We start from the raw sequence: 121896 nt of genomic DNA on the forward strand, positions 1-121896 counted from the left end.
TGATTGAATTTGTCGGGATAACCGCGATATTTTACAAAGTATTCTGTCTGTTTCTTACGCATACGTTTCTTTAAAATTTTTTCAATGCGATATTCCTCTTTCAGTCTCACTTTCTGCAACTCTTGTGCATAAAACGTTCCTTTTACTGAGTCTCCAAGTAAATCTTTAATTCTATACACAGCTGGATGTCTTTTAACACACTCTGTCACCACAAATAGTTCTTCCGTCCAATTGGTTTCATAGCCTTTTTCGAAAGTAAGCTTTAGTTTGGAAACACGTACCACATCTCCTACAGCGAATATACATTTAGAAACGTTAGAAGGATGATCTTTATACAAGGTAAACCATACATCACTCTCATTTTCTGAATTGACTTCTATGGGAGCTCGCTTTATACTTGAATGAAAAGTAGCATTATAACTTTCTATTAATTTGTCTAAGACATCTACATATTTATATGTATTTCGAGTCGTAAAGTATTTCCACATTTTTGTTTTCAAAGTGCGATTAAACCTTTCCACCACGGATGCTTTAGTAGTATTGAATGTACTGAAAAGTTTAACTTGATTTCTTTTTAAAAATTTTATAAACACTTTATTTTTAAATTCGGTGCCCTGATCCGTTTGAAGGAATTTTGGTTTACGTTGACTCATTATTTTTTGAAACGCTTTCACAATATCTTCTCCTCTCTTTTGTTTCAGAGGAATAGCCCATGCATATTTGGATAATATGTCAATACAGGTTAATATATATCGATAACCATCATTATGATCACGTAAATGTGAAACATCCACTAAATCAGCTTGCCATTGTTGATCTATAGAATACACGATTACTCTATTCGTTGGAAATTTTCGGCGAATTGGCTTGTGAAGCGTGTACGCATCTATTTCCTCTAACCATGTTTGAATCTCTTTCCTGGAAACTTTACCTCCTACAGCACGATGTAAAGCTTCAACACCACCAAAACTTGCAACATGAGCCGGATCCTGATACGATAAATTCATATTCATAGCCTATTGAATTATTCTTCATATGGATAACGATAAGTTCCCACTGTCGTTAAGACGTAGCGTAAAATCAATAGGAATTTTATGAAATTCTGTAAAAATATAGATGGATGATAAAATAACGCATAAAACAGTGTATAAACACACCGCAACGGTGGCTTCTCCTGGAGCAGGCATAATTGCAATTGATGAGCTGATTCAAATTCCATTTTCTTATATAGGCTTTTTTACCTAAATCTGAATGTATCCCGTCAGCTTAGTGGATAAAATCTTCAAACTACTCAGCTGGTGAGATATTTTGTTTCAGGTATCAATCCTATATTTTGAATCATAGAACATTTAAAAAAAAAGAAACTTCTAAAATAAATTATTTTCTTTTTTCGTCCCTAGAGGACGCCATGACCCCGTTGCCAATTTAAAAAAAAACTAACTTTAAATGAAAAGCAGGAGGTCTACAACTCAATCAGCAATCTAAAAACAACTCAACTCCACTCGAAACCACGCCTCCTAGTGTGATGACGTTCCCTTTGGCCCCGCCTTCTGTGTGACGTCGTTGGCCACGCCCACACCGCACACCGCGTGTCGGTGAACCCGCATTTTCTATCTACTAATAATGTACTACCTGTTGAAAAATAATAACGAATTCGATTACAATAATTCCTTGCCAGGTGTAATGGTTGCCAGGTTCGTTTTTGGACTTCAAAGATTAAGAATGAGAATAATAATAACATAGTCAAATCAGAAAGCTGCACTATAAAAATTAGTTTAAAATAGTAATTTAAAATCAATATTTTAAATTAATTTGATATTATAAATCGAACAATATGTACAACTGAACGAAACATAAAGGACGATATGATTCAAATTACGATATATGAATTAAATAACGATGTGGATGAATAATATTTTAAATCAATGCCATATTGTTTTAAAATATCATAATTTAGAAATGCTACTATACAGCAACTATACAACCCTTCTGTTCATTATAATTCCCCAACAAAGCTCCTAATTCTCAGATCTTGCGGATTTAAAACTTTGCATTTCAAATTCCCATTGTAGCGTAATACGGTAGAAATTTGGCCCACCAGCGGCCGAGTGGTAAAGACGCTGAACACCGGTAGTTCGGTCCGGGTTTCGAATCCCGGTGAATGGGCTGGCTGCACAGGCGTTTTCGTGATTTTTCCCCATGTGTATACAAGTCAGATTCCTCCACAAAGTTTTCCAGGAAGGCATCGTTTACCTTAGGCAGAGAGCCCTCGATGCATAATGAACTAAACCAAACGAACGGTTTCGAATTTTTTCCACCGGCCACAGAAGTAACAGTTTTACATAAGACTGCAAAGGTTGTTCAGAAACAGCCTTTTCTGTTTCGAATTTATACTTTGCCAAAATTCGATCCTGGTTAGACAACGTAATATTAGACAGTTTTTGCGTGTTTTCAAATGTACTCTTAATAACTCACAAAACGACTTAAAACTTCCATAAGTAATTTTTTTCCCCTGGTGTCTATTACACAAATGCTATTAAAGTAACGAACTACTAAATTATATAAATTGTCTAACAACTATTTCTTTATCTAGCATTAAAGGTCAAATAATTTCAAATCGTAAATTAATGAAATACATTTTCAGTAGTTTTCGAAGAACCTTTTGTATTAAATACCGAGCATTATCAGCAGGTTTTGCAATTTAAATTTTATTTAAATAAAAATGGTATTACGAAAATATTTACCGTAAATTTTATTTTTATTTCCCATAACAACCTTTATTTATAGCCATTAAACATCAGTAATTAGAGATATTTAATATGTTAAAAATCAGAAATTTTCCGTTCCCTTATTGAAAATTAAACACTCTCGGTACTTAATTATATCTAAAACTACCTAATGGACTGCTATCAGAGAGACGTAATATAAGAAAGACTAATAAACTATCATTTCATCTTCTTTCAGTCACGTTGTACTGTTATACCTAAATTATCTATTTATTATTTTGACAGATTTCATTCATTGTTTCATTAAAATACATTTTAAATCACAAAGCGCTCAGAATATATCCTAAAGCAAAGTTTGTCAATCTAAAATTATTTTTAAAACAGACAAGAAACTTTTATACTTCGAAAGATTAAAATGTTTTGATTAAAACCGCGCTACCAACATATCGTTCCGAAAACTACTGGGTCATCCCGAAATTACTGCGGTTTTTCAAATAGAAGAGCTTTTTCTTCTAATCATTTGGTTACTGCTGATAAGGAATGACCTTGATCGGAGTCAATGTTTATATGACTGTCTTTCTGCTCTCGCGTTGCGTAATTCTGGCCATGTGTTGCGGAATACGTTTTTTTCCACAGCGCAATATGCTGTATAGGAACAAACAGTTTGTGCTGTATAAGAACCAACTTCTCTTTCTTATCGCACAGCTGGAAAGTGGACAGGAAGCGCTGATATTTCAGTCTTGGAAAGTTATGGAATCCATCCTTTGTAAATTAGAACCTATTAAAAGAAGCTCTAAGGATATTATTTAAATTAACCAGTTATTTTTAATTTCAGCTCTTACTATAACTTCCTTTTCACCAGAATGCGATTGAAATAGTACTTAAACCGAGGTTTGGGGAGTTTTAAGAGAGAGCGTGTTTCTGACTACGCTTTAGTTCCTGCTAGCTCTGATAACTATAATTATTCGGCTTGTGATTTTGATGCTCCTGTAGCATTACTGAACAGCTTCAATTAAAATCTAAATTGTGTAGTCTTTGATTACTGTTCCATACTTAATTTGATTGTTCTGTTTAGTTGCATCACCATGAGCTGTGACTGATATTGCTAGCACAAGAAAGTGCGTTTATGTTCTAAATTCTGTTTTAATAAAAAGGTTACTTAAAACCTTCTCACGACTTATAGTTACTGCTTTACATCTGATGGAGTTATTAATTCCAGATCAAGTAAAATCCCACAAAACAATAGCTAAAAGTTCACGCTATACAGTTATAAGGTATCCCCCCCGCCTTCTTAGCGTGCCTTCATGGTGTAGTGGTCTGCCCGCTGGACGCATATTCCAGAGGTCCGTAGCTCGATTTCCGGCGAAAGCGTTGCCCATTTTTCACTTCTTCCTGTTTCAAAAATAACCTATTGACTCTACACTGTTAAAGAACTATTAGACAGACTTAACATATAAACAGGGCCCTACATGATCATTTAAAGGAACGTGGGTATGTAAGCTGCGACGATGTATGGGCCTCCAACAGTTAAACAGAGCGGAATATGGTTGCTGGAGTTTCCGCATGTGATTCTTTGTTGAAAGGAAATAACGAAGTTTCTTGTTTTGAAACGGCTCAATACGAGACACGAGAAGTGGATACTATACAATAATGTTACAAGAAAATTATTATGGGGTAAGCCAAAAGAAACTGCTTTAGTAACATCGAGAGAGATATAAAAAGAAAGTAATGCTATGTACGTGATGGGACAAAATATAACGCTTAGCGTTAAATGTTAAAATAGTCAAAAGCAGTCTTAAAAAACAGAATTCAAATCATAATTAGTTTTCAAAACGAATTTCTTTCATAATATATGTCTCAAAAGATTTTTTAATACATTTTTCAAAGTTTATATAACAGAAGAAGAGATATCTTAGAATGATTCTGCTAACCAAGGTATTCTAAAATGTATATTTACAAAATAATAATAATAATAATAATAATAATAATAATAACAGTTCATAAATTAATTATTATATTTTGGTACATCGAACAGATTAACGTACAAGGTATTTCTCTCGCCATCTTATCATGCCTTCATTGTGTAGTGGTCAGCACACTTGGCGCGTATTCGAGAGGGCCATGGTTCGAGTCGCGGAGAGGGCATTGCTCATTTTTCATGACTCCTGCTTCGAAATAACCTAATGTCTCTACAATTTTACAGTAATTGCAGATTACATAGCAATTTTAAGCGTTTCATGCGGTAACTACCATGCGTGTAGAGCACCGTAGAGACGGGAGGGAAAGCCGTTACAAATTGCCAGACTCTGTTTTCTTGAAGAGCCGCTTTCGGGCGCTCCATTTTTAAAATAAAATTTTCTAAAGTTTGACTCTGGTGCCAGATCTTTTTTACACGTAAGTTTCATGGATAAAAATAGTTTACTAATAAAAAACTAAAACGCCAAGATGTGAGTTACACAAGTAGTGTAATATTATTATACAACCCGAAGGAAAAGCAATTAAAATATTGTTCGTTTTTCTTTTCTGATACCAGTTGTTACGTTATTTTCTTATTTCACGTTCGTACGGCGTTTGTAGATTTGGAGTGAATAACGACGCCACTTGATGAAGTATCGAAACACACTTTATTTAGTCAATATTAATCGGGACAGCTCCAATAACACTTTTTACAGTCGTCAAAAATCTACTATAAACACGCTGGAGCAATCAGCGACACAGCCTTCACACTGTCAGGCAATAACGGTGGAGATAGCTTATGTCAGGCAATAACTGCAAAGCATGTCAGGCAATAACTGCAAAGCACCAGAGTACAGCTTCCGACTCTATTTGGTCGTTCTCGGAGCTTCACGTACTCTCGAGACTCTCCACGCGATGCACTCGACGATACACAAGAGCATAGCTCTCGACTCAGCACAGTCTAAGACAAAACTCGACGATGCACTAATTCGCGATGCACTAAAAGACTCTTTCGATGCACTCCACTACCAACTCGGCGCTAGACTTCGAGACACTCGCTCAATGACTGACTATCAGCTCGCTAGACGAGGCACACACATTGAGACACTAACTGACCGCGGACGAGCAGGGTTTATACAGCTTTCGGCTTGTGTTCGAGAACGTTCTGGGCTAAACCGGTAAGAATTCGTTCCAGAAGGTTCTCCATCCCTCCATGGCATATCGCCAATTTTGTCACCAAATGACGATTTGTCGGCAAATGTGGCAACCCTGCCTTCCTTTGCCATTTTATAGCAACCCTAAAACTGCTTTGCGGGGAAGCCATTTTACCGCGCCTGTACATTTCGTAACACGTTGTTTTCACAATGGGTGAAACATACATACATTAATGTAGATTCTTCATTAATTAGTTTCTTAAAATATAATACAGGGAGATAATATTTGGTGGCAACAATTTGAAAAGGGATTAGGACATTTAAAATGATTCGACGCAAAATGACGTTTGGAGACTAATAGCCCTTCTGGACTAAAAACTTAATGACTCTACATTGCCGGCTGAACTGAGAGGTGGTGGACGATACTTCGTCACCAACAAGATCTAGAGACTGGAAGCACACTTGCCTTGTGTTCGGGAGTACCGGAGTTCGAGTCCTGTAAAGGTCTCTGCTCCTTTTTCATGTCTCCCGCATAAAAGACCCTAATGAGTCTACAGAAAAAGGGTTCCGAACCCTATGCCCGCGGCACCGACGATGGTTTAACGTGTGCCCACCGCTGTGCGATCACAATAAAAATGTTTTAGTTTTCAGCAAACATACACTGCTCGACATTAAAAATGCAACACCAAGAAGGAGTTGTCAGAAATTTATGCAAATTTTAGAGTAGAGGCACGTCACTGAGTTATGTGAATGATGTGAAATGCGCAGCTCTCTGACGCACGAGATGTAAGATATAAGGGAAGGAACGCGCAGAATGGCCAATATTCGTGTCGTTATTTCTGCCGGACGAATTATCGAAGAAAGTTGGAGGATACGTGTAATAGGAGAGAATGCCAGGCCGCCGTCAACGAAGGCACTTCCAGCAGATAGACGATTTTACGAGGGGTATGGTGACCAGACTCAGAAGGGCGGGTTGGTCCTTACGTCAAATCGCAGCTGATACCCACATGGATGCGAGCACGGTGCATCGGCTATGGCGAACATGGTTGGAACAAGGAAATGTGGGAAGAAGGAGGGGTGCTGGTGCAGCCAGAGTGACGTCAGCACACGTGCAACGGCGCATCCGCCGCAAGTCACTTGTCCCGCGATTCTGCAGCATGTGCAAGATACCTGGATGTTCTCGTGTCGACCAGAACCATTTCCCATCGATTGGTTGAACGTGGCCTGCACTCACGGTGTCCGTTATGAAGACTGCCATTGACCCCACAGCATACACGCCAACGTTTAGAATGGTGCCGGACTGGTACGATGTGGATGACAGATGTGGATGACAGACGCAGGAGGGGTCGTATGATTTCACCATTGGTAACTCGTAGTTTTGCAAATCGTTCAATATTGTCTTTGCCAGGAAACAGTTCAGTTACCTGGGCTAAAGGCCAATTTATCCTGTTTGGATTCTTTGACTCAACTAGAACAATTTCTCTCGGAGAAATCGTTTTTCTCCGTGAAGATGATTTAGGACTTCTTATTAATTCTCCAAGATATTCTTTATAGAAACGTTTTCGTAGATTTAGTCGTAAAATAAGAAAATAACTTACACGTTTCAGTGAGTGCTGAGAGTCAATTAAATCCAAATCAATGGTTTCTCGTTCCTATAAATCTTGATTAAAGTGAGCAGACATGAGTGGTTTCAATTCGCTAGGGTCGTCTGAAAAATATGTCAATGGTCATCCATTTGTAGTGGCCTCACAATCAGCGAGCAAAGTCAACATTTCTTCATATGTCACACAGGATTTTCCCAAACAGTTTCGAAGAAGTTCCTTGATACAACGAACCATTCTTTCCCAAAACGCGCCATACCATGTGGCAGATGGAGAGCTGAATATCCACCTGATTTTCATTATAGCACATTCTCTTTGAATGATATCCCAGTCCAAAGATTTCAAAGCTTTTGCAACTCCTGTGAAGTTGGTACCATTATCAGTATAAAGATTAGTAGTAGAGTAGAGTATCTTCCTCTCCTTGCCCAAAATTTACGCAATGTTTGCATAAATGCTTCAGTGGTCAGAGAGGAAACTAGTTCCAGAAGAAATGCTCGATAGACAGCGCACGTGAAAAAGACTATCCACGCTTTGCTCCGTCCACGCAAGAAAAGAGGTCGAGTCAGACCTGCACCAGTTACTTGAAATGCTGCAAATTCTGTCAGGAGGCAAAGGCGCTGAATCTGGGTTAACAGTTCTTGAAGTTAGTTTCTTGCACTGTGTACATTGTCATAAAACTCTTCGAACAACTCTCTGTCCTTTCCGTATCCAAAATCTTTCTCTCAATTACGTTAGTGTCGTTATGCTCCAGCGGGCATCAAAGAGAGGTGGGTATGCGATATCAATCTCTCTAGAATAGGATGGTCTGGAAAAAATATAAGACGTGTAAAATCCTCTGGATCTTGACTAAGAATGAGTCTTGTCTGAACCTTCAGAATATCATTTTCCGTGTAAAATTGTATCATAGTATTATACTTCTCACGTATTTCAGAATGCCATTCAGACTGGATGATTTTTATCAGAGTATTTTCTGCCCTTTCAATCTCTTCACATAAAATCACATTTCTCTGCTTCATAGAGTTTGCCTTGATGTTGTTACAAAATCTCAAAACATAAGCAGTCACGCGGAGAATTCTTTTGTAGCTTGAAAAGTACAGAAATCTTTCACTAAATCTCCTTTCCTTCTCAGTAACTAAATTTGTGACAACTGTTTTGCGTCTCTCCAGAAGTGCTTCCTCTGAAACCGATAGTTCCGATATTAGCCAAGACTCTTCCCTTCCATACAACCAAGTTGGTCCCTGCCACCACTGACTTTGCAGAAGGTACGACCAGTCAAATTTCGGGTAGTTAAGTCTGCTGGGTTGACATCTCCAGCAACATGTCTCCAAACATCTATATTGGTCAGTTTTCTGAATTCTTTTCGATTTCCAATGAAGGTGTTCCATGGTTCTGTGTTTGTAATCTATGCCAAGGAGATCATCGAGTCCGTCCAAAAATATATCTTCAAAGGAAAAGTCAAAACGTCTAATATTGTTGAACCAATTCTAGCTCCCATGACAGCTCCTAAAAGTTCCAGTGGCGGAATTGTCGGTCTCTTAATCGGAGCTATTCTAGCCTTTGCCAAAAATCCTTGAAACATTCACTTCTTCCCTTTCTTTACAGCGTAGAAATGCACAGCAAGTATATCCTTGAGATGAAGCATCAGTAAATATGTGTAAGCTGGCCTTTTCGAAAGTTCCATACAATATTTTTCGAGGAATTCGAATATTCTGAACAAGATTTAAATGTTTAGCTCATCTTCAACAACGTAATTGCAAATCGGATGGCAACTATTCGCCCCAGTCTAACTTACTTCGCCAGGCTTCTTGGAGTAGTAACTTAGGCAATAGTGTCGCAGGTGAGGTAAAGCCTTTGGGATCATATATGCTGTTAACTACAGAAAGTAACATTCTCTTCGTTAGAACCTCACTAAATTTCATTAATGTCAACTTGAAAACCAACGCAGTAAAGTTCAGCGGTTTCTGTATCCCGCTTAAGACTAAGTACACTTTGATTTTCCTGACACTGAAGTCCAGAGTGATCCCAACATTTCAGAGCTCGATATTTCAGTTTCTCCGTTTCTTTTACGTCAATGACACTTGTGACTAGGTTGTCAACATACCCTTCTCTCAAATAATCAATCGTATTTTGAAGGTTTTCTGTTTGGAATTTCTGCAATCCTAAATGATATTTTATTGTGACATTCAGAAGAAAAGGACTGGAAGTGATGCCAAAAACCACTCGGCAGTGTCTATAAATCTTAAGCTTGGTGCGTTTAGCATCTTCCCACTACAAGAACCTCAGTAAATCTCTGTCTTCGGCCTTTAAACCTATTTTCAGAAAAGCCTCCTTTACATTAGCAACTATTCCCAACCGCCCTAAACGGAATCTCAGCAGTAGTGGCGTATCTAATGTATCAGACTCTGTCCAACACTCAAACACCCGTTTAAAGAAGCATATCCAGGCCGCTAGAAAGAAGCGTCGAACACTGAGCTAACTTTGCTGGATGGCTAACAGGCCTATTAGGGAGATAATGACTGAGCTTAAACAGCTGCTCCATTGGAACAGTTTCTATGATGCCTTCTAATATCCAATGCTGGAATACAGCATCGTAGGCTTCGAAGTTATTTTCGTTTAACAAACATTTTGTTACCGTGCGAAGTCGCAATTCAGCATTATCGTACTTATCATAAAGAGCAAGATGCCCAGCTAGCCACGGCAAAGCTACTTCATAACGTCCATTTTCACATACCCTTAAGGTTTTCTTGAAATGGATCAAAGTTCCTTCTTCAAGAAGGATCTTATTTTTTCTTTCTACAGGATCTGTAATCCCTAAAACTTCTAAATCCCATATCTTTGGCAACTCAAAATTTTGAAGATTTAATGTGACCAAATTAACTACTTGCCTGTTCTTGCCTAGTCCTAAAATTGTCCAACCTAGTAAAATCTCTACAGCTGAAGCTCCAGATGTAAGTACCTTAATTCTTCCAGTTAAAATGCTTCCAAGTACATCGGCTCCTAGAAGAAACCGTATATTTGAGGTATCTCTTCCAACATCTGTCAGTTTTATCCCTCGTGAAGCAAGCTCAACAAGCAATGTTTCATCACGTATTCTGGATAGCGTTGAACAAATTTTCTGTTGATCAAGCAGAGACATTGAAGTAGAATTCTTTCTATCTAAACTTTCAATACTAACTGTATATCTACTGTGCTCAGCAGCCAGAGAAATTCCTCCGCCAAACAGTCCTTGAGATAAGACTTCCTTTCCGAAAGGAGGAAGATTTAACTCAACAGCTAAGCTCTTCTCAATATAGGAACGATGTGATCCATCATCCATTAATGCTCGAACACAGATTTCATTCCGTGTTCTGAAGAAAGATTTGTCAATAGTATCTGTAGAATTTTGTTTTTGATCTGCTACTTTGTCCTTTGATGAGGAATTAATATCTTTGCGTAAGTCTGGGCAAAGTAACGCGTAATACCTAAACAAATCAAATATTTCACACTACTCAACACCTTTTTGGTATATGACCAGGCTTAAGGCGAACAAGGCAGTATCTTTTCCGTATAACTTGAGATATCCTCTCATCTAGAGTCATCTTAGGAGCTTTCTTACCAGTCTCCACTAAAGTGTGGATGATCCCAAAAAATATATTTAGCCTTTTCCTGCGTGGATGAAATAAGAGCTTAAGAAGAAAGGATATCATTTCTTGCAGTATCAATTTCCCTTTTAACCTTAACTTGAGTTCCAAAACCTCATCAAGCCAAATTTATCATCTCTTCTGATTCGACTTTATGGCGTAAAAAAGCACATCAGTTTTTCCAGGAATCTCTGACTTGTAGCTTCAGCTTCGTCAATATTTTCTGAAATTTCTACCCTTTTTCCTACGCTCGCAGAACATTTTCTGGCAAACATGATTCCACCAATGGCTCTAAAAAGTCAGCAAATTTTTCTTTTGTGCGCCCTAAACTTTCCAATGCTCTTAATTTTGTCTCTAGCATACCGTACAGGGTGGCTAAATCAGGGGCGTTCTTCCCGGCCGTAGCATTTTTCAGAACCAGTGAAAGGAGATCGTGGACATATATTTGCACTAGGACAACCTTCCGGCCAAATCTTAATTTTAGCTGCTGAACGGCCTTCGGATAATTTTCAGCTGTTATTCGAAAACTGGACATTAATCTAGTAGCTTTCGAATCAGGCACCATAGACTGGTATAAATACTGGAATTTGTCTATAGCAATCAGTTCCTCTGAGTCATGTATTTTTGAAAAAATACTCCAAAATGTTAACAATTCTTTGAGATCACTCGAAAACATTTTTAATTCAAATTCAGGTAATTTTAATTTTACCACATCATGCTCTGCGGGACTTTCCAAAAAAGATACAAAATCTTTACTTAATAGCGTTTCTATCTTTGATTTAAGCTCAAGATAATTATCTCTATAATCCTCTGCCGCCTCAAAATCGGCTTCGTATTCAGCAACAGCCTCAGTATTTTCTAAAAGAAATGACAAAATGTTATTCTGAATCTCATCTAAACGTAAAAATATATCTTGTAACTGAGCGTTCAACGCGCTTAGCTTATCGCCATCCTTGGCGTCTACTTTCGTCGCCAAATATTGCTTCAACTTATTCACCTTATTCAGAAGTAAATAAAGCTATTAACGATTTTCGTTTTATTTTTAGAGCATCCATATTTGTATGTACACTTAAAATAGTTACTTAAAATGATTCGTAATAAATTCTTAATTTCTATTTATACTGAAGAAATTCAAGGGTTTATACTTTATTAAAATTAAATCAATTTAGCATCGTAAACAGCATATCGCATACTTATAAGCAGTAATTTAAATCATTCGTACCTGTAAACTTTTACAATTTCAAATTCTGATTTCTTCAAATGCAGAATACAAACTCTGTCTTGTCTTCGGAACCCTAATTTTGTTTTGATTCGAAATCAGACTTTTTTATATCCAATTTATTTCACTTTTCGAACGCATACAGATAAATGCGATTATTTACATGTAGAGTTTAATATAAAGATCAAGTGATCCGTATATCTTAATGATGAAAAAACATTCAGTATTTCAGTAACGTAACTAACTTAACTGCTTCTTACTTAGAACTGGAATTTCCCCGATCACAACATTCGAAACTGGTTGCCAGATTCATACATCAAACAAAACTGCAAAACAAACTCTTAAAAAATAATAATAACCGGAATGCTAAACTTAGTCGAAGTCGCAACACAAGCATTGCTAGCAAGTCTTTCTTCGTTCTTTCGTTCAGCGTTGGTATTTTTTCGTTAGAAGGAAAGGTTGTCATTTGTTTTAATCAATTAAATTTTTGCTTCTTGAATATTGTCTCCTGTTTCCACTCTTCTAATTCATTGAAAGTCTATTTGGTATGAGAGGAAATGTTGAATTCCATACGCGTATCCAAGAAAGTTCAGAAATTTTTAGAGCAGTAGTGTTCAGGAACAAATCGCAAATATGTCCAACATCGAAAAAAAACACCTTTTTCCATTGGAATCACATGGAAGAGTTTCGAGTCTTGCAGGTCTCATCATTTCTTGAACCTCTTCTGGAACCATGCACTTGCTCACTCTCTTCCGTTTTTCTATAACAACGAAGTCTCTATCAGATGGCATGTAGAAATGGCCAGAAACAAGAAATTTAAGGTAAATTATTTCGTAATAGCCTTTCAGGACAAGAAATACAATCATTATTAGCACCACGTGATTCTTATTCTGTCCGACGCAGTTGTCACACCATATTTCTAAATGTTTTCTAGGAGTGAATCCTGACGTCAGAACTTTGAAAAGACACGAACTTACTTAATTTCCTCCACGTCCGGCAATCGCCTTATGCCACTTACACATGTAACTTGTTGAACTGCTTCCTACATGTATGCAAAGATTGTAATTTGATAACTGCCTTGAATAAAACATGTCACTGTGGGTAAGGGTTGGCGTAAACAGCACTTGTTGCATGACAATAGTAACTGTAGCAAATGCGCTAGAAGGATACTGACTGTTAAGAAACGAAACAGAGAGCAAACGCAATACTCTGTCAGCTTTTCGTTGAAGTTCTCTCTTCTCTATTAGCGACAGTTTTGCAACTCCAGGAGCTGCTTTTTTTGTGTGCATTGAATTTGTCACATATACGACAAGTATCAATTCGTGGCCTCTTGAAACTAAGCTTCGGGAAGTCCTTCTTGAAAACCCTTCGGTAATATCTTTCATCTATTTGAACTGCAGGGTATTTTTTTTAATGCTACGTGCATTGTGTATATTCAAATATAGGCTTAAATAGTCCTTTGAAGATTTATTGCGGCTATAATGTCTTTCCTCACGAGGAAATAAAAGGATGTGTTCCTTTATCAAGCCCCTGTCATCATCTGTATATTTCAGACGACGAGATTTTACATTTTCCCCGCAACCATCCCTGAATACATTATCTCCTTTTTTTTAGGAGATTCAATATACCTTCATTTCTCTTCTTGGAAATATTAAAGATTGATTCAAAAGTATTATTGCAAACCTGAATAGCGCCATTGGCTGATGAGACAGTATATGTTGTCGACGTTTGGTGTCTGCTGTTATTTGCATCAAAGTAAGTTCCGTGTCGTCTTCTCTCGATTACTGTCAAATGCACTCGGCTTATCAGATAAGTATTTTGATCTTCGTGTGTAAGCGAGTGGAACTCGGTGTGCAGCTTGAGGATGTCACTGGACGATAATCTTTTGCACAAATACAGATGGAGGACAAAATAATACGAACACTGTGAAATAATGGAAAATCTTTATTAATAGGGGATTGTACCACCCTTTCACTGAAGTACAGATTGAATGCGACGTGGGATAGATGCATGAAGGTCATGGACAATATTTAAAGGACTATTAAGGCATTCCTCCTGCAGAGCGGTCTCTAATTCCGAAAGTCCGGATGGGGGTGGAAATCGGGAACGACGTTTGGACTCCAAATATGCCCATAAATGTTCAATAATATTCAAGTCCGGAGACTGAGGGGGGCCAAGCGAGATGTTCAGTTGCATCGTCATGCTCTTCGAACATTCTTGAATACACCTAGTAGTGTGGATAGGAGCGCTGTCGTCTTGAAAAAGCGGTTGCTCCCCAGGGAATACAATCTGGATAAAAGGATGGACATAATCCCCTAAAATGCTTAGATAGTGATTGGATGTGATCCTCTAATGCAGAATAACAAGTGGCTCAAGACCGCGAAAAGATATCGCACCCCATACCATAATGGCGCCACCCCCATGCTTCACAGTCGGCAAGAGGCAGTTAGGATGAAACGTTTCTTTAGGCGATCTCCAGACATAAACGCGTCCGGTCGTCTGAAATAGGGTGAATGACGATTCATCTGACCCTATTACCTGTTGCCACTGCTGTGGGGACAGCCTTTGGGATCTCTGCTCGATTGGTTTCGCTTGAAAGCATTAGTTGCTGTCATCAAGGGTTTACGAACTGCCACTCTGCCATAAATGTTCGCAGCATGAAGTTTCCTTTTGATAGTTTTTGTTGAAACGGGGTCCTGGAGATGACTGTTCATTTCTGATGTTATCTCGGATAACGATTGCTTGTGCTTTTGAGCTACTATACGCTTCAAGACCCGTCTATCCCTATCAGCCAGCTTTAACTTTCAACCGCTCTTGTGCTTCGAAGACGTCGTCTCACCCTCTTTCGTGTATGGTGTCATAGCGGCTGATACCGTACTTTTGAACCCCACAAGGTTTGCTGTTTCCGTAACCGATGCTCTACATAAACGCGCTCCAACTATCATTCCCCTTTGGAACTCTGACAGGTCTGACATTTCAACTTCTCACAGACATTTCGATCTAAGCATGCAACGCAGGTGACTGCTGTTGAGAGACTGATACCTTCCTCTTGACGCTCAGCTAGGTGGCAGACTTCTGTTGCAGGTGGCGCGGTTGTACTGCAGATGTGAAATACATCATAATTTTTCACAGATGTCCGCATTATTTTGTATTCGATCTGTATTTACACCTGTGGGTAGCCTGAAACAAGACGAAATAAGTAAAAAGGTAATTTTCAAAGCCAAGTCAAGGACAAAGTCAAGGTTAGTCAGCTTTAATATTATTTCTACAACAATAGATAAACCAACTGTTACCTTTTAGGGTAGGACAAAGTCAGTTTTCCATTGCAGCATTTTTCAGTTAATGCAGATTGGAGGAAGGTTAAAGTCGCACCCAAGACCACTGATCAAGGCTCTTACCGAACCCTGTTATGAAAGAACCTGATTCACCTTTCCCAAAGCTGTCTTCCGACTCGCTTCATTCTTTGACCTCGTTTCCATAGCAACCATTCTCGCTGTCGCGTGCCGAGTAGATTTCTCCTTTACCTGTGTACTACCTGAGTTACGTCGCCACGGGGGGGAGGCTGATAGCCTCTCGTATTAACTGCAGGTAATTGCTTCTTTGTCCGTCAATGGAGGACTTCCTTATCGATTTCTTTCTTCGCCCATCGGCCTTCTTTCCCTTTAATTCTTTAGCGTATGCCTTTTCTGAACCGTTTCATTTGCTCACAACGACGATGTGGAGGTTATTGCATTAATTTGCAAAGGGACTTCGTAACATTACGCCTTGGTCCTTGGGAAGGTTAGTTATCCCGCGTGGGTTTCTCTGTTACCTCTTTTTCAATACCAAGCGTTCAGGAGTTACCCCAACCCCATCTTCCGGCAAAACCTGAAACTAAACAAAGCTTGTTAGGCACTTGCCTCTTTTTCGATGCTAGAGGCGTTGGAACAGGGATTATTTTCAGTAAAAAAACGCAGTTTCCCAAATTTTAGCACTTACCTTATTTTTATTGTCAACGCCTCAATTATTATTACTAATATTGTACTTATTCATCATTTTTATTATGAATAAATTATTTTAAGTATTAGGATTTTCTGTTTATGTTATAAGAAATAACATATGCAGGGGTTCAAATATTTAGATAAAAAGCAGGTTTTAACAGTAACGTTCAGAGCTCCAAGAATTCGGTACACAGTAACGTTCAGTGCTCCAAAAGATCACGGGCACATGGGAGAACGCCGTTTGCTCGATGTCGGGAACGAAGAGGTTAATAAAATTCTTCTTCGTTCTTTCTGTTCATTTTAGAAGTACTGGATTTGTTTATTTAGATTACGGCAAAGCATTCAAGGATTATCTATGCCAGGAGAGCGATACCTTCATGGACAATTTTCTAAGCAAAACTAGTGTGTTTCTACACAATTTCCCAAAAGAGTTATTCCGGTTGACACTACCACGAAACGAGTCCAATAGGGGGTACGGTATAGAAAATACAAGATTTCGCACTTACCTCAGTATTGAGATGCATTTTTTTCCATCAGTGGATAAAGCTTGATAATGTCAGACAGGAATGCACAAAAAGCTTCATCTTTCGTTGAATAGCTTTGGAGTCTTTTCTACAGATATGTCGTCAGATAAAAATCAAATTCACGCTCCGAATTATTTCAAAGGTCGTGTTTGACTACTGACCAAGTTGCTTTTAACTAAACTGATATGTGCCTTCCACTCAAAATTTTTAAATGTCGAAGTGTGGTTGATGCACAAATGCACGCATCCTTCTTCCGAGAGACTCCGTTAGGAAGTGCCTTGGCAGTGCCCAAGGTAACTCAGAAGGTTCTCTTTTGTTCTTTCAATCTCTCTTAAAAAAAATCTATCCGATTTCCTTTCAATTCCACCAACAACCCAGTGTCCATGTGCAGGATCACCCCTTCCATATTTCAGCCATTTCAACAATCGCTCCTTTTCTACCAAGACGAACGTCTTTATTTGATCAGGCCATCTGACGTACCTCTCTGTAAAAAAACATAAACCAGTCAAAAACAGCATGTCCATGAACTTTTGCCTCATTCATAGCAAACTCATTCCAATACCTTCCAAACCCTAATCTTATAGTTTGTAAAATGCCATAAAGGGTCAAATAACTGTGCTTAATTATGAACCTCTCCTAACTTTACAAACATCACGTGGATACACACTACCTTGCTTTCACAAAAGCCATTCCTATTCATCCGTTTATCCATTTTGTTCACACAAATGCACACTGTTTCGACATTTCAGACACTCATATTTAGAACAATCAAATCCACTTCATGCACCAATCTAAAACAGCTTTCACTCCTTGCACTTCCAAAAATCATATAAAAATTGTAAAACTGTAGCATAATCACTCATCTTTTTCATAACCCAAATCATTTCCATATTGTGATTTAAAATATTTAACATTCAGAGAATCGCTCCCTTAAATGCAAAACATAAAGGTTCCCAACTTAGGAGTGCTTTTTGTGCAGAAGTCATCAAGGAGTGGGTTAAACTGTATTCCACATTCCAACCCATTTTTTTTTTTTTTGGTAGCATCTTTAAGAAACATCACATTATTATATAACAGGATTAATAATATAGAGATATAAATTTAACAGCATCCAACAAAAATCATATTCTAATACCATATGCTTTAAAATGCAAGACCATTCCTTTGAAACTTGCATAGAAACACAACATGTATTACATAAGTATCATATGAAAATAGAAAACTTTTATTAAAAAAATAGTAAAATTTTAAAGAAGGATAGTTTACAGGTTGAGGTAATATTGTAAGGGATTGACAGGTGCTTAAACATAGGTATAACAATCCATAGTAAACAAATGACTTACTTTACAAATAACTCATTCAGTTCGTAATAATTTGCTTCATTTAAATAATTTCCTAAATGTGTATGCCAAAACGAATTTATTATTGGTGCTTCACTTCTGAAGTCACTCAGAAACAAATTCGATTTAGCAACTCTGAAACTGATTAACTTGTAAAGTGGTAAACATTCAGAAAGCATAATGATTTCCTTTACATATAAGCATACACAGATATTGTTACTTAATCACGTACCAGATTAGTTACATAAAACGCATACTGAACTTTGTAATTTAATTAATTTACTGAAACATGAAGTTATAACGCAAGCTGTTCCACATCCGAAAATTAAAAAAATAAATAAATGTAAAAAATCGATAAATAACATAATAAATCTGAATGTTTTCAGATTTTATATAACGCCCAAAGGGGCGTTTTTTTAACGTTTTGTATGTTATCATGCTCTTTGCACTTAAACCATAAAATTCAATTCAACACCAATATCGCAAAATAATTTAAAATGAGCGTATCCTTAGAATTTCCGATACACAGTCTCGCACAATGCACATAATAATCCCCCCGTACAGTGTTGCCATTGCTCGCTTTGAAATCGTTGAGCTTCTTAATCAGAAACTCATAAATGCTTTACAAAACATGAAATAGATAATAAAACAAATTCCAAATTCGGGGTTCCAGATGCCCATATACGGGTGGAGACGTATCTTTTCAGAATTTGATGGCTCTAGGTACCGTTGATTTATCACAACTCGAGAAACCTACATAATTTATGCAGATTCTTCATTATTTAATTTCTTTAAATATAATACATCGCGATAATATTTGGTGGCAACAACTTGGAAAGTGATTCAGACTTTTAAAGTTTTCGAAGCAAAATGCCAAAACGAAATTAATAGCCCTTCTGGGGTAACGCCCTTCGGGCTAAAAAAAATACGGAAAGACTTAACCACATAATTCTTTATAGCTCATTATTATAGAATACAGATTATTAGAGACCTAATTACTTCACCAATATATGGGTAATAACGTATAAAATCCAAACTACTACACAATCATAAGGAATGTAAAACGGTATTTTGCACGTAATACATAGTTATTATAAACTGTAACCTTTCAGCACAAAATAAATTCAGTAGAGCATTCAGATAACATTCGCAATGTGTAATGTTATACAGATGATCATGTATAGATTTTTCGTTTTGACTAAAACTGTACTAATAAAATCTTCACTTTCCCCCTAAAATGTTTGTAAAAGATGCCATAACAGTACATAATAATTGCTGTAAGAAATAGATGTTACCTCTCGTCTTTCATCTTCTGTAATAGAAAATACGATGTGCTGAGAATGTAATTACCTGATCAACTGCCTGGGCAAACTGGATTTTGGATATCAGGACTTATATCTTCTACAACTAACTAATAGGTACAACACGCATAAAATCTAAGAACATATTTTTTGGTACGAATTTAAAAGTTTCGGGCACTAGCAGACCACATATCAGTTACATGAGATACGATATCGTCGACGAAAATCCACATCGTCTATCATATTAAAATCACACACCGTATTTAGTATTATATGTCAGGATATTACTTTTGATGTATTCCAGTTATTCTGAGCTATCAGAACGCTTCTTCATGCATCCATCTTGTCAATACGCTGTTTCTGCGCATGCTTTAACGGCAACCAATGTGGTAATCTAAGGCATTCTGTGAATCATCCGATACTCAGATGAAAGCGGTTGGAGAACACCCATTTCGCTCTGGCGCGCTGGTCAAGAAGAAAATTCATGAGTTTAAAAGTTATCGAATAGGGGTGTAACAGTTCTAAGTATCGTATATTCCGGCAGTAAAATTAGCAATTTTAATGCAAAAAATAAGATCGAAATTTATGGGAGCCCGTTATACGCCGGATATAAAAATGATCGATTTAAAAATAAGGAAAAGATGAACATACAAATTTAGATTTCGACATTTACTTGAATGCTTTTTATTTAAAAGAAATGACATACCTTATGAACTAAAAAATGTTAAATATATAATCGTCTTTCGCTTCATGCACCTTATTAGGAATGCAACATTTTTAAATGAATTTTGGAATTACATCGGGTTTAATTTCATTCCATGCTTTTATTATCCGCTAAAAATTAAATATTTTCCACTATAAAATTTTATTTTCCGCTACAAAACTAAACAGATTAATAGCATAGTTTTTATCTTCTCAAAATACAGATTTTGCCTTTGACCACACACTGCTCATAATAAGAGTTCAATTTTTAACTAGCACAGCATTTTCTGGAAGGTAAAGAATGAACCGTTCAGCATTACAAGTAGTTTAAAATTCTGCATATCATTCGCTCATTTCAAAGAGCATTTTTATTTGTTTATCATATGCATGTATGTTATCTTATTTTACTCATCCAACTACTTCAAACAATTATAGATTTTAGAGGATTTACTACTACTACTACTACTACTACTACTACTAATAATAATAATAATAAAACCGATTTTCTTCGGATGTAAGTTGATATAATGAATCCTACAATGAGGCTCCATAGGTGTCCCTTTTAGAAACCTTTCTAATTTCTCAGTGTTTCCTAAATTGATCGTATATTCGAAGCTAGTTTCATAAAAATTTACAATTAGCTACCCGCATTACCTCCACACCAAAAGAGAGATCATTGATTTCTTAGTTCAGTAGTAGCAAACATTTCACCTTTTCTGGACTTCAAAACTTCTCACCAGTAAGGTCCTTAAAAAGTTTCTCACAAAGATTATCCCAGTACCTGTAAGTGCTATCTCAGTTTCTTTAAACAGATGGATAACTGTTTTTTGGCCTTATGACACAAAATTTACCTTTATCATTTAAATACCGAAAATACGCAGTAGCATCGAAAACGGAAAAGAAACGAGTAATACATATACGTCCTTCGATTTTTGTATTTATAAGCTCTTAACTAATATCCAGCATACAAGGATTTAAATTTGATCTATCTCTAGATAATCGTTTCTATCTAAGATCTAAGATCGTTTAAAGCGAGCATTTCCTTCATAAACTTCTATTGGAAACACGGCCTTCAGTTCTGTTTCAGATTTCATAACTGCTGCTGCACAAAATATTCATTTGTATTCCTGTAACAACATTCTTCAATAACACCTTTCCTAAACTGACGTCCTCCCACTCATTTACTACCAATATAGTTAAAAATAAACGGGGATGAATATAAGAAACTAAAATTGTTTAAAAAAACTGTCGTTATGTCCCCACTACAAAATTTAAACACCCTCATTTTTCTTTCAAACCATGCTTCATGAAATATTACCTTCAACAGCACTTTGAATTCCCAGCAAATTTCAGTCCAAAAATAGTTTCTGGAAACTTAAGTTCTTGTTTAATATTTTGACTTTTGAATCTTTAATAATGTCTCAAAGTGACCGCTTTTATTTGAAAATTTCATTTTAATTAATAAATGAATCAGCTAGAACCTTTTCTTTCAAAACTTCCTGAATCTCTTGCTTAAAAATTCCAATGAGTGCAGCAGTGATCCCTTTTTTGATCTAGTTTACAATTAAAATTAAGGGCATTCTCACTAATTACAGTTAAAATTCGCAGCACCGTACATTTTACTTACCTCTCGCTCAATAGAAAATTTTAACATCTGGTAAACGCATTCTAATACCATTATCCAATAACGCTCGAGACAAAAATTAATAAAACCTCTTTTGGAGCTTACCACAGCGCCCAAATTCTGAAGCGAATCTTACTTTTTGACTGAATGTCATTAATTATAATATAATCGGATTCCATTTGACAGATTTACGCTCTCTCGTAAACTGCGAATGAAGAATGCGCCTGTCTGCTGGTGGCTTTTTCTACCACTGTGTGATTAGTTTATTATCATATTTCATGGTAAAACAAATCGTCAAGGTATATAGTAGAACTTTAACAGAAATGTTTCGAATAAGAGTCACCCAGTGTATTTATCTTTTGATAAGAACGAAAAAAGTTAATCAAGTCTGTATCTTTATTTAAATACGATTTATGCCGCAGTTTTGTATTATTTCAAGGCTATTGATTTTCTGGGGCGTTACTCACGCTCGTTTTTAATGGTACTGAAAATAATATAAAATTGGACTCCAAATCATTTAAATCTTCAACTTTTCCTTCAAATTCTTGTCATAAGAATTAATGCCATAATACTATTCTTTAAGGAAACTGTATTGCAAGCCGTGCAAAATTGCTTCGGGGGTTACCATACACCCCCACGGATCGCCACTTTGAGGCTGGCATATAGTAGCACTTTCCTGTAAAAAATATTTAATTTTCCAGAGATAACAGATGGCAGCACTTTATTAATTCATTACCAAGACTGAAGTAATCCGTTCTTAATCCGTTCGCTAATCCGTTTTGTGAATACGCTCAGTTGGTTGAAGAAAGGATTAAGCTTTCTGAGGATTAAAGTAAGTTTAAAATTGAATTATTTTCCAGTCTTTTTTTCTATAACAATACCGTATAGAGGTCTTTGGTGTTTTAAGAGTCGCAATATAAAATATTTCTGTATTAAACGTATTCCTGTTCTGTAGCGATCTTGCAAATCTCGTTTAAAAGTAATTACAAATTACGGAGTACGCATATTTGATACGAACTGTTGATAGCTTAATAAGTTAACAGTTGTTAACATATTGAGAATTGGTAGTCAGAAACAGAAATTTTTTTAAAAAAAGTTTTGAAATATCTCATTTTCGGTTTCATATTATTAAAATGGTCATATGCGGAAGGATTAAAACCTGAATAGAGAAGTACATTTTAATAACATACCACGAAATGTAATGTTCAAATACGGGTTTTTTATTAACTTATTAATACTTTTAATTAATTTGTTAATACTTTAAATTAAATTATTAATACTTTTAACTAACTTATTAAATGTGAAAATTCTTCCGTTGAAAACGTAAAGCGAATCTTAAGCAGGTTAAAAGTTAGTGTATTTATTCACAGCCGCATTTTTTATTCTTGAATAAGAGATTTGCGTAATCTAGAGAATTAAATTATGATGATCAAACAAATTTGTTCAAGAACAGAACAATGGGAAGCTTGTCAAACTGATACTTAGTTAAGATCGCATCTGATGCAGATGCTACTAAACGAGGAAACGGTGGTTATTTTTTAAGTACATGGATTAATTGTAATGCATGCAATACTGTATTTTTTTATGTTCTTGTTACAATAATTACCATATTTACTCGAGAATAAGACTTCCTTTTTTTGCTATACTTTTGTTTCTAAAAATTTGGTAGCATCTTATGAACAGACATTTTGATTAATAAAATCGGGAAATAAAAGGAAGTTTAATACTGAACTTAATTAAAACGTTTAAATGCCAAATAGACCACATGGGGAATTACAGTATACTATATAAACTGTATTAATTTTCTTCTAATACCATAGCAAATACTACATATAAATACAGTAGCTGACCTTTCAATCTTATCAAAATACAAGGAATTCTAATCACTACCATACCATACTCTTCAACTATTCAACCCTTACATTCTTATTTTTCAAAATATAAGGAGGATCTCTGCAAGCTCTTTTTGTGGGAGTAGAGTAAAAATTAGAGTTGTAAACTTTAATGTACGTTTTTTGAGATATTCTGATGTTTTTACTCTATTCAGACAAGTTTTCTCTCAAATATGTTCAAGTATGACAACAGATGGAACTGATTTTAATAATAACAATGAATTAAATGTATGACATCATTTACCATACTGAAAGCTTTATTACCATACTATATCTGTATACTGAAAGCTGAAATAAGCTTTTCCTTTTTACTAGAGAAACATCTGATAGAAGGACTAGAGGAAAGCAGAAATAAGCTTTTCAGTTTTACTAGAGTATCATCAAGAAAAAACAACCTTGAAATATGTAAGTACAATTATTCTAGCCAATTAATTATTACAGTAAAATTACTTCCAATGCTTACACTACTTTTTCTTTTTGGTCCATTTTTATGTACTATTTTGTGCTATTTTTATTCAAAACATATATTATCAAACATTTTTATGCATATTTCAATTTTCATCATTATTAGCTTGATGAATAAAATTTCAAACGGTTTTTTTCATAAATTTCCTTCGAAATATAGTTGTACATATAGTGTGTATAGTAGACTTTATGTATGGGAGTATAAGATAGGAATAATTTATCTGAAAAGTTACATGAAATGAAAAATCTTACAGTGGTTATCTCCTTAGATAACCACCTCTGAGATTGAGACACTTGTCAGGAACATAATTTAAGAACAGTACTTAAAAATCACCAATAGTTCTACAAGAAACTGGCATTATCTGAAAATGTGGTTAATTGTTTTAGGGAAGTTTTCCTGTATAATGATTTAGATGTAATAATTTTTAATACCAGCGGCCAAGCAGTAAAGTCGCTGAACACTGGTAGTTCGGTCCGAGGTTTGAATCCCGCGAACGGGCTGGCTGCATGGGCGTTTTCTTGGTTTTCCCCATGTGTAACGTGTATACGAGCCAGTTTCCCTTAGAAAGCCCTCCACGAAGGCATCCCTCCCCTTAGGCAGATAGCCCTAGTGTGCTTTGCCGTAATTAAATAAACCAAATCAAACTTTAATGGATAAGAATTTTGCAAAAGTAATTGAAAGGTTCTACAAGAGAGAGACAAATCATCAAGTTTTGTAAGGGCACTGTTTTACCATTACTTTCAAATATAGCTCAAGTAATACTTAAACATTATTTTCTTAAATTAATTATACTGCAGGAATAGTAGTTATAATTTTTTACACTAAATTTATCCGTTTGTACAGATATTATTAAAGTAGATAAAACTGTAGACAAATGAAAAAATATGTGCTATATTCACTTAATTGCAAAGACAGTAATTTTAATTTAAGGCTGTGAGTTACTTAATAATTATGGGGACTAGCGCACCTGTATCCGGCCCCTATATGTAACTTTAATCCCACATGCCTTCCGGTAATTTTGAGAAATGGACGGTATTAAGAGACTTCTCGTTTTTTTTTTTTTTTTTTAGTTTAAAGACTTTTTTTAAACTTTCAAATGTTTCTTTCTTGCATAATAATTTATATATATTTTAAGCAAAACATTTCACCGCTGGCTGTAATGCTAAAATGTTTGCAAGGCACTGAAATACAAAGTGTTATAGGAATATGTGGAATGAGATACAATGTTATATATATAGAGAGAAAAATAAATATAATTAAGTAATTCCTGTGCTTGAGCTGAAGAGGATAGAACTTCATACATACTATTAAATTTTTAAAAATTTATTAAAAGGATTATCCCTTCTTGGAAAAATTTTATTTAGGCTATTAATATTGGCTTATGTTAACTGGTAGTGAAATGTTAAAGCTGGCAAAAATATTTTCTAAGAGGCAAATAAAAATTAAAAAAAAAAAAAAAAAAAGAGTAACAGGAGAAACAAATAAAAACTATTAATCACCTGTTTAATGCTTCAGGTATAACTTTTCAAGGGGTTACTAAAAAATTAAACCCGGATGATTTATGGGTGCCGAACACACGTTTCGATCTTCCTGCCATTATGTGACTCGAACTACTGCTACTTAATCGCTTAAAATGAGTAAAAAATATTTCTAATAATCTCATAATGAGAAAAACTACGCCGATGGAAAAAATTCTTATATGCTATACATATAGTTTAAGTGCATTAGGAATATTATATATAGAAACAAATATATATAAGAATTTTTTAAAAAATTAATGCCCTAAAAAATTTTTCCTAGGATGGGATTAAACCTTTTATTAATTTTTTTAAAGTTTCTCATAAAAATTATTTCTTTAAAATTCAATCCTCTGTAGCTGAAGTGCAAGAATTATTTAAATTAAATATATATATTTTACCATGTGTACGTATATATATTATTCGATGGTTGCGAATCATGACTGGCAATTTTATAAAGGTCATTTATGCAAATATTTTATAATACATTTGTAGTGTCATGCATGGAGACTGGCATACCTGTAGTTTTGAATCGGTATTACAGCTTCCATTTGTAGAAAGGTAGAATAGAACTGTTTTAACCCGGCAGAAGGCACACACCCAACACTGAGTTTCATTAGGAAAATTTGTTATTTTATAGAAACCATTTGATTATAAACAATAATTGCAATATTTCATTTAGAAACTATACTTCTTTACTTAAAAAAACTTATTTTTATATTTAAAAAATTCCATTCAAAATAAGTATATACTTAATCAGGGGGTCAGAAGCTAACATACACTTCTGGCAAACATAGGAAGAATGAATTTCACATGAAAAATTATCACACATTTTTCAAGAAATTGTAGTTTTATTGTCTTTGGATCTTGGACACATAGCATGTCGGCCTTTGTCGAGTTTTGGTTTCTTTGATGGGCATTCTTCTAATACACTAAAAATTGTTTTATTAATGCTTTCATGAAGCACTTTAGGAAGCATTGACATATTTTTTGTTATCTCTATGTGAGGTGCTGTATAAGAGATATAACCAAATTTTTTAGGAATTTTCTACTATTTTGACATTGTCTTTGTTGAGAATAAGGCAACTCGGGTATTTATTGCAAAGACGTTCAACACAGTAAAAGACGACCATCGGCCGTCTGTTGGTTTTTCGAGCTGTCGAATATAATGATAACATTTCATCAACTTTATCTACACCACCTTTTGTTGCATCATGAAAGTACATTATTTCTGGTTTCTTTATACCATCACTTTCATCAATGGCGTTATTGCAATGCATTGTAGATAACAAAACTACGCATTTTAATTTTTTAGGCACATACGACACTAGTGTCGCGTTCTTTTAGAACCCAAATATAGAAGAATATATGTTCCTAGTTTTTGTTTGGACGAACTTTGTGGGAATTTCAGCCTTGTTTCTGTTCAGGGTTCCTACAATAGTTAATTTCTTTGATAAAAGTTCTTTTGCCAGAAGATAACTCGTATACCAATTATCCATTGTTACATTTCTGCCCAAACAAAGGGGTGCACAGGTGTTTTGTAATTTCAAATGGTGAATTTTCAACTCTGAAAGGACCTTCCGGCTGTTGTCCGGCGTATATCTCCATGTTATAGCTGTAAAATGTCCTAGAATCTACTAAGGCAAATATTTTTATTCCATACTTCGCTGGGTTGCTGGGTATATACTGACGAAAGGAACACCGCCCGCGAAATTTCTCTAATTTTTCGTCGATTGTGACGTATTCACCAATAATGTAAGCCTTTTGGCAATTTTCATTGAAATCGGTCAAAAATTCTCTCGCAGTCGCCAGTTAGTGCAACTTTTTCCAAGCTTCACGATTGGTCACATTGTCTAACCATAGACACCTGAGAAGAAAAGTGAATCTTTTATATGACATTGTGTTCCATAAAATTTCAATGCCTGATCCATCAGAAGCCCACAAATCTTGAGTATTTGTATGTGACGATTTATGCAAGCCGCACAGATGTAAAAGCCCAAAAAGTGCTCCAATTTCCACATCATTTGCGTTTTGGCATCCCGATCTCTGGTGTAATTTATTGACATTTTTTCAACATAAATATTTGTACACTCTACAATGGATTGTATCATTTTAACATTGAAAAATAATTCCCAACTTTCTAGAGGCTCCGTTATATTGCGTGCAGTTCCTTTTAATCCTGGTAAATGAGTTATTATATTTTGAGAAGATGTTTTCACTTTTTGATTTGGTTTTCCTTTCTGCCAAACTCTTATTTTTGGTAATAAAAACACTTTTTACTAAATCAGGATTTCCGTCGTCTTCATCATTTTGCTCAAATTCACTTTCGCTGTCGTGAGAACTGTATATTTCTTCATCAGATTCATTTTCACTATCTTGATCAATTTCTTCGTCAGAAGACTCTACTTCATCTAATAGAGTTCTCAAACGTTCCATCTCTTTTTCATATTCTGTAAATTTACGTTTGTAAGCCATTATCTATCAAATTAATCCAACAGACAAGTAACAAAAACACTCCAAAGCACGAAGCTAGAATAAGCTAAACTGCTCCTAATGAAAAATTTCGAAGCAATGACGGTCGCACGGGGTGACTGAATCACCCCGTTCTCTCATGCATTCCAAGAAATGATTGCTTCTCTCGCAGAAAAGAAAAACAAGCAAAAATAACAATACACATTCCAAGGGAAGTGTCAAACAGGAGAATACTAGAAGGATGATTCATTAAAATGAAATATTTCCGGTTAGGATTGTTGATTTTTGACGCATGGGGTGACTCTGTGCCCCGTGTGACTTCTCCCGTGTTAATGCAATCAATAACTGAAGATTTATCATACTCCATTTCTTTAACAATTGCAGCCATTTTGATCCTTGCACTTGAGTATTTCTTAGTAATTTCACTATCAGAAAACATTTTTCTACATAAAACTGCAGCATGATCCGATGCACTCAGTGGCGGATTGTGCTCCAGTAAAAAGGAACAGAACAGGCATTCTGCATTAATAACTTTTTAGTACTTTATTGCCAAAAAAGAATTTTTCATTTTTTTAACAGAACTCATGTTGTCCTTGTGTTTTTGTGTACGCACATGTTTAAGAACATAGACCCTTCCACTGTGCGAAATCGAAAAATCGAAATGACAAATAGTACACATTGCAAATGTATTACATGTCCTTGAGAAAAATAATAGAAGAAAAGTCATGTATGTTCATTTTTTGAAAAGTACACGACTATTTTAACTTTTTTGTAGACGTAACTAAAACAAAATATCGTAATTTCTTACACTATTTCTCGAAAGCACATGCACTCACACCGTTCAGCAACAAGAAGAATGAAATAACCTTGATCTTGGTTTCTACTCAGTGGCTAACATATGCCAGCTGACACAAAGTAGCGCTCAATGATTATTGAATAACTGGAACAGAACATTTTAGAAGAAGTTCTTTCACTCACAAAGCAGAAGCACGCCATAATTTCTTACTGAATAATTTCTTCCGAAATAACCTTGTTTTCTTTTAGATGTAATCTAGAGAAAAAAAAAACAGATGCTTTCAGATAACCCAAATCACTTTTTTGAGGTGCGAACAACAAGCCAAGCTATATAAAAATCATAAGAAATTTTAGGAATAAGAAAAAGTCAGAAGAAATATGCTGCAAATTGGGTTGGCATTGAAACAGTCTAAATTCGGGAGATTTAGGAGCTCTGTAATTGTGTACTTCTGCCGGTTTATGCTTATAATTACTAGTTTTTATGGAAATTTTATCTACAGTTATATTTTTCTATATCATATTTAATAGGAATTATTTGTATGGATACCCATATAATTCTACATAAAGCTGCAGCATGATTTGGTATTGCAGATATTGGTTTTGTTTATGGGTTTTTGTCCACTGCTTTCTGTGAAGATTTGGCCAAAGGGCACCCAAATAAGTCTATGGATTTTTGCATACATTTTTATGAGGATTTGGCCTATAGGCACTCGTACAGGTCACCGTAGTCTACCGGCTTTTATGTCTGTTTCGCCTACGGGTACCCGTACAGGTCTGTTGCTTTTTTTCTACAGGTACATGTTGGCCAAATAACTATCTTTTTTTTTTTTTATGGATTTGTAAAGGGAATTTTTCAGCAGGATAGGGATGCCAAAAAGGTTTTACAATTTAGGAAGGCACTATACAGCCAAATTTAGGACATAAAGAGATTCCACTAATTGGCAAAACACCTAGTACTAACCTGTATTGCAACACCTCAACATATGTTATGTGTTAATAGTTAATGAACATGTTGCAAACTGTATTGAGTAAGTTTAATAATGAGCAATGCAATTTATAATAAATCAAAAATAAAGCTAAGTAAATAAGCTAAGTTCGTTAATTACAAGTTTCTTTTAAAAAATAAAATATTACTAGAGAGATATATCTATATATAGATCTTCTTCCAAACTAGGCTAAGAATTTTGATTCAGTGCATATATTTCTCAATAAGAAACAATGATTACCAAGACAGCCCACTGAATTTTTTTTTGATTATACAAAAACACCGGAGATCCTTATCGCCAGCAAAACTTATCTGCATTTTTAATGAAAAAGCATAGGAGTTTACCTGCTAATATGAAGAACTTTCTATTCAAAACTCACCCATGTTTATGTTATTTTTTAACTTATTTTCATCGATATCACAAAACACAAAGTTGCACACACCAGGCTGTTGAGCTACACTCCCCACTGTTGTCAGCAATCTCCCGCATGCTATGCGTTATTATTTGTATATGTAGACAGGTCGTAAAATCGAGCTTCCAGTAAAAGCTTTCTTCCTCTACCTATAGAGCTCTTGTTGTTTCTTTACAATGCTCTACTTTGCAAATATTTACAACGGCACTTTTCATAAAAAGTGTACTGTTCTAACACCGTTTATGGTTTCTCATAGTGCTGAACAATTGGAACAGTGTATTTTTTCATTGTTATCACTTCACGACAGCTCTGTAATTTTAAATCATTACAATCCCAAATGCATACCATCGAATGAGAGTATCACAAATTAAATTTTGACTGGTCGAGCGAATCGACTGCTAGTTCGAGAACACTTTTTATGACCAACCTGCGTGTGTGTATTTATCACGGCGTGATACTTTTTAAACTTGCTTTAGTTTTTTTAATATTCTGGAACACAGGCGGATCATTCACAAAAAAGGAAAAAAAGTTGGCAAAATACAATTTTTATCTATTAAATCCACCTCATAAATTTGACATTACATAAAAGAACGACACGCCTATCTATATAGATATCATTCTAAGCTAAGCTAAAAATTATAATTCAGTAGAAATATATGCTGATAAGGATCAATGATGATAATAAGCATATTTTGAATATTTCATGATTATAAATAGCATCTGAGATCCTTATCCTCTCAGAATTTAACTCTACCTTTTACGACAGGGCACACAATATGTATCTGCCTGTATGAAGCATTTTCTATTAGAAACTCAATTATTTCAAAAGTACCTTTTAGCTTGCTTTCCTTGATGCCATAATATATGAAATACAGATTCTACTTTCGATGTTACGTTAATAATTTTTGTCAGGCATCTCCCGAATGCAAAGCATTATCGTTTTTGTAGTTGTACACACTGAAAACTTTCAATTTAAGAATTCCCCACCCTTTCTAGTCTCTTGCTCAAATTTGACCTTAACAATTCTCTTCTTTCCATATGCTTCCCGCAGTTATCCTACAAGTTTTTTTATGACCACCCTGTATATATATGTATTAAACAAAAATTAACTATATCAATTTATAGAGTATTCCAAATTCTTACGTATACAATGAGTTGTTGCAACAGAAGAGACCACCGAACGTTACAATCTGTACAGGTTGGAGAAGAAAGTTTAAGGAAATGACTTTGTTGCAAATCAAATAACCCTACAATATATTTTCTGAAAAAATTGCATTCTATTTAAAAAACATTATATATAAAAGCTACATAACTTATTGTATGATTTTCTGCTAAACAAAATATTCTAACACAAGCACTCTTTTAAGAAAAATTGGTAACAAATTATATTCAAATTCAAAGTTGCACAAGTATATGTCGTATGCTTCTCGTCCCTCACCATCTGAATAAATTTTTAGTATTCATTCAAATTGTTTAAACTAAGAAGTAAATTCTTCGGAATTTTTTTATAGGCATGAGAGCAAAAAGTATTTATTAATTTTAGTAGCAAATGTATCCAAAATTCCATACAGTTTTGCTCCAATGCTGAGGAGAAAATTCAAAGGAATTTGTTATGTATTAATTGTTTCTTAATTTCAAGTATATGTTTATTGCTTCTTAATTCCATTTTGTCAGTAAACGAGGTCTATTAATCTGTTTTTCTTAGTTTTCGTTAAAATAATTTTTGGTAAACTGTAAATTTCGTTAAATTTAAGTTTGGGAGTTTTAAATATTTAAAGTATAAAGGGCACTAATGGTTTTCTAAAATATTTAGGCAAGATGTTTATATATATACACACACGCAAATGTTTAAACTCACAGTAATTGATTATTAAAGTATAATACAAATACATCAAATATGTGGTATTTACCCGAACTCAAAACTGAGCAGTGCTTTTGGAAAACTTGTGCGTGGATCGAAAAGTTTTCAATTATTTGAATATTTGCATTATGAATTAAACAGCTTTTTCTCTTTTAAAAATGCACGACAGCAAACAAGTTTATTTGATCTTTTCTGACGTATAGAAATCAAAGATAAGGATCAATGATGAGGTGTACCAGTCTTGCACTGACAAATTCATGATGACAAAACCATCTGAGATCCTTATGCACCCTAGAGATTTTAATTGTATTTTCTTTCAACAAAGCACGTAATGTGTACTTACCAGGGGTATTCCAGATTCATATGTATGCAATGAATTGTTGCAACTAAAATGGCCATCGAAGACTACGATCTTTACAGGTTTCAGAAGAAAGTTCTAGGAAATGACTTTTTTGCAAATCAAATAACCTTACAATATATTTTATGAAAAAAGTTTCAATCTATTTAAAAAAACATATATAAAAATTACATAACTTATTGTATGATTTTCTGCTAAACAAAATTTCCTAACAGCAGAACTCTTTTAACAAAAATTGTTAACAAATTATAGAATTCAGAGTTGCCCAAATCCAATTCGTACGCTTCTCGTCCCTCACCATCTGAATAAATTTTCAGTATTCATTCAAATTGTTTAAACAGTGAAGTACATTCTCTTGAATTTTTTGTAGACCTGAAAGCAAAACGTGTTTATACATTTTAGTAGCAAATGTATCCAAAATTCCATATAGTTTTGCTCTAAAACAATGCTCGGAAAAAAATTCAGAGGAATTTGTTATGTATTAATTGTTTCTTAATTTCAAGTATATGCTTATTGCTTCTTAATTCCGTTTTGTCAGTAAATGAGGTCTATTAATGCGTTTTTATTAGTTTTCGTTAAAGTAATGGTTGAAAGTAATTTTTGGTAAGCTGTAAATTTGGTTAAATTAAGTTTGGAAGCTTTAAAAATTTAAAGTTTAAAGGGCACTAATGGTTTTCTAAATTATTTAGGCAAGCTGTTTAATTAAATTAAATTAAATTAAATTAATTAAATTTCTTTTAAAAAATAAAATATTACTAGAAAGATATATCTATATATAGATTTTCTTCCAAACTAGGTTAAGAATTTTGATTCAGTGCATATATTTCTCAATAAGGAACAATGATTACCAAGACCGCCCACTGAATTTTTTTTTTATTCTACAAAAACACCCGAGATCCTTATCGTCAACAAAACTTATCTGCATTTTTAATGAAAAAGCATAGGAGTTTACCTGCCAATATGAAGAAAATAACTTTGGCAGGCATCTCCCGAATGCAAAGCATTATCGTTTTCGTAGTTGTGCACATTGAAAACTTGCAATTTAAGCATTTCCCCCCTTTCCAGTCTTTTGCTGAAATTTGACCTTAACAATGCTCTTCTTTCCTTATACTTATGACAGTCATACTATAAGTTTTTTTTATGACCACCCTGTACATATATATGTATTAAACAAAAATTAACTATATCAATTTATAGAGTATTCCAAATTCATAAGTATGCAATGAGTTGTTGCAACAGAAATGGCCATCGAACACTACAATCTGCACAGGTTGGAGAAGAATGTTTTAAGAATTTATTTTGTTGCAAATCAAATAACCCTACAATATATTTTTTGAAAAAATTGCATTATATTTATAAAACATTATATATAAAAACTACATAACCTATTGTATGATTTTTTGCTAAACAAAATTTTCTAACACAAGAACTCTTTTAACAAATTATATTCAAATTCAAAGTGGCACAAGTATAAGTCGTATGCTTCTCGTCTCTTACCATCTGAATAAATTTTTAGTATTCATTCAAATTGTTTAAACTAAGAAGTAAATTCTCTTGAATTTTTTGTAGGCCTGAGAGCAAAACGTGTTTATGCATTTTAGAAATGCAAATTTGGAAAAAATGTATCCAAAATTCCATATAGTTTTGATCTAAAACAATGCTCGGAAAAAAATTCAGAGGAATTTGTTATGTATTAATTGTTTCTTAATTTCAAGTATATGCTTATTGCTTCTTAACTCCGTTTTGTCAGTAAATGAGGTCTATTAATGCATTTTTTTTAGTTTCCGTTAAAGTAATGGTTGAAAGTAATTTTTGGTAAGCTGTAAATTTGGTTAAATTAAGTTTGGAAGCTTTAAAAATTTAAAGTTTAAAGGGCACTATTAGTTTTCTAAATTATTTGGGCAAGCTGTTTATTTATACATATATATATACACACACAAATGTTTAAGCTCACAGTAATTCACTACTAAAATATAATACAAATACGACAAATATGTGGTATTTTACCGAAATCAAAACTGAACAGTGCTTTTGGAAAAATTGTGCGTGGATCGAAAAGTTTTCAGTTATCTGAATATTAGCATTATGAATTAAATAGCTTTTTCTCTTTTAAAAGTGCACGACAGTAAAAAAAAAATGTTTATACAATCTTCTCCGACGTACAGAACTCAAACATTAGGATCAATGATGATGACATGTACCAGACTTGCAATGACAAATTCATGATTACAAAAGCATCTGAGATCCTTATCCACCCAAGAGATTTTAATTGTATTTTCTTTCAACAAAGCACGTAATCTGTATTTACCCCCATGTGAGGAACCTAAGAGGATCTCACTCCTTTTTAACTGTAACTTGACGCACGACAGGCATAAAAACTATACAAAAGAATACTAACTCATCAAAATTGACAGCTGAAATACCATGCACTAATATCTAGGCATAATTGTTTTTAAACACGCTTTTATATATATTTTCTTCCTGTACCGAGAAATACAAGCACAATATACACAACATAAGCTAAGTTCGTTAATTAAATTTCTTTTAAAAAATAAAATATTACTAGAAAGATATATCTATATATAGATTTTCTTCCAAACTAGGCTAAGAATTTTGATTCAGTGCATATATTTCTCAATAAGGAACAATAATTACCAAGACTGCCCACTGAATTTTTTTTTGATTATACAAAAACACCCGAGATCCTTATCGTCAACAAAACTTATCTGCATTTTTAATGAAAAAGCATAGGAGTTTACCTGCCAATATGAAGAACTTTCTATTCAAAACTCACCCATGTTTATGTTATTTTTTAACTTATTTTCATCGATATCACAAAACACAAAGTTGTACACACCAGGCTGTTGAGCTACACTCCCCACTGTTGCCAGCAATCTCCCGCATACTATGCGTTATTATTTGTATATGTAGACAGGTCGTAAAATCGAGCTTCCAGTAAAAGCTTTCTTCCTCTACCTATACAGCTCTTGTTGGTTCTTTACAATGCTCTACTTTGCAAATGTTTACAACGGCAACTTTTATAACAAGTGTACTGTTCTAACACCGTTTATGGTTTTCTCATAGTGCTGAACAATTGGAACAGGGAATTTTTTCATTGTTATCATTTCATGACAGCTCTGTAATTTTAAATCATCACAATCGCAAATTCATACCATCGAATGAGAGTATCGCAAATTAAATTTTGACTGGTCGAGCGAATCGACTGCTAGTTCGAGAACACTTTTTATGACCAACCTGTGTGTGTGTATTTATCACGGCGTGATACTTTTTAAACTTGCTTTAGTTTCTTTTAATATTCTGGAACACAGGCGGATCATTCACAAAAAGGGAAAAAAAAGGTTGGCAAAATACAATTTTTATCTATTAAATCCACCTCATAAATTTGACATTACATAAAAGAACGACACGCCTATCTATATAGATATCATTCTAAGCTAAGCTAAAAATTATAATTCAGTAGGAATATATGCTGATAAGGATCAATGATGATAATAAGCATATTTTGAATATTTCATGATTATAAAGAGCATCTGAGATCCTTATCCTCTCAACAGAATTTAACTCTACCTTTTACGACAGGGTACACAATATGTATCTGCCTGTATGAAGCATTTTCTATTAGAAACTCAATTATTTCAAAAGTACATTTTAGCTTGCTTTCCTTGATGCCATAATATATGAAATACAGATTCTACTTTTGATGTTACGTTAATAATTTTTGTCAGGCATCTCCCGAATGCAAAGCATTATCGTTTTTGTAGTTGTACACATTGAAAACATTCAATTTAAGAATTCCCCCTCTTTCCAGTCTTTTGCTCAAATCAGACCTTAACAATGCTCTTCTTTCCATATACTTATGGCAGTCGCAAGTTTTTTTATGACCACCCTGTATATATATGTATTAAACAAAAATTAAGTATATCAATTTATAGGGTATTTCAAATTCTTACGTATACAATGAGTTGTTGCAACAGTAGAGACCATCGAACGCTACGATCTGTACAGGTTGGAGAAGAAAGTTTAAGGAAATGACTTTGTTGCAAATCAAATAACCCTACAATATATTTTCTGAAAAAATTGCATTCTATTTAAAAAACATTATATATAAAAACTACATAACTTATTGTATGATTTTCTGCTAAACAAAATTTTCTAACACAGGCACTCTATTAAGAAAAATTGGTAACAAATTATATTCAAAGTTGAAGAAGTATAAGTCGTATGCTTCTCGTCCCTCACCATCTGAATAAATTTTTAGTATTCATTCAAATTGTTTAAACTAAGAAGTAAATTCTTCGGAATTTTTTACAGGCATGAGAGCAAAAAGTATTTATTAATTTTAGTAGCAAATGTATCCAAAATTCCATACAGTTTTGCTCCAATGCTGAGGAGAAAATTCAAAGGAATTTGTTATGTATTAATTGTTTCTTAATTTCAAGTATATGTTTATTGCTTCTTAATTCCATTTTGTCAGTAAACGAGGTCTATTAATCTGTTTTTCTTAGTTTTCGTTAAAATAATTTTTGGTAAACTGTAAATTTCGTTAAATTTAAGTTTGGGAGTTTTAAATATTTAAAGTATAAAGGGCACTAATGGTTTTCTAAAATATTTAGGCAAGATGTTTATATATATACACACACGCAAATGTTTAAACTCACAGTAATTGATTATTAAAGTATAATACAAATACATCAAATATGTGGTATTTACCCGAACTCAAAACTGAGCAGTGCTTTTGGAAAACTTGTGCGTGGATCGAACAGTTTTCAATTATTTGAATATTTGCATTATGAATTAAACAGCTTTTTCTCTTTTAAAAATGCACGACAGCAAACAAGTTTATTTGATCTTTTCTGACATATAGAAATCAAAGATAAGGATCAATGATGAGGTGTACCAGTCTTGCACTGACAAATTCATGATGACAAAACCATCTGAGATCCTTATGCACCCTAGAGATTTTAATTGTATTTTCTTTCAACAAAGCACGTAATGTGTACTTACCAGGGGTATTCCAGATTCATATGTATGCAATGAATTGTTGCAACTAAAATGGCCATCGAAGACTACGATCTTTACAGGTTTCAGAAGAAAGTTCTAGGAAATGACTTTTTTGCAAATCAAATAACCTTACAATATATTTTATGAAAAAAGTTTCAATCTATTTAAAAAAACATATATAAAAATTACATAACTTATTGTATGATTTTCTGCTAAACAAAATTTCCTAACAGCAGAACTCTTTTAACAAAAATTGTTAAATTATAGAATTCAGAGTTGCCCAAATCCAATTCGTACGCTTCTCGTCCCTCACCATCTGAATAAATTTTCAGTATTCATTCAAATTGTTTAAACAGTGAAGTACATTCTCTTGAATTTTTTGTAGACCTGAAAGCAAAACGTGTTTATACATTTTAGTAGCAAATGTATCCAAAATTCCATATAGTTTTGCTCTAAAACAATGCTCGGAAAAAAATTCAGAGGAATTTGTTATGTATTAATTGTTTCTTAATTTCAAGTATATGCTTATTGCTTCTTAATTCCGTTTTGTCAGTAAATGAGGTCTATTAATGCGTTTTTATTAGTTTTCGTTAAAGTAATGGTTGAAAGTAATTTTTGGTAAGCTGTAAATTTGGTTAAATTAAGTTTGGAAGCTTTAAAAATTTAAAGTTTAAAGGGCACTAATGGTTTTCTAAATTATTTAGGCAAGCTGTTTAATTAAATTAAATTAAATTAAATTAAATTAATTAAATTTCTTTTAAAAAATAAAATATTACTAGAAAGATATATCTATATATAGATTTTCTTCCAAACTAGGTTAAGAATTTTGATTCAGTGCATATATTTCTCAATAAGGAACAATGATTACCAAGACCGCCCACTGAATTTTTTTTTTATTCTACAAAAACACCCGAGATCCTTATCGTCAACAAAACTTATCTGCATTTTTAATGAAAAAGCATAGGAGTTTACCTGCCAATATGAAGAAAATAACTTTGGCAGGCATCTCCCGAATGCAAAGCATTATCGTTTTCGTAGTTGTGCACATTGAAAACTTGCAATTTAAGCATTTCCCCCCTTTCCAGTCTTTTGCTGAAATTTGACCTTAACAATGCTCTTCTTTCCTTATACTTATGACAGTCATACTATAAGTTTTTTTTATGACCACCCTGTACATATATATGTATTAAACAAAAATTAACTATATCAATTTATAGAGTATTCCAAATTCATAAGTATGCAATGAGTTGTTGCAACAGAAATGGCCATCGAACACTACAATCTGCACAGGTTGGAGAAGAATGTTTTAAGAATTTATTTTGTTGCAAATCAAATAACCCTACAATATATTTTTTGAAAAAATTGCATTATATTTATAAAACATTATATATAAAAACTACATAACCTATTGTATGATTTTTTGCTAAACAAAATTTTCTAACACAAGAACTCTTTTAACAAATTATATTCAAATTCAAAGTGGCACAAGTATAAGTCGTATGCTTCTCGTCTCTTACCATCTGAATAAATTTTTAGTATTCATTCAAATTGTTTAAACAGTGAAGTACATTCTCTTGAATTTTTTGTAGGCCTGAGAGCAAAACGTGTTTATGCATTTTAGAAATGCAAATTTGGAAAAAATGTATCCAAAATTCCATATAGTTTTGATCTAAAACAATGCTCGGAAAAAAATTCAGAGGAATTTGTTATGTATTAATTGTTTCTTAATTTCAAGTATATGCTTATTGCTTCTTAACTCCGTTTTGTCAGTAAATGAGGTCTATTAATGCATTTTTTTTAGTTTCCGTTAAAGTAATGGTTGAAAGTAATTTTTGGTAAGCTGTAAATTTGGTTAAATTAAGTTTGGAAGCTTTAAAAATTTAAAGTTTAAAGGGCACTATTAGTTTTCTAAATTATTTGGGCAAGCTGTTTATTTATACATATATATATACACACACAAATGTTTAAGCTCACAGTAATTCACTACTAAAATATAATACAAATACGACAAATATGTGGTATTTTACCGAAATCAAAACTGAACAGTGCTTTTGGAAAAATTGTGCGTGGATCGAAAAGTTTCCAGTTATCTGAATATTAGCATTATGAATTAAATAGCTTTTTCTCTTTTAAAAGTGCACGACAGTAAAAAAAAAATGTTTATACAATCTTCTCCGACGTACAGAACTCAAACATTAGGATCAATGATGATGACATGTACCAGACTTGCAATGACAAATTCATGATTACAAAAGCATCTGAGATCCTTATCCACCCAAGAGATTTTAATTGTATTTTCTTTCAACAAAGCACGTAATCTGTATTTACCCCCATGTGAGGAACCTAAGAGGATCTCACTCCTTTTTAACTGTAACTTGACGCACGACAGGCATAAAAACTATACAAAAGAATACTAACTCATCAAAATTGACAGCTGAAATACCATGCACTAATATCTAGGCATAATTGTTTTTAAACACGCTTTTATATATATTTTCTTCCTGTACCGAGAAATACAAGCACAATATACACAACATAAGCTAAGTTCGTTAATTAAATTTCTTTTAAAAAATAAAATATTACTAGAAAGATATATCTATATATAGATTTTCTTCCAAACTAGGCTAAGAATTTTGATTCAGTGCATATATTTCTCAATAAGGAACAATAATTACCAAGACTGCCCACTGAATTTTTTTTTGATTATACAAAAACACCCGAGATCCTTATCGTCAACAAAACTTATCTGCATTTTTAATGAAAAAGCATAGGAGTTTACCTGCCAATATGAAGAACTTTCTATTCAAAACTCACCCATGTTTATGTTATTTTTTAACTTATTTTCATCGATATCACAAAACACAAAGTTGTACACACCAGGCTGTTGAGCTACACTCCCCACTGTTGCCAGCAATCTCCCGCATACTATGCGTTATTATTTGTATATGTAGACAGGTCGTAAAATCGAGCTTCCAGTAAAAGCTTTCTTCCTCTACCTATACAGCTCTTGTTGGTTCTTTACAATGCTCTACTTTGCAAATGTTTACAACGGCAACTTTTATAACAAGTGTACTGTTCTAACACCGTTTATGGTTTTCTCATAGTGCTGAACAATTGGAACAGGGAATTTTTTCATTGTTATCATTTCATGACAGCTCTGTAATTTTAAATCATCACAATCGCAAATTCATACCATCGAATGAGAGTATCGCAAATTAAATTTTGACTGGTCGAGCGAATCGACTGCTAGTTCGAGAACACTTTTTATGACCAACCTGTGTGTGTGTATTTATCACGGCGTGATACTTTTTAAACTTGCTTTAGTTTCTTTTAATATTCTGGAACACAGGCGGATCATTCACAAAAAGGGAAAAAAAAGGTTGGCAAAATACAATTTTTATCTATTAAATCCACCTCATAAATTTGACATTACATAAAAGAACGACACGCCTATCTATATAGATATCATTCTAAGCTAAGCTAAAAATTATAATTCAGTAGGAATATATGCTGATAAGGATCAATGATGATAATAAGCATATTTTGAATATTTCATGATTATAAAGAGCATCTGAGATCCTTATCCTCTCAACAGAATTTAACTCTACCTTTTACGACAGGGTACACAATATGTATCTGCCTGTATGAAGCATTTTCTATTAGAAACTCAATTATTTCAAAAGTACATTTTAGCTTGCTTTCCTTGATGCCATAATATATGAAATACAGATTCTACTTTTGATGTTACGTTAATAATTTTTGTCAGGCATCTCCCGAATGCAAAGCATTATCGTTTTTGTAGTTGTACACATTGAAAACATTCAATTTAAGAATTCCCCCTCTTTCCAGTCTTTTGCTCAAATTAGACCTTAACAATGCTCTTCTTTCCATATACTTATGGCAGTCGCAAGTTTTTTTATGACCACCCTGTATATATCTGTATTAAACAAAAATTAAGTATATCAATTTATAGGGTATTTCAAATTCTTACGTATACAATGAGTTGTTGCAACAGTAGAGACCATCGAACGCTACGATCTGTACAGGTTGGAGAAGAAAGTTTAAGGAAATGACTTTGTTGCAAATCAAATAACCCTACAATATATTTTCTGAAAAAATTGCATTCTATTTAAAAAACATTATATATAAAAACTACATAACTTATTGTATGATTTTCTGCTAAACAAAATTTTCTAACACAGGCACTCTATTAAGAAAAATTGGTAACAAATTATATTCAAAGTTGAAGAAGTATAAGTCGTATGCTTCTCGTCCCTCACCATCTGAATAAATTTTTAGTATTCATTCAAATTGTTTAAACTAAGAAGTAAATTCTTCGGAATTTTTTATAGGCATGAGAGCAAAAAGTATTTATTAATTTTAGTAGCAAATGTATCCAAAATTCCATACAGTTTTGCTCCAATGCTGAGGAGAAAGTTCAAAGGAATTTGTTATGTATTAATTGTTTCTTAATTTCAAGTATATGTTTATTGCTTCTTAATTCCATTTTGTCAGTAAACGAGGTCTATTAATCTGTTTTTCTTAGTTTTCGTTAAAATAATTTTTGGTAAACTGTAAATTTCGTTAAATTTAAGTTTGGGAGTTTTAAATATTTAAAGTATAAAGGGCACTAATGGTTTTCTAAAATATTTAGGCAAGATGTTTATATATATACACACACGCAAATGTTTAAACTCACAGTAATTGATTATTAAAGTATAATACAAATACATCAAATATGTGGTATTTACCCGAACTCAAAACTGAGCAGTGCTTTTGGAAAACTTGTGCGTGGATCGAAAAGTTTTCAATTATTTGAATATTTGCATTATGAATTAAACAGCTTTTTCTCTTTTAAAAATGCACGACAGCAAACAAGTTTATTTGATCTTTTCTGACGTATAGAAATCAAAGATAAGGATCAATGATGAGGTGTACCAGTCTTGCACTGACAAATTCATGATGACAAAACCATCTGAGATCCTTATGCACCCTAGAGATTTTAATTGTATTTTCTTTCAACAAAGCACGTAATGTGTACTTACCAGGGGTATTCCAGATTCATATGTATGCAATGAATTGTTGCAACTAAAATGGCCATCGAAGACTACGATCTTTACAGGTTTCAGAAGAAAGTTCTAGGAAATGACTTTTTTGCAAATCAAATAACCTTACAATATATTTTATGAAAAAAATTTCAATCTATTTAAAAAAACATATATAAAAATTACATAACTTATTGTATGATTTTCTGCTAAACAAAATTTCCTAACAGCAGAACTCTTTTAACAAAAATTGTTAAATTATAGAATTCAGAGTTGCCCAAATCCAATTCGTACGCTTCTCGTCCCTCACCATCTGAATAAATTTTCAGTATTCATTCAAATTGTTTAAACAGTGAAGTACATTCTCTTGAATTTTTTGTAGACCTGAAAGCAAAACGTGTTTATACATTTTAGTAGCAAATGTATCCAAAATTCCATATAGTTTTGCTCTAAAACAATGCTCGGAAAAAAATTCAGAGGAATTTGTTATGTATTAATTGTTTCTTAATTTCAAGTATATGCTTATTGCTTCTTAATTCCGTTTTGTCAGTAAATGAGGTCTATTAATGCGTTTTTATTAGTTTTCGTTAAAGTAATGGTTGAAAGTAATTTTTGGTAAGCTGTAAATTTGGTTAAATTAAGTTTGGAAGCTTTAAAAATTTAAAGTTTAAAGGGCACTAATGGTTTTCTAAATTATTTAGGCAAGCTGTTTAATTAAATTAAATTAAATTAAATTAAATTAATTAAATTTCTTTTAAAAAATAAAATATTACTAGAAAGATATATCTATATATAGATTTTCTTCCAAACTAGGTTAAGAATTTTGATTCAGTGCATATATTTCTCAATAAGGAACAATGATTACCAAGACCGCCCACTGAATTTTTTTTTTATTCTACAAAAACACCCGAGATCCTTATCGTCAACAAAACTTATCTGCATTTTTAATGAAAAAGCATAGGAGTTTACCTGCCAATATGAAGAAAATAACTTTGGCAGGCATCTCCCGAATGCAAAGCATTATCGTTTTCGTAGTTGTGCACATTGAAAACTTGCAATTTAAGCATTTCCCCCCTTTCCAGTCTTTTGCTGAAATTTGACCTTAACAATGCTCTTCTTTCCTTATACTTATGACAGTCATACTATAAGTTTTTTTTATGACCACCCTGTACATATATATGTATTAAACAAAAATTAACTATATCAATTTATAGAGTATTCCAAATTCATAAGTATGCAATGAGTTGTTGCAACAGAAATGGCCATCGAACACTACAATCTGCACAGGTTGGAGAAGAATGTTTTAAGAATTTATTTTGTTGCAAATCAAATAACCCTACAATATATTTTTTGAAAAAATTGCATTATATTTATAAAACATTATATATAAAAACTACATAACCTATTGTATGATTTTTTGCTAAACAAAATTTTCTAACACAAGAACTCTTTTAACAAATTATATTCAAATTCAAAGTGGCACAAGTATAAGTCGTATGCTTCTCGTCTCTTACCATCTGAATAAATTTTTAGTATTCATTCAAATTGTTTAAACTAAGAAGTAAATTCTCTTGAATTTTTTGTAGGCCTGAGAGCAAAACGTGTTTATGCATTTTAGAAATGCAAATTTGGAAAAAATGTATCCAAAATTCCATATAGTTTTGATCTAAAACAATGCTCGGAAAAAAATTCAGAGGAATTTGTTATGTATTAATTGTTTCTTAATTTCAAGTATATGCTTATTGCTTCTTAACTCCGTTTTGTCAGTAAATGAGGTCTATTAATGCATTTTTTTTAGTTTCCGTTAAAGTAATGGTTGAAAGTAATTTTTGGTAAGCTGTAAATTTGGTTAAATTAAGTTTGGAAGCTTTAAAAATTTAAAGTTTAAAGGGCACTATTAGTTTTCTAAATTATTTGGGCAAGCTGTTTATTTATACATATATATATACACACACAAATGTTTAAGCTCACAGTAATTCACTACTAAAATATAATACAAATACGACAAATATGTGGTATTTTACCGAAATCAAAACTGAACAGTGCTTTTGGAAAAATTGTGCGTGGATCGAAAAGTTTTCAGTTATCTGAATATTAGCATTATGAATTAAATAGCTTTTTCTCTTTTAAAAGTGCACGACAGTAAAAAAAAAATGTTTATACAATCTTCTCCGACGTACAGAACTCAAACATTAGGATCAATGATGATGACATGTACCAGACTTGCAATGACAAATTCATGATTACAAAAGCATCTGAGATCCTTATCCACCCAAGAGATTTTAATTGTATTTTCTTTCAACAAAGCACGTAATCTGTATTTACCCCCATGTGAGGAACCTAAGAGGATCTCACTCCTTTTTAACTGTAACTTGACGCACGACAGGCATAAAAACTATACAAAAGAATACTAACTCATCAAAATTGACAGCTGAAATACCATGCACTAATATCTAGGCATAATTGTTTTTAAACACGCTTTTATATATATTTTCTTCCTGTACCGAGAAATACAAGCACAATATACACAACATAAGCTAAGTTCGTTAATTAAATTTCTTTTAAAAAATAAAATATTACTAGAAAGATATATCTATATATAGATTTTCTTCCAAACTAGGCTAAGAATTTTGATTCAGTGCATATATTTCTCAATAAGGAACAATAATTACCAAGACTGCCCACTGAATTTTTTTTTGATTATACAAAAACACCCGAGATCCTTATCGTCAACAAAACTTATCTGCATTTTTAATGAAAAAGCATAGGAGTTTACCTGCCAATATGAAGAACTTTCTATTCAAAACTCACCCATGTTTATGTTATTTTTTAACTTATTTTCATCGATATCACAAAACACAAAGTTGTACACACCAGGCTGTTGAGCTACACTCCCCACTGTTGCCAGCAATCTCCCGCATACTATGCGTTATTATTTGTATATGTAGACAGGTCGTAAAATCGAGCTTCCAGTAAAAGCTTTCTTCCTCTACCTATACAGCTCTTGTTGGTTCTTTACAATGCTCTACTTTGCAAATGTTTACAACGGCAACTTTTATAACAAGTGTACTGTTCTAACACCGTTTATGGTTTTCTCATAGTGCTGAACAATTGGAACAGGGAATTTTTTCATTGTTATCATTTCATGACAGCTCTGTAATTTTAAATCATCACAATCGCAAATTCATACCATCGAATGAGAGTATCGCAAATTAAATTTTGACTGGTCGAGCGAATCGACTGCTAGTTCGAGAACACTTTTTATGACCAACCTGTGTGTGTGTGTATTTATCACGGCGTGATACTTTTTAAACTTGCTTTAGTTTCTTTTAATATTCTGGAACACAGGCGGATCATTCACAAAAAGGGAAAAAAAAGGTTGGCAAAATACAATTTTTATCTATTAAATCCACCTCATAAATTTGACATTACATAAAAGAACGACACGCCTATCTATATAGATATCATTCTAAGCTAAGCTAAAAATTATAATTCAGTAGGAATATATGCTGATAAGGATCAATGATGATAATAAGCATATTTTGAATATTTCATGATTATAAAGAGCATCTGAGATCCTTATCCTCTCAACAGAATTTAACTCTACCTTTTACGACAGGGTACACAATATGTATCTGCCTGTATGAAGCATTTTCTATTAGAAACTCAATTATTTCAAAAGTACATTTTAGCTTGCTTTCCTTGATGCCATAATATATGAAATACAGATTCTACTTTTGATGTTACGTTAATAATTTTTGTCAGGCATCTCCCGAATGCAAAGCATTATCGTTTTTGTAGTTGTACACATTGAAAACATTCAATTTAAGAATTCCCCCTCTTTCCAGTCTTTTGCTCAAATCAGACCTTAACAATGCTCTTCTTTCCATATACTTATGGCAGTCGCAAGTTTTTTTATGACCACCCTGTATATATATGTATTAAACAAAAATTAAGTATATCAATTTATAGGGTATTTCAAATTCTTACGTATACAATGAGTTGTTGCAACAGTAGAGACCATCGAACGCTACGATCTGTACAGGTTGGAGAAGAAAGTTTAAGGAAATGACTTTGTTGCAAATCAAATAACCCTACAATATATTTTCTGAAAAAATTGCATTCTATTTAAAAAACATTATATATAAAAACTACATAACTTATTGTATGATTTTCTGCTAAACAAAATTTTCTAACACAGGCACTCTATTAAGAAAAATTGGTAACAAATTATATTCAAAGTTGAAGAAGTATAAGTCGTATGCTTCTCGTCCCTCACCATCTGAATAAATTTTTAGTATTCATTCAAATTGTTTAAACTAAGAAGTAAATTCTTCGGAATTTTTTATAGGCATGAGAGCAAAAAGTATTTATTAATTTTAGTAGCAAATGTATCCAAAATTCCATACAGTTTTGCTCCAATGCTGAGGAGAAAATTCAAAGGAATTTGTTATGTATTAATTGTTTCTTAATTTCAAGTATATGTTTATTGCTTCTTAATTCCATTTTGTCAGTAAACGAGGTCTATTAATCTGTTTTTCTTAGTTTTCGTTAAAATAATTTTTGGTAAACTGTAAATTTCGTTAAATTTAAGTTTGGGAGTTTTAAATATTTAAAGTATAAAGGGCACTAATGGTTTTCTAAAATATTTAGGCAAGATGTTTATATATATACACACACGCAAATGTTTAAACTCACAGTAATTGATTATTAAAGTATAATACAAATACATCAAATATGTGGTATTTACCCGAACTCAAAACTGAGCAGTGCTTTTGGAAAACTTGTGCGTGGATCGAAAAGTTTTCAATTATTTGAATATTTGCATTATGAATTAAACAGCTTTTTCTCTTTTAAAAATGCACGACAGCAAACAAGTTTATTTGATCTTTTCTGACATATAGAAATCAAAGATAAGGATCAATGATGAGGTGTACCAGTCTTGCACTGACAAATTCATGATGACAAAACCATCTGAGATCCTTATGCACCCTAGAGATTTTAATTGTATTTTCTTTCAACAAAGCACGTAATGTGTACTTACCAGGGATATTCCAGATTCATATGTATGCAATGAATTGTTGCAACTAAAATGGCCATCGAAGACTACGATCTTTACAGGTTTCAGAAGAAAGTTCTAGGAAATGACTTTTTTGCAAATCAAATAACCTTACAATATATTTTATGAAAAAAGTTTCAATCTATTTAAAAAAACATATATAAAAATTACATAACTTATTGTATGATTTTCTGCTAAACAAAATTTCCTAACAGCAGAACTCTTTTAACAAAAATTGTTAACAAATTATAGAATTCAGAGTTGCCCAAATCCAATTCGTACGCTTCTCATCCCTCACCATCTGAATAAATTTTCAGTATTCATTCAAATTGTTTAAACAGTGAAGTACATTCTCTTGAATTTTTTGTAGACCTGAAAGCAAAACGTGTTTATACATTTTAGTAGCAAATGTATCCAAAATTCCATATAGTTTTGCTCTAAAACAATGCTCGGAAAAAAATTCAGAGGAATTTGTTATGTATTAATTGTTTCTTAATTTCAAGTATATGCTTATTGCTTCTTAATTCCGTTTTGTCAGTAAATGAGGTCTATTAATGCGTTTTTATTAGTTTTCGTTAAAGTAATGGTTGAAAGTAATTTTTGGTAAGCTGTAAATTTGGTTAAATTAAGTTTGGAAGCTTTAAAAATTTAAAGTTTAAAGGGCACTAATGGTTTTCTAAATTATTTAGGCAAGCTGTTTAATTAAATTAAATTAAATTAATTAAATTTCTTTTAAAAAATAAAATATTACTAGAAAGATATATCTATATATAGATTTTCTTCCAAACTAGGTTAAGAATTTTGATTCAGTGCATATATTTCTCAATAAGGAACAATGATTACCAAGACCGCCCACTGAATTTTTTTTTTATTCTACAAAAACACCCGAGATCCTTATCGTCAACAAAACTTATCTGCATTTTTAATGAAAAAGCATAGGAGTTTACCTGCCAATATGAAGAAAATAACTTTGGCAGGCATCTCCCGAATGCAAAGCATTATCGTTTTCGTAGTTGTGCACATTGAAAACTTGCAATTTAAGCATTTCCCCCCTTTCCAGTCTTTTGCTGAAATTTGACCTTAACAATGCTCTTCTTTCCTTATACTTATGACAGTCATACTATAAGTTTTTTTTATGACCACCCTGTACATATATATGTATTAAACAAAAATTAACTATATCAATTTATAGAGTATTCCAAATTCATAAGTATGCAATGAGTTGTTGCAACAGAAATGGCCATCGAACACTACAATCTGCACAGGTTGGAGAAGAATGTTTTAAGAATTTATTTTGTTGCAAATCAAATAACCCTACAATATATTTTTTGAAAAAATTGCATTATATTTATAAAACATTATATATAAAAACTACATAACCTATTGTATGATTTTTTGCTAAACAAAATTTTCTAACACAAGAACTCTTTTAACAAATTATATTCAAATTCAAAGTGGCACAAGTATAAGTCGTATGCTTCTCGTCCCTTACCATCTGAATAAATTTTTAGTATTCATTCAAATTGTTTAAACTAAGAAGTAAATTCTCTTGAATTTTTTGTAGGCCTGAGAGCAAAACGTGTTTATGCATTTTAGAAATGCAAATTTGGAAAAAATGTATCCAAAATTCCATATAGTTTTGATCTAAAACAATGCTCGGAAAAAAAATTCAGAGGAATTTGTTATGTATTAATTGTTTCTTAATTTCAAGTATATGCTTATTGCTTCTTAACTCCGTTTTGTCAGTAAATGAGGTCTATTAATGCATTTTTTTTAGTTTCCGTTAAAGTAATGGTTGAAAGTAATTTTTGGTAAGCTGTAAATTTGGTTAAATTAAGTTTGGAAGCTTTAAAAATTAAAAGTTTAAAGGGCACTATTAGTTTTCTAAATTATTTGGGCAAGCTGTTTATTTATACATATATATATACACACACACAAATGTTTAAGCTCACAGTAATTCACTACTAAAATATAATACAAATACGACAAATATGTGGTATTTTACCGAAATCAAAACTGAACAGTGCTTTTGGAAAAATTGTGCGTGGATCGAAAAGTTTTCAGTTATCTGAATATTAGCATTATGAATTAAATAGCTTTTTCTCTTTTAAAAGTGCACGACAGTAAAAAAAAAATGTTTATACAATCTTCTCCGACGTACAGAACTCAAACATTAGGATCAATGATGATGACATGTACCAGACTTGCAATGACAAATTCATGATTACAAAAGCATCTGAGATCCTTATCCACCCAAGAGATTTTAATTGTATTTTCTTTCAACAAAGCACGTAATCTGTATTTACCCCCATGTGAGGAACCTAAGAGGATCTCACTCCTTTTTAACTGTAACTTGACGCACGACAGGCATAAAAACTATACAAAAGAATACTAACTCATCAAAATTGACAGCTGAAATACCATGCACTAATATCTAGGCATAATTGTTTTTAAACACGCTTTTATATATATTTTCTTCCTGTACCGAGAAATACAAGCACAATATACACAACATAAGCTAAGTTCGTTAATTAAATTTCTTTTAAAAAATAAAATATTACTAGAAAGATATATCTATATATAGATTTTCTTCCAAACTAGGCTAAGAATTTTGATTCAGTGCATATATTTCTCAATAAGGAACAATAATTACCAAGACTGCCCACTGAATTTTTTTTTGATTATACAAAAACACCCGAGATCCTTATCGTCAACAAAACTTATCTGCATTTTTAATGAAAAAGCATAGGAGTTTACCTGCCAATATGAAGAACTTTCTATTCAAAACTCACCCATGTTTATGTTATTTTTTAACTTATTTTCATCGATATCACAAAACACAAAGTTGTACACACCAGGCTGTTGAGCTACACTCCCCACTGTTGCCAGCAATCTCCCGCATACTATGCGTTATTATTTGTATATGTAGACAGGTCGTAAAATCGAGCTTCCAGTAAAAGCTTTCTTCCTCTACCTATACAGCTCTTGTTGGTTCTTTACAATGCTCTACTTTGCAAATGTTTACAACGGCAACTTTTATAACAAGTGTACTGTTCTAACACCGTTTATGGTTTTCTCATAGTGCTGAACAATTGGAACAGGGAATTTTTTCATTGTTATCATTTCATGACAGCTCTGTAATTTTAAATCATCACAATCGCAAATTCATACCATCGAATGAGAGTATCGCAAATTAAATTTTGACTGGTCGAGCGAATCGACTGCTAGTTCGAGAACACTTTTTATGACCAACCTGTGTGTGTGTGTATTTATCACGGCGTGATACTTTTTAAACTTGCTTTAGTTTCTTTTAATATTCTGGAAAACAGGCGGATCATTCACAAAAAGGGAAAAAAAAGGTTGGCAAAATACAATTTTTATCTATTAAATCCACCTCATAAATTTGACATTACATAAAAGAACGACACGCCTATCTATATAGATATCATTCTAAGCTAAGCTAAAAATTATAATTCAGTAGGAATATATGCTGATAAGGATCAATGATGATAATAAGCATATTTTGAATATTTCATGATTATAAAGAGCATCTGAGATCCTTATCCTCTCAACAGAATTTAACTCTACCTTTTACGACAGGGTACACAATATGTATCTGCCTGTATGAAGCATTTTCTATTAGAAACTCAATTATTTCAAAAGTACATTTTAGCTTGCTTTCCTTGATGCCATAATATATGAAATACAGATTCTACTTTTGATGTTACGTTAATAATTTTTGTCAGGCATCTCCCGAATGCAAAGCATTATCGTTTTTGTAGTTGTACACATTGAAAACATTCAATTTAAGAATTCCCCCTCTTTCCAGTCTTTTGCTCAAATCAGACCTTAACAATGCTCTTCTTTCCATATACTTATGGCAGTCGCAAGTTTTTTTATGACCACCCTGTATATATATGTATTAAACAAAAATTAAATATATCAATTTATAGGGTATTTCAAATTCTTACGTATACAATGAGTTGTTGCAACAGTAGAGACCATCGAACGCTACGATCTGTACAGGTTGGAGAAGAAAGTTTAAGGAAATGACTTTGTTGCAAATCAAATAACCCTACAATATATTTTCTGAAAAAATTGCATTCTATTTAAAAAACATTATATATAAAAACTACATAACTTATTGTATGATTTTCTGCTAAACAAAATTTTCTAACACAGGCACTCTATTAAGAAAAATTGGTAACAAATTATATTCAAAGTTGAAGAAGTATAAGTCGTATGCTTCTCGTCCCTCACCATCTGAATAAATTTTTAGTATTCATTCAAATTGTTTAAACTAAGAAGTAAATTCTTCGGAATTTTTTATAGGCATGAGAGCAAAAAGTATTTATTAATTTTAGTAGCAAATGTATCCAAAATTCCATACAGTTTTGCTCCAATGCTGAGGAGAAAATTCAAAGGAATTTGTTATGTATTAATTGTTTCTTAATTTCAAGTATATGTTTATTGCTTCTTAATTCCATTTTGTCAGTAAACGAGGTCTATTAATCTGTTTTTCTTAGTTTTCGTTAAAATAATTTTTGGTAAACTGTAAATTTCGTTAAATTTAAGTTTGGGAGTTTTAAATATTTAAAGTATAAAGGGCACTAATGGTTTTCTAAAATATTTAGGCAAGATGTTTATATATATACACACACGCAAATGTTTAAACTCACAGTAATTGATTATTAAAGTATAATACAAATACATCAAATATGTGGTATTTACCCGAACTCAAAACTGAGCAGTGCTTTTGGAAAACTTGTGCGTGGATCGAAAAGTTTTCAATTATTTGAATATTTGCATTATGAATTAAACAGCTTTTTCTCTTTTAAAAATGCACGACAGCAAACAAGTTTATTTGATCTTTTCTGACATATAGAAATCAAAGATAAGGATCAATGATGAGGTGTACCAGTCTTGCACTGACAAATTCATGATGACAAAACCATCTGAGATCCTTATGCACCCTAGAGATTTTAATTGTATTTTCTTTCAACAAAGCACGTAATGTGTACTTACCAGGGGTATTCCAGATTCATATGTATGCAATGAATTGTTGCAACTAAAATGGCCATCGAAGACTACGATCTTTACAGGTTTCAGAAGAAAGTTCTAGGAAATGACTTTTTTGCAAATCAAATAACCTTACAATATATTTTATGAAAAAAGTTTCAATCTATTTAAAAAAACATATATAAAAATTACATAACTTATTGTATGATTTTCTGCTAAACAAAATTTCCTAACAGCAGAACTCTTTTAACAAAAATTGTTAACAAATTATAGAATTCAGAGTTGCCCAAATCCAATTCGTACGCTTCTCGTCCCTCACCATCTGAATAAATTTTCAGTATTCATTCAAATTGTTTAAACAGTGAAGTACATTCTCTTGAATTTTTTGTAGACCTGAAAGCAAAACGTGTTTATACATTTTAGTAGCAAATGTATCCAAAATTCCATATAGTTTTGCTCTAAAACAATGCTCGGAAAAAAATTCAGAGGAATTTGTTATGTATTAATTGTTTCTTAATTTCAAGTATATGCTTATTGCTTCTTAATTCCGTTTTGTCAGTAAATGAGGTCTATTAATGCATTTTTATTAGTTTTCGTTAAAGTAATGGTTGAAAGTAATTTTTGGTAAGCTGTAAATTTGGTTAAATTAAGTTTGGAAGCTTTAAAAATTTAAAGTTTAAAGGGCACTAATGGTTTTCTAAATTATTTAGGCAAGCTGTTTAATTAAATTAAATTAAATTAAATTAATTAAATTTCTTTTAAAAAATAAAATATTACTAGAAAGATATATCTATATATAGATTTTCTTCCAAACTAGGTTAAGAATTTTGATTCAGTGCATATATTTCTCAATAAGGAACAATGATTACCAAGACCGCCCACTGAATTTTTTTTTTATTCTACAAAAACACCCGAGATCCTTATCGTCAACAAAACTTATCTGCATTTTTAATGAAAAAGCATAGGAGTTTACCTGCCAATATGAAGAAAATAACTTTGGCAGGCATCTCCCGAATGCAAAGCATTATCGTTTTCGTAGTTGTGCACATTGAAAACTTGCAATTTAAGCATTTCCCCCCTTTCCAGTCTTTTGCTGAAATTTGACCTTAACAATGCTCTTCTTTCCTTATACTTATGACAGTCATACTATAAGTTTTTTTTATGACCACCCTGTATATATATATGTATTAAACAAAAATTAACTATATCAATTTATAGAGTATTCCAAATTCATAAGTATGCAATGAGTTGTTGCAACAGAAACGGCCATCGAACACTACAATCTGCACAGGTTGGAGAAGAATGTTTTAAGAATTTATTTTGTTGCAAATCAAATAACCCTACAATATATTTTTTGAAAAAATTGCATTATATTTATAAAACATTATATATAAAAACTACATAACCTATTGTATGATTTTTTGGTAAACAAAATTTTCTAACACAAGAACTCTTTTAACAAATTATATTCAAATTCAAAGTGGCACAAGTATAAGTCGTATGCTTCTCGTCTCTTACCATCTGAATAAATTTTTAGTATTCATTCAAATTGTTTAAAATAAGAAGTAAATTCTCTTGAATTTTTTGTAGGCCTGAGAGCAAAACGTGTTTATGCATTTTAGAAATGCAAATTTGGAAAAAATGTATCCAAAATTCCATATAGTTTTGATCTAAAACAATGCTCGGAAAAAAATTCAGAGGAATTTGTTATGTATTAATTGTTTCTTAATTTCAAGTATATGCTTATTGCTTCTTAACTCCGTTTTGTCAGTAAATGAGGTCTATTAATGCATTTTTTTTAGTTTCCGTTAAAGTAATGGTTGAAAGTAATTTTTGGTAAGCTGTAAATTTGGTTAAATTAAGTTTGGAAGCAGTGGCGTAGCAAACATAACTGGCGCCCGGGGCAAAAAATCTTTTTGGCGCCCCCCACAAAAAACTTTCAGTAATATAATGTATAGAACATATTCATAATATGAAAATAATGCAAATAATAATAAAATGCTGAATCTGCCATAAAATACTCAAAAATATATTAAGAATAGCCACTACCTAACTACACTAGCCTTGGATTCGGAAATGCATCTGTGTCGGCGGAAAAATCAGACATACGACGATCTAGAATTAGTTAAAAACGTGTTATTTATTTTACATATTTATATAAGTGTTTTTAAAAAGTACAATTTTTAAACAATTAAAAGTTTAATATACATTATAGATAAATAGATATGTGGCAACTTGCGTACTACAACTCAACTCGGCCAGTCTGGTAACCCATAGCAAGCAAATATAAAATGATATTTATTCTATTCAATTGTTATTATTATTTAACGATCTGTCTCAAATTATACTACCATAATTGGTAACCCGTATTTATTATGAATAGCAACTTTCAATGTTGCACGAATATGGTGTTTATAGTCAAAATTCTGAGCAACAGTAAGTTATCCAGTGTGATGAAATGCAAGTAAGACATTTCACCTGTGATTTCAAGCGTTGTGCTCCATTCGAGTGAGTCAACATATTTCTGTCATAATTTCAACGCATATATGTATCGTCTGCTGCATTTGAACCGCCAATTTTTCTGATTTCAAGTACCAAAAAACTGTGTCACTATATACATATTGATTATTTTTCTATACATATTATTATTGAGCATATTTGATTGATCTAAAGTGGTTGAAAATGATGCTGCTTCACAAATGGCGAGAGTGGTTGTTAAGCCACCTCCTTTTTGTCGCCGAGACCCATTGTTATGGTTCATTCAATTGGATGCGCAGTTTAAATTGAGTCACATTACTGCCGACGAAACTCAATTTTATACTGCCATCGCCGCGTTAGAATCAGAGGTACTGCAATCAGCTCGTGAAATAATTTTGAGTCCACCGGCGATGCACAAATACAAAACTTTAAAAAAAAATATTTCTGTTTATGAAGAATCCAAGGCAGTTAAAATCAAGCAGCTGTTGCACGATTTAGAGTTGGGTGATATGAGGCCTTCTCAATTGCTGTCTAAAATGTCAGACTTAGCCGCCAGTAACCTAACGGATAGCATTCTTAAAACATTATGGATGAATAGACTCCCATCTAACATGCAAACGATTTTAGCGGCTAGTAGCGAGCCACTTAAAAATCTTCTCGAAATCACTGATAAAATTCACGAGCTAGCCATTCCAGCGCAAATACACGCAGCGCAGGCTCCTGGTCCAGGTATTGTGGCATTACAGGCTCAAATTGATGATTTGTCCAAACAGGTTGCTCAGTTGGTAGCCATCCAAGCTGAACATTTTCAGCGCAACCGCTCATCATCACGTGGTCGAAATACACGTTATGAAACCACTGAGGAAACGTTATGAAAGCCCTCCTCCGGGTATTTGTTTTTACCACCGCAAATTTGGAAACAAGGCAAACAAATGCCGCCCACCGTGTCGTTATAACGACCAGGGAAACGAGAAGGACCGTTGCTCGAAGTCGTGAACGACAGCGGACGGAATTTTGCACGCCGTTTCGTCATTGAAAATAATTCGGGCTTAAGGTTTCTTGTAGACACCGGGGCTGATGTTTCTGTCGTTCCACCACATTTTTACGAACAAAAGCATCTTACCAAGTTACAATTCAAACTTTTGGTGAACGCCTGATATCTGTCGATTTAGGATTGCGCCGCAACTTCCAATGGCCATTCATTATTGCTATTGTTTCAAGTTCTATTATTGTAGCTGACTTTTTACAAAAATTTTCTTTGCTTGTCAATCTTAAGAATCACCGTTTGACAGATTCCAAAACCAACTTAACTTATTCGGGAGTAATTCGCAACAGTCAAGATTTCAGCATTAAAGTGATTCCGGGTAACTCCCCATGGCATGAACTTCTCAGAGAATTCTCTACAATCACGCGCCCAGTTATGGGTATTTCCGAACCTAAGCACGATGTACTACATTATATTGAAACTAACGGACCTCCAATTGCCGCTAAAGCAAGACGCTTACCTTCGGACAAGCTTAAAGCCACCAAAAAGGAATTTCAATACATGATGGAACAGGGAATTTGCCATCCTTCAGAATGTTCATGGGCCAGTCCGCTCCATCTAGTTCGGAAACGAAATGGTAAGTGGCGATTATCGCCGGTTAAATGCGGCTACAATTCCTGATCGTTACCCAGTCCCGCACATTCAAGACTGTATGCAAATTTTAGAGGGAAAAACTATTTTTACAACCCTTGATCTTGAGCGGGCGTATCACCAAGTGCCCCTTAACACAGATGATATTCCAAAAACTGCGGTTATTACACCTTTTGGACTATTTGAGTTTCGGATTATGCAGTGCTGCTCAAACGTTCTAACGCTTCATGAATCAGGTGTTAATTGGCCTCGACTTTTGTGTATCTTATTTTAATGGCGTCTTAATCGCCTCCTCTTCAAAGCAAGAACACCTATCCCGTTTGAGAACAGTTTTTGAACGTTTTCAAAGGTACGGTGTCAGTCTTAATCCTTCCAAATGCGTTTTTGACCAACCAAGTGTATCCTTTCTTGGTCATGAAATTTCCGCCGATGCCGTTCGACCCCTTCCTGAGTCACTGCTATCCACGATATGCCCGAACCATCTACAGTGAAGGACTTAAGAAGATTTCTTGCTATGCTCAATTTTATCGACGTTTCTTACCTCATGCAGCAACCATACAAGCATCTCTAAATTCTTTTTTGGTTGGAAGCAAGAAAAACGATAAACGTGTTATAACCTGGACCAGAGAATCTCGCGAAGCGTTCCAAAAATGCAAGAATGATTTAATTTTGGCAACAAATTTGTAGTATCCTTCCGTATTTAAGCCATTATCACTCTACGTTTATAAGGTATTTCTCCCGCTTTCCTAGCGTGCCTTCGTGGTGTAGTGGATCTGCACGCTGGGCCGGTACTCCAGAGGTCCGCGGTTCGATTCCCGGCGAAGACGGTTGCTAATTTTTCAATCTCTCTTGCTTCTAAGTATCCTAATGTCTCTACAGTGGCGCCCGAACTAAAAAGGGGTGTTGGATGAGGATTCTGCACACCCAGAATTTGGCAATTGGGTCCCCTAAAACCCCAGTCGCCCTTTAAAAAGGAGAGTATATAAGGTATTTCTCCCGCTTTCCTAGCGTGCCTTCGTGGTGTAGTGGTTCTGCAGGCTGGGCCGCCGGTACTCCAGAGGTCCGCTGCTCGGTTCCCGGCGAAGGCGTTGCATATTTTTCATCTCTTCTGCTTCCAAAAAATAACCTAATATTTCTACACGTTTACGCATCAACAACAGGTATAGAAGCAGTTTTACAACAGAACGATCAAGAATTATGGAGACCACTTTCATATTTTTCTAAAAAAACTCTGACCAGCACAAACCAGATACAGCACTTACGATCGCAAGTTATTAGGAACTTATGAAGCTGTCAAATATTTTTGACATATGCTAGAGGGATGCGTTTTCATGATCTTCACGGATCAAAACCCCTTAACGTATGCTTTTCAACAGCGTTCAGATAAAGATTCTCCTGGTCAAATGAGACACCTAGACTTCATAGGGCAATTTTCAACAGATATCCGTTATATTGAGGGTTCGCAGAATATTGCAGACACCTTGTGTCCTATTGAAGAACTAGCCGTTCCTTCGCCAATTAAACTTTGCTGCCCTTGCGGATAAGCAACACCGGGATTCAAAACTACAAACCTCTTTCGAAAAGCAAATCTTCCACCAATCTCAACTTGCAGCCTATGCAGCTGTCACCTGAAAAATCACTTTATTGTAATGTTCAGGATTCAAGATTTCAACCTTATGTTCCCTCTGGGTTTCGCCATGCCATTTTTAGTTACATCGTCTGTCACATCCTGGCATCAAGGCTTCGAGGAAACTGATACAGCAACGTTTCGTATGGCCTAGCATGCGAAAAGACATAGCCAACTGGACATGAGTGCCAAAGATCTAAAATTGTCAGACACACCACCAGCCAACTTAAAAAGTTTTACTTCCCCTCTCTCGCTTCAATCACGTGCACCTAGACTTGGTCGGAAACTTATATTTATTAATAATAATATAATACATGAATACAATTAATTACTATGTATACATTTTTCTTACCTTGGATGAAGCAAATTTATCATTTACTTCATCAAAGTCGATCCTTTCAACTTTTTCTCTTTGCACACTTAAAAATGCTAGATAACTTAGGGGATCTTGTCCCATCGTTGATTGTAAATATGTGAAAATTTATTTTAATTTGCTGAACGAACATTTATAGCTAGCATTTGATAATGAAATAGTAAGGAGTATTTGAAGTACGACTCTTAGGTTTTGAAAAACATTTTCTCCATAGATCTGTAGTGGACTTTTAGGTTCCGTTTCTTTTCTACTGCGGAGTAACGCCATGCAGTCACATTCGCTGCTCAAAACAATTAGGGAATATTGTGGGTTCGGTATGAAATAACCATATAATCGACAACCTTTTTGAACAAAAGGAAATAGAAGAGATTATAAAGGAAAATTATAACGTTTACAAAGTTGCGAATATGCAAATTTAGTCTGTGACGTCGAAAACTATGCGTTTTAGATAAGGAGTAAGGAGCCACTTGCAGTATTCCTTTTGTAAAAGGAGATTAAAAACAATTGACAAGCGTTGAATGCTTCGTAGCAGTGAATATACGATGTCTCAGCAAGATGACTTAGTTGAATCGGTAGCCATGAAGGCCATCAGTCGTTTACAGGAGAGTCAAACGCAATCCATTGTAGTGGAAGAGTTAGGATTTTCCCAAAATGTCATTTCCAGATTATGGAATCGGATTTTGAAAATTAAATATGTTTGAGAAATTCCAGACAAGGTCGTGTTATCGTTTTAAAATAAAAAGCGGGAGATATACATGCATTTCATTTAAAGAAATAAAAATATATCTCTTCTTTGGAGAAATAAAGTGGTCAGAAAGAATGTTTTGGTTGATGTACTGCAAACATTTTATTACACGTTTTATCAGAAAACTCAAGAAAATAAATAATTAATTATATTACAATAGTTATTAATTTTAAATATATTTTCCAGAAATCGATCAAAATAAAAACTGAAATTTTCAGGAAAATCTTGTTTGGAGACCATTTGGCGCCCCTCTACGAGCGGCGCCAGGGGCATCATGCACCCCCTTGCCCCCTCCTCGCTACGCCACTGTTTGGAAGCTTTAAAAATTTAAAGTTTAAAGGGCACTAATGGTTTTCTAAATTATTTGGGCAAGCTGTTTAATTATATATATATATACACACACAAATGTTTAAGCTCACAGTAATTCACTACTAAAATATAATACAAATACGACAAATACGTGGTATTTTACCGAAATCAAAACTGAACAGTGCTTTTGGAAAAATTGTGCGTGGATCGAAAAGTTTTCAGTTATCTGAATATTAGCATTATGAATTAAATAGCTTTTTCTCTTTTAAAAGTGCACGACAGTAAAAAAAAAAATGTTTATTCAATCTTCTCCGACGTACAGAAATCAAACATTAAGATCAATGATGATGACATGTACCAGACTTGCAATGACAAATTCATGATTACAAAAGCATCTGAGATCCTTATCCACCCAAGAGATTTTAATTGTATTTTCTTTCAACAAAGCACGTAATCTGTATTTACCCCCATGTGAGGAACCTAAGAGGATCTCACTCCTTTTTAACTTTAACTTGACGCACGACAGGCATAAAAACTATACAACAGAATACTAACTCATCAAAATTGACAGCTGAAATACCATGCACTAATATCTAGGCATAATTGTTTTTAAACACGCTTTTATATATTTTCTTCCTGTACCGAGAAATACAAGCACAATATACATAATATAAGCTAAGTTCGTTAATTACAAGTTTCTTTTACAAAATAAAATATTACTAGATAGATATATCTTTATATAGATTTTCTTCCAAACTAGGCTAAGAATTTTGATTCAGTGCATATATTTCTCAATAAGGTACAATGATTACCAAGACTGCCCACTGAATTTTTTTTTGATTATACAAAAACACCCGAGATCCTTATCGTCAACAAAACTTATCTGCATTTTTAATGAAAAAGCATAGGAGTTTACCTGCCAATATGAAGAACTTTCTATTCAAAACTCACCCATGTTTATGTTATTTTTTAACTTATTTTCATTGATATCACAAAACACAAAGTTGCACACACCAGGCTGTTGAGCTACACTCCCCACTGTTGCCAGCAATCTCCCTCATACTATGCGTTATTATTTGTATATGTAGACAGGTCGTAAAATCGAGCTTCCAGTAAAAGCTTTCTTCCTCTACCTATCGTGCTCTTGTTGGTTCTTTGCAATGCTCTACTTTGCAAATGTTTACAACGACACGTTTCATAACAAGTGTACTGCTCTAACACCGTTTATGGTTTCTCATAGTGCTGAACAATTGGAACAGGGAATTTTTTCATTGTTATCATTTCACGACAGCTCTGTAATTTTAAATCATCACATTCGCAAATGCATACCATCGAATGAGAGTATCGCAAATTAAATTTCGACTGGTCCAGCGAAACGACTGCTAGTTCGAGAACACTTTTTATGACCAACCTGTGTGTGTATTTATCACGGCATGATACTTTTTAAACTTGCTTTAGTTTCTTTTAATATTCTGGAACACAGGCGGATCATTCACAAAAAGGGAAAAAAAGTTGCAAAAATACAATTTTTATCTATTAAATCCACCTCATAAATTTGACATTACATAAAATAACGACACGCCTATCTATATAGATATCATTCTAAGCTAAGCTAAAAATTATAATTCAGTAGAAATATATGCTGATAAGGATCAATGATGATAATAAGCATATTTTGAATATTTCATGATTATAAAGAGCATCTGAGATCCTTATCCTCTCAACAGAATTTAACTCTACCTTTTACACAATATGTATCTGCCTGTATGAAGCATTTTCTATTAGAAACTCAATTACTTCAAAAGTATCTTTTAGCTTGCTTTCCTTGATGCAATAATATATGAAATACAGATTCTACTTTCGATGTTATGTTAATAATTTTTGTCAGGCATCTCCCGAATGCAAAGTATTATCATTTTTGTAGTTGTACACATTGAAAACTTTCAATTTAAGAATTCCCCTCCTTTCCAGTCTTTTGCTCAAATTAGACCTTAACAATGCTCTTCTTTCCATATACTTATGGCAGTCGCAAGTTTTTTTATGACCACCCTGTATATATATGTATTAAACAAAAATTAAATATATCAATTTATAGGGTATTTCAAATTCTTACGTATACAATGAGTTGTTGCAACAGAAGAGACCATCGAACACTACGATCTATACAGGTTGGAGAAGAAAGTTTAAGGAAATGACTTTGTTGCAAATCAAATAACCCTACAATATATTTTCTGAAAAAATTGCATTCTATTCAAAAAACATTATATATAAAAACTACATAACTTATTGTATGATTTTCTGCTAAACAAAATTTTCTAACACAGGCACTCTTTTAAGAAAAATTGGTAACAAATTATATTCAAATTCAAAGTTGCACAAGTATAAGTCGTATGCTTCTCGTCCCTCACCATCTGAATGAATTTTTAGTATTCATTCAAACTGTTTAAACTAAGAAGTAAATTCTCCAGAATTTTTTGTAGGCATGAGAGCAAAAAGTATTTATTAATTTTAGTAGCAAATGTATCCAAAATTCCATACAGTTTCGCTCCAATGCTGAGGAGAAAATTCAAAGGAATTTGTTATGTATTAATTGTTTAATTTCAAGTATACGTTTATTGCTTCTTAATTCCGTTTTGTCAGTAAATGAGGTCTATTAATGCGTTTTTATTAGTTTTCGTTAAAGTAATGGTTGAAAGTAATTTTTGGTAAGCTGTAAATTTGGTTAAATTAAGTTTGGAAGCTTTAAAAATTTAAAGTTTAAATGGCACTAATGGTTTTCTAAAATATTTAGTTAAGCTGTTTAATTATATATATATACACACACACACACAAATGTTTAAGCGGACAGTAATTCATTATTAAAATATAATACAAATACAACAAATATGTGATATTTTACCGAAATCAAAACTGAGCAGTGCTTTTGGAAAAATTGTGCATGGATCGAAACGTTTTCAATTATTTGCACCATGAATTAACCTGTCAGCACACGGGCTGGGGTAAAATCCACCCCACGTGTAGTCTTTTCTTAGATAATAAGTGAAGGTCGTACAGGACCTTTCTAGTACTTCATGTACCTTTCAAGATCAAGGTTAGGAAGGGGTCGTCCAGAAGTCCTTAGGATTTTGTGTTTTCGGGGAAGGAATGTGCAATGGGATTGTAGCTACCCCGCGCGTGTACTAACGTTTCACTTCTAGAGAGACATTCATTGAGATGAGTGCGTACGAGCGAGAACAGCAACGTTTGTAGGTTCTTCTCGCTAGTGTTGAAACTTAACGAAATTGAAGATTCGGATTCTGAGTACGATAATATTTCTGAAAGTGCTCATGAAACTGATTCTGGCCAGTAATATGATGATTCACATCATTTAGGGAACATATCTTCTTTGACATTTATTTATGGTTTTTATGTTTGAAAAGATGGAACGATTTGAAGTAAAAATTTACCCTCGAAAAATGTTCGGACACGGCCGCACAATATAGTGACACATTTACCTGGTGTCAAGAAAAGCTTTAGAAATTAGAAAAATCCAACGGAGTGTTTATTGCAATTTTTTGATGAAGAAATCATGGAAGATTTGGTGAAATCAACAAACATTTACATTTCATCAATAAGAAACAAGTTCTCTAGAGAACGTGATGCACAAGAGACAAACGTAGCTGAATTGAAAGCGTTGTTTTTTCTATTACATTACGCTGGAGTGCTGAGAGCAGCACTTCTCGAAACAAAGATTTGTGGTCAGCTGACGGAAGCGGAATAACTGTTTTTCAAGTAACAATGTCTATCAACCAATTCCACTTCCTGTTCAGGTGTCAATTCAGAACAATATATAAAAAGTAAGCTCCCAAGATATGGAATAAAAACTTTTGCTTTGTGCGATTATCATACATTTTATGCATACAACCTAGAAATTTATGCAGGTCAGCAGCCTGTCGGACTATATACACAATCATATGCGACACTGGATGTTGTACAAAGACTTATTGCACCCATAAGTGGCACTGAAAGAAATATAACTATGGACAATTGGTACATGGGCATTTCCTCCATTTCCAATGAATTATTAAAAAGTACAAATAAATATGTTGTCACACTATATGAGGATTGTTCAAAACGAGATTATTTGAATAATTAAACTCAGGTAGGAAGGGGGGAACCTATGTGTTATTTATATTTTTAAATATTAGTATTTAGAATCTATTCTTTGATATGAATAATTGTATTACATTATATTGAGTTTTAAGGAAAAAAGGTTGTAAGAATGCAGCCTTTTCATATTCCTCTAGTACTTTATCAAACCACTCTTTATAATAAACACTTATGTTTAAAAAACATGTACATATGAAAACTGATTTTCCTAATATAAGAAATCATATATGTATCTTATATAAGTTAGTAATTTTTTGCATACATTTCGATTTTTATGGCTTACTTTAGATAACTAGTATGGAAATGTTTGTTTAACTTAAAGTAAGATTATCTCGAATTAAAACTGGAAAAAAGGTTTAACAGAATTCATAAAGCTATTAGTCATTTATGCATTCATTTAAAACAAAGAAAATACATTTATTTATACTTTGGGGTGTGAATTCCGAAAAACAAACGCTGGGGTTAAATTTGTCCCGCGTGTGTGCTGAAGGGTTAAACAGCTTTTTCTCTTTTAAAAATGCACGACAGCAAAAAATGTCAAGAAAAGCTTTAGAAATTAGAAAAATCCAACGGAGTGTTTATTGCAATTTTTTGATGAAGAAATCATGGAAGATTTGGTGAAATCAACAAACATTTACATTTCATCAATAAGAAACAAGTTCTCTAGAGAACGTGATGCACAAGAGACAAACGTAGCTGAATTGAAAGCGTTGTTTTTTCTATTACATTACGCTGGAGTGCTGAGAGCAGCACTTCTCGAAACAAAGATTTGTGGTTAGCTGACGGAAGCGGAATAACTGTTTTTCAAGTAACAATGTCTATCAACCAATTCCACTTCCTGTTCAGGTGTCAATTCAGAACAATATATAAAAAGTAAGCTCCCAAGATATGGAATAAAAACTTTTGGTTTTTATTCCATTTTTTGGTCCCAAGATATGGAATAAAACCTTTTTTGCAAAAAAAGGTTTATTCAATCTTCTCCGACATACAGAAATCAAAGATAAGGATCAATGATGATGACATGTACCAGACTTGCACTGACAGATTCATGATTCCAAAAGCATCCAAGATCCTTATCCACCCAAGAGATTTTAATTGTATTTTCTTTCAACAAAGCACGTAATCTGTATTTACACCTATGTGAGGAACCTAAGAGAAACTTACTCCTTTATAACTTGATGCACGACAGGCATAAAAACTTACAAAAGAATACTAATTCATCAAAATTGGCAGCTGAAATGCCATATACTAATGTCGAGGCATAATTGTTTTTTTAAACACGTTTTTCTATATTTTCTTCATGTACTGAGAAATACAAGCAGATTATACACAACATAAGCTAAATTAGTTAATTACAATTTTCTTTTAAAAAATCAAATATTACTAGAAAAGACATACCTATATAGATTTTCTTCCAAACTAGGCTAAGAATTTTGATTCAGTGCACACATTTCTCGATAAGGATCAATGATTACCAAGACAGCCCACTGAATTTTTTTTTTTTTATTATACAAAAACACCCGAGATCCCTATCGTCAACAAAACTTATCTGCACTTTTTATGATAAAGCACTCAATGTTTATCTATATGGAAAACTACCTAAAGCAAACTCACCTACATTTGCAGCCGTGGATAACTGAATCTTCCTGCAAACACCCGAAAAAACCTGTAAGAAACAATACTAGACTCATCAAAACTGACATTTCAAACATAATACCTAAGTCATTTGGCATCACAAATTTATTTCTTTTGTGTAAAAGGATTATGGTATAACAGTTTTTATATTTGCTTTATTTTTATTCAGTACCATAATTTACACAGACAACCTCCCACCCTAAAAAGAAAAGAAAGGTCAAATCTGTAAAGCACCATTTTATTTTTTTACATCTTTCTCAAAAATTTGATGCTACTTAAATGGACATATCTGTCTATATAGATTTCATTTTCAGCTATGCTAGGAATTATGATTCACTTAGCATATTTGTCAAAAAACATTAAAACAGTCTGCTAAGATTCTGATGTTTAAACAAAAATGTCCGAAATCCCTTATTATCGCAATAAAATTTAACTACTCTTTAGCAATAAAGTGCAGAATGTGTATCCGCCAATATGAAGAAGTTTCTAATAGAGCCTAACTCATGCTTATTTTATTTTTAAAGTTATTTTCATAAGTGCTATAAAACAAGTTACATACATTCGCCGCCACGTTATTTCGCCACTGTTGTCAGCAATCTCTCGCATGCTATGCTTTGTTGTTTGTATAGGTAGACAGGTCGTAATCGAGATTCCAATAAAGTTTTCTTCCCTTTCCGCTCTCATTGGATCTTTACAATGTTCTTCTTTGCAAATGTTCATGACGGCAATTTTCATAACAAGTGTACAATTCCAGCAGAGCTTATGCTTTTGCACTGCGCTGATCAATTTGAGCAAGAAAAAAGTGAATGTTGCTATCCGAAAGTTTGAAAATTCTTTCATTCTTATTATTTAGTGAGTGCTCTGTTATTTTAAATCATCACATTATCAAGTGCCTTCCATCAAATGACAGTATCACAAATTTTATTTTTATTAGTTTGAGCTTACCGTTTGCTAGGGGTTCAAATATTTGAAAACTTTTTTTTATAACAGACCAGTACACATGTATATTTATCATGGTATGACACTTTTAAAACATGCTTTATTTTCCTTTAGTATTCTTAAACACCGACAGACATTTAGGAAAAGTAAAACGTTGTCAAATTACATTCTAAGCTAAAAATTATGATTCAATAAGAATATATGCTGATAAGGATCTCGGATGACTCAACTGATATCTTTATGATTAGAAAAAACATCTGAGCCGTTATCCTCTCAACAGAATTTAACTACACCTTTTATACGACAGAGCACACAACATGTATCTGTCTGTATAATGTACTTTCTATTAGAAACGCACCCATTTTCAAAGTACCTTTTAACTCATTTTCCTTGGTGCCATAAAATATATCATAAAGATTCCTCCCGTGACGTTACGTTCATCATTTTTGTCAGGAATCTCCCTAATGCAACGCATTATGGTTTATGTGCACAGCACTGAAAACTATAAAGGGGAACTTGAAATCTAAGTTCCCCTTCATTTTCCTGTCTTTTGCTGTAATTTGTCCTTTAGAACGCTTTTCTTTCCAAATACTTTATGGCAGTCATTTTTGCGATGCGTCTATCGTTCCAACGCCCATTACACTTTTTCAGTATCCTGATCAATTTGTGCAAGGAAAAAGTGGGTGCTGCTATTCAAAAGTTCGGAAATTTTTTCTTTGTTATCATTCTGCGAGAGCTCTGTTGTTTTAAATCATCACAATCTAAAGTGCATACCATCGAAAGACAGTATCATAATAATGTATTTTCTAAAAAAAAAAATTACATTCTGTAATACAGTCAAAAGTTGTTAATTCGGACACCCATAATCCGGAATGATCTATAATCCGGACCTCAAAGCTAAAAACTTTCTGCGCATGCGTTTTACGCGTGCGCGTAAGACCATGACTACTGCGCATATGCGTGTGCGCAAGTGCATAATATGTTTTCGCCTGCGCGTTTAATGTATAACGGACGGTGTAAGCTAAAATTATCTAATTATCTATTTCAGTTAATGTTAATGATTGCGTTGTTCCTTAATCTTCGAATTGGATCCCACTTATTATTTTTTGCAGACTTTAAGAGCAATTTTATAAAAGTAAACTTGAACTTTCGATTATGTCAAATAGAATTTCCGATGCTGGAACTTCCAAAGGATCTACAAAAGGAAAGTATGTTTCAATATCCAACAAACAAAAAGTGGAATTGCTGCAAAAAACGGATAAAGACATGAAGAATGTGACAGAGAGGTTAGTGAAAACGAAAAAATTTCGATTGACAAGTTAATCGGTATTCTCGGCACAGCAATTAACGGGACTTGAACAGCGGAACTTTGTAACTGAACAAGAAATTATGCCTTTTTTATAGAATTAAAGAGAAAGTATTATCAGATAAAATGAAGCAACTTAAACAACTTACATTGAGAGAAATGTTTAATAAAGTAAACAAATAAATATTAAGCTTTTTTTTTTTGTAAATTTTGATACCCTTTAGATCATAATTGTTCTTTATTTCATAAATTACGGTTTCATATTTTTAATTTTAGAATTTCTGCATGCCATCTTACGAGATTTAAATAGATGATCTATAATCTGGAAAAATCGATAATCCGGAATCGCCGAAGTCCCGACGAGTCCGGATTAACGACTTTTGACTGTAAATATTATCAAAATAAAAAACTACATTCTTTGCTGCAGGATTTTCTTCTATGTTCGCTATAGGACCATTTGTAACTAAATTTCCTATATATATAACCTATACACTGACTATAACTGAATTTCTTATATTTCCTATATACACTGCTCAACATTGAAAATGCAACACAAAGAAGGAGTAGTCAGAAATTTATGAAAATTTTAGAGTAGACGCACATCACCCAGTTATGCGAACGATGTGAAATGCGCAGCTCTTCGACGCGCATGGAGTAAGATATAAGGGAAGGAACATGCAGAATGGGCAATATTCGTGTCGTTATTTCTGTCAGATGAATTATCGTAAAAAGTTGGTTACTGTCGCGGAGGATACATGCTATAGGAGAGAATGCCAGTCCGCCATCAACGAAGGTCCTTCCAGCAGATAGACGATTTTACGAGGGGTATGATGATCAGACTGAGAAGGGCGGGTTGGTCCTTACATCAAATCGCAGCTGATACCCACATGGATGCCAGCACGGTGCATTGGCTATGGCAAACATGGTTGGAACAAGGAAATGTGGAAAGAAGGAGGGGTGCAGGTGCAGCCAGAGTGACGTCAACACGCATGGATCGACGCATCCGGTGACAACCTGTGGCAGACCCGCAAGTCACTTGTACCACGATTCTGCAGCACGTGCAAGATACCCTGGTTGTTTCCGTGTTGACCAGAACCATTTCCCTTCGATTCGTTGAACGTATCCTGCACTTGCGGCGTCCATTAAGAACACTGCCATTTACCCCACAGCATAGATGCCAACGTTTAGAATGGTGCCGGACTGGAGCGATGTGGATGACAGAATGGCAAAACGCTGTGTTCTCAGACGAGTCACGCTTCTGTTTATCCAGTGACAGTCACTGCACACGTGTGTGGCGTCAACATGGAGACAGATCTAATCTGGCAGTAATTGTGAAACGCCTCACCACGCGACAATGTGGCATAATGGTTTGGGGCGCTATTGCCTATGATTCCAGATTACCTCTAGTTCGTATTCAGGGCACTATGATAGCACAACGATACTTGGATAATATACTGCAGCCGGTGGCAATTCCCTACCTTCAGGGGCTGCCTTATGCAATTTTTCAGCAGGATAATGCCTGACTAAATAGTGTTTGCATCTGCCAACATGCTCTGTAAGGTATACAGATGCTTCCCTGGCCACTGTACTCTCCTGACCTGTCACCAATGGAACATATGTGGGATTAGATTGGACACCGTTGCAGACTCTGCCCCTGCCTCGTTCAGAAGAGGAACTGTGGCAAATGGACGAAAGGAAATGGAAAGCCATCCCTCAGGACACTATCCACACTCTTATTGACTCTATGCCTAGAAGTGTTTCTTCGTACATCTCTGTCCTCTGTGGTTCTACATCCTACTGAGACGATGCCATTCTTCGCTCTGTATTCTGACTACCATTTTGAAATAAAGATCACTTATTGCTGCTTGCTGTCTCTGTCTTTTTCCAAATTTCATCATTCTGACTACTCCTTCTTCGTGTTGCATTTTCAATGCTGAGCAGTGTATATAAAATTTGTAACTGAATTTTCTATATATATGTGCAGATTTAAACCTAATGCAAAACTGTCCTCGATCACCGGCTGTATAAATTTCTTGCTATTTTTAACATGTTTATACAACCAAGAAGTGATTGAAATCTTGAATTTTTGCCAGATGTGAGAGCAACAAAATTTTAATACTTTTCTTAGCAAGAGTGTCCAAAACTTAATACAGTTCTACAATAAAATCAGGGAAAAAAATTTAGAGAAAAAAATATTAAAAATCTCTGTGTTGTATTGCGAGTTATCTTACTTGTCCGACGCTACCATCTGAACAAGCCCACGAAATAAGTCACTGCAAGGAGAGCAAAATTGTGAGTGTCTTTTGACTACACACAGGTGACACTATGACTTTACCCAGATCCCTGCCCCCCAATTTTGATTTAAAGCACCCCAGCGGGACGGCTGTCCCCTACCACCGACCTCTGGAGAAGACTTTCAGCTTGCTGCTTATTCAGCGTTCCCATGCCACACAGATTCTATACACATACAAACAGCCTTGCTTTCTTCAAGGTTCAAATGCAAGCCCCCCTGTATGGCAGTCAGCATCCCTAACCAATATCCCTATTGGGTGGCATTAAGAGTTTAAAAGGCAGGCGGAATTTTTCTAGGTATTTAAACAGTTTAAGTCTGTACATATTTATATATGTATTTAAGCTCTTAGTAATTCACTTTTCAAGTATAATAAAAATATATATGATAAACAAGTTTTATTTTAGAAACACCAAAACTGTGTCCTATATGTATTCTTGAAAAGGGAGGAAAAAAAAAAAAACGGTGCAAGGAATTAAAACTTAGTTTTTAAACATTGTAATTATGAATAAATAGCTTTTTCTTTTTTTAATATGCATAACAGCAAAGAATTTTATTAAATCTTGACAGGCATACAGAAGTTAAGGATAGGGACCAATGATGACATGAGTCATAAATTGAAATTTTAATGATAATAAAAAAATGTCTGAGATCCAAATCCTCAACATGTTTTTTGCATAATTTTTTATGACACAATCTGCATCTCTACATATGAGGGTTTTTCTCAGATAAACTCACCTATATTTATATCTCTCTTAAACTACAACTTCCAGCATAACACACTGGAAAAACATCATCAAATAATACTTCTTTCATCAAAACAGAGATGAAACAGGACACCAAGATACTATTTTCTTTGACAGCATGCTTTACTTTCTTTTCATATTCTAACACACAGAGATCATTCACAAAAAGGAAAAAAGATGGCAAAATACAATTTTAATCTATTAAATCCACCTCATAAATTTGACATTAGATAAAAGGACACACCTATCTATATGGATTTCATTCTAAGCTAAAAATTATGATTCAGTAGGAATATATGCTGATAAGAATCAGTGATGATGATAAGAGCATTTTGAATATTTCATAATTACAAAAATCATCTGAGATCCTTATCTTCTCAACACAATTTAACTGCACCTTTTATGACAGGTTACATAACGTGCAGCTGCCTGTATGAAGCACTTTCTATTAGAAACTTTTAATTCTTTGATGCCATAAAATATGTAATACAGATTCTTCCCATGATGTTTACGTTTAACATTTTTGTAGGCCAAGGCAGAAATGTTTATTTAAAATACTTAGACATATACATACACACACACACACACAAATGTTTAAGCTCTCAGTAATTCATTATTAAAATATAATACAAATAGGACGAATATGTGGTATTTTATTGAAATCAAAATTGAGCAATGTTTTTGGAAAAATTGTGCGTGGAACGAAAAATTTCAATTATTTGTATCATGAATTAAATAGCTTTTTCTCTTTTAAAAATGAACGACAGCAAACAGGTTTATTCGATCTTCTCTGACGTACAGAAATCAAAGATAAGGATCAATGATGAGGTGTACCAGTCTGACACTGACAAATTCATGATTACAAAAGCATCCGAGATCCACCCAAGAGATTTTAATTATATTTTCTTTCAACAAAGCACGTAATCTGTATTTACCCATGTGAGGAAATTCTGTATTTACCCATGTGAGAAACTCACTCCTTTTTAACTTTAACTTGATGCCAGACAGCCATAAAAACTATACAAAAGAATACTAACTTATCAAATTTGACAGCTGAAATGCCATGCACTAATAACTAGGCATAATTGTTTTTAAACACGCTTTTATATATTTTCTTCATGTACTGAGAAATACAAGCAGATTATACAGAACATAAGCTAAGTTGGTTAATTACAAGTTTCTTTTGAAAAATGAAATATTACTAGAAAAGATATATCCATATAGATTTTCTTCCAAACTAGGCTAAGAATTTTGATTCAGTGCACACATTTCTCGATAAGGATCAATGATTAACAAGACAGCCCACTGAAATTTTTTTGATTATATAAAAACACCCAAGATCCTTATCGTTAACAAAACTTATCTGCATTTTTAATGAAAAAGCATACAAGTTTATCTGCCAATATGAAAAACTTTCTATTCGAAAATCGCCCATGTTTATGTTATTTTTTTAACTTATTTTCATTGATGTCATAAAACTTAAAGTTGCACATACAGGCTGTTGTACTACTCTACCCACTGTTCTCAGCAATCTCCGGCATGCTATGCGTGTTTGTTTGCATAGGTACACAGGTCGTAAACTTGAGAGTCAAATAAGAGATTTCTTCCCTTCCCTCTCGTGCTCTCATTGGTTCTTTACAATGCTCTACTTTGCAAATATTTACGACGAAAATTTTCATAATAAATGACTGTTCCAGCACAGTTCATGGTTTCTAATTAGGTTGATCATTTTAAACAGGTAATTTTTTTTTTATTGTTATTTCACAGGAGCTTGATCGTTTTATATACTGATAAGGATCAGTGATGATGATAAGAGCATTTTGAATATTTCATGATTACAAAAATCATCTGAGATCCATATCCTCTCAACAGAATTTAACTGCACCTTTTATGACAGGGCACATAACATGTATCTGCCTGTATGAAGCACTTTCTATTAGAAACTCAGTCATTTCAAAAGTGCCTTTCAGCTTGCTTTCCTTGATGCCCTAAAATATGTAATAGATTGTACTTGCAATACTACGTTGATCACTTTTGTCAGCAATCTCCCGAATACAAAGCATTATCGTTTATGTAGGTGCGCACATTGAAAACTTGCAATTCAAAAATTTCCCTCCCTTTCCAATCTTTTGCTGAAATTCGACCTTAACAATGCTCTTCTTTCCAAATACTTATGGCAGTAATTTACGGAATACATGTATGCTTCCCACGCCCTTACACCTTTATTTGTGTCCTGATCAGTTTGTGAAAGGAAAAAGTGGATATTGGCATAGTAAAGTTTAAAAATCTTTTAATTGTAACTGTCTCCTGAGAGCTCTTTTGTTTTAAATGATCACAATCTGAATGAAGCATATAGCTTTAAATAACAAAGACCAAAATTTTATTTTGATTAGTTGAGCTGATAGTCTACTATGGGTTTTTACATGATACTTTTTATGACCACCATGTATATATATGTATTAAGCAAAAATTAACTATATAAATTTATAGGGTATTCCAAATTCATATGTATGCAATGAGTTGGTGCAACTGAAATGGCCATTGAAGACTACAATCTTCACAGGTCGGAGAAGAAAGTTTTAGAAAATGACTTTGTTGCAAATCAAATGATTCTGGAATGTATTTTCTGAAAACAATTTTGTTCTGTTTAAATAACATTATATATTGCTATGACCACCCTGTATATATTACACAAACATGATGAATATAAATTTATACGATCTTCCAAATTCATATGTATATAATCGGTCGTTTCAACTGAAATGGCAATTATATATGTTGGAGAAGAAAGAAAGTTTTAAGAATGGACTTAACAGAAGTTTTGTTGCAAATCAAATGATCCTTTAGTTATGCAGTTTGTGAAAAAATTGCATTCTATTTAAATAACATTATACAGTACAAATTCTGAGATCCGGACGTCCAATATTTGAAATGATCTAAAAATCTGGATCTTAAAGGACACTACTAACCTTTTTATTTTATTATAATTCTTTTGTGTGCTGTATGTATGCACAACATATTTAGGTGAGCTGTTTAATTATATACATATCTAAAATATTTTGATATTTAAATATTTGACACTAAGTATTTGTAATGTTTGCAGTATGAATTCGTTGGTGACGTTTATAATATAATAGATAATTTAGAAGTAAAAGTTTTTAGATATTTTATTTATTTTATACGTGGAAATGTTCTTATTTGGAAAGGGTATATAATTTTTCGCGATAAGGTAATTTCATATACGTTCTTTTTACCGGATTTAAAGATTCAGAAAATTGTCATGCATTTTCGTGAAATTTTTCTAATTTATGAGAAAAAAGCAGTGTACATGGATATAGCGAAGAGTGTGTGCAATGCCATTTTTGTGCAATTCTGGGATTTTTTTTTAAGTAAAAATAAGTCGACGTGTACATGGTTTATGTGTATGTATTATTATGAAAAACGCGCAAGGAGTTTGCGATTGTGCACTTTTTCCCAATTTTGCAGTGAATATTTGTCATCATAAAGCAGTTTTGTTAGATAAAATTTCTAGTATAAGTGTAATTTGGCTAGTAGATTGTTGGAAAGTGTTCAGTAAATAAAAAGAAAAGAAACATGTCTTTACTTCGTGAAGACAAAATGGCAGCGGAAAAAAAAAAAAGAGGGTTGCTGTAGCAGAGTTGGTCGCCAAATTTTCGCCAAGAAATCACCAAGTTACCATAATCTAAAGATCAACCGAGAAATGTTCTAAGAGAAACTCACCTATGTTTATACTACTGTTTAACTATAACTTGCCACACTACATGCCTAAAAACTATATGAAAGAATGCTCGACATGTCAAAACAGACAGCTTAAGTGCAATGCATTAATATCAAAGCACAACTTATTTAAACCTGCTTTTCTATATTTTCTGCACATACTGTGAAACAAAAGCAGATTGTACACAAAAACATACGCTAAGTTGGTTATTTACAAGTCTCTTTTCATAAATCAAACATAACTTAAAATGATACATAGTGACAGAACGAGAAGTTTCATTTTAAACTACACTAAGAACTAAGATTCAAATAGGAATATTTGTCGATAAGGATAAAGATGATCATGACACCCCGCTAAAATTTTCATGATTATATAAAGACATCTCAGATCTTTATTGTCTCAACAGAACTTAACTGCATTTGCTCCGACAAAGCATGCAATGTGCATTTGCCTATATAACAGCCTTTGCTAAGGGAAACTGTCCAAGTATTGAAGCCTTGTTCAAAAAGAACACTTGACTCATCAAAACTGACAATTCAAACATAACATTTAAGTAATTTGGCATTACTTATTAATTTCTCCAATGCATAAATAACATAGCATAACAATTTTTAAACATGCTTTATTTTCTTACAGCACTCTGAAAAATAAGCAGATCATTCACAAAAAATGTCAGTTGGTAAATTATAATTTTATTTTAATAAATCTACCTCATAAACTGGATGTTGCATTAAAGGACAGGTTGCATTTCTTTCTAATGTAAGAATTATGATTCAGCAGGACTATATGCTAGTAAGGATCAATGATAATGAGAGTCAGCTGACATTTTTATGATTACAAAACCAGGTACTGTTCTGTTTTTAGGACAGGGTTCAAAATTGCATGTATGTGTTCATGTATGCATGTATATATGTAAGTATGAATGTACACGTGCATATACATATACACATATATGCACACACATACATTTCTGAATCCGATTCCAATAACAAAACAGTACCCGGAAACATCCGAGATCCTTATTCTCTCAACAGTATTTACCTGCATTTTTTATGACAAAGCACACAACGTTTATCTGTCGACATGAAGCACTTTCTAATAGAAACTCACTTTACGTTCATCACTGCTGTCAGGAGACTGCTAGCAATCTCGTTAAATGCAATTCTTTATCGTTTGTGTAGGTGTACGCGATGAAAGTTCGCAATTGTAAGTTTTTTTCTTTTTTTAAGCAAGAAAAAACACTGTGACGCTTGATGTGTACCTAACTTTGGAACTGAATCACATGACATGAAATTAGGAACTGCAACTTTCACGTTTTATTAAATTTCTGCAGCATATTTTTAAAAAAATTTAGAGAATCCCCCAAATAATATCTTTTAATCCTTCTTGTTTAAAACGAAGGAGTTTGTTTCATAATCTAAAAATTTCAATACTTTAGAGCACATAAATTTTTTAACGTTGAAACGGTGCATGCGACAAAGAGCGAACTAGTAAACAGCATACATAATTAACATAGTTAATACTATATATCAACTAAACGGGGGCGGGGTAAATAGGACGACAACGCGTAGTAATCTGCATTCTCAGGAGGAAACTAGCATCTGATGGGATAGACGGCTGTTGTACAAAGTACGGGAAATGACCTCTACACCCCTACGCGCACTCTTCGCCGCGCTGCCAAATGCCTGTATTATCGCCCTTTGGCGTTATTTAGATATTACAAATTCTTATGTGCACATAAAACTACTTACTTTTTTTATTTATTTATTATACTAGATCACAACTACTTAGCTGTTTATCAAAAAGGGACATTTCTTATAACTTAAGAGATGACCATATGTATCCTTACTATTCTTTTAGTCGCGGAGTTAAAAGTACATACTTGCTTTTCTACTATTAATTTTGGGCTATGCAGTTACCATATAAAATGGCATGTTACTGAAAATCTGTGTTAAATTATCTATAGCATATTGATAACATGTCACAGAACGAAATGAGATTAATGTTCTTAACGCTTATTGATTCAAGTTTTTTTAATGTAAGCTAATAAATGTTGCCTCTACATTTACTCAACTTATTAGCTCGTAGTATATACTACGCAATCTTATCTTTAATTCTGGAACTAACGAACACTGTAGGGAGAAGCAATCGTAATTTACAAGACTTCGAAAGAGCAACCAATCTGGCTAGGTTGAGTTCTACTGCAATTATTTTTCTCGTATAAATGCAAAAGGCATTTGTACTTGGAGAAAATATCCGAATAATAATGTACTTATTATCTTAATGTTTACACAATTTAGTTTTCGTACGCTTACTATATTTTATTAATTTTCTCACACTCACCTAAGTTTCACAGTAAGTTCACCTAATTTTTTTACAGTAAATCACATTTATTATATTATCGACTTAAAATTTACTATTATATTTTATTACAGTTTAATTATTCATTTTACTTTTGTTCGTCGTACCTAACGATCTTTCACTGGGCTTACATACTTTCAGAAATTAAGTCATGACGTTACTTTAAATTCTCACAGTATGGAAATTACAAGCACTTATAAATTACAGCATCACAACTAAGACTTTTATACAAAATAACATATTTACATATCACTCATATACAATCTAACCCTTAATTATTTTACGAAGCTTTTCTTAACAATAACGGGAAATCATTTGTGGAACACAAACACAGCAACAGCTGTTATATAAAAATGAATTCAAAATGCACATAAAATCGAAAAACAAATGCGTCTACTAAATTCAAATTACACATAAAATTGAAAAACAAATGCTTCAACAGTTTCATATTTATTTAGTTTATCTTTTAGTTATATTTCAAATAATTAAGGCGGCGAAGAAATATAAACGAAACATCTAATTCCTCTCCTAATACACATTAAAATATAGTTTCTTATATAAATGTAATAAAGTTATATCTGGCGATTTTCCCCACTATCAGTAAAAGACAAATAGCACATATGCATATAGAAATATGTAACCATTTGTCTTGTATGCATATGAGTATAAATTATGTATATACATAATATTCATTTATGACAAGACATGACATTTATTTATGACAAGATGGAGAGACAAATGTGTATATATATATAATAATCCATTATTAAATAAATTATTTTATTATTTTGCAGCTTTTGCGGAAGTATTCGGCAATTTATTACGATTATTTAAAATGTTTATATACTAATTATACATATAAATTAGTGGTACTAAGTATGTTTAGTGGTTTTAAATTGGGGTTCAATTAAGATTTTATTAAAATTTCAATAATTTTTTTAAATTTTAATTTTGAGTAATATGTATTTAATAAAAAACTTTTATATATTATATTCAGTTTATTTAACGTGAGCAGCATATGGCGGATAATTTGTTTCTTACTCCAAGGAAAAGGAAGACAAAAAAAAAAAAAAAAAAAAAAAAAAAAAACATTTGCTAAATCTTGTATGTAAATAAATGTACCTGAAGAAGCACGTCTAAAACTTTTTAAGTTTAAATATGCATGCATATCTTATAACAGAAGCTGACATTTTTAAAAGTTCCCTATTCTTTCTACTACATAATTTTGTCGAAAGAGAATTTTATATAAAATTAGTAACTTTAATAGCTTACATAAAATAAATACGTAATTACCTTTAACACGGCATACGAGCGTTCATTAATTTCGGCAGCAGTTACCCACGTCATCGAAAACTTGGCGAAACATTTTCAGCCATTTTACGAAGATATGTACGATGTTTGAGGAAGAAACGAACTACTGCGCCTGCGCTAACTTACCCGCAATAAACAAAACAAAGAACAACTCAACGGCACCAGTTATCCTTGAAATTTGTCAAGCCTCATTGTTATCTATGGAGCAAACTGTAAATTTCGCTCCTCCCCAGTTTCCAGCTGCCACTTGCCCTCCCCAGTTTCTGTGCTGGCATGAGTAATTTCTTACAACCCTCACTTGCTTGACAAATATACGGAGGGAAAGATTTGCGCAGTTCCTTCCCCCCCCCATATGAGGAAATGAATGAACTTGTGCTTCTTGATCTTGTTCCTTAAAGAAACTACTCCGATCCTTATTTTCTCCCTTCTATTAATTAACATAATTAAATTAATGTTATGTGATTAATATTACTGCCATATGCATACACATAACACAAAAATGCATATATAGTTTCGACGGAAAAAATAGAGACAAAAACTAAAAGTACAGGAAGATTTATGGGCTCGCAGTCGCAAAGGGTCCCCCAAAACATATCCTGTAGTAAAGCCCCCTCGAGTTCAGGTGAGGTGAACGCTCCAGCACTCAGATCCGCCTTGTCTAAAGAGCCTACCAGCGGCCGAGCGGTCAAGTTGCTGGTCTGTGGTAGTTGCCCCTTGGGTTCGTATCCAGGCGAACAGGCTGGTTGCATTGGCGTTTTCGTGGTTTTCCCCGCGTAATGTGTATACAAGCCAGTTGACCCTCGAAAGTCCTCCACTAAGGCATCCCTCCCCTTAGGCGCATAGCTCTAGTGTACTTTGCCATAATCAAATATACCATATCATACCACCCTGTCTAAAAATTATAAAAATTGGAAGCCCAGAAACGAAAGATAAAACTGCTCTATATAAAAAAAAAAAAAAAGGTAAATAAGTTATTCAGTACAGTTACAATACATTACGCAAATAACGTGCATTACTAGTCTATCAATAGCCCGTTTTATTGCCTTCTTTTTTTCTATATAAATACTTGGCAGATTTTATATTTTATCTCACTACCTAAATATTTTTCCCAAAATTCTTCGCATACCAGAAGCAGAGCGGCTGAAACAGTTGAACAGTGGTGATTCGTCCCATGTTTTATCCCGGCTAACACAAAGATGCGTGAAATTTTCTCGGAGTATAACGCGAACACAAGCTAGTTTCTTTTAGAAAGTCCTTCGAGATGGCATTCTCCTTTGGTAGATAATCCTCGCCTGCTTTGCTTTAAGTAAATCAACGAACCAAAGTTCTTAACCTTCCTTATTCTCACAAAATCTTCGAGAATAAGTACTCCTCACTCCATGACTTTGACAAGTTTACCCGCCAAATTATTTCATGATTTTAGCAAACATATTAGAACTGAGATTCAGGAAGTTTACTCGCGTAAGCTTATTTTTGCCACAATAATGCTTACATCAAATTATCTGCGCAAATTTGTATCAAGTGAAGCGCTTAACACTTTCCTTGAAATAAAGAAGCTGGGAATCTTATACAGAGGAAGCTGGAACGTTTAATTACACACTAAACAGCATTAATCATTTCAACGATTTATTCAGTGTATGTAGTGACTGCTCCTTTTAAGTAACAAAAATATTTGGTTTATTTGAATATGACAAACCACTCAATGGCCATCTCCCTAAGACCAAGGGATGCTTTCGTGAAGGACGCTCCAAGGGAACTGGCTCATATCCGCATTACACATGGGAAAACCACGAAAATACCCATGCAGCCAGCCCTTCGCCTGCTATTGAGTCCAGGTTGAACTGCCAGTGTTCATCGACTTTTCCACTTGACTGCGTGTAGGTCTTAAATTCGGTTAGATTAGGTTAATTGTTTAAGAGAAAGCAGACAAGGGCTGCCTTTCTAAAGGAAGAAATGCCTTCGTAGAGGGCATTCTAAGGCTATCTGATTAGTAATTACGTTACACATATGGTAACTACGGAAATTATCATGCATTCAGCCGTTTGCTGAGATATGAAACCGGGTCGAACTAAAACAATTTTACTCTCGCTGAGTATAAGACGGCGAGCCAAACTTAAAACTCGAGAAAGAATGATAATAATACCAAGCCCAAAGAAGGCTTGCATATAGTCGTTACATCAATAACCCCTTCACCTTACGTACTACTAAATTCCTTCCCTTTATGCTGTCGGCCGCTGTTCCGAAAGTCAAACTTTCATACGGCGCCGCCCAGTCGGTATAGTGGTCAGGGTAGCTGACTGCGACGCCGAAGGGCCTGGGTTCCAATCCCGGAGATGGCATGTTGTAAAGGTCCGTCCCTTCAAAGGAAAGGCGATGGTGGCCCACCTATTAGGTGCCTCCATAATAAAGAGACCACCACATCCGGCCTTGTATAGATTAATGGACTGGGTTACATTTGTAATTATTCACAATCTGCCACTGGAAGAAAAAAAAAACTTCCATACGGGACTCCGGCGTGACGGTACCGCACCCTTATAAAGCTTTCTTTGCCTTTTCAAACAGCGGCCTACCAGTTTTAAGGAAGCGGCACCGTTATGAAGGCGTCTCCTAAATTGTTAGTTTCCTAAAATATTCATCAGACAGTTACGGATTAATGAAGTGAGAGATTTATCTCGCCTGAACTTAGAGACACCCGAAATCTCAATACATAAGCTGCCATTTGTTTTAAAAACTAATTTATTATTTGGAGATCTGTTGGACCGGAGAGACCCTCGCGATTGCGACTTCATAAATCCGCAAATCTTTCGCCCCCCACCACAGACCGAATGAGCACACCTAGTATATGTTCTCTGCGAAAGGACTAGATACCTCGATTTTTCCAGAATTTAACATGAGCCAGTTTCCTTCGGTTCTGCACGAAAGCATCCGTTCTTCAAACTTAGTGTACCTTTCCATAATCAACCACAATATTCGGACGTTTTTGTTCATTGCAGATTTCGTATCAACGTTAGGTGCATACATTAAGATAAAGAAAAGCTGCCCAACCGGTATAGTGATTAGCGTCGCTCACTGCGGTGCCGAAAAGCCCGTTTCCAATTCCAGAGTAGACATTGATGTTTGTAAAGGTAGTGTCGGTGCGGCATGGCGGCTCTCTAAATATGCAGCGAGCCGAAAGTCCTCTCGAGTAGTTTGGTGGAAGGCGAGAGGGATGAGAGACCCTCGGACCCGTCCTCCTCCGGAGTGCTCTCCATCAAAATTTGGGGGCAGAACTGAGCTAAATCGCACTGTCACTTGCAAGGTGCTCAAGGTTGTTGCGCTCCTTGCCACGAGGAATTTCGTGGGCTTGGGCTGATGTTACTGTCAGACAAATGAGCATAAGTAACAAAAAAAAAAAAAAAAAAAGAGGGAGGGGGCTGTACTGCATTATTTAGATTACGGCAAAGTTCGCGAGTGAAGTAAGAGAAAAGGGCTGGTATTTACATTATACGGAGTATAAAACCCGAAAATATCACCCCCAGCCATCCCATTTTGCGGTTATGTCTAAATGCATATATGCTCTTAAAAACAATGTAAAAAATCACATTTCGGCTGCGAAAAATACATCGCGTTAAAATGTATCTCTGTATATTTATTCACATACAAAGTCTTTTTAAAGTACATACACGAATTTCAGAGTTATGGGCAGAGCTTAAATTGTTATCCAATTCTACGTGATGCAGTCTTACTTCTACATCATTTTATGGTTATTTCATCTCGCGTAATATAAACATATTAATTCATTAAAAGTACATTTTTTACACAAAAGCCAAATAAGTATATTTAATGCATTAAAACACTTAACTTTTAGGAACATTAAGATAAGTAATTTCTCATGAAGACATTACATATATAAAGAGTAATATTTTTCCATGTAACGTCTTTTCAAAACACCTTGATGACTTATTGGAGATTTAAAAAAATTCAGAATATGCAGAATTAACTCGTTCATCTGCAAAGCACCGAATTCAGGACAAGCTACTCATGTTAAGTGATCATAATCAGTACTTGGCCTTTGAAAAACAGACACGTTATATGTACTAAGAAACACTGCCAAAATTTCGTGTTCTAACATACATTATTTTTTTCTGCGAATGCTCAAGACATGTACGTGGTAAAGAATTTAAGGATTTTCAGTTCATATAGATAAGGACTCCCCTCCCCCTCTTAGGAACCCCTTTCCATAGCTGTCGACTCATCAGTAAAACCCGTAGATGTCCAATTTTTCATCATAAATCCCAATTTTCCGGTTTTTAATTTTTACTAAGGAAAATGGTCCCCAGCAATAAATGAAATTTATTGAAATAATGAAACTTAAATTGTGCGGATTTCATTCCCGCATCCCTGATGCATCAGCATAGTTTCTCTTGCTAAATTTTATTTAATCTGAATAGTCTTAACTGTAGACATTTGCAGAACTTTTTAAGAAGATTTAGCCAATGTTTAATTAATAAATATTTGTATTCATTTGTATTTTACATCAATAAAATTACTAAGTGTATCCTTGCAACAGTATGTGCAATAGTTACTAATTTTATTCTCATAGTATGTAAAAGTATATTAATAAGTAAAAGCTTTATTATATCCTACTCAGAATTTTCTCAGTACTAAAGTTTAAGAAAATTACGAAATAAAATTAGCCAAAGGACATAATATTTAGAATGTCAATCAAATTATAAATAGTTTAATAACCTCAAATCATGCATTATAAAGTGAATTTAAATTTAAATCAATTTGGAGTTCTTTTGAAATCGCGTCGCCGCTCAGCGTGCAGAGCTTCCGGTTTTCGAGAGCAAAACTTCTCGGCCTTTTCATCAGGTGAAATTTTTCTCCTGAAAATTCCATATTTAACTAAATACGAGTTTGAAAATTTCCACATTTAAGTAAATACATTTGTTAAAAATTTGTTAGCAATCCCACTGCGGGTAAAATTTGTATACGCAAAAGTTTTAACTTGGTTTGGTTTATTTAAATATGGCTAAGCTCTCGAGAAGAGAATGCCTTCGTGGAGGACTTCCTAAGGAAAACTGGTTCGTATGTACGTTACACACGGGGAAAGGCTCGGAAACGGCCATGCAGACAGCCTGTTTGCAGGGATTCGAAGACAGGACCGAACTACCAGTGTTCAGCGACTTACCGTACGGCTGCTGGTTCGGATAGGCTACTTTTAAGTCTAGTTCTTACATAATACAGATTATTCAATAAATATCGTGTTTATTTCTTGAAATCTAATTACTTTGTAAATATCTTCTTTTGCACAGTTTACTTATGAATCAGATAGTGAAAAATTTTATCGAATTTCACATACTTACCTTTCATTCTTGGTCTCGCCACAGAAAATACTTTGAAAAAAAGAATTTGCGAATTTACGTACTTTTAAACTCTTTCAATTTACGTAATTTTCTCTCCTAACATTTTAGTGCATTCGAATCGGAAATGAAAAAATGTGCTTTCTATACACCATTTACGTTTTAAATCCTAATGGAATTTAAATTAACATATGATTTATAACTCATTTAAATTTCAATCCTGAACATATTAAAACTCATTAAATTATTTAAATTTTAAATACGTGAAAAAGTTTGATGCTTTAAATCAAAACACATGAACCATGTGTCAAACGCAAGATTTAAATTTCAGTCACAATAGCTATTTGACTGTTATTTCTTAAGGAGTTGCTACACTTGTTTCGACAATATATATTCCTAAATAAGTAATGTTACACTTGTTTCAACGATTTATTTTCCTAAATAAATAATGTTACACTTGTTTTGACGATATATTTTCCTAAACATACATAAATCTACAGAAATTCATTAAAATAAACTTACCAATAATTTAGAGTATACCAATCACAGGTGAATGAATCAATTTTTTATCACTTTTAGTGTCAGTTAACGAGCACACACAGCATAAACACGTGGCGAACACAAATCCGGGTAAATAGTACGTCATACCACATGACACACTAGTATATTTCCTCACTTCCAACTTATACCTCATTTGGAGAATACTATTTACGGACAGCAGGACAGTAAATTCCCAGCTGCATGCCAGAATAACAATAGTATCAAAGTATCCCTGACCTTGATGGGCTAGTAAAATTTCTACCTGGGCTTCGTTTACTGAAAAAGTTTCAAAAGAAATTCACAAAAGGCAGTTAGCCTTTGTGAATCACAAAATGGATACCGATGACGTAGTTAGATGGAGTGGAGTAGGCAGTCTGCCTCGGGTGGCATATTTTTGGGAAAAGCATTTTTCGCGTGAAACATTATTTTACAGGGGTTAGTCATCATGGAAGTGGATAAAAATAAGGAGATTCTAAATTCCTATACAGAAATAAATTGAAAAGAAAGTCGTATTTACGCTAAATAAAATAGTCAAACAAATCACTGCCAGATTTCAACAACTACATACTATTGTTATAACTTCGTCGAATTTTTCAATGAAAAATACGAATATTAACTAAATTATGATCCCCTTTAAGAGAGAAATATTTCAGAGTTTTGTTTCCGTTATTGCTTAGAAAAGCGAAATAGGAATATTGAAAGGCAGTCCTTTTGAACTTTTGCAGTTTCTTCTAAAATGCAAACTCCAAAACAAAGTTCCAAAAACTGCAGCGGAACATTCTTCATAACTGCTGAACCTGTTCCTAGTTGCAAGAAGAGTTTAATAAATAAAAAACTCATTTGAGATCTACAAACGTATATTTTGCAATTAGGTTTGGTATGGTATAGGTTTATTTGATTACAGCAATGCACTCGAGGACTATCTGCCTAAGGCAAGGCATCCCTTCGTGGAGAACTTTCTAAGGGCAGCTGACGCTTATCTATGTAATACATGGGGAAAACCATGAAAACGCAGTTGCAGCCACCCGTTCGCGAGATTCGAACCTCGGACCGAACTAGCAGTGTTCAGTGACTTTACCGCTCGGTCGCTGGTGGGCCAGTTTTGCAGTTAAGAAATTTTTCAAACTATCTGAATAATGGTTAGGTTAGGTTACATGAATATTGCAATGCACGTAAAGGATGCCTTCGTAAAGGACTTTCTAAGGGAAATTGGCTTGTAATCACTGTACACATGAAGAAAACCACGAAAACTGTATGTATGCTAGCCCATTCGCCTGGGATCGAATTCTCAATGCTAAGTTGTTGTGGGATAAAAGAGGCACCTAATTAATAGGTGGGCCCTTTGTTTAATTTGTCTCTGATTTGCAAGCCCCTTCTTCTTTTCGCTTCTTCAAAATAAATTTATAGGTTATTGGAATATGGCAAAATATATAGAAGGGCTGTCTGCTTGTGGTGGGCTACCTTCGTGGGGTTTTTTCTGGGGGGAAACTGGTTCGTATTCACGTTACACGGGGGACCACAAAAAAAAAAAGTTCTTTCGCCTGGATTCACCTAGGTCGAACTCCCAGTATTCAATGATCCCGGGCTACTCAGTTCAGAAAAATTACCCTGAATTCGCAATATTCCAACTTCAAGGAAGTAATATCAATGAATCAGCCGCCTAGACGGTATAGTGGTTAGGGAAGCCTGACTGCGATACCAAAGGCCTGGGTTTCGAATCCCGGAAACGGCATGGTTGTAACTATCTGTCTGTCCCTTCAAAGGAGGCGACGGTGGCCCACCTATTAATTAGGTGCCTTCGCAATAAAGAAACCACCACATATGGCCTTGTATAGATTAATGGACTGTGTTACATTGTAACTGTTCACAATCTGCCATTGGAAAAATATATATATATATATATATATATATATATACCAATCATGAGTGATAAATGTTCACGAAATAAATAAAAGGAGGAATTTTTTCCTAAGTACAGTGACTTGTTAATAGTAATAACAAATAGCCTTATGCGTAAGATTTACCGCATTCAAAGATATTTAATCTAGAACATTTTATGAAATATTAAAGACACTTTTAAAAAATTTAATCTCTGTGTTTTTAAATAAACAGATAATTAATTAAAAAATTAAGATCATCAACGGGGAGAGCTAAATGCTGATACGGAAAATTAAAAACAAATGAAAAACGCAAATAATTTTCTCAATGAAAATGCTCTGAATACTACAAAGTAGGCTTTATTGTGAAGAGGTAAATAATGTGAAGGAGCATTAATGAAATTACATAATAAGATCTAAAAAATTATTTGATTTTATCCTAAAATCCAAAGAAAATCCCAGTAAAAAATATTTCTAGAGTTTCATGCTGCTTCCTTCCATTACTTTAACCTTTTTTTTTTCCTTTTCTTTTAACTCTTTTAGTAAATCATTTAAAAATGCCCGACTTATTTTCAACCAGAACACAATACGGATATAATTAGTATTCTAGGTCCATTCGGACCGATATCAAACGTCTCGTAAAGTTAATACTTATTTGGTATCGCCTTTCAAACATTTCTCCAGACCGAGTTAATCCCTTAAAAGCGTTCCTGAGGAGCGGAGTGAGATTGTATTTACTCATATTCTCGTTACATACAAACCATGAATGTATGACGAAAACGTTTGTGCCAAGGGTAGTCAAATGATTTTAAACGCAAGCCAAAATGTCTTTTTTAGTGAATCCTGCGGGCAAGGCCGTGACGATGTTTTGTGGTAGGACGCGACGAGGAGAAAGAAAAAAAAAAAAAAAAAACTCCCTGGTGGAAGTTAACATTACAATTGCATTAGAAACATTACAATTTTGAAAAAATTACAAATACGCAAAAAAACTTGATCTATTCCTATAGGTCATCAGATGACTGACATGTACACTGTCTCATTTTCAAATAAAAATTTAGAAGTGAAACGTTCTTTCTCTGGGCTCTTTTTTTTTCTGATCAGTCTTATTGTCTGAACAATATCCATACGTCATTGTTTAATTTCTAAATTAAAGCTGCTAGAAATGATACGGCTATATTCTTCGGCGGATGGACATGTTTTGTAGAATATATAAGCTTTTGAATTTAAGCTATTATAGCCATACCTTTATATGGGCTTATATACTGTAACAATAGGTGTGCACTCATGTTGCAAATTTCGCCAGTTTGCGTACAAAATCGGGTAGGAAAGAGAAGAAAATGTCATTACACAGGATTTCATGACGTGTTTGGTTAAAATTAATTAAATTAAAAGAGACGCACCCGGCTCGCTGGTCAATGCAGTCAGAATACTGATTCCGGGATTCGTAACCCGAATCGAGCTATTAAATCAGCGGGTCTTAACGTGCTTGGTTCCACAGCAGAGGGAAAACATTATATTAGGTTGGTTGGTTGATGTCATTACGGCAAAGCCTCGAGGGCTATTTGCCTAAGGGAAGAAATGCCTTCGTGGAGGACTTTTTAAGGGAAACTGGCTCGTATGCACGTTACACACGGCCCAAGGCCCAAGGCGATATTTTCCGGAGTACCTTTGCAACTTAATGCAATTACCTCCACAACTTCGTTAAGGAAAACTGAGGTGATTAAGACAAAGCACTGGCTGAAGAGTAATGAAGGAGACCATTATGGGCTTACGGGGAAGGAAGTGAATAAGGAGTCCATTCTATGGACGATAAATTCTTTCTGCTTTCAACCTGTTTTACTAGGTTGAAAGAGAGAGAGGTGACGGATAAGGGCAGATTCCTGAATGCGTTGCATTAATGGAATCGCAAAGATTGAAAGACAATTAGCCGGGAATCATAATTTTCCAGGGCTCGGGAAAGGTATATTAGGTAATACGGAAAACCGCAGTAATCGCTAATGCCTTGGGGATGGGCTGGGGGGGAGAGAGTCTTACGACTAAAGCAGAGCAGGGGAAGGTGGAACGAAAAGAAGGGGGGAAAGGATTCAAGAGTAGGAAAAGTTCTCCTACCGCCCGTGGCGAGAGTACAATAGGAGCAACTTTTGGAGCGGAAAGAACCGTGAGAGAAAGTTAACTGTAGAAAAGACGGAGAAGTTTTAGGGTAGTTAAAGGGAAAGGAATTAAAGAAAAACGTTAAAAATTGGAGAGGAGAGGTGGATTAAAAAGTGGAAAGAAATAAAAAATGGGGACAGAATTGACCAAAAATACCTGATTGCTGTTGATGTTTGAAGATATGCAAGCTTGTACATGTGCAGATTGCTGGAACAAAAATACATTAATAAACGTTACACACGGGGAAAACCAAGAAAACGCCCATGCAGCCAGTCCGTTCGTAGGGGATTCGAACCTCGGACCAAACTACCAGTGTTCAGCGACTTTACCGCTCGCCACACTGCAATAAGAGAACACAAAAGTTTACACTACGTACTCGTACTAAAACGAATATTGATTTCCTTAAAGGAATTTTTAGATAATATTGTAAAAATTACAACTTTTATTAAATCCAGAGAATTAAATGTAAGATACTTTACATAGTTATGCGATAACTTATCTAGTAATTGTAACATCTTGCTTTTATATTCAAAAGTGTCATGGTTGTTTCGAAGAAACATCTCGAGCCGTTTTTTGAATTAAAAGACTTAACTGGGATTTTTTGAAACGATTGCGTAACATAATTTATATGATCCAAAATTTTATCATGAAATGTGACGGTAATTTATGGCCTATTTAGCAGACATAATTGCCATTTTGAAATAGTGTTAGTGCACACTGACCTTTAAAAAAACTGAAGGTTATCAATACCATCAAAGTAACCAATTCACAATTTTTAGAAAACTGAATAGTTTTCTAGCTGAGAATGTCTTAGATTTGGATGATAACTGCTAAGAAATGTGTATTGGAACGCATTTCTCACTTGAAAAAACTATTGAAGAGTACACTTCAGAGGTACTGAACGTATGAATGTATTAAAAACTTTATTTCGATAATCAGAAGGCTTGTCAATAAAGATGTGGTGTATTTAATTATGGCAAAGCACAACTAGGGCTATCTGCCTAAGGGAAGGGATGCCTTCGTGGAGGACTTTCTAAGGGAAACTGGCTCGTATACACGTTGCACATGGGGAAAACCACGAAATCACCCATGCAGCCAGCCCGTTCGCGGGATTCGAACCTCGGACCGAACTACCAGTGTTCAGCGACTTTACCGCTCGGCCGCTGGTGGGCCCTTGTCAATAAAGGAGATTAATCGTTATCTTATTAGAATCAGTATTAAAAATAAATTCTAGCAAGAACCACTACTAAATTTTTGGTTACAAATTCATGTAGGATAGGGGGAAATTTCTTACATGGGTATAAAATATTAATTTCTTTACTATAACTTACCTGAGCGAAAAATTATTTTCAAAGTATGTAGCTACAAAAACAAGATACAGAAACAGATTGTTTACTATGTGAAATGCGCTTACAGGGAGCTATAACAAAGCTATATTTTACTATTAATACACATTTTTGTAAATTTATTTACAATTTAATTTTTATGCACTTCTAATTTGTTACATATTTGTTTTTCCAGTTTTTCGTTACTTACTGAGTGTATTTTCTACAACGACTTGATGTTTATTTATTGTGTATTTTATTTAATTTTAAATCTGCGGTCTTTCCTTCTGCTTTTCAGAGTTTGTTTCGTGTATTATGTTGTATATCTTTTAATTCTGAGTCGACTGGCATTGGAACCAGGGCCGAATGGACTTTTAGACGCCCAAAGCACTTAAAAATTTTGATTGCCCCACATATATTTACACAAATTTTCTCCCCATTCTTTCACTCTGGGTCTTTTTAATTACACGATACATTTTTATTATTATTATTATGGCGTCGCACACAATGGTATTCGACAAACAGAGGGGATGCCCTGGGGAGGACAAAGGGGAAAAGTGTGTCATACCCACGTTAAACATAAGAAAAACCACGAAACGCCCATGCAGCCAACCTCTTCGCCAGAATTCGAACCTAGGCCCGAACTACCAGTGTTTAGCGAACTTTACCGTTCGGCTGCTGGTGGGCTGCACCATTCTATTGTAAAACTGGAAATGAGAAATTTTTGTGGTACCCCTTGAGTCCTTAACGACATTTTTATTGTGGCCACTTTCTTTGACGCCCTAAGCACGTGGTTATTTTCCTTAATGGTTAATCCAGCTTTGATTGGACTCGCAAAGACAACTCAAACAGAACCGAAGATAGAACCAGAAACGCTCTTACCGTGCCTTAAGAACAATTTTTGTTGCCAAGTTAACGATATTTAAAGATACCTCACCGATTTAGTAACATTTTTTTTTTTTTTTTTTTTTTTTTTTTTTTTACGCGTTTACGAAGCCTTAAGTGCGAATGAAGCTTTCAGAAGCGTTTACCGCCCCCTTGAGCAAACTTATAAACAGAAGGCTGTAAGCGGTGAATAGCAGAGATTGATGGAGCCTCTCTGAGCTTCTGTTTCTAAAGTGCTATCGTTTACCGCCTGATGAGTTCACTCTCATTCTGAGGAATAGGCCTTCATGCATTATCATCATTCTGTTCGTTTATAAAATCACATCAGTTCCCGCAGATTAATTTGTGCCAGCGAGAGTAGGTATGATGAGGAAGACTATTAATTTGTTGATCGCTTATTTGCTTTTTTCTTTAGTGTTGTATTGTAAGTAATAACAATAATAATATATAAATAAAAAAATTATACTCAAAAAGTACCAAAAAACCTTAAAAAAATTTTTGTTAATATATTATCTTCTCACTATAAACTTTCTTGAGTCCCTCTAGTTTTTTCCATCAGATTCTGTTATGTTTATTTACTAATTCTACTCACTAACTATTATTTTATCAAATGGAGAGAGATGGCTCCTAACTATGGGTACTCCGACAGAAATAATTCATGGTCCTTGATCATCAGAGAATGGATTGGCCGGTTTTTACACAGTGTACCAACCAACCAAATACGAGTATACGAAGTAGGCAGACGCAAAGTGTTTGAAAGCTTAAAAGGGCACTTGGATATTCTGCTGAACTCGATTTATATGTTTAAATTTATAGAAAACGACTGGTATATTTGCTTGCATAAAACATACATATATGTGTGTGTGTGTGCGAGAAATAATTTAGGATGTGTGTGAGAAGGCACAAACACTTTTAATAATGGCCGAAGGCTGTAGATGGTGGTGCTGGTATACAGAATGGTAACTGCATAGAATGGAACCCTAATCTTCTTTCGTTTCAGCCCCTTAAACTTTTAGCTTTCGATTCACATTCGTTTTTAAGTAGTTCCAAATAGTCAGCATGAAGATCTGCATAGAAATAAAGATGCAAAAATGTCAGCTGAAAGTAAATTCGAACACGAAGCAAGTTGCATATTGTTATTCTAATTACTCGCAACACAAGAACTTTCAAGTCGTCACTGATAAAGGATATTAGTCAGAGCTGTAGCAAGAGTGTTCATAGCCCAGGGACAACTGAAGATTTTTCGCCCCTTTCTGTGTGCCAAGAATGGAAAACATTTCATTCTAAAATTTAGTAACATCAGTTTGGCGCCTCCTGGATGCTGCGCCCGGAGTCAGATGTCCCCCTCCCTTGCCTCACCCTAGTTACACCGCTGCTCTCAGTGATTCTGCAATTGATAGTTTGACGATCAAGCTTATTGGTAAAGCAATTTCCAAGATTCTGGAGGCAAGCTTGTGACAAGGATTGCAAAAACGAAAGGATCTGGCATCAGAATCCTCTGTAATTCGTTAGATATGCCAGTAAAGAAAGTCCAAGAAATATTTTTGCATTAATGCCTGATGTCAAATGTTTTCTCATAACCAATAGGAGAAAGATTGTTTAGGGTGAAGATCAATAATAATGCTCCCAAGGACTTGTTGACTACACCTTGTAAGAATCCTAAGTTTTACTAACGTTTATTTTATTTTAAAACTGTACTATCACTTCTTATTTTCTACTTCCGGTCAGAATTAAATGCTTTAACTTGTTTATGCAAATTGTCTTGCTAACGCCCAAGTATTTAAGTTGTGGCTTTTTGCCAAGAGTTAGGGAGAGAGAAGGAGTTTTTAGGAAGCAAGCCGCTTGCCACTGCACTTTTGCGAGTTTTCACTCGGTTGCCTTTAAGGCCAGAGGTTTAGCCCAGTGGCGTAACTAGAATTCTTGGGCCCCCTATGCAAAAAAATCTCCTGGCTCCCTTCCCAATAAATGTAATGTGCATAAAAAAATTGAAAAAAAATTTTTTTTTAAGTGAAAAGTTTAAAAAAAAAATCGATTATTCCAGGAGCCTATGTTTTCATGATTTTTATCACATCTGGATTAATTGTTAAAAAATAAAAGCACGTTCTTAGGGAACCAGTTGAAAGGTACGTAATATGAAGAAAGAATAAAAAGGAAGATATTTTCCCTTGGCCAACTGGTTAAATGCATATTTGCTTCAGTCTGGGTATTTAACGTCAGATGATTTTAATTCAGTTATTTAAGACTTTTTGTGTGAGTGCGAGAGACAGATTTTTCTCTCCTTTCACTGAAATACATACTGATAATAAATGAATAAGTCTACATGTCCACGTAAAGTATAGCATTAAGAAAAGGAAAAAAGCCTAGATTTGCGGAAATTTTTATATAAAATCCAAGAAGTTCGTTATATGTTTTAAATTTTTATATAAAATCTGCACCCATCTAAGTTTTTTCGCTTCATTTAGCAAACTTATAAATAATTGGTTGTATTATAAACTGACAGACAATATAATTGATAAACGTACAGAAAAGATATTACATTAATATATAGAACTCTGTGATTTACTCAGCTTACGAACATGATTTATGCAATAATATATAAGTACCAAATAAGAACTTTTACATTGTAAATGATACATTTGTTAAATATAAAACATATTTATCATAAACTTCAAAAAGAAAACCGTTTGAATATACAATTTTTGTAGAAAATATGTAAAATTTTTTCTGTCTTTTTAAAAATCCTTTTGGTACACTAAACTACTTGAATACATGATTTTTATAAAAAAATATGAATGCTAATTTTTTTTCCTGTTTCCTTTTAATTTTCTCTCAGCCCGTACTGCTCTTCTTCTCTAATTCCCCCTCCCAATAAGTGTAATTATAACATTGGTGGCTAAAATTCATCATAAAGATTTCTCATCATTGGATCAAAGATCATTGGATTTCTGTTCTGAAAGTATTTATAAATAATAAAAGTTGTGCTTCCAGTGCATTAGCAAAGTCTTCTTTATATGTTTTCTGTTTTTTTTGAAACATTATTAATAATTTCCGTATTTGTTAACGATGACAGTGTTTTAGGTTCCAGAAATGAAAACATCATTGCGATTATTGTCATTCCAGTCATTCTGTACTTCAACTGAGAATTTAAAATGTCGAGAGCAGCATAGAAAACAGTTACTTTAAAAGACATTTCGGAATTTTCAAGCCTGTTATCCTCACATAACTCATCAAATTTTTGTCTTTATTTTTATTTTATTTTCCAAATTTAGTTTCTATGCCCCATTTATTTGCAATAAACTCAGCTTATTTCATAATGTCTTCAAACTTGTTTCTCATATCTTGCATATTAATAGAAACGCTTTTTAGATGTTGATGAGCTCCATTCAAGTCGATTGATTTTCGATTGTCGAGTCGATTGATTGATTAATGGATTCTACAGCTATAGCGCAGGACATGTTTAAACAATTTTGTTTTTAATTTTTGGCCTGTTATTATGTTTCTTAATGTATGGAAACATATATTTATATTCCATATTTATCATCAAAATATTTCATGTTAATATAACAATACGTTATTAATATTAGTAGACATTTGAATTGTTAATGGTGATAAGTTTGGATTTTCAAATAAATGGATTAAAAGTTTAGCTGAATTGAATTTTTAAATTATAAGAATTTAGTTTGTGTAATATTACAAATCAATAACTTACCTTTATAATGAAGAATTATATTTGAGATCGCGTTTAATTTTAAAGAAAAACTTCTGTTCGTTCTCGTCACAGACTAGAGAAATGGCATTAGAATAAGAGCAAGTTTGTTTAAGTTCAGTTTACTGTTCTGAGTCATCAGCCAATTACAAGTATACTTGAGGGGTAGCGTTTCACATTTCAACACAGCTGTGTAGCGAAGAAAGGGACCCCGTCTCCATTATAAATTTCCAGTGTCTTCCCAAGTTGAGTCATAGTAAAACTTTCATCCAAGATTTCACTGTAAAGATGTCCACTTCTCTTTTAAAACGTTATAACATCTTTTTTTTTTTTTTTTTTTTTTTTTTTTTTTTTCAGTTAAATTGTACTATTATTATTGTCATATTCCAAAGATACATAATACATGACCTGCAATATCTTTCTACATTTTCTCTGTACTATAAATGCATTTCAGTTAATGCATAATTATTAAATACTTTGACAATAAAAATTGTAGATGTTCGAATATTTTTAGGAAATTCTTCACAAGTTTACGATGAAATCATAAACAGGTAGAAACAAATTTTATTGATATGTATCCAAAGAGCTTTGAAAATGACTGTGTAATACGAAGTGGAAATTTTAAAATTAAACACATAGGTATGAGGATTTATCTAAATTTAGATACCCACTATAGCAGAATATGACGATTCCCTTCTAAGTTTCAATTTCCCAGAAATGTTTAATAATTTGTAATTAAGCTTATCGACACTAACGTATATTTGAGGATGAGTACTCACACTCTGTGGCGTGGTTTCTAAAAGTAGTACACATAAATACTTGTTTAGGAAACAAGTACAACGTTTCTTCATAATTAGTTAAAATAAAGTTGTATGAAACAAGCTTTGCGCACTTCGTAGAGAAATGCGCAAAACTTCATTTAATGAAAATAGGTTTGTTGTACCCCAGATGGATCAAAAAGCAAAAATCAGTTAGGAAAAGCGGATATATTTTAGGAGCATTAATATTTATGATTACTATTATCTGTTTTATTTGCATCTTGGAAAGCTATTTATGTCTCAGAAATTAACGACCTCAGATGTCCAGTTTTTACATTGTTTATAAATTAAGTAGTATCAATTTTTTATCTATCTATCATTAATTTATTAATGATAAAAATATAAAAAATAAATATAATGTATGGGAACATATATTAATGGAAGCTATTTATGTCTTAGAAAAGTAATGCTGTGATGCTGAAATAAAAGATAATAATGTACAAAGGGATTTTATGAGTGAAAATCGCATCATTTACTATTAAAACGTATTAATTAAATTTTTTGACTTGCGAAAATTATTGAAATATTGGAATAACGGGGGAGAATTCTTTTCAGAAATATTCCATTTGTTTGTGTGGTGAAGATAGCAATGTAATTCGCGTTCTTTCAAAGAACGCGAATTAAATTGCTATCGCGAATTACATCTATGTTCTTTCAAATGCAACTTAAAACTATTAGGGCAACGCTGCCATTGATATGTTTAATATTTTCGGTAATTAATTTATCAACATTTACGAAGTAGTATCTACTTTTAGTTGAGTGATGCCATTTTTATTGTCATTATTATATTATTATTGACGGTTTCGCGTACTGAGTGCTGTGGAAAGTAAATTAAAAGCAAAAGCAAAGCGAATTGTAAAATTTCATTTCAAATAACGATTAGAAAGGCGTTCTTGCCCTTAGGCAAATAGTCCTCGAGTGCTTTATTATTATATAATAATTCAATTTCGTTAAAATAACGTATAAGTTATTGCGCATTACTGAATTATGCGCTTAAATGTTTCACGTTGTTAAAATGAATTGTAATTTATTGTATTTTTTCAAACGAAGGGAAATTAATATATTACTTTCAAAACAAATTTAATGTCTTCAGAGTTATCTTTTACAGATAAGTGTGAATTTTTGGTAGATGGGTAATTTTACAGGTTAAGAAACACCACAGCTCTTTTCTTTTCTAAAGCAAATCTATTAAATCCTCCAGCATTAAAATATGCTTAGTAAGTAAGATATAGTTTAATAGTTTACGAGTGCTATGCCTTCAGATTTCATTCTCGATTAGGGATTTTAAAGAATTCCTAACCGGCATTTTATCTGCAATGTGAGAATATTTTGAAAAATTGGATAAATATTGATTTACTCATTATTTCAAGTAAAAATATTTATCCATTACATTTCCTCCCCCCCCCATAAGTGAAGAAAAAGTAAAAAGTACATTTGCTCTGTACTATAAATGCATTTCAGTTAATGCATAATTAATGATAACTATAAATGTACTATAAATGCATTCAGTTAATGCAGTTAATTCATAATAATGAATTTCGATAAATTTAATGAACAAAAGCAATTTACCTCGGCAATTAACTGAAATATTTCGCCGCTTAATGTTTGAGCATCTGAATGAAACTTTGTGTTCTTAGCTCGTGTGTCGTAAAACTTCCCCCTTTTTTCGGCCCTTGAATTCATTCCATGGAGGTTCCTTTCTTACCTCCATGATTCATTCAAAGATCCCTAAGCGGAACGGGAAAGCTCTCCTTTCCAAATGTGGTGTCATAAATTCTTTGCGTTTCCTGTCCGGCATTTCGACATGTGGGTGGGGCAAAGTCCTTTCATGGCACAACTGCTCAACTTACGTCAATGATTTTGTGTCCTTAAGAAAGGAAAGAAAAGCACATATTCTGGAGTTAGCTGTTAGCAATTGATACTTGCGAATGAAATTCCCTCCTCCAGCTTATTAGTGAAAAAAATCGATCCGCCTTTAACTTTGCCATTTTGTAATACCAATCGTACTTCTAAATTCAAACTATTTCTGTCCCTTACCCTGCCTCCTGGTGCGACTGCACAGGTTGCAAGTACCATCGTTTATTACATTGTGAGAACTATACAAAAGGGAAAAAAATACAAGATAAAAATATACATAAATAATAATTTTTTTGAAACTCCAATTCCAAACTCATCAAGGTTAACGAATTAAAGCTTCTATATATATGTAATAGAATTCGTCTTTTAAGTTTAAACATGTAAATGTAGTTCAACAGGACATTTAAGGGCCCCATAAGCCTTCGGGCCCCTATGCGACGGCATTCCTTGCATACCCTTATTTACGCCACTGGTTTAGCCCTCTTGATATTTGAGAACGTATTGTAGTTTCAGCAGCTCGGCGTACTACATACGTACCCTTTTAAATAAAAACCAGTCTTAGTGCTAGGCATTTGTATACTAATTCAAAGTTAGCTTTTAGTTAGTAGTTTTATATTCTTACGTTCAGACCACAAGTGGTTGGTCTCTGTATTCCGATGTTCGGAAGTACCTATAAAATATTGAAAATAAAGGGTTTCGTATACCCTTCCTGCTTGTGTCATCTGTTATACACAAATCTTGAACATAGCTTGAGTAAGCGCCCTGTTCTTATTCAGGACACACCGTGTTCCCAAAGCAAATTAAGAGAAACACAAGTCCTGACAACCTGCGTTACTGCTTTTAAAGTTTTGGTAGATAATAAATTATTTACGTAGCTCTCACGTAGGATGCTCTTTTTTTTTTTTTTTTTTTTTTTTTTAAAGCTCCAAATCTTTTTTCCGTTCTACTTAAAATTCTAATTTCTCTTTTTCTAGGTTTTAATGATAACGAAATCTTATACGATATGATTAAATAATGAACGATTGAGGAAAATATATTTTTATCATTGTTTTCTTACCCCGACGACGCACGTTCTAACGACTTCTCGTCTCAAACAGGGGGAGGGGGAAATCGTTGTTACGTGTGACTAACAATAGCAAAATTTCATTTACTATGTAGTTAGGAACTTTTTGTACCGATCATTGTAATAGAATGGCCATTATAACGAGGATTGATTGTATTAATATTTCCAGCTTGCCAGTCTTAGAATCCAGATAGACAAATATCCCCTTCCAAGGACCAAGGCGTTTGAATTACGGAGTACCTTTGCAATTAAATGCAATTACCTCCACATCTTCGTTCAGAAAATTGGAATGGATAAGAGAAAGCATTAGCTAAAGTTTGTGAAAGAAGCAGTTAAGCAAAAATCAAGAATCGTTAAGAGTCGTAATATCCCCTTCCTGCATTAAGAAAAGTAGTGGAATATCAGAGACCAAATGTTTGCATAGGAGAATTGGATATATTTACTGATGACTCATCGGATTATGACAATGGAACTGGTGCAGCAGATGTGGCTTATCTGTTTGGTACAGAAATAAACTATGGCACAATTAGACTTGAACCTTACAAATTCAGTTTTTCAGGTCGAACTGGTTGCTATTATATTTGCTCTTAAATGGGTTGATGAAAACCTGGCTGTAAAATCATAAATTAATGTATATACAGACTCATTATCTGGTTTGGAAGTACTAGCAGATGCTGATAACACTAATGTTGTGGCCTCACGTATAAAAGATCTCCTTGTAAAAGTTAAGAAAATACATGCAGTGAAAATTAATTGGGAGGCAACAAAAGGGCCGACCTGCTTGGCAAAAAGTACTGTTATGGGTAATGTCGGGGATGCGGTCTATATTCAGGCATCAAAAAGAATGGTTATTGGTAAAATTAGTGATTTTTTATATAATTGCTGGAAAGAGAAACATTTCGGGAAAAAAGAAAGATTATTTGTTGAACTTCGAAGTTTTAAAAATATGAGAATGATAAGCGATTAATGCGACAATCAAATAATTACTGGGCACGGGCGCTCCTCGGCGTACCTGAAAAGATTTAATTTTCAAAATAAATAGTTTTCGTAATTTTTGCAGTGCTGAATGCAATGCACGACACTTAGTCAAGACGGCGTATTATTGCGACATGTTAGAGAAAAACATGGTAACATAAAAGAATTCTATTGCCGCAGGAAAGAGTTTAGATTTGCAAAGGATTTGATGAACGTCATGAATGGCAATCGAAACAATAGGAATTTTGAATGCATCATTTTAATAGTATTTGTGTTTTAATTTGTGTTGGGTGTGCTGCGTTAACCATGAGGCCGATTATTATCGGCCAGGAGGGTTGCAGCACACTCGTGTATTACATTACATTACTACCTTCTAAAGAAGGTTAATGATTCAATAAAAGTTGAAGAAAAGTTACAGATTCAACATTCAACTATTTAGATAAACAATGAAGCAACTAATAAGAATTTTTTCTTAAATCGAATTGTTCATGTTAACGCAATATTTTAACAGCTTTAGAAGCTTTCCATACATAGCACAGCTTAGAATAAATTAGCATAGTTTTTAGTTCAATAATTTTCATGAATATTTAGAGAATTTAATTTTAAAATAAAGTGATTACATAATAAATGTTAAGCTGAAATCAAAGTATAATATTTTTAAATTTATGAAAATTTATAAATTTTCACTATAGTGACAAATGTTCTCAAAGAGAAATGTAAGTTCTGTAAACGAAATGGAAACTTTTTATTTCATTTCTGTAAATTATGATCATAAAACTTTTCTGAAAAGTTTTGCGAAATTTGTCTCGAGTAATAAAAGCTTTCACACATAATAACATTTTCATGAGGAAACACAGTCTTCCTCGATTCATAAGATAATCAAAATTCTTAAGTATATGCATTTTTTACGCCATTAGCTTTTAGATAACAAATGATAAAAAGCAAAATGTAATGTTTGTGGTAGTAATGTATATTGAATGCTACTCTGAAAATTATGCAATCTTTATAGAAACTTTTACTGATAATGCATTGTTATATTATCTCACGAGACAGAAGCGAACCAAGCGGTTGAACCCAGTAACTGCATAGTTATCTGGAAAGAGAGAACATAAACTTTCCCTAATTAAAAAACAGTAGTCAACCAGAACTGTTTATTACAATTAGCGCAAATAAATAATATATTCATCAATCTATTTTACTTAGAAGAAATAAATTTAAAAAATAAGGTGACATTTTAAATTTTGTTACATTATCCCATCTACTTATCTTTTTCTATTCATACAAATTACATGCTGGAATTTCTCCAAAATATCCACCCATAGTTTCAAAAAACTGTTTTGCCCAGAAGTGAGGCCCAACAATGTCCGAGGGATTAAAATCGCTGAATACTGGTAGTTCGATTTGTCTTGGGCTCAAACCCAGGAGGAAGGGCTCCCCGCTTAATGTTTTGCTACATTTAAATTTGAGATCCGTCCATAGCAATTATTCAGCAGTGCAAAGTTAACGCCGCACGGACAATTTTCCTTCACTCCCCCCCTCCCCAAAGCTTTAATCTGCTTAATAAGGAGGCATTTCACAAACAAAAATTACAGTCTCATGGATTCCCCCAAGTCAAAAAGGTTCGAAAGCTGCTTTTCCTGAATCATGAATTTCCTCCATTCTCTTGTAACAAAAGAATTTGCAGCTCTGAAATTTTATATATGCACTTTTTAATAAAATGGAAATTATTTTATTTATTTATTTATTTATTTTTCAGGGATAATCTGGCGGAGCGCGCACTAAGAGCAGCAGTAAGTACCTTGTTCACGATATTTTATTTTCTGTAAACTAGAAATAGATAAGTCTAATATAAGTAAAAAAAGAAAATAATAACATTTATAATTAATATAAATTAATGACAAATATTTAGAAAAACATTTTGCTTTTTTGGTTCCTTTATTTTTGCGTATATTTAACTTTAGATTTTTGCTTCATTCCCCCCCCCCCCCTTAGATATGCTCAATATGCCGGATGCCAATCAACAATCGTCGATACATTGTATTTAATGGCGTGGTATGTTCTTTATTTTTATTCTTGTTATTAACGATTACATTGAATTAATATATATCTATGAAGTAAGAAATTTAGAACCAGTACTAGGAATTATTAGAAAATACTAGGCATGATTATATTATGTTTTGTTTTTAAATGTTTTGTAATATATATAAATAATGAATCAATTTCTTCTTTTCAAAGCAAACAAGACTAATGCTTATAAATTAGAAAATGTAAAACATGGACAAGGGTAGGCTCTCATCTAAAATTTTTTAAATTATAAAAAATATAATGCTTTAAAAATGAAAGAGCCGGGAACTGAAATTAATAACAATTAACAGAATTAAATGAAAGTGAATTAAATATTTGGAAAATTGAAAGAGAGAATGTGGAAAACGAATAAATTAGTTAATTAAATGAAGCCTGTTTTTTTTTTCCTCAGGGGTCAAGATTAGTCCTCCTTTATTTAAGAATTAAAACTTCTTAATCGGGCTATATTTTTGGCCGGAGACTAGAGAAATCCCATGAATTTAATATTGATTTGCATCTCTTGTTTATTGACTACAAAGTGGCGTATGATTCCACTGAGCGCAACGAATTATTAAGAGCAATGCATGATTTTGACGTACCCTTTAAACTGATAAAATTAGTAAATAACACTTTTGTGGTTTCCTCGTCGATAGAGGAGTTAGACAATGAGATGCCCTCTCATGCCTTTTATTTAAAATTGCGTTGGAGAAGGTCATCAGGAAGTCTGCTTAAACACCGAGGGGCAGTACTTTTAGAAAATCTGTTCAAGTGCTAAGCGTTTGCAGATGACACAACCCAGAAGGCCAGACGCATGTGATCTAATAGAAGCATTTAAACATTTGCGCGAACGGGCTGGCTGCATGGGTGTTTTCGTGGTTTTCCCCATGTGTAACGTGTATACGAGCCAGTTTCCCTTAGATAGTCGTCCACGAAGGCATCCCTTCCCTTAGGCAGATAGCCCTAGTGTGCTTTGCCATAATTAAATACACCACCACCACAATAGAAGCATTTGAAGTTATTGAGAGGGAGGCTAAATCAGTGGTCTTATTATTAACCGAGATAAAACTAAATATGTTATAGTTTTTGAACGAAAAACCAACTTTATTAGTCAAACTTACGGAATAACTGAAAAACATTTTTAGCGCGTGCATCTTCCAGCATGGATATTCTATGCGCGAGGCTTCTTTACATTTCTTACTGGTATTATGTTGGTAGCGTAGCAACGCAAATACGTTACAGTCTTAAATTCCTTCCCTCACAGGGAACTTTTCGAAGAAAAGTTTTTCTTTCAATTTAATGGAACTTTCAAGAAAAATTTTCAGTTTAAATACATTAAATTTTTTTACGAGACAAAGATGTTCAAGAATATCTGTAACAAATACAATAAGATACTTGACCAAATGAATACAAGCGCTTTGAAAGAAGCATTTTAAATAAGCATGTAAAATTTAATATTCTAATGTTAGAAAAATTTTAAAAATGAAGTTATATTCCTAGAATATATATTTTTAGTTGCGAGATGTTTGGATATAACGACTTAAACTGTCAGCATTTTGATGGTGCTTCCTCCTTCTATGCACAACTTCATAGTTAAAAGGTTGTAAAATTAGTTAAAAGTTATAGTTAAAAGGCCCATCGTAATAGTCTAGGATTAGTCCCAGTGTTTTTATCCAACCATACTAAAGGATTATGATCAGTCTGAATGATGAACTTATGAGGTCCATCTAGGTAGAATTTTAACTTTTATACTGCAAAGACAATGGCAGCACACCCCCTTGTGATTGTACTGTACTTCTGTTCAGTAGATGAAAACTTTTTGCTAAGAAATATTATTGGATATTCTTCGTCTTTAGCATTTATCTGTGACAATATAATGCCAATACCAATATTCGAAGCGTCGCACTGAACGATAAATGGCTGAGAAAAGTTCGGACTGTATAAGACTGGATTTTTTGTTAACCGTTTCTTGAGTTCATCAAAAGCATTTTGGCAGTCATCAGTCCAATTTATGGTTGAGTTGCAACATTTTCCTTTTAACAAATCTGTTAGTGGTGCAGAAATCTCAGAAATATACCTTCCATAATACCCCGCAAGTCCTAAAAATGACCGGACCTGCGTTTTCGTGGTAGGTTTAGGGAAGTCCCTTATGGCTTGGATTTTTATTTCTGCTAGTCTTCTTTGACCTTGTCCTACTACATGCCCTGGATATTTGACGATCGTATGAGCAAACTGAAATTTCGATTCGAAGGCTTAATATGCAGTTTAGCAATTTTAATCTTATCCAAAATAATTTCTAAGTGCTTCAAATGTTTTTCCCAGGTTTGCGAGAATACTGCGACATCGTGAATATAGGTTACAGCAAATTCTTCACAGTTTCTTGATAATCCTGCCATCAAACGGCTAAAATCATATGGTGTATTTTTTAGCTCGAATGGTAACCTTAAGGGTTTAAATGTTTCAAAACTTGTCACAAAAGCAGCAAAACCCAGGGATCTTTTAGTTCGTGAATAACCTCAAGTAAGATCTAGAACAGTTATATCAGGCAGATGACACTTTTTCCACTAAATGTTCAATGTTTGGCAAGGGAAAACATTGTGTCCTAGTTGCCTTGTTCAAGCGATGCCTTGTTAATCAATACATAGTCTTGCCTCTTTTCTAGGAACTTCTACCAGTATGAGCGGAGAGGTAAAATCCGATTCACCTGGTTCTATTACTTTGAGTTTTATCTTTCCTGCTTCAGTTTTTAAAACATCTGTTTGTCGGGGAGACATCCGATAAGGTTTTGCGCATATCGGTCTTTCTGCTTCTAGTTTTATATCATGTTCAGTAAGGTCAGTACATCCTGGTTTATTAGAGATAATACAGAAATACTTGTATATGAACTGCTTTAAACCTTTCCGTTGGTCTTCAGATAATAGCGAATTCAAATGGATGCCTTGCAAAACTGAAGATATTTCAGTATCTGGGCTATAATTTAGATTCGGTACTTCATCTTCATAGCAGTTTATCCTGTCTTCTAAACACAGCATGTTTATATTTTCTGCTCGTTGAAAATACTGTTTCAGCATATTAATGTTTTTTTTTTTTTTTTTTTTCCCACCCTCGAGAAACTCGACTACATAATTTGTATCTCTGATAATTGTTGAACTATTTTTCCAAGACCTACCCATTTAACTGATAGTTGATGATGGGTGTCAAAAAATATTGTTGCGGAAGAGATTTTATTTAAGTTCCTCGTATTGTTTTTTAAGTTAGTTCAGTTGCTTCGTTTTAAAAGAATAACCCACCAGAACGGTGAAATCGCTGAACGCATGTAGTTCGATCTGGTTTCAAATCCCACATAACGGGCATGCTGACGGGAGTTTGAGGATTTCCCAAATGTAGCATAAATGCAATTCAGTTTTCCTCAAGAAGTCATCCAGGAAAGCAACCACCCCATTGCTTTGTCAACTCTAAATAATATCCAGTTCTAATAAAACAAGATCTCAGAATGAGATTAACTTCAATACTGCCACTGAGTTATTTTTTGTAATTAACGCAAAAAGTCTTTTCGTCTCAAGAAAATGTAGTGCCTTAAAAATTTAGATCTCAAAGAACTAATCGTTCTATAAATACAAGGAAAAAAATGCTGATGGTTACACAAAGATAGTGTTAAAATATAATTACTTTGCACAAATTAATTAATATAGTTCATTTCTTGGGTAGCAGAAAAGTGCATTCAGCGTCTGAAAACTCGCCAAAGCCATGCTCATAAAAAGGTGTTATAATTTTTAGCTACTTATGATCCAATTTCAGTTAATCATTTAAATAAGTGCTTTGTTTCCAGAAATATGTCACCAACAATACATAAGACCTTGTGAAATTCTAATATTATTACTGAAAAGAAAAACTTCTAGAAAGATGTAAGAGAAGGTTTGCTGCAATTTTACTTGATGAAAGAACAAATAAAATACAGTTATCTACATTACTTAAGTATGTTGATTATGAAGGAAATTACCAAAAGCGAAATTTGCACTTTTTCTGATGTTAGTGTGGGTGGAACTATATTACGACCAAATCATCCTAGCATATAATTATAGTGGCAGAAAATTTAGAGTGCAAAAACACAAGGGATTTCTGACTGTTTACAGAAAAAATCATTCTAATAAATGTGAAACATGGTACTTACGTATTAATTAAAAGGTGGCTACCAAGGAACTACCATAGTTGGCAAAAATGCCGCCAAAGTTGCATCAATCGTTCCAACAGAATTCTCAGAAACTTAATCCTCTGTACTTAATAATAAACAATCAGTATTGAACCCGCTTCTTTATTGAGCTCCATGAAAAAAAGGCTTTCGTCGATTTCTACTTTTTTTTGTTACGCCCTCCAATTTAATCAGAAGCTCTATTAGGACGATATGAGTACAAACTTGCCACAGGTAACTGTTCTAATTTATAGCGGCTATATTCAGCTGACCATAACATGTCCATTAATACGCACTTTTTTTAATAGCAGGATCACATAAGTTTGAAATAAACCACTGCTTGCTGTTCTGTAGAACACAGGTCCTAATTTTTAATTTTTTTTTTTTTTTCCTTCAAAATGCAAGAAAAAAGGGACAGCAATAACAGTTAATTTACATCCTTGTTCGTAAAAGCAAAACGTGGCTTATCAAGAATCCAATCGGAGTTACATCAAATGAAAGTCCAGGTGTTATGAGTGTGTCACGTCATGTTTACTTATTATTAACGATAAATCCCTTTCCTTCGCGACAAGGAATAATACGCAAGTATCTGAATGAATACTCATTTGAAACATTTCGCGAAAATTATACAAGTTCGATTTGGCTGTAAATCAACGCGTAAAATCATAGTATAAATATATTTTATAATAAATAATCAGGAATACATCAATGAAAATGATGAATTTATATATATATATTTTATGTAATTGAAAGATAGCTCGAATCAGAGATACGTTTATCTAGTGAGAAGTTAGTATTTTCTAATTTTTAAAAATAATAGTCTGCAAGATATTGAGTAAAGAAGTGAAGTTTTAAAATTTTATGAAAAAATAAGACATGATGATATCTTTTGAACATTTACTAACTATTAAGCACTCTTCAGATCTTCCCAAGAAATAGTATAATTCGTTGGTAACTTTTCTGCTTAAAAGGCGACACTTAGCGCCAAACATAAACATTGGTGAAAAATCTAAATAAATGGTGACAATCCGTAAAAATATTAACAATATTTTTACGGATTTTGTATTTATTTAGTTTGCTATTTTTAATAGAATTGTTATTAAAATGGTTTTATATCCTCGTGCAATGCAGCACGAGACTTATTTGAAGAGAAAGCTACACCGGAAAAATTAAATACAGGAGCACGCGTATTTAATAAATACATATCTCGTAATTGTACTCTTGCTATCCGGAGAAATCGAGAAAATACAAAAATATTCTCGTGTATTTAAAAAGCTTATAAAAGCTGAAGGAAAACATCTCAATTCAGTTGCAGTTTGGATAACAGTAGTTGTTTACTTACTGCTGTTATTGATTGTAGCAAATTCGCAGTAAGATCGGATTAGCTTTCTCTGTTTTGAATTAAGTTCTATTGAACATTTTAGTAGTTTAAAAGATAACTACTGTAAGATATTGCGATATTGTACAAATATCTCTGAAGAAATTTCAGCATTTTGTTTTATTTGTTGTGACAAGAATAAATTTTATTCACTTTTCATCGGACTTGTGCGTTCAATTCATTACGAACCCGTACGCACGCAACAATATGTAAATCTTCATGAAAAATAAACTATACTTGTAATAGCAGTAATGTATCATGAATATTTTTTAATGTGCATAATGCCGAAGCTTGTGCGATGCTGGATTTGTGTGCGTTAAAAACATTGCACAGATATTCATGCCACGATATAAACATCTGTTGCTTTGACGTACATTTTAGCAACTGAAGCGCCTTTAACAGAAAAAGAACTTTTTTTATGATATTCGACGAATTTTAGTCAACGCTTTAGAATAATGACTTTTAATGACAGGAATTTACAGTAAACTCCTGATTAACAGAGGTAATGCCGAGGACGACATTCACGTTATAACCCTTTGCACTCGAGACCTTTTTCCCTTGGCGAATCAGCAACTCGAGACGATTTTCCACATATTTAGTGAATTTCTTTTAGCTGATTTAAAGTTATTTCACACACAATTGAAATTTCACAATTCTTCGGTTTCTGTGCACGTTATCCATTCTGAATTTTTTCTCTTTTCTGCTGAATCACTGTCGCTTTCATTTTCACTATTCTATCACATCGAACTTTCACCTTCTTGCACTTTTTACTTCACCACTGCTTACCTTCTCTCTATCGTCAAGCATATACGCATATACGTAATTTCATTCTTCAACGAAAAATCAAATTCGTGTTCCCTTAAAGTGATTTCTTTGTCAGATTCCATTGCTTATTGGACTCCGTAACTTTGAAAATATTCATATTTGTTATGACTGTCGAGTTCGAACTAACGTCAAAGACGCATGTATAACAATAAATAAAATTAAAAAAAAAAAAAAAATGTTTGAAAGTAAAGATTGGCAGTATTTTATACGCATGTATTATTAAATACAATCAGGAAGCCATATTGCCCAAACTACACCTAATTAATATCGTTACGGCTCGAATTATCGCATCATACCGAGTGGTGACAGAGAGTCACCTCTCGAGTGCAAAGGGTTAATCTGACAGCAGTTAAATAAACACACAGAAAAGAGGAATACCTCATATTATAATTAATATAAAAATACGGTTAGCGATTTCCCTGTATTTTAAGCAGTTTTAATATGGAGAATAGATTCTGTACTGTTCTGTTATTAGGACCGGATCTAGAAATGTACGTACCATGTATGAATGTATGTCCGGATGTATATGTCCATGTATGCAAATATATATATGTAAGCACGAATGTATGTGTGCGTATACATATACACGTATACATATATATATGCACATAATATACAAACACACGTACATACATTCATACATTTCTGAATCCGGTCCCGATAACAGAACAGTACCACAGATTCATTTGAATACATAAACTAAATCAGCATTCAAAAGAAGAACACAAATCGAAACAGAGCGAATAATGTTTTTATTTCTGTTGCAGGAAACTGAAGATCAATACTATACACCTAATTTACTATTACGATTTAGCATTTTACTTTCAATGCATAATTTAAAAATATTTACATATTCCAGATTATGTATTTAACTTTATCTCTTATTACTGCTATTATTCTTTGCATTTTCTCTTTTTATAATTACCTTCTCCTTTTAAATTTTGCTTTATTTTGATGCTTTGTGATAATAATTTTTCCAGCGTTCCGCAATAAATAAAGTTACTGTTTTTAGACAAGACCCAGTTAACTACCAGCTACTTGTATAATAATAGTTTCTAATTATTGTTTCTTTGTTCCAGTGGTATCATAGTGGATGTCTCTGCGCCCAATTTCCTCCACCGGGTAAGTAACTCTCATTCCCGAAGATTATTTGGAAATCACTTTGATATACTATTTAATCAGTTTATAAATTTTAAGGTTAATTTCATGCAAATCAACTTCAAAAATCCTGAAGAGTAACTAAACAGAAATTTCGAGTTAAGCCAGCTATAGTAGATTTATCTTGGTGCTGAATTGTTAATATCACATGTTGAATGCAGATTATTTTAAAATTGTCTAAGATTTTGTATGATACACATGAACTACCCTTCGCTTTCGAATTAAAGATGCACGAATAGATCCGATGAGCGTAAATTGTCCGCATTAGCGTAGATTGACTTGGTTGCAGGTCTGCCATGATAGCGAGCGCCGCTGTAATGTTCCGTTAACATTAAACAGTAGTTACATTCAGGTGCGGTATGTTAGGCCATCAGTACGAAGAAATTGTATAAAATTATTTTAGCATTTATTTAATTTGGCATGAGATATAAATTTGTAGGAACTGAAGCCAAATTCACTTCTGATGCCTTCGTGAAGGACGTTTTAAGGGTAACTGGCTCATCTTTACATTACACATCGGCTAATTCCCGAATACCCCACGCAACCAGCTCGTTCAACCTACAGGAACACGGTTTCAACGGTGTTATCCATTCAGTCGGCCATCGATTTGCCCAAGAATTACAGGGAAAAAAAAGGGTACTTTTCCGTTTCGCCGGCGCAAATCTCGCCAAGCAGACTTAACTGGCGACAACATACAGTATACACATAACAAATGTTAGTTCTAAGAATTTTTTATTTTGAAGGCATAAACATTATAATATCGTTTAAAATTTTATAAAAAAACATTAATTTAAGAATTTACTATGCTTTCATGTTTCAACATCCTGATTCGCCGGTTCATATCACGTGGCCCCAAGTGATCTCACTTAAACTACGCTACAAAAATCTAATTCTCTCAGTAATTATCTACATTAATTTCAATTTAAATCTTAATTTGGAATACAAGTCTAAATGCAAGAATTATTTCAATTCGTACGAATAGCTTACTCAGAAATTATGTAAAACCGCAGTGCTTTACTTCGCTAGTGCATTCGCATTAGAATTTATAAATTTAACCTTTGACTCTGCCTTTTTTATATTTTCGCCTTCAGGTGAGCGGTGTGATTGCATCCTAATTGACTTAATTACCGCGAATGGCCTTAGGGCATAAAACTGAACTTCTGGTAAAAATTCTATGTAATTGTATTCCAGTATTGAAAGAAACAATCGATCTGATAAGGTTACCAGCGAAGATATTCCGTTTGCGCCAGTTGTACAATTGTTGACGACTTTATCGCCTGCGCCGGCAAAACGGAAAAGTACCAAAAAAGTATCCAAACTTTTAAAACTGTTCTTTTTGAAGTTTTTTTTTAATTAATTATGAATCTCCGTGGTTGGAAGATTCGCTGAAAACAATAAGTCTCAGTATTATTAGGAAGATGTTAAAAAATGAACGAGCAAACCGAGTAAAATGACACAAACAGTCATTGAATAATATTCAGTACAATGACTCAATAGACTAACATGATCGAGGGTACAGCACCACTGCAGAACGGTAGTTCGATATCCGCTAGCTACATGGGTGTTTTCCTGTTATCCTCCATGTATGTATTACGTGGATATGGGCCAGTTTTTCATAGAAAGCCCTCCATAATGGCATCTCTCCTTCGGCACTCGCTTACTTTGCTGTAATTAAATCAACCCACCAAAACCAGCATGATTCAGTTAGTTTAGGTTATTCTGAATTTAACAAATAAGCATAGGAGAGATAGATGCCAAAGAAATTAACACTTTACCGACCGACCGCCTATTAATCGGCTTTTTATCTCCAACGCCTACCGACCGATAGCCTATTAATCGGCTTTTTTTCGCCAACGCCTACCAACCGATGGCCTATTAATCGTTTTTTTTCTCGAGGCTACCTGAAAATAGCCTATCAATCGGTAGCCATGGCGATAAACAACTGCTATTTGCTATATCATCTGCTTGCCAGATGTCCCGGTTTTTCAGACAAAATCCCGGTGTCCCGGTAAAAATTAAATTTGATTTTATAGATGACCAAAAAAGTCTAAAAATAATTAATTGCTAAGTATTATTTAGGATAATTACTATGTCAGTTATCTCTGTACTGTATGAAAGGTGAAAACTATGGAAGAGTGATGATCTTCCAATAAATAATATTGTCATCGTAGTGTCTTGTCTCGCCATGCGCTTTCCGGACTCGGCGACAGCCGCTTGCGATAGAGATAAGTCAGTCAGTTGTCAGTCCCTTTCGGTGGTATCTGTTGTGTTAGTGAGCTAGCGCTGTTTTATTTATGCTTTAAATTAAAGTTTATGCGTTCTCTGTTAAAATGACAAAACGGTCGTGTAAATTAACCTGGGATTTACAGAATAATTCCCTTTTATGAAGAAGGTATGTACTGGCAATAAAGATCAAGACGCTAGAGTTAAATGTTCACATTGTAATTCTGATTTTTCTGTTGCTCACGGTGGTTGACGCGATATAAAAGATCATTTGCAACCGAGTAAACACAAAAGCTGGTTTTGATAAGCTGGCATGTGCTGCTAGCTCATCAAAACTGACCAGTTTTTTAGGACTGCGAGTTCTAATGATAAAAACTTCAGCGAAAGAGGCGACACAGCAAACCATAGCCTAAGTTTCAATTCGAATTTTTGTTCATCAAATTTCTAAGTTTTTAAACCTAAATTATTTCTGGGAAAACTAAGTGTGAGGCAATAGTTTTAAATGCCATAGCTCCTTTTGCTAAAAAAATGGAGCTTAAAGAAGACTTGACCAAGTCAAACTACGTATCTAAGTATGGATGCATCAAACAGAAAGGATATAAAACTTGTGCCAATTGCGGTGCGCTACTTTAATCCTAATTTGGGTGTGTAAGTAAAGCTGTTAGATTTCAAATCTGTGGCGGGTGAAACATCTGAAATTCTTACAAATTACTTATGTCCTGCTGCAAAACGATTTGAACTACAAAGTAGTGGGCTTTTGTGGAGATAACTGCAACACTACTTCGGCCCAAGGCCCAAGGCGTTTTGCTTTCGGAGTACCTTTGCAAATAAATGCAATAACCTCCACAACTTCGTTAAGAAAATATTGAATAATTAAAAGTGAGCAGCTTGCACTCTTTAATAAGACCATCCTGGTAATGGGAAAAGACAACACTACAGCTTTTGAGGTTGCTGAAGCTCATAAAACTCTCAAAAGAAACCTGACAGAAAGAAAGGCTTCAAACTTCATCCCTATGGGCGCAAAGAATATCTACAACAATCTAGAGGAGCAAGTCCGTAACAATGTGAAAGAAGAATTTGATGGCTTTTATGAAAGATGCATTGCATACTTGGACCTCTGGGAGAATAGTTTTGGAAATGCTGAATAGTTTTCTTGGATCAATCTGACCAAAACAAATGCTGTTAATTGGAAAAACGCCGAAACTTCTGCTGAAATGATTAACAGCAATTTTCTTTATATACCCGATATGCAAATGAACACTGATCAGCTGTTTGGCAAAGTTGTGCTTGCTAAAGAGTATTTGCAGTGAAATAGGGAACAGTGGAAGCAAGAAAAGTCTACCAGAGATGTGATTACTTCAAGTGAAGAAAAATGGCTCAGGCTGTTTGATCCCTTCAAGGAGAATCACATAAAAGTCCCCAATCTAATCAAGATTGTTGAGTATGTCTTCTGCTTACCTGGGATATCAGCGCCAGTAGAGAGAGTATTTTCTTTGATGAAATGGACTAATGATAGGGGTTTGATGAAGGAATCTACGGTTAAAGGCTTGATGACATGTAAAATTAATATCGGATTAGCTTGTGAAGATGTTTAGCCAGAGAAAAGTACATGTAAATATTGTTCAAAATGTTTATTCCTCATTTAAAGTCTTTTTTCTTAAGTAACTTCTAAATATTAGCATGTAAGAAATAAAATGTTTAAATATATATGCTTGTGTCATTTATTATTACCCATGGTTTAGGTTCCTATTAAGTAACCATTTATTCATAACATTGAGAATAAACGATGACTTGTTGTACCTCTAAAGCACTTCAAAAATCCGCCAAGGGTGTACCCTTGAATACCGGCGACGCCGGGGGGCATTCCGGTGTCCCGGTTGAACATTTCTGAAATCTGGCAAGCCTAGTTATGAGGTACATTGCTCACTTGCGTTAAGTGCGTTGCTTCGTAAACTCCCACATTTTCACACCGTTTTTAAAAATATTACCGTTCACGATGAGCGAAAAAAATGGTACTGGAGAGTTTTATTTAAACGATTTATCAGATTGTCCTGACAGTTATTCAGAACTGGGAGAATTTGCGGCTGAGCGGCCGGTCGGACGTGCGTTATGCTGTTGAACCGCTAGCGGTCGGTAAAGTGTTAAGAACAAAATTCTGAAAACAATATATTTATACAAAAATTCAATCATGGATTGGCATACATTCTGAATAAACTCACTTCAGAGTTTTATTCATTAACTCCCCCCCCCCCATTTTTAAACTTTACATTGGCATGCTTCTCTTTCAGTCTCAATTCTACAAATAATATTGTAAAAAGCATATAAATAATGATAACGAACAGTCGATGAGTAGAAAACCATTAGATTTGATAAGTTAAACTGAACTGTGAAATATTTATTACTAGATATGATGGTACTCTTCTGTTATCGGGGCTAGCTTCAGGAACGTATTGTATATATGAATGTATGTGTCAGTGTATGCCCCTACGTGCGTAGGTGAGCGTACATGCACACATGTGCATTCATATTTACATTTTTGAATCTGGTTCCGATAACAGAAGATTGAATTATTATGATTAAAGAAAAGTAAGTAAACCTCCCAAATTTAGTATTCTAGACATTGCATGAAGCATACAGAGCTGGTGTACAACATAGGCTGGTGAATTCACCATAAATCACTACCTAAAGTGGCAGCAGATTAAAAGTAGATAGAGTTTTAAAATAAATGGAAAAGGTTTTACCTTAATTCAGCGTTCCAGCTCCGAGCCGCTGTGTCGCTTTTGATGATCTTCGCAGTTTCAGAAATCAATACACTTCAGTGAATCAGACACAAGGGTGCGCTGTGAAAGAAGCATTTATTCACTATCGATTCTCAAGAAAGCTTAAGAATGAAAGAATAACTTTTAACTTAGTACTAACGATTAATTAGGCATTGTTGCCGGAATAATCCAGAATACTATCAGTTTGGCGGGAAAATTCCAGCATTAATTAAATTTGACCGAGTCATGCTCTCTCTTTTTTATCTTTATCCTCGCCAAATGACGTAGTGGGATTTGCAGCTGCAACAAATCGAAAATGCGCATCGTATATTCCGCAGTCTTGTTTTCGACAGCGATGTTTTATCGCATTTCAGTAGTATTTTGCGCAAATGTTTTTATGTTTTACCTAAGAACTAAAAGAAAGCTTTTGAAATAGAATGTTAGTTTTAGAAAATAGATAATAATTTAAAGAACTACTGATGCAGGATATCTTTCATAACAAATATTAAAAGCTGTAACATCTAATCATTGCCGACCAGACGGTATAATGGTCAGGAAAACCGACTGCGATACCAAAGGGTCCGTACTCGAATCACGAAGAGCGCATGGTTGTAACTGTCCGTCCCGTCATATAGGAGGCAAATGTGGCCCACCTTTAGGTGCCAAAATAAAGTGATCGAATTCGGTTGAGGGCCCGCCACTGGGGGTGGGGAAAATAACATCTAATCAGATGGTTTAGAGTTTATTGCTTATATTGAGACATTTACGAATTAACCTTTAGAACTGCACCATTATGCTATTATTTTTTTAGTTATATTTCAGAATTCTGTTGTTACGTACTATCATATATCTTACAATTTTTTTTTTCTTCCCTACAGATGATAAGGAAGAAATGAGGAAAAGATAAGTCAAGGTACTTTTCTAATAGATAATAGTTCTACTTATTTTAGTGAATGTGGGAAAAAAAAAAAAAAAAAAAAAAATAGTAGTTTTTTAATGTAGAACAATATTTAAAAAGAAGTGTACTACAGCGAAGGTAAAATTTAGTGTTCCTCTGCTTGTTAATTTATAGTAATGAAGTAATAGTCTGTTTAGTAATAAAGTAAAGGGTGCATCTCATCTGAACTTTTTTTGGGGGAAAGTCGCTGAACACTGGTAGTTCGGTCCGAGGTTCGAATCCCGTGAACGGGCTGGCTGCATGGGCGTTTTCGTGGTTTTCCCCATGTGTAACGTGTATACGAGCCAGTTTCCCTTAGAAAGTCCTCCACGAAGGCATCCCTCCCCTTAGGCAGATAGCCCTCGAGGCTTTGCCATAATCACACACACACACATCTGAACTTTTGAGGGATTCTTGTCTTAAAACACAGACTATGTTTACTATTTTTAAAAAATTAACTAATAATTTGGGTGCCCTTTGGAGTGCGGATCCGTCGATATTGCCCTGTGGCCGACACCAGAAATGCGCCTCTGTTATTTATCTGAATACTTTTTTTAGTATTTATCTGAATACTTTTTTTAGTGTGTATAGTATTTGATAAGCATACTTGCACAAGAGATTTGCTTTATAATTAAGTTATAATATACCGGGTGATCAAAAAGTCAGTATAAATTTGAAAACTTAATAAATCACGGAATAATGTAGATACAGAGGTAAAAATTGACACACATACTTAGAATGACACGGGGTTTTATAAGAAAAGCAATAATCTTATCAGAAAAGCAATAATTAACATAACAAATTAAGACAAAGCAAAGATGATGTTCTTTACAGGAAATCAGAGTCGTAGCTAGGGTTTTCAGCGCCCAGGGACAACTGAAGATTTCGCGCCCCCTAGTGCTTGCCAAGGATGGAAAACATTTAATTCTAAAATGTCGTAACATCAGTTTGGCGCCCCTTGGATTCTGCGCCCGGGGACAGATGCCCCCCTTTCCCCCCTCTAGCTACGCCCCTGCAGGAAATGCTCAATATGTTCACCATCATTCCTCAACAATAGCTGTAGTCGAGGAATAATGTTGTGAACAGCACTGTAAAGCATGTCCGAAGTTATGGTGAGGCATTGGCGTCGGATGTTGTCTTTCAGCATCCCTAGAGATGTCGGTCGATCACGATACACTTGCGACTTCAGGTAACCCCAAAGCCAATAATCGCATGGACTGAGGTCTGGAAACCTGGGAGGCCTAGCATGACGAAAGTGGCGGCTGAGCACACGATCATCACCAAACGACGCGCGCAAGACATCTTTCACGCGTCTAGCAATATGGGGTGGAGCTCCATCCTGCATAAAATTCGTACGTTCCAGCAGGTGTTTATCAGCCAGGCTGGGGACGATGGGATTCTGTAACATATCGGCGTACCTCTCACCCGTCACGGTAGCAGTTACAAAACCAGAATCACGCATTTCCTCGAAGAAAAAAGGCCCGATAACAGTGGGCATTTTTTTTAACTTTTTTTTTTTTTTTTGGTTCTAATAAAACCCCATGTCATTCTAAGTATGTGTGTCAATTTTTACTTCTCTATCTATATTATTCCGTGATTTATTAAGTTTTCAAATTTATACTAACTTTTTGATCACCCGGTATATTATAGTATGGATGAGGTAATGCAAACAGATATTTTGCTCAAGGTTTAAGAATATTAGTTGTAAAATTACGTGTTATAATATTATTCAGACTTATATAACTGCAAAATGAAACAAGTAATATAAACTCAGTAATGAAGAATAAACTCTTATAGGTTTTTAACTGCTTTAAAAAATGATGGTGATTTTATAGGTTTTATAAACTCAATAATGAAGAATAAACTCTTATAGGTTTTTAACTGCTTTAAAAAATAATGGTGATTTTATAGGTTTTATAAACTCAATAATGAAGAATAAACTCTTATAGGTTTTTAACTGCTTTAAAAAATGATTGTGAATTTATAGGAGTAAAAGCAGTAAAGTCTAAAAGGTTTGCTTTATTCCTTAACCTTGCAAAATTACGTGTTATAATATTATTCAGACTTATATAACTGCAAAATGAAACAAGTAATATAAACTCAGTAATGAAGAATAAACTCTTATAGGTTTTTAACTGCTTTAAAAAATGATGGTGATTTTATAAGTTTTATAAACTCAATAATGAAGAATAAACTCTTATAGGTTTTTAACTGCTTTAAAAAATGATGGTGATTTTATAGGTTTTATAAACTCAATAATGAAGAATAAACTCTTATAGGTTTTTAACTGCTTTAAAAAATGATTGTGATTTTATAGGAGTAAAAGCAGTAAAGTCTAAAAGGTTTGCTTTATTCCTTAACTCACTAGGGCAGGGAGGCTAGAGGGGGAAAACTACGAAGTCACTCATGCAACCAACCCGTTCGCCTGGAACTGAACCCAGGTCGAACTGCCAGTGTTCAAAGGCGTTGCCGCTGATTTGATGTAAAATCTATATTTTTTTTTTTTAGAGTTTGTTGCTTTATTCTTTAAACACTGAACTTCATTTTATTAACTCCGATCCTTTAAGAATCAGAATTTAAACTTTTACCTATTTTTTTAGGGGAAAGGCGGAGTTGTTATTTTTGATTCCTCATATGTTTCATTGAAAATGACTAACTGCTTAAGTTATATTACTCAGATAAGAAAGTTACTTGATTTTTATTCTGTTATTTTCTTCATTTCTTTGAAAATGTGTGTAGATTTTTAGTCCAAAGGGGCAAGTTGCTCAGAAGGACTATTACTTTCGTTTTGGTATTTTGCGTTAATTCAGTATAAATGTTGATTCACTTTTTAAATTGGTACCACCAAATATTATAGCCCTGTATTGTATTTAAAGGAATTAAATAATGAAGTATCTGCATAAATGTATGTATGTTTCTCGCATTGTGATAAAACAACGGTACCTAGAACCATCAAATTTTGAATAACGTACGTTTCCACCCGAATATGGACATCTGAAAGCCCAAATTTGGAATTTGTTTTATTATTTATTTCATGTTTTGTAAAACGTAGCGAATTTTTCATTAACTAACTCAACGATTTCAAAGTGAGCAATGGCATCACTGTACGGGAAAAAAAAAAAAAAAAAAATAAAACCATTTGCATCTCCAGCGCGAGACTGTGCATCAGAAGTTCTAAAGATATGCTCATTTTAAAGTTATTTTGCGATATTGCTGTTGAACTGAATTTTATGGTTTAAGTGCGAAGAACATGATATTTTATAAATAAAGGTAACACACAAAACGTTATAAAAACGTCCGTTTGGGCGTAATGTAAAATCGGAAAGCTTTTAGATTTTTTTTTTAAATGTAATTTTTTTTAATGCGAATCTTATTTTGTAATTAGGTATTATATGTAGTTTTGCTGAGGTACTAACTGTCTTCATAATGATTACATTATCTTATATCTCATTTCACAGCTTGTAACGGTGGAATATTAAGAAAGTAAGGTAACTAATTGCAGAATCTCTGAGCCTGATTCGGCACCGCAAGTTTAGATTTATATTCTTCCTCCTATTAAATACTGAGATTTGAGATTACAGAGATATGCTTTCTGCGCAATTGCCTTTGAAAGCAGTAAAAATGCAACTGTATGGAGACTGAAGATAAATTTGTAAATACTGTAAATAACATTTAGGTATACTACGCGAAATTTGCTAAAAATTGCTGTTTTTAAGGAGTAAAACATAGTCTTTTTTTTTTAATTTTTGTTTTGTTTTGTTGTTGTTTAGTCTAAAAAAAGTACATCGCATTAAAAATACATACATTGTCTAGTCTTAAAAGATACCAAACTTGAATCCAGTTTTGAAAGTAGTAAATAGCAATATATTAAGATTATTAGTCTATCTGGTGCTTTACGCAATGCATTCCTTAAAGAGCCCCAAATGCTCAGTTCTCTTTTCCTGCGAGGATTTATTTGATTATGGCAAAGCATTCGAGGGCTATCTAATTAAGGGAAGGGATGCCTTCGTGAAGGACTTCCTAAGGGAAACTGATGCCTATACATATTACACATGACACATGGGGAAAACCACGAAAACGGCCATACAACCGGCCCGTTCGCCTGAGTTCTAACCCCGGACCTAACTACCAGTGTTCAGTGACTTTACCGCTCGTGGGCTGCTTTTTCTACAAGGGAAAACAAGAATTATAAATTGTAGGGTGATTTGATGACAATATGAGGTCCTGGGCTCGGCCTAGGGGACTTAAATGGTAACTACGCCCAGACATCGTAAATGTAGTTCGTGAAAGTATACATTTCAGATTTATTCATGAATGTTTATTGATTTGTATAGTGATAATGCTTTTCTTCTTTTAGTTTCACTGCCATAAATCCCAAAAGGACCTTGATGCTTTTACTCAAAGTGTTACCTCAACATATTCATGTATTCACATAATTTCTTTTGTAAAATCTTTAAGTTTAAAGGGAAATAAAAGTTTTCATCGAATTGGTCTGATTTCTTTTCCTTTTCCCATCATTTTTGTTATATCATTTGTACTTATAGTTCAATATTAGTGTTTTGATTGCAGATTAGGTTATTACATTTTTTAATGTATTTGATGACTTTACTAACATGTAACTTTTGTTTGCGCTAAACGCGTTAAGACTGCGTAAAAAAATAACGTTTACTTTTTATTTTATATTATTATTTATATTGTAATAAGTTGACCTCTAATTACCAATGTAATAAGTAAACAGGCAAATAATTGCTATTCTGCGACAAAATACCATGCCGACGGTACATTTAGAAATGGTAATTGCTATTCGAACAGCAGTAAAGAAAATGTATTATCCAGACAACTACCTTGATGATATGCCTGAAATTTTATTCAATAGCAGAAAAATATGTATATTTGTTAACCTGCAATGAAGAAAACAAAAATGATCCAATTTGTATCTAACAATGAATTAAATAATGTAGGATTACATCTGACCTGCGTTAGTTGTGTGGAAAAACTGAACCATTATTTTTCATGAAAACATAATAAGCTGACAACTTCTACTGAAATAATTGTAGTATCATGAATAGCAAAGTCTTTGCAGCGCATGCTTGATTTATTTTTTCCAGATGTGCGCATATAGATTAAGTATACAGAAATATTAGAACTGTCTTTTATTTTTTCTTTCCAAATTACTGCCCCATTTTTTTATTCGAATCAAAAACTTTTCATATTACTTATCAAGACCATTATGTTTCTTCTTCTGCTTTCCATTTTCAACTTATTAATATTTCCATTCCTATTAATATCATTTGGGAGTTATTACCGTAAGTGTGCGTGTTTTCGGATGGGAAGGTGCGGATATCAGGGGGAAAAAATGCTTCGTTTTCCACTTGTGACACGGGAGGGGGGGGGTGAAGCAGTTGCTCAGCACATTGTACAAAACTTTAAAATTTGCGTTTGAGTTATCGAGTAGGAGTAGAGGCTCCTTCTTATGGTTTGAGCAGTGACCAAGAACTATTATTTATTAATGTTTATGCAGAGCCACATTCATTAAAAAAAATTTTTTTTTTAAATTTACTTCAAATATTTCTTTTCATTATAAACTATTTTACTACTTAAAAATTATGTAAATATATAGTTTCGGTTATTGAATGCTGATTTTTAACTTGCGGCTTATTAGTGTCACAAAGTTTGGCCACCCGCGTTACAGTCCAGGGCGACACAAAGCGCTTACCTGTAAACATTCAATGAAATCCGAAAAAAATTTTAATTTATTATTTTTGCATTAGTGCAGTCTTGACTTCAGCAGTTTCGATTCTCCTTACAAACCAAATATATTGTTATTTAAAAATCCAAATACATCTTTATTTAGTTTATTACAAATACAACATTTACAGTCAGTTAGAAATAAAGGGAGGAGAAATGAGGGGAAAACACTTATTTTAATAGAAAACAGAATTTCTAATAAATTGGCAAAGCCCTTCCTAGATATTGTCTCACCTCAGATAAACAGGTAAATACTCTTCTATGTATTATAATCAGATTAACTAATAGATTTAAATATTCAGCAAATAACAAAAGTAACAATAAATCGCATCATAACTCTTATGGCATTTTGTAATCATAACTATATAATTTCAGAATACGTGTAATAATCTATAACTTTTAATGAAGACGTTAAAATCGTGTTTTTGATAGATAAGAAAATCACTGAATTTATATAAAGAGCATTATTGTAGAGACATTAGGTATTTTTTGAAAGCAGGAGAGATGAAAAATGAGCAATGCTCTCACCGGGACTCGAACCACGGCCCTCCCGAGCGTGCTTGACCATTACACCACGAAGGCATGCTAAGAGGCGGAAGAAATACCTTATATACTCCTCCCCCCTTTTAAAGGGCGATTGAGGATTAGGGAACCTAATCGCCAAATCCTAGTGGTAGAGAATCTTCATCCACCACCTTTTTTTAGTTCGGGCGCCACTGTAGAGTTATTAGGTTATTTAGCGACAGGCGATGTGAAAAATGTAAAGCCATTTAGTTTGCGAAAGAAACTGGAAATCGTGCTGCAGTAAGGATGTTTTGTGTTGGTGGAAGAGAGAATGGATCATGACTTAACGATCCCTCAATTACAACAAAAGGTTTCCTTGATTATGAAGAAACTTTTCGCATATAAAAGAGAAGACATATGTCAAGATGTTATCACATCTGTATAAATACCCCTTATTCCATAACTTGCAAGAATAATGCAAGATTTCAGAAATATTGCAAATGTCTGGAAACAGGCTAAATATAGTATGAATAGTTTTTACAAAATAATTACATTAAGAATTTGGACTGTATTAGGAGATGAGGGGGAAAAATCTTGTAATAATTAATTAATTAATTAAAGAATAATATACGACTCTATTAGATATATTAGTGTAAATGTAAGTATTATGTGATTTTCTAATGTATATTTTTTGTGTTTATGATACATTAATTTACAAAAATAATAATGTAAGACCTCAGTGCTGATGCAGTTGTGTTTAACAAGTTAAAAAATGAAGGGAAATGTATTAATAAGATAATCCGCCTTAGTAATTCAACTATGTATAATAAGATGCACAAAAAAAAAAAAAAAAAAAAAAAAAAAAAAAAAAAAAAAAAAATTCTTCCCCAATTAGTTCCTTAAAAAGATGTTAATTGTCATTTGATGTAACTAGATATACTAATGTAAATATATTGTTTGTATGAAGTACAATGTACAATGAAAGTTTGTATGTATGTTCGAAGTAATTATGTTATATTAATCTGCCATAATCCAACTTTTGTTAATAGGTCAATTTCTTTGTAATAATTGTATACCGTGTCTTTGTAATTGTATATTCAATACGTAAGTCTAGTATTAATGTAAAATTACTATGTAAATGTCTTGGTAGACTAGCATCCGTTGCGGGCCAACTAAAAGCCCAGCTGGGTACAGTATTGCGGCGGAGCAACACCTGTAAAAGTCACTGACGAAGTTCTGGTGCTCCGTCCACTTTTCCCTGTCCCTGTTTATGAATC

At 33.7% G+C, this 121896-nt stretch overlaps 1 protein-coding gene and 1 long non-coding RNA gene across 3 annotated transcripts; one reads left to right on the forward strand and one right to left on the reverse strand.

Annotated features, from left to right (window-relative positions):
* The first annotated feature begins 22312 nt into the window (after positions 1-22312).
* On the forward strand, positions 22313-118858 carry LOC118196245 (uncharacterized). Of its 2 annotated transcripts, XR_015038962.1 has the most exons (7): positions 22313-22579; positions 23955-24044; positions 100594-100627; positions 100830-100889; positions 108370-108412; positions 114309-114343; positions 118725-118858. It is a non-coding gene; the product is annotated as an uncharacterized LOC118196245 (long non-coding RNA). The 2 variants fall into 2 exon arrangements; XR_004759396.2 differs by lacking the exons at positions 22313-22579; positions 23955-24044 and adding an exon at positions 75733-75829.
* On the reverse strand, positions 26393-84538 carry LOC146992968 (uncharacterized). The gene is made up of 3 exons (XM_085809203.1): positions 84163-84538; positions 65583-65634; positions 26393-29145 (listed from the first exon to the last, which is right to left on the reverse strand). Exon 3 carries the CDS (start codon positions 28095-28097, stop codon positions 27735-27737), a length of 363 nt encoding a protein of 120 aa, XP_085665329.1. The 5' UTR covers positions 28098-29145; positions 65583-65634; positions 84163-84538; the 3' UTR covers positions 26393-27734.
* Positions 118859-121896: the final 3038 nt, after the last annotated feature.

Source organism: Stegodyphus dumicola, chromosome X2, assembly GCF_044657685.1.
Source record: "Stegodyphus dumicola isolate Sdum_Otavi_A_Nest chromosome X2, ASM4465768v1".
In the NCBI taxonomy this organism is placed as follows: Eukaryota; Metazoa; Arthropoda; class Arachnida; order Araneae; family Eresidae; genus Stegodyphus; species Stegodyphus dumicola.

What these genes read in the sequence shown, in the direction of transcription:
- LOC146992968 (XM_085809203.1), bottom strand. Translation starts at nt 28,097, where the DNA reads ATGGCTTACAAACGTAAATTTACAGAATATGAAAAAGAGATGGAACGT.